This window comes from Nannobrachium achirus (genome assembly GCF_963921795.1).
Source record: "Nannobrachium achirus genome assembly, chromosome: 15".
NCBI classification, from domain to species: domain Eukaryota; kingdom Metazoa; phylum Chordata; class Actinopteri; order Myctophiformes; family Myctophidae; genus Nannobrachium; species Nannobrachium achirus.
The window spans coordinates 42,534,415-42,656,310 of record NC_137822.1 but is presented as its reverse complement, the minus strand read 5'-3'; the positions used below and the strand labels follow the sequence as shown (position 1 = coordinate 42,656,310).

General features: G+C 42.6%; 2 protein-coding genes across 2 annotated transcripts; both read left to right on the top strand.

Moving 5' to 3' along the window:
* Positions 1-381: 381 nt before the first annotated feature.
* On the top strand, positions 382-66,392 carry LOC308299869 (metal transporter CNNM4; the record flags this gene model as incomplete). Its single annotated transcript, XM_080743651.1, has 12 exons — positions 382-603; positions 2,863-3,321; positions 4,386-4,575; positions 12,697-13,041; positions 15,018-15,329; positions 21,345-21,488; positions 24,385-24,510; positions 33,493-33,662; positions 48,616-48,712; positions 61,174-61,263; positions 63,875-64,044; positions 65,736-66,392. 12 exons carry the CDS (start codon positions 382-384, stop codon positions 66,390-66,392), a joined length of 2,982 nt encoding a protein of 993 aa, XP_080599777.1.
* A 14,080-nt stretch (positions 66,393-80,472) lies between these two features.
* Positions 80,473-112,342, top strand: cnnm3 (cyclin and CBS domain divalent metal cation transport mediator 3; the record flags this gene model as incomplete). Its single annotated transcript, XM_080743298.1, has 11 exons — positions 80,473-81,309; positions 84,679-85,013; positions 87,791-87,967; positions 90,817-90,974; positions 92,225-92,368; positions 93,893-94,054; positions 97,011-97,180; positions 99,046-99,142; positions 102,806-102,933; positions 103,444-103,576; positions 110,540-112,342. The coding sequence occupies 11 exons, from the start codon at positions 80,473-80,475 to the stop codon at positions 110,587-110,589; spliced, it is 2,391 nt and encodes a 796-aa protein (XP_080599424.1). The 3' UTR covers positions 110,590-112,342.
* Positions 112,343-121,896: the final 9,554 nt, after the last annotated feature.

Genomic DNA, 121,896 nt, shown 5'->3' with positions numbered 1-121,896 from the left:
ACACCATCACACCATAAGGATAGGTAGGTGGAGGTAACGGCTAAATAACGGTAACCATCACACCATAAGGATAGGTGGAGGTAACGGCTAAATAACGGTAACCATCACACCAATAAGGATATAGTTGGAGATAACAATAACGGAATCAAACCATGAGGATAGGTAGGTGGAGCCGGAGGTAACGGCTAAATAACGGTAACCATCACACCATAAGGATAGGTAGGTCGTAGGAGGAGGTAACGGCTAAATAACGGTAACCTGCAGCCACACCAATAAGGGGGGCGGGGCCTCCCTATAACGGCGGTGTGTGACAAGTGTAAATAATGACGTCACGCAGCCTCCCCACCACTCAGGTCGCCATTCAACAGAGAGAGAACAAACATGGCGACAGAATGCAGCGGGCAGCAGCCAGCATACAGCGCTCTCACTCTCTCTGTGTTCCTGTGGGGCTTGGTGGTCGGCGGGGGCCGCGGCGAGGCGGCCGCGGCGGCGTGGGGGTCCGCGGGGGTCCGCGGCCCGGCGGGGGGCAGCCAGGTGCTGGGCATGCGGCTGGAGAGGAGCGACAAGGCGGCCCAGACCACTGACCATGGTGGTGTCATCCAGGTATGTTGGATGGATGACAGCAGGCTGTCTGTCAGTGTGCACTGTGTGTGTGTGTGCGTGTGTGCGTGCGTGTGCGTGCGTGCGTGTGTGCGTGCGTGTGCGGCATCTTGAGTGTGGGTGTGTGACTGTGTGCAGTGTGTGTGTGTGTGTGTGTGTGTGTGTGTGTGTGTGTGTGTGTAGGGCTACTGTGTATGTGCGTGGCTGTGGCAATGTGGCATCATTCATGGGTGTGTGCGTGCGTGCGTGTGGCGTGCATGACGTGTGCATGCGTGTGTTTGTGTGTGTGTTTATCTATTGTGATATTGCTCTCTGTTGACATTACATTCAGATTTGATTTCTTTTTATTTCATTGTATTTTATTTGAATGAATGAATGAATGGATGAATGAGTAGTTTATTTTTTATAGACCTATAGGTCTATATCAAAATAAATATTATTATTTTAAATGTTATTATTTAATATTATTTTCATGTAGGCCTACTTGTTTATGTGGGAGGGACCTCATGTAGGCTATTAATGAACAAGACATCAATATTATGCCATGCAATCACAATGGATTTAGCCAAAGATCTCAAGTCTATCTTATGCGTGAACAACACCAAAAAATATACTAGCTTGCAGAACTGCCCTTTTCATTAGCTAAAGAGGGTGTACCATTTCATTGTGTGGGTGTGTGTGTGCGTGCGTGCGTGCGTGCGTGCGTGAACAGCATGTTCCGGTACGGTAAGACATTAGAGGTGGATAAAACAAAAAAGTCTTTGGGGGGGCGGACTTGTTTCCATTGTGGTCCTATATCAGTCCATTGTGATCTTGGGCTCAAGAGCTTAGGGGGCCCATATAAGCCAGAGACTTGGTGTGAATTGTTGCCGTTATTAACTTTTCATTTCTAGTGGAAAGGGCTTAGTCATTCATCTGAATAACAGAGCTCCAGAAGTCCTAGTGAAAACTGGAGGAATATAGCCTGAACATTCACTTTGTAGACAAAGAAAGAAACCATCTTAATAATGCCGGCTTATAAAGTGCATGTTTATGTTTATCTATAGGACTTTAGAGGAGCATGCAAAAAGCAAAACAGCATAATTTGGAATCGTTAAAACCCAAAGTGTTGGAAAGAGTTTGTTGCTGAAAATCTGCTGTTGAATGGGCGGTGGGTACGCTCTCTTGCGCGTTGCTTGGGTCACAAGTTGTAGGGAAGCCGACTGTCGGCTTTCGATTGTCGGATAGCAGCGGGCTTTGTTGTTGAGGAAGACATCAAGCCAAAGGTTACTTTTAGCACCGTAGTAGCCGTCTGTCAGTGTCGGCTCTCAGGTGTGTTCAGTAATATTCCAACTTCCAACCAACTGCTCTCCTGACTTCATGCGACTGCCAATCTGTAAGTGATCTGTAGTCTGTTTGGAGCTACCTTTACATAATATGTCTGTGCAGCAGGGACAACCATTGTCTCACACTCCTCCTGTGTAGGGGTCATCACCATGCTGGCTTGTGGTGGACATGTTGGTCAAAATTACATTTTTGCCACGGCCATACAAAATGAGTAATATTACCAGAAACACATAAAGAGATATCCCTGAATGACTATAACACGTCTGTAACTCTGAGAGTGTACAAAATGAAACCAAATGGACCCTTACAGGTCCATTTGGTTCCATTTGTACACTCTCAGAGTTAAGGGGGTCCTTGAAAAATATAACATTTGAGAACCACCAGTACCCGTGGACTCCTAATATGCCATAGTGTCATAGTAAATCAGTGTCATACATATTCTGACGAAAACCTGGAGACTTGACATTCAGCAACTGGGTCTTACGATCAAAATAAGAACATTATAATGGTGTGTGAAAAGTAAATCTAAAACCTTCCATGGAGAAGTCCAAGTCTTTGCCATGGGACACATTTTGTCTGTACGGAACATATTGATGACCCCTGCTCTTGTGCAGAAACAAAAGAATGGCTCGCAACTCACTTTCAGTAGCTCCAGTATTTATTTGAGATTACAAGCAGCATTCACATAAAGGTTTCGACCCTACTTGGTCTTCTTCAGAATTTATTCTTCAGTATTTATACTGAAGAAGACGCAATGTTTATGTGAATGCTGCTTGTCGCCTCAAATAAATATTGGAGGTACTGAAAGTGAGTTGCGAGCCATTCTTCTTTTGTTTCCTAGTAATACTGCTCTGGCAGTTTCAGCTCAGCACCAAACAACGGAGGATGTGCAATATCTTTCCTTTGAATGTTCCCTGCTCCTGTGCATCCATCCAGGTGACGGAGGAGAGCACGGTGGAGCTGCGCTTCTACGGGCTCCACCTGACGCCGGACACCTGGACGCAGATCCGCTTCACCGAGCTGACGGAGGATGGCGAGGGCAAGGAGGCGGAGGAGGAGGAGGGGGGTGGTGGGGGGGCCGCCAGCGGCGACAACAACAACAACCTGGTCAGCAACAACAACAACAACATGGACGTCACCAACAGGACTTGTGCTGACTTCACCAAGGACATCAACGTGGTGGCGGGCTCCACCATGACCAACATCAGCGCCCTGGGCACCTCGGGCCTGCTCAGCGTCTACGTCAGGCCGCTGCGCAAGAGCGAGAAGCAGAAGGAGTACGCGCTGTGCACGCTGAGCCCCGACGGCTCGGGACGCTGGATGCTGATGGAGGAGAGCCACGGCCGCGTGCTGGTGGTGGAGGAGAAGCACTCGCTGCTGCCGCTGTGGATGCAGGTACGGGTGGGCGATATGGTGATAAATATCGCTGAGATGATACAATGTCTCCACGATATGCCTTTTCAGAGATATTGTATGTATTGTGATACAATGAGGGAGCCTTATAAAAAATCCTGTTGAATTGTTGATACAGAGATTCATTGCAGAATTCATTTAAACCTGCATTTTGGTCTAAATCAGTGGTTCTCAAACTTTACAATGTCAAGGTCAACCCTTAACTCTGACGGTATACAAATGAAACCAAATGTAAGGGTCCATTTGGTTTCATTTGTATGCTGTCAAGAGTTACAGTATTTGTAAGGGTCAATTTAGACCTCCCAAAAGGATCTTTTTCTTTTAGTTTTTGTTACCTTATAGGTGGTTGTACCTATAACTTGAAAAATATCCATAAAAATCAACATGAAAGAAGAATCGTGATAAGATTGTGTATCGTGATACAGCTTTGAAAAATATTGTGATATTGTATTTTACCATATCGCCCACCCCTAGATGCAGGTCAGTTTGATATGGGCTTAATATTGATGACATTAGGGTTCTCCATTTATGGGCATAAAAGGGATTTGCTTCCCATGGCATCACAGGGATCTCCATATCTCCATATATGGGCATAAAAGGGATTTGGTTCCCCTGATGTCAGAGCTTGAGAGTCAAATCAACAAAAAAGACAAGCGTTACCCATACATACAGATACGGTCAAGATGTGACAGTTCTGATACTAAACTGCAACCTACGGTCTCAATGACACTTTTTTTAACCATATGAACCCCTGCATCCCATTCTGGGGCGGAACGTTTGCCAAAAAAATAGCAGATCTACAAGCTTGTAAAGCTTGTAGATCGGCTATTTTTTGGCAAAGACATTTGGTAGAGAGTAAAAATTGTAGAGGGTTAGGGTTAGGGTTACTTTTTTTTTTTTTGGTGCATCAAAGGTGAATTGATCCCAGTCTACGACAAGAGGACAATTTCACGATACATTAAAATCTCCGCGATACGATTATTGTGAGCATTGTCTATCACGATAAACGATAATAACGATAAATTCTGGTCCCATCCCTGATGCAGATCATCATCATCACGGTGCTGCTGGTGCTCTCAGGCATGTTCAGTGGCCTGAACCTGGGCCTGATGGCCCTGGACCCCATGGAGCTGAGGGTGGTGCAGAGCTGTGGCACCGACAAGGAGAGGAAGTACGCCCGCAAGATAGAACCCATCCGCAGCAAGGGCAACTACCTGCTGTGTTCCCTGCTTCTAGGTAATGTACACCAGTGTTTCTCAATCTTTTTTGGCTTGAGTACCCCCTTTCCATGATTTCTGAATCCATGTATGTACCCCCTTTACCCGACAACAACATTTTGCTTATAAAACTGCAATTAAAATATAAATAGTGGTATATCATGCTATGATAACACCCCATTTCAAGAATATAAAATAACAAATAAGAAATGGGGTGAAAGAGTTTCAAACTGTGCATCCTTTTCTCGTTTTCAACACTGTGGTCATAACATTTCAGTCATGTTTTCATGTCAATAACTCCCAAACAACTTTAAAACACATCCCAGTTGCCTGGTACTACTGTATGTAAATTTGGTTAACAACGCAGGCTCATATCAAGTTTCTCCATGTGTCTTCATTAAACATAAAAGTAAATGTTTGTCCCCTCCCAATTCAATTGTAGTTGATTCTTTAATTTTCTGAGTACCCCCTGCAGTACCTCCACGTACCCCTAGGGGTACGTGTATCCCCATTTGAGAAACACTGATGTACACAAAATATAGAACTACCTGCTGTGTTCTCTACTGCTAGGTAATGTACACAATATATAGGAAACTACCTGCTGTGTTCTTTACTGCTAGGTAATGTACACAATATATAGAACTACCTGCTGTGTTCTCTACTGCTAGGTAATGTACACAATATATAGGAAACTACCTGCTGTGTTCTTTACTGCTAGGTAATGTACACAATATATAGGAAACTACCTGCTGTGTTCTTTACTGCTAGGTAATGTACACAATATATAGGAAACTACCTGCTGTGTTCTTTACTGCTAGGTAATGTACACAATATATAGGAAACTACCTGCTGTGTTCTTTACTGCTAGGTAATGTACACAATATATAGGAAACTACCTGCTGTGTTCTCTACTGCTAGGTAATGTACGCAATATATAGAACTACCTGCTGTGTTCTCTACTGCTAGGTAATGTACACATACTGTAGCACTAGGGGTGGGTCGGTATCGACATTTTGTTATCGCGTTAACCGTCTTCCCATTTACTGCCGGTATTGCGGTAATTACCGCACCCCCGTATCTATTAATTAAGGTTCGGCGATAAGCCAAAATATTGCAATCGTCTTCCCAAAAGTCGCCTCTCCACAGCCTGACTGCCCGAGTGATACTTCCCCGTATAGCACAGCAGGTCTGGCTTTGAAAGGAGCAGATCTACAAGCTCACATCTGAGCGTTTAGATCTGTGCACTGTCGGGTTACCATAGTAACGTAGGCTCCGTACTTTTCACACAGCTGTGTGTGAACAAACCAGAAGAGCGAGACGGGTAGTCAGGATCGTGTAGGCTACAGTGATTCTGTAAACTCCATAACTCTATGGTAAACTCACGTCTCAAAACGCAGTGATTGAGTGCTGATACAGGTTTTAGTTACAAGACTTGACAGAAAAGGTTATAAAATCGCCGACGGGGCTCATCGCGCGACACGGTTGAAAAAGTAAAATAGTTTCATTTTCTGTTTTAGTCCACACGGCCCGCGTTCCGCTTGTAATCCGTATGAATAAAAAAAGAAACTGCCACAACACAAGGTATGTATTAACATACTTGAGTCGTGGATTACAGAGAAAGTTTACGCTGTTCCGTACTCCCCTACGAGGCTGCTGCTGCCCTGCTGTGCAGGTCAGTCTCCGAGTGACGTATATGGCTTCCAAACATGTGGTACACGGCCCACAGCAGAGCGGCATGGAGCGCATGCGGCCCTCGCTTCTCCCCTGTTTTAAAACTCGCTTGTTTTCAATAAAAAAATATACTATTTTTTTGTCTTTTTTGACCGCGGTAAGGACCATGACACCGCGGTAGGCCTCGGTTTACCGCGGTACGGCGGTACGGCGGTTACCGTCCCCAACCCTATGTAGCAATGTGTTCTCTACTGCTAGGTAATGTACACAGAGGCAGGGCCTGACATTTCTAAAAGGGCCTTTTGGTGAAAATATCGAAAATAGCAGATCTTCAAGCTCACAACAGGCGTTGTGAGCTTGGAGGATATTTTCAGGGCTTCAAGTGCATACTGGAGATTTCTACACAGAGAGGGCAATTCTTTCAAACTGTGGCAGACCAAAGACCAGATGGAGGGATTCTATCTCCAAACTGGCTTGGGAACGCCTCGGTATACTCCCTGAGGGAGTGGAGGAAGTTGCTCAGGATAAGGAACTATGGAGGTCTCAGTTGGAACTGTTACCCCAGCGACCCGATTCCGGATAAGCGGTTGAAGATGGATGGATGCACTCATGGACTGGAGAGGGCACTTTTTACAGACAGATAAAAGGTGTTGTGTTCCCTGCTTTTAGGTAATATAGTATATCATATAGCATAGGGAACTATCTGCTGTCCCTGCTTTTAGGTAATGTACATATCATATAGCATAGGGGACTATCTGTTGTGTTCCCTGCTTTTAGGTAACTAGTCCTTACCCGTTCAAAGATATGAGCTCCGAAATGATGTGCAGTGTGTGGGTTATGGGGTGTGCACTGTACACACAGTATATGAGGGATGGAAAGTAACTTTCTGGTGCTTGCATGATAATATGTAGGAGCATCAATGTAAGAAATACCCGTTTTGTTTAAAGGCTACAGAGATACTGTGTACCGATCTACATGACAACATCTGAAAGAGGGCCAGCCACCACCCCCCCAGCCAACAACCCCCCCCGCCCCCCGCCCACCCACACACACACACACACACACACACACACACACACACACACACACACACACACACACACACACACACACACACACACACACACACACACACAACACACACACAGCTGGTTAAACATGTTGCCTCATGCTAGATGCAGAATAGATATGCCTCATGCTAGATGCAGAATAGATATAGATGCACCATAAAAATGCTAATATACAGCATACGATTTGTGAAAGTGACAAACGGCCTTCACAGTTATGTTAGGTGTGTTCATATGCTGATGGTGATGCGATTTCAGATCAATTGCTCCAGCCACCGAGGAGAAACGCTGGGACAGACAGACAGACAGACAGACAGACAGACATTCGCAAAATTATAGTATAGATGTACATATCATATAGCATAGGGGACTATCTGTTGTGTTCCCTGCTTTTAGGTAATGTACATATCATATAGCATAGGGGACTATCTGTTGTGTTCCCTGCTTTTAGGTAATGTACATATCATATAGCATAGGGGACTATCTGTTGTGTTCCCTGCTTTTAGGTAATGTACATATCATATAGCATAGGGGACTATCTGCTGTCCCTGCTTTTAGGTAATGTACATATGTAGCAGAGTGACTCACTGCCATTTGACGTGGGCGATCCGGGTTCGAATCCCAGGCGTTACACATACAGTATCATATAGCATAGGGAACTACTGCCTGCTGTGTTTAATGCCTCTAGGTAATGTACTTACAGCATAGGCAGGGGTTGACACTAACAGCCGCCCGACTGCCCGTGGCAAGTAAATAGAACGTTCGGGCAAAGTGGAGTTTGCTTTCTGGTTCCATGACTGGCAAGTGCATTCCATCTTCATTAAATATTATATAGGCTATTCATGAAGAATAATGATACCTTTTTACAACCAGCAGGTGCACTCATTCTTGTTTTTCAAAGTGACTGTCTCGGTAGTTATTGATTGGATTTAGCATTTATAAAGGAATTTTTACTCTTTGGGCAAGTAGAACATGACATGTACTTGCTTAGTGTCTTTGATTGATTGATTGAATACTTTATTAGAAGTTTGCATAGGAAAAGGTACAGTTTCATGACGGTACAGTTCGCTGGTACAAGGTCAACTAAAAGGAGATCCTAGAAAAGCACTTGGCTTATTTACACAGGAAACCATTTAAGTATCTCATATAACATTGAATGACAGACGGATAGAACACAGTACTATGCAGTAGATAGATATAGTCAGGAAAAAAAAACAGTGCAAAAAATATATACAGTAGGTAAAAAACAAAGAAGGGTCAGGGGAGGGTAAGGCTGCGCTAGGTTTGTTATTACCATTTGCGAACGGCTGCTGCCTGTAAGTGGTTTTTCAGGGCGATTTTAAAAGGTGCTAGGGATCCACACTCCTTTAAGGCCTTCGGTAGGGCGTTCCACATTTTGGTTGTATAGCAGAAGAACGAGTTTGACCCTTTGTTTGAGTTGACTCTGGGTTGAACGTGATCTGTGGTGCTGCCTCTGGTGTTGTAATTGTGGACAATTACATTACTCATGTAATTGTGTCAACCCCTGCATATAGGGAACTACATGCTATGTTCCCTGCTCCTGTATTGTTTATATTGCACATGGATTAAAGTTCTCAGTCCAAATGAATCCAAATAAACGATTTCAGTCGTTTAGACTCCATAGAAGTCTTCTGTGGAAGTACTGTATGTCGAGCACCAAAAATAGCAGATCTACAAGCTGTAGATTGCCTTTTTTCGGCTATTAGTTATTTGAAGATTAAAGAGTATTTGAAGAGGTCAAACTCGTGATAGAACCAATGCATGTTTAGAGGCATCTTCCATAAACATGAATGATCTTATACTGTAGTAGGCCTTAGCCACATGAACCAGCCTCTCCCGGACATCTACAGGAGGCTGGTTTATGAGGTTAAGTTAGGCCTATAGTTCTCAAACTTTTTCGTGCCAAGCACCCCCAAATTGACGTCACTCGTTTGCGACCACTCTTTCTTTGTTTATCTACTAGCCTAGCTCAGCTGTGTTTGGCCATTAGCTTTCTATGCCTAACTCTAACCCTAACCCTAACCTTAACCTCAGTAAAACTATGCCTAACCCTAACCCTAACCTCCGTGGGGTGAGGTGCTATCATTCCTGCCGACCCTACGTTGTCGTTGTTGTGGATCAAAGCGACGGCTTGTTCCGCCCCGTGCCGCACGACGAGCGCTCCGGTTCTCAATTTCACTGAAACTAAAAAAAACTGTGACATATATATTTGGCTGCGGACCACCCATCTGAAATTAGTTTGTGCCAGGGACCCCCAGAAGATAAGATTTGGGTTTTTTCAAGATCTTTCAAAAATGTTCAAAAAATAGAAGATGTACAAGCTCGCAGCTTGTTTTGAATAGCCAATTTATAAAATGTGGATAAAGGGGTTAAATGCTTATGATACTGTATTAACACTGTATTAACACATTTTGCTGGGGACCCCCTGGAACACCAGCAAGGACCGCTGGGTGTCCCCGGTCCACACTTTGAGAACCACTGGTAGACACAGTACATAATATAAGTTATATCTGTACATGCCATGGTTTGCCTTATTGCACATTCTCTTCTATTGTTATTATGCCTAGTGTTGCTGTTGCTGCTATTATCCTTTTACTAGCCTTTTCTCTTCTTATCTTCATTTTATTATGGCCACTGTGTTCAGTGAACAAACACAGAGGCCAACCTGGTGCTCACAGGAGATAATAAAAAACGTCTTAAAGGTGGTAAGGAGCTTCTCAGATCAGCAGGAATGTAGACTTTATAAAAGAAGGCCAGATCTGAGCTCTCCAAAAATGTGGAGGAGATGAATGAAGTAAAACGTAGAAATACTGTTCCTACGAAACAGTGTGGGCTTGCATGGAACAAACACCATGTATGGGCATAAAGATCTGCCCAATGGGCACTCCAACATTGCTTCTGAGACCATTGAATGTGTCTCTCTTCCTCTCTCTCCATACTCTTTTCCCTTTGGAAATGCATTGGGTGCTTAAGTTAAATATTTCAGAAACTACACCAGATTTCATGTGGGTGTTGATGTTATTTATACCAGGTCACACTTGTTGGTGGTGATGTCACCAAGAACGCTGCTCCCAAAGGCCCTGCCTTTGTACTGTCGGACAGTTTTGAGGAGAATAACCTCACTATGGGTGCGTTCGTTTTTTCGGTGCACTTGGTGCGTTGTCGTTCGGAAATCCAGTGCGCAGCGCACCGGTGTGCTGAGTGCACGCATGCACCGACCCTACTCAGAAGATGGGGTTTGGCAGTGTGGTGCGTCAGTGCGGTGTTTTCATTGGTTGGTTTTTATGGCCATGTCTTGAGCGCTTCTCAGCTGTGAACAATGGAGGAAATGACCGCAAAATGCAGCATTTGCTGCTTAATTGGTCGTTTGGGCTTGTTGGTTTCACACGCATCAACGTGTAAACGAACAGCAGGTATGCCAATGTTATGAATTAAATCTCCTTTCAATATCAACGTTACGTCAACTGATGCTTTTCAGAAAGGTTACCTGCAGAGTTCAGAGTGAAAAAGCGCACAGCTGCCTCTTAACTGGTCGTTCGTAAACAAGCCACACAAAACGCACTCTACAACGTCACGCCCACTGCACTCACTACACTGAGCACACACCCGGTGCGCATTTCCGAACGCACCCTATATAAAGATTTGGGAGAACATACTGATCTCGCTTTCACAGAGCCCACAATTAATCAATAATTTGCATCCCTACTCTTCAGGCAACGTCCTGGTCAACACCACGCTGACCATCCTGTATTCTCTCTCTCTCTGTCTTCAGGCAACGTCCTGGTCAACACCACGCTGACCATCCTGTATTCTCTCTCTCTCTGTCTTCAGGCAACGTCCTGGTCAACACCACGCTGACCATCCTGTATTCTCTCTCTCTCTGTCTTCAGGCAACGTCCTGGTCAACACCACGCTGACCATCCTGTATTCTCTCTCTCTCTGTCTTCAGGCAACGTCCTGGTCAACACCACGCTGACCATCCTGTATTCTCTCTCTCTGTCTTCAGGCAACGTCCTGGTCAACACCACGCTGACCATCCTGTATTCTCTCTCTCTGTCTTCAGGCAACGTCCTGGTCAACACCACGCTGACCATCCTGTATTCTCTCTCTCTCTGTCTTCAGGCAACGTCCTGGTCAACACCACGCTGACCATCCTGTATTCTCTCTCTCTGTCTTCAGGCAACGTCCTGGTCAACACCACGCTGACCATCCTGTATTCTCTCTCTCTGTCTTCAGGCAACGTCCTGGTCAACACCACCCTGACCATCCTGTATTCTCTCTCTCTGTCTTCAGGCAACGTCCTGGTCAACACCACGCTGACCATCCTGTATTCTCTCTCTCTGTCTTCAGGCAACGTCCTGGTCAACACCACCCTGACCATCCTGTATTCTCTCTCTCTGTCTTCAGGCAACGTCCTGGTCAACACCACGCTGACCATCCTGTATTCTCTCTCTCTGTCTTCAGGCAACGTCCTGGTCAACACCACCCTGACCATCCTGTATTCTCTCTCTCTCTGTCTTCAGGCAACGTCCTGGTCAACACCACGCTGACCATCCTGTATTCTCTCTCTCTCTGTCTTCAGGCAACGTCCTGGTCAACACCACGCTGACCATCCTGTATTCTCTCTCTCTGTCTTCAGGCAACGTCCTGGTCAACACCACGCTGACCATCCTGTATTCTTTCTCTGTCTTCAGGCAACGTCCTGGTCAACACCACGCTGACCATCCTGTATTCTTTCTCTGTCTTCAGGCAACGTCCTGGTCAACACCACGCTGACCATCCTGTATTCTCTCTCTCTCTGTCTTCAGGCAACGTCCTGGTGAACACCACACTGACCATTCTGTATTCTCTCTCTCTCTTCAGGCTAGGGGTGGGCGATATGGTGATAAATATCATTGAGACGATACAATTTATCCACAATATGCCTTTTCAGAGATATCGTATACTTTATATATCGTGATACAATGAGGGAGCCTTGTAAAAAATCCTGTTGATTCATTGTAGAATGCATTTAAACCTGCATTTTGGTTTAAATGAGTAGTTCTCAGACTTTAAAATGTCAAGGTCTCTCTTTAACTCTGACAATATACAAATGAACGGGTCCATTTGGTTTCATTTGTATACTGTCAGAGTTACATTCTTGTAAGGGTCAATTTAGACCTCCCAAAAGGAACCCAGAGTGTCCCTGGACCCCACTTTGAGGACCACTGGTCTAAATGATCTGTTACTCCTTTTTTCTTTTAGTTTTAGTTACCTTGTGGGTGTTTGTACTGTTAAGTAACTTGAAAAATAACCATAAAAAACACTAAAAAGAATCGTGATGAAATTGTGTATCGTGATACAGCTTGGAAAAATATTGTGATATTGTACCCCTATTTCAGGCAACGTGCTGGTGAACACCACGCTGACCATCCTGCTGGACGAGGTGGCGGGCTCGGGGCTGGCGGCCGTGGTGGCCTCCACGGTGGGCATCGTGATCTTCGGCGAGATCGTGCCGCAGGCGCTGTGCTCGCGCCACGGCCTGGCGGTGGGCGCCAACACCATCATGGTGACCAAGTTCTTCATGCTGCTCACCTTCCCCGTGTCCTACCCGGTCAGCAAGCTGCTGGACGTGCTGCTGGGCGAGGAGCTGGGCACCGTCTACAACCGAGAGAGGCTGGTGGGCATGCTGAAGGTCACCGAGCCCTACAACGACCTGGTGAAGGAGGAGATGGCCATGATACAAGGTTAGAAGTAAGGGTGGGCGATATGGTGATAATTATCGTGGAGACGATACAATGTCTCCGCGATATGCCTTTTCAGAGGTATCGTATATATCGTGATACAATTGAGGGAGCCTTATAAAATAAATCTGCATTTTGGTCTAAATCGTCAGTTCTCAAACTTTAAAATGTCAAGGTCTCCACTTAACTCTGACAGTATACTAATGAAACCAAATGGACCCTTACGGGTCCATTTGGTTTCATTTGTATACTGTCAGAGTTACATACTTGTAAAGTTCAATTTAGACCTCCCAAAAGGAACCCAGAGAGTCTAGTTTTTGTCAAGTAACTTGAAAAAGAACCATCAAAACCAACGTGAAAAAGAATCATGATAACATCGTGTATCGTGATACAGCTTGGTAAAATATCGTGATATTGCATTTTTCCATATCGCCCACCCCTAGTTAGAAGTGCCTCGTACTGCCTACTGCCGCTATCGGGGGGGGGGGGGGGGGGGAACTGCCTAAAATAATTATGCTGGCATCGGTATCAACAAGTGTGCCAGTCAATGTGAATGCCAATACCATGATGGCCGGGGTTGACACTAAGGTCTCAGAGGCACTTGAGGCAAGTACAGGTCATGTTCTACTTGCCCAAAGGTCATGCCCACTTGCCCATAAAGTAAATCGAATCGTCCATTATAAAATGATAGGTAAAATTTGAATTACCGTTCAATTTAACACTGTTTTACTTCCTGGGGATGTGCGATAAAAAATGTCATACCAACATTTTTTATCCAAATTCCTACATAGCTATGATTGAATATGACTATGGGTTCACAGTTCACACCTATTTTATATTTTAAGTGTAGCAACAGTGAAAACAGCACATTATATCTGGGGTGTTTATAGACGGTTGCGTCCCCGGACTCCCCCTCTCAAACAAGCACTTGCCCGGTCGGGCAACCTGAAAGTAAACTCCACCTGCCCTAAAGTTTTATTTACCTGCCAGGGGCAGGTGGGAATTCTGGGCAAGCCTTAGTGTCAATGCCTGCCATGTAAATTATCATATGAAGATATTGTAATATGTTTAATGTTTCAGTAGATGTTGCACTACTGTTTTATATTCGTATTGTACCATTTACATAGAGTAGCAATGTCCTGATGTCACTTGTTCATCCCTTTATTCCCAGAAGTAATTTCTCTATGGAGAAAGTATTAATGGAATTTTGATGTATTCCTAGATCCGTGGTTCACAAGCTATTTAATTTCAAGGACCCCCATAACTGTTGAGAGTGTTCAAATGGAACTGATTTTTACAAATGGCACCATTTGTATACTCTCCATTACACTCCATCTGTACACTCTCAGACCATAAGGGTCCATTTGGAACCCCCTCAAGGAACCCTGAGAGTCCTAGGACCCCACTTTGAGAACCACTGTCTTAGATTATCTTTGAGTGGTGCTAGCCGCTCCTACATCTGGCTTTGTGTGTATGTACTGTATGTCCGTCTGTATGTCCATCCCACAAAGCTGGGCATTGGCCAAGCGTCGCGGGACGTTTGAGTAACCCATTGGAATTATTTTATACTTTAGCTATTGAAAAATAGCAGATATACAAGCTCACAGCACAGCAACGAGTGCCGTGATGCAAGCTTGTAGATCTGCTATTTTTGAAAAGTCGTGAAAATGTGTGCAAATATTTGAATATAATTGTATTTTTAAAGCAGACATTTGTAACTAAAATTTTGCTTCTGGGGGTCCCTGAAACTAAATGGGGCGAGATGGGGGTCCGTGGCCAAATATATATATTTTTTTTCCAGAAACCTGTTAGGATTTCGGAGATATTTATAGAATTGGGTCAACATTTTGAAAGACTTGCTTAAAATTGCCATGATTTAAAAAAAATAGCAGATCCACATGCTCGCAGTGCGCTGTGAGCTTGTTATGGGTATCGGGGGGAAAGGAATAACCGGCGTCTTGTCCGTCTGTGCTCCCCAGGAGCCCTGGAGCTCCGCAACAAGACGGTGGAGGACGTGATGACGGCGCTGTGCGACTGCTTCATGATCCAGGTGGACGCCGTGCTGGACTTCAAGACGGTGTCGGAGATCATGGAGAGCGGCTACACGCGCATCCCCGTCTACGACGACGAGCGCTCCAACATCGTGGACATCCTGTACGTCAAGGACCTGGCCTTCGTGGACCCCGACGACTGCACCACGCTGAAGACCATCACCAAGTTCTACAACCACCCCGTGCACTTCGTCTTCCACGACACGCGTCTGGACGCCATGCTGGAGGAGTTCAAGAAAGGTCTGTCACCATCCCTAAACCCTAAACCCTAAACCTTAACCCTAAACCTTAACCTTAACCCCCATGCTGGAGGAGGTCAAGAAAGGTCTGTCACCATCCCTAAACCCTAAACCTAACCCTAACCTTAACCCCCATGCTGGAGGAGTTCAAGAAAGGTCTGTCACCATCCCTAAACCCTAAACCCTAAACCCTAAACGCTAAACCTTAACCCTAAACCTTAACCTTAACCCCCATGCTGGAGGAGGTCAAGAAAGGTCTGTCACCATCCCTAAACCCTAAACCTAACCCTAACCTTAACCCCCATGCTGGAGGAGTTCAAGAAAGGTCTGTCACCATCCCTAAACCCTAAACCCTAAACCCTAACCCTTAACCCTTAACCCTTAACCCTTAACCCTAAACCTAAACCTTAACCCCCATGCTGGAGGAGGTCAAGAAAGGTCTGTCACCATCCCTAAACCCTAAACCCTAACCTTAACCCTAAACCTTAACCCTAAACCCCATGCTGGAGGAGTTCAGGAAAGGTCTGTCACCATCCCTAAACCCTAAACCCTAACCTTAACCCTAACCTTAACCCTAAACCTTAACCTCCATGCTGGAGGAGTTCAAGAAAGGTCTGTCACCATCCCTAAACCCTAACCTTAACCCTAACCTTAACCCTAAACCTTAACCTCCATGCTGGAGGAGTTCAAGAAAGGTCTGTGACCATCCCTAAACCCTAAACCCTAACCTTAAAGGACAACTTTGGTTTATTACAACAAGGGTTCATATTTTCGATTGTAATTAAATAATATAAAAAAATGAGTGTTAAAATGATTTCATTTACTTCTTTCTATTGTTTTGGAGATTCTCATTTCAGTGGTTTGGGGCATGCATACAAGTGGCTAAATATGTAATTTTACACAGAATAAGCCCATTCCCAAGATACAACGCAACCTTTCGTGGTTGGATGTGTCTTATGGGGGCTAGAAGTGTTACTGTAAAAAGCAATAAAGAAACTGCTGGCTTATTGTGTCTAAAAAGACGCGATAAAACAATAGAACGAAGCAAATGAAAACATTTTAACACTCACTTTTTCTTTTCTCTAATTACCATCTAAAATATGAACCCTTGTTGTAAAAAAACAAAGTTGTCCTTTAACCCCCATGCTGGAGAAGGTCAAGAAAGTTGGGCTGGAAGTTCAGTGTAGGCCTGTCACAGTTATTACATAAATCGCAATTATTTGACATTTAGTCAGGAACACTCACATCAAATTAGATTTAACCATTTATTGCATGAATGGAATACAGTTAATCTTGGCATTAAAGGGCTCCGCGTTCAGAGATGTTCCCTGAATTCTGTGCACGCTTTTTTGAGCATGCTAAGCAAAATCAGGGAACGCTAAGCAAACCCCCCCCCCCCCCCCCCCCCATAGGGATACAATGGCAGAACAATAGCAATACATGACACGTAACTTAACTCATTCGTAGTTTACGGCCGAGGAGCCCGAAGTTTTTTCTATGTCTTTCACTGCTGGCTTCTCCTACCTGTTAAAGCGGACGCTAATCCAGTTCCCATCGTGCGTGATCGGACACTGCTATGCATCGTGTGTTCGCGTATTCCATCAGCTTCTCAAATCCTTTTATTTTTTTTCAATTGATCAATAAGTTCTCCGTCTGTAAGCTGCCGTGTTTACACAGAAAGCCAACGAATAGAGGATAGAGGACGGACAGCCGCTTCCGGTTTACGGTCTCAATGTTAACTGGTCCGCTCAATAATGTGTCCGTGTAGAAACCGATCACGGAGCATTAGTTCCGGCCTATTTTAGTTCCGCTTCGATAATTTTATTTTTATTTTTATTAAAGCTTATTAAATCTTCGGGTTCCTCGGGCATGGCAGGGAAGGGGTACAAAGGGGTATTTCTTTGGCAGGTTGAGTTAATCAGACATAATCATAGTATTTGAGCTTAGCCAGACAAATCAAAGGTGGAGGCTGGGGTGGAGGAGGCAGCTAGCAGCGAGTGTCCGATGCTTTGGAAACCAAGCATTGAGAAAGCATAGAGAAAGAGAGACGTATTTAAAGGAGCCTTCCCTACTGAGTGAGCTCTTTGATTGGAGTATGGCAGTGTGACATAATAACCAGCAGATATGTGAATGAGAACAGAGCTGACTGACAGCTGACTACAGCTGGGTAGGATAAGATGTCAGTAATGTCTTTGTTTTTCTTTTAAACAATATGTTTATTCTTTTTTTTTAACAGACATACAAAACAACATAATACAAGACCATACTGGATCACATACAGACAAAACAAGCAAAAAAAGAAAATACAACATACAAAAAGAACAACCAAAAAACCTGACACTAACACGACACATAAGAATATTAAATAATTCTGATACAAAGAGCACATATACTATTTACACTATTTACACCCAGAGTCCCACGCCACAAGGCCGGACAAACGACCGCAGAGGGAATGCAACTACCCCACACCCGTTTCCTCCATTAAGTACGAGAGATCATTGCCCTTGACATACTGGATAAAATTCCCCCATATTTTCTCAAATATATCTTGTTTGTTCTTGAGAGTGTATGTGATCCTTTCTAATGGAAGGCACAAAGACAATTCCTTAAACCACTGAGCGATGCTAGGTTTCCCTGTCTTTTTCCATGAAAGGGCGATAACCCTTTTGGCTTGCAGGAACCCAAGATCCAGAAATGTAATCTCGTTGTTTTTTATCTTATGGCCAATCGGGTAAAGGCCTTACTAATAAGAAGAGTTTTGGATCTAGCTCAATGTTAATAAGTAGTATCCGTTGTACAGTAATGTCTTTGTATATTTAGGTCATGTGTCATATGCGCAACTTCAAAGCCTAAAAGCCAAACAGAAATGTAATTGTCAACGACAAAAACACAATTAAATCGTTAATCACAGTTATTTGAGTGACAATTAATCGTCATGTAAAATGTCATAATTGTGACAGCCCTAGTTCAGAGTTCGCAGGTTCAGATGTATTGAAGGTTTGTTTATTTGACAGGGACAGTACTCATTAATCGACATATTTGTTTTCACTTCCATGTAAATGAGCCAGAGTTAGCCATAGGCTAATTTTCATCTGTACTCTCAGACTGTGTGTACGTACATGAGCCTGTACGGACTAGGGGTGCAGCAATTCACCCTTTGTTAGCCTTCTGGTTGGTCCCTGACTGACCAGCCAGCAGGCTCTATCAGCCTTGTCCCGCCCTGGTTCCTCCTTCTTTAAGTTAAATTGGCTAAAACATAATTTTTGGAGAAATAAAAACATTTAAAAACATTCTGAGTCACCATACTGCCAATGAGCAGCTCCATTTTACTGAAACCAATTTTGAAATTAGAATTGAGCACACAGAATAACAATACAAAGCAACTGAATTTCAATGGTAGTGGATGGAGTGTCCCACCGAATGTCCCACCAAGACACAGCAACCAAACGGTGTGAAGAGGGGCGGGACAATGGGCGGGACTTGACAAATGGTGAATTGAACTAACCGATTTTAAATACGGCAATATGTAACATTTATTTTATGAATAGATTTTAATTGAGTCCAATCTATATGGTAGAGTACAGTATGTTATTACATTATAACATACAACTGGGGTGGTTGTATTTGGCTCTGTGCTCTTCTGTTGAGACATTTAGATCGAGTCAAAGGTCATGTGTGTGTGTCCTGCTGTAGCATCATGTCAAATGTCTGTCTGTCTGAGTGTGTGTGTGTGTGTGTGTGTGTGTGTGTGTGTGTGTGTGTTTGTGTTTGTGCTAAATGGAGAAGCCTGGCCTGTATTGACTGTCATGTTATTGACCGATGGAACCATCCCTGCATGCATTAGAGAGGGTCCACACACACAGGCACACGCACGCACGCACGCACGCACGCACGCACGCACGCACGCACGCACGCACGCACGCACGCACACACACACACACACACACACATACACAGTGGGAAGCACAACAAATGACATTTACTGTATGTCATGCTGGTGCTCAACCTATGGGACGGAGATATGGCAGTAGGCCATCAAATAACTGTCAAAACATTTTAATGATGATAACATTAATAGATTCATTTAAACAAAAAAAAAGAAATCCCCGTTTTACCTTGGAAAAAAAGTTCTGCTTTGAATCTATGATCTGATATCTGAAACAAATATTGATACTGTATGTTGTTTCTTTTATACATTATTATTATTATTATTATTATTTTTTTTTTTTAAAGATTTGTTTTTGGGCTTTTTATGCCTTTATTCGATAGGACAGTAGACTGACAGGAAATGGGGAGAGAGATGGGGAATGACATGTGGCAAAGGTCGTTCGGATCGGGAATCGAACCGGCGACGCCAGCAGGCATCATAGCCTAGTATATGGTACGCGCCTTGACCACCAGGCCAGTGGGCGCCCCTCAACATGGATCTGTCCCATTTAGCGCCACCTTCAGGCAGATTTTTTACAACACATTTTTGGACACTACTCCTACAGATCACGCAAATCGCTACACAGTATGTCTACACTCATGTCATCAACATGGATCTGTCCCATTTAGCGCCACCTTCAGGCAGATTTTTTCAAATACATTTTTGGACACTACTCCTACAGATTTGGTCCTACAATCACGCAAATCGGTACACAGTATGTCTACACTCATGTCATCAACATGGATCTGTCCCATATACCGCCACCATCAGGCCGATTTTTTCAAACATTTTTGGACGCTCTTACACATTTTGGCCTAAAATCACACTGCGACCTGACGGTCGCTTATGTCCCGATTAGGGAGTCTTACTGGTACATTATACTACTGTAGACAGTTCAGAAAGCTGCCTACTAGTGACATCATCAGTAGGAAGGTTTGGCATTTTCCAAAAAGATTTAACCTTAGGGGTAAAAAAAGGGTAAAAAAAGGTCCAAACCTGCTTACCAATGTCACTGGTATCTGAACTGTCCCCAGCCCTCCTCTGAGACACACCTGGTATCTGAACTGTCCACAGTCCTCCTCTGAGACACAGACCTGGTATCTGAACTGTCTATAGCCCTCCTCCAAGACACAGAGCTAATAGACAGTAATGTTTGTGATATCTGAACTGTCCACAGCCCTCCTCCAAGACACAGACCTAATAGACAGTAATGTTTGTGATATCTGAACTGTCCACAGCCCTCCTCTGAGACACAGACCTAATAGACAGTAATGTTTGTGATATCTGAACTGTCCACAGCCCTCCTCTGAGACACAGACCAAATAGACAGTAATGTTTGTGATATCTGAACTGTCCACAGCCCTCCTCTGAGACACAGACCAAATAGACAGTAATGTTTGTGACTAACAGGAGCTTGTGACTAAATAATAATCATTACATTGGAACATAGGTTCCAAAGTCTCTACCCCACAATAATATGTTACTTGTATAATCAATTGTATAATGAAATTGAAAATGAAATGCATTTTGTTTTCTACTGCCTGTTCTACAATTCTATTAGGCAAGGCCTCTTTAATAAGGTAGATCTAAATTATGAGTTTGTGTGGTTGGATGACTCTGAGAAGCTAAAACGACTCTTTGAATATGATATTTATTCTTTTTCTTCATTTCTTGACAAGGCTTGGTCAATGAGAAAGAGGGCCATTTACGTGTAAAATAGTTTTGTCTTGTTTGTTCTTGTTTTGTTCATGTGTATACTGTATGTACATTTACTGTGTTGATGTCAGTGTAATGACATCTTTTTGTGTAATGTGTCATATAATCCCATATGGGATGGGCCAAATTAATGGCATGACACGTAAATAAATCATTCATTCATTCATTCATTCATTCATTCATTCATTCATTGTATACAGTCATCCTCTTTTGCGACCGTAGATCGCATTTAATATGAAAACCATGTCTGTCCGTCACGCTGACTTAGGGCGTCTTTCTGGTTGTCATCTGTGTCACCTGTGTTATCATTGCTGTGACCTGTGTCAGCTGTGTTATCATTGCTGTGACCTGTGTCATTGTGGTCACCAGGTAAATCCCACCTGGCCATCGTCCAGAAGGTGAACAACGAGGGCGAGGGGGACCCCTTCTACGAGGTCCTGGGATTGGTCACCTTAGAGGACGTCATCGAGGAGATCATCAAGTCAGAGATCCTGGATGAATCGGACCTTTACAGTGAGTCAGCATATTTTTCTTGGATGTATGAGTGAGTATCAGACCTTACAGTGAGTCTGAGTGAGTCAGCGTCTTTCTGCTGGCTGCTGCACTGCCACATCCTCACTGTGTTTATTTATAGTTTTGATTGATTGAACATTTTATCAGAAGAAATGGAGAACAGTACAAGTATAGTCAATACAATACAAAGAATGTTGTACAGTACAAGTACACTTAACTCTTTGAGTGCCACCCCTTTCACCACTAGAGGGCGCCCAGTGGCCATAGAAAATCCCATAGAGATATGCTGGTATATGCAGAAGCCCTGCAGCCATGACTTGCCTGAACACTTTCCTTTGTGCATGTACAGGAAGAGGATGAAGTTAGCTTGAAGTTAGCTATTGGCTACCAAGCATTTTAGAAGCCTTATTTTCGTCAACTTAGCCATGATTAAACCTTGCACACCTCATGCATGGGAAAAAAACAGAGAAGAATGAGCTCTAAAAAATCCAATGCAATCCTGGATTGCATTGGAGTGGATTTGTGCAGTTTGTTCACAGCTTTCAAACAAAAAAATCCGATTGGAAATCCGTTCAGGCATTCTTGAGATAATCGCCATTATGTTTTACATGTTATGTAAACAAACATGGCTGCCCTGTATGTTAGATGGGGTTGTATGGGGGTGGAACATGCAAAATCGCGATTGAAATCATGTTCACTAGATTTGATGGGGTCCAAAAAAAAAATTTAAAAAAAAATTTTTTCAATTTTTTTTTTTTTTTTTTTTTAATATCCCGAACATGTTCGGGATAGGCACTCTGGTATGCGATAATATATCCCGAACTAATTCGGGATAGGCACTCAATGAGTTAAACACCCTGACCGTAAAGACTTTTACGGTATTTTTTACATTGGAAGTCCTTGGTATTCAATTGATGGACATAACAAATAACAAGCAAAGACAACATTCAATATCATCGCAGTTATAAAAACACTATATGTACAGGTTAGGGAAAACAAGAGGGGGGGGGGCTAAGGTGGGCCTAAGGCAGGGGTGGGCAACTTTGATGATGGCGAGGGCCACTATATTTCCACCTTCACTCCAGAGGGCCACATTGCTTATTGCTACTTCCTACTTTGTTATTCTAGTATCTCATACAAAAGAAGCCAAAATAGCAGATCTACAAGCTCAAAACGCATCGCGCTGCGATGCGTTTGTAGATCGGCTATTTTTGCTTCTTTTGAATTGGAATCCTGAATAATTTTTTTGTTATTTTTTAACTGGAATCCTGAAATGTAACATTTTGATTTAATTTCAAACACATTTAGTTATATATTCATGTTGACTCTATGAACCTAAATACAAATACCTACATTGGACATAAAAAATACATTTGAATACTACTATACTAGTCATTAAGCTACTAATAGACTACTAGACTGACGGAATTAGAGTGGAATTTTAACAGCTGAAATCAATAATATATCAGTATTCCGGTATTAACCAGCGGGCCGCATTAAGTGAAGGTGAGGGCCGCATGTGGCCCCCGGGCCGCCAGTTGCCCATGTATGGCCTAAGGTAATAGTAACCATTGAAGCCTAGCATCCCCCTGTTCTTGGGAGAGCATTAGGCAGAAATATAGCCAAATGTTGTGTGATTGGAACTTTTTTTTATCATCCCTATTCCTAGGGGAACATTAGCCGAAAATAGTAGATCTAAAAGCTCACAACACCTCACGCTGTGAGGCGTTGAAGACACCTGATGCAGGGGGGAAAAGGGGTGGCTTACTAGTACAGACACCGGGTTTAAGTGATATAAATCAGGTTTTCCCCCCCAAAAAAAAATCGGATTCTGACCCAAAAGTAAGGATGGAGCTTGTTAATTTTTATTGATAATGAGCACCTTATTAACTGTTCTGCTGCCGTTGACAATCCTCACCGTCATTGAAAGGGTTAAAACCATGGTGCCGTTGACGGTGAGGACTGTCAATCTTACTGTATATACAGTAAAGGTATGATTACTTACTGTACGTCGCTCCCGTCGCGCCCGCATCGGTAATGTCCGCGATTTGTTTACAACGCACGTCGGGCGTGCACGCGAAGTGAACGTCCTCCATAGTAAATCCATCGAGAGGCCCATAAAGAGACTTCATTTACTCCAAAAGAGACATTGTACAGTATACATGGCCTGTATAAGGTAAACAAATACACTCGGCTGGGCGCAGCCATGTTTCTCTTCTGGGCTCACACTGTCATGTGACTTGATAATCCAAAACAACAAAAACAACCCCCTTCCGGCCCTTCAAAATAATGGCGGCGGCCTACGGAGGAAACGGCGCGGCACCAAGGCACCAAGCAAACTTCAGATTAAAAGGCAGTAATTGTGTTAATCCTGCTTATTGAGCTGGGCATTTATCGAGCACACTATTGAGCGTTTTCTAATATTTTGTGGAAAGATATGACGAATTCAGAACATAACTGATATCTTTTTATATTGGCCAGTTGTTGTGACTGTGAGTTTGGCTGACTACCACCTATGAAGATAACAATTGACTAAAGTAACGAATATCATTAAATATCATTAAAACAATCATTCATTAATGTGCAATAAGTGTTAAATGGCTCTATATTATGATTAGTACTGTAATCATTTCTTGACAAGCTACCCTTGTTTAGGGCTCCCTACCCAAAAGTGAAATTTGTTGTCTCTCCAGGACCCAAACTTATAAAAAGTCATTATGAATTCATCTCTTCTTCATATTTCAATAATAGTAAAAAATAATTCAGTGACATTTTAATGAAATTAATCTATGCTAGCAAATTGTTTGTTTGTATTTCCGTGAAAACAAGCTTTTCTCTCATCTATCTGTCTGTCTGTCTGTCTGTCTGTCCGCTGTGTGCTTTCTCTTGTGTCCAGCTGACAACAGACACAGGAAGAAGGTGGAGAACCGCCGTGATTTCTCTGCCTTCAAGCAGCACAGTGACAGCAAGGTGAAGATCTCTCCACAGCTGATGCTGGCCGCACATCGCTTCCTGGCCACGGGTGAGTGTCCAGTAAGCAGGCGTGTAATGGTGATTTATCTTTTTTTATATATCGTCGTTGACGGGTGGAAACCTCGTATCTCCAAGTTTCAAATGTGTACATTCTTTCGCAAAGTAAAGCCCTGCTTCATCATACAAGGCCGTCGCACAAAAGTAGTGAAAACAGCAGATCTACAAGCACAAAACGCCACACAACGACGATATATATATATATATATATATATATATATATATATATATATATATATATTTATTTATTTTTTTTACGATTTGTTTTTTGGCTTTTATGCCTTTATTGTGATCTACTATACTGTCAGGAAATGGGGGGAGAGACGCAGGCCAGCGGGCGCCCCCGAAACGCTGTTTTAACTCATTTACTGCCAGAATTCATTTTACAAGCCCACACTGCCAGGCTCTTAGCGTATTTTCGATCATCTGTGGACGTGCACTCGGCCACTGTGCGTTATACAATGTCCAACAAACTGTCTTACACCAGGGGTTTCTCAACCTGCAGGCTGGGGCCCACTGATGGGCCGTGTGAGGACATTGCAAGTGGGTCCCCAAATAATTGTCAAAACACCAAGATTTTAACCCATTCAGGCCTAGAATTATTGAATACTTTAACCAGTGAAAAATAGCAGATATACAAGCTCACAGCGCGGCACCGAGTGCCGCGCTGCGAGCTTGTAGATCTGCTATTTTTTGAAAAGTTGTGAAAATGTGTGAAAATCTTTGAATATATGTATTTTTTAAGCAAACATTTCTAACTCAAATTTTGCTTCTGGGGGTCCCTGGAAATAAATATTTTGAGATCGGGGTCCGTGGCCAAATACATATCATCTTGGGGGTCCTTGACATAGGTTTCTTGCACACATTTTCACAATCTTTCAAAAATAGCAGATATACAAGCTCGCAGCGTGGCACTCGGTGCCGCGCTGTGAGCTTGTATATCTGCTATTTTTCAATAGTTAACATTCATGGGGGCCCCGCAGTGAATCCTTGTACCCAGGGCCCAGAATTTGGTGTGACGCCCCTGGCTAGGGCCCACTGATGGGCTATGTGAGGATATTGCAAGTGGGTCCCCAAATAATTGTCAAAACACCAAGATTTTAATGATAATATTTATTTTTTATTATTATAAAATAAAAAATAAAAATAAAAAAACTTGAAAAGTGAGTTTTCATTGTGATACCGATAAATAGGAACTTAAACAATACTACAATCGTTCAACTGATCCAAGCCGGACCACTATCGATTGATCAATCATAACATGCTCTGAAGATGAACACGATTTTTCAAAGAGGGCCCTGATTATGATCCAGAGAAGGTTGAGAACCGCCGTCTCACAGCACTCGTTAACTCATGGCGTTTCTCAATGCAGAGAACAAAAAGAAGGGGCTTGCTTCCTTGTGAAAGGGGGGAACATTCTGTCAAGCTAGCTTGAGCTTGCAGCTGGGTTGGTGTGAAATGCATTCTGGGATACTTGGCTGTCCAAAGACATTCTGTTCTTGGCTATAGAATTCACCGTTTGTCAGCCTTCTGATTGGTCCCTGAGACTCCCTGACTGGTCAACCAGAAAAAACCATTCACTTTTTGCTATCGGGGGTGGAGTTTGTGCAGTGGAGAATGTTGCTTCCCTTGCTTCAGGCTTTCAACAACGGTCCGCTCTGCGGAGCACGGCGTTCGTCCAGTACGGCCGCGGGAGGTGATAGCGATCTCGCTCATCATAATGAATAAGCTTCAACAAACTAGTTCACATGGACCTTATCAATGTAACTAAGAGTTACGATTGGGTACATCCCTCAACCTAATTAGAATCACCCCAAAAAATAGTGTGTATGCTGGTTGGTCCGTTGGTCCATCTGTAACTCCACGTTCAGCAGTTGCTCAATTGTCTAAAAACATAATACAAAAATCAATAACGCATGTACCTTGCCCAACATCAACTTTATCACCTTCAGATGTGTCTCTACTTCTCATAATCCCCAAATGTTTAAAATATTTTCCCAAATTTTGGCCTGTAGGCGGCTGTCCTGTGATGCGATTTACATCACAAATGGGCGTCGACAAGCAGCGCACTCCCAGTCCGGGGGCAGTTCCAGAGAGAGCAACATCACAGTCTGTCTGCTTCACACCAAGGGGGACTAACAGGCACACACACAAAGGGGCCAGGCCCCCGCAGGGGGCTGTAGGCTAGTATATTTTAAATGGGCAGAATTACGAAAAGCCAGCCTATTATGTGAGGAGAACTATAATCTGGCTGTCATCTTCCTACCCAAGATGCACTGCGCTTTCTCTTTCTCTTTCTATTCTCTCTCTGATCCAGAGGATTAAACTAATTAAAACATATATTTTCGGGGGAAAACTACTGTTTTGCTATGTAATTACTGTACCTTTTTCTTTCCTTTTTATTAATATCACGTAGATGTGTTTTTTTGGTACTTTATATAGCTGTAATGAGGCTATGAAAAAAAAAAATCCCATCCACTATAAAAGAATCTGCAATGGTGATTCTGTCCCACTGGGATTAAACAAATTAAAAACATATATTTTCGGGGAAACCCCCTGTTTTGCAATGTAACTACTGTACCTTTGTCTTCCCTTTTTATTAATATCACCTAGATGTTTTTCCTTTGGTACTTTAAATTGCAATAATGAGGCAATGAAAATACCCTCTCCCCCCATTCACTGCCACTATAAAAACAATCTGCCCAGGGTCAAATGTACCACCATAGTAACAGGGCAGAATGGGGCGGGATTTGCAAAAGCCTGAATTGACACAGTGCTTGGGCAGCGACTGTTGACATTTCCCAATGTCACAAGCACACAAGTACAGAACTGATATTGAATATCAGTTCTTAATATAAAACAATATAAAACATCTCCCCACCAGCCCATAAAAATAACTGCCCCGGCCCCCGGGCAGGGGGTTATCAAGAGCAGAGGCATAGATTTGCCCCCCCATCCATCCCCCCCAGCAAATCCAACCCTGGTTAGACTGGCTGACATAATAAATGAGCTTGTTTTGAATTTATAGAAGGCGCTGGCATTTCAAATAGCCTACATAGTCTCTCCCATCACTTCCAGAATAGCACCGCACTATTTTCTATACATAGATTTTTAGGCCGTGGACAACAACAGGCTGAATAGAACCGTGAATAGAAGCCAAAGCCTTGCCAAGTAACCCGATGAAGTGTTGCATTACGTTACAACCAGTCCCTTCTTTCTTTTCAAATATTTTGTATTATTAAGGTACAATGTAACAATGAGGCAGGTACACACACATATTGATGACACCCCAAGTCCCATTCTCATCACAATCATTGGTACAAAATAGCACACGATCTGAGGCCATCACGGTTCGTACAAATTTAGTATAAAGAAAAGAGACCCTGCCCATAAAGTAAAATAGAAGAAAACATTTTTCCCCCTCCATATACCCAATTTAGTGTTAAGCCAATTCTCCCATTCCCATGCTCTACGCTATACCCATCCCTGCTAATCCCCATAGTACTCATTGGGAGGGTGAAAACAACAACGGGTCTCCTCCGATACCCGATCCCGTCATGCCACCATCTTCTTTTCACCTACCAGTCCCTTCTTTCAAACACTGAGTTTATACTTCAATCGATTATCGTTCTGGTATCGTTCGTTCATACTTGTGTCCATCACTATTAGTAGTTATTTGAAAGATTTATTTGGGGAATTTTTTTAAGTGGTGGAAAAAGTATATTCCTTAAGTAAAAGTATCAATACTGCAATATAGAAATGCTCTGTTAGGGTGCCCACACACCAAAATACCTATGAGAGTGGAATCCGCGTTCCGCCAATGTATTTCAATGAGAATGGAGCGTTTTTTGCAGAAATTCTCTACAGGCATGAAACCGCTCCATTCTCATTGAAATGCATTGGCGGAACGCGGATTCCACTCTCATAGGTAATTTACGTGAGTACAAAAGTATTGGTATAAAAATGTACTTGAATACCAAAATGCTTGAAAATAACAGATCTACAAGTTCACAACGTGTCTCATCGCGACACGCTGTGAGCTTGTAGATTGGCTGTTTTCAAATGGCGTAGGTATAAAATAGGACTAAAGTGGTTTATAATATTATAATTCATATCTGCAAAGTAACTAGTAGTAACTAAAGTTTTCAAATTCATGTAGTGGAGTAAAAGTACAATATTTTCATCCGAGATGTAGTGGACTAGAAGTAAATGTATTGGAAAGTAAATGTATTGGAAATTGGAAACACTCAAGTACAAATACCTCAAAATTGTACTCAAGTACAGTACTTAAGTAAACGTATTTAGTTACTTTACACCACAGATTTGATGCATTGTTCAGATACAGTAGGACAGTGTTTCTCAACCTTTTTTCTGCATGGGCACACTTTTCATGTCCCAAGAATCCATGGGCACAACATAATACAAGGGTGTAAATATCGTCACTGTCGGGAAGAAACCTTGTATCTCCAAGTTTCAAATTCGTACGTTTCTTTGCAAAGTAAAGCCCTGCTTCATCATACTAGGCTGTCGCACAACAGTAGTGAAAACAGCCGATCTACAAGCACACGACGCCAAGCACCGCGAGGCGTTGTGTGCTTGTAGATCGGCTGTTTTAAATCATCTAGTTTAAATCATTTTTAAAATGACAAATACAATACTGGCTTTCAAGCAGTTTCAAGGGGCACACTTGACCCTTCTCAGGGGCACACCAAAGGTCCCCAGGCACAGTGGTTGAGAAACACTACAGTAGGACAGTGGACAGAGGGACAGGAAAGGTGGGGGAGAGAGAGAGAGAGAGAGAGAGATAGAGAGAGGTGGGGGTGACATGCAGCAACGATCCCAGGGGGCGAATTTCAACCAAGGTCAGATATGAGAACAAGGATTATAGCCTTATGGTACTGTACTGTAGTACGACGTGCTCTTACTCTGTGATCCACAGGGACACTGCATTCACTGTAGTTTGTCTCTTGGCTTTTATCTCTGTAACTTGATATCTGGCCATTATTTAGAAATAAAAGCTAACAGATTATATGGAGGACATTGGAGTTGTGCTCATACTGTATGTATCATCATAATGTGTTATATGTATCGATGTGCATGATATCTGATCGGCCCCAATTACCAGGATAAGGTCAATAGGGTGAATGAATGTCTGCACAGCAGAGCCAGAAAAAACTAACATTGATGAATGGCACCGATGAATGGTAACTTCTGTTATTAATCCTGCACGATCCCATTCAGTATTGTGTTATGCTAACCTTAGGTTTTAGAAGTCTAAATAACCGGGGACTGCCCATAATTCCGAAGGTTCATTAGTCTGAAGGTTCATTAGTCCGAATTTAGTTAGGGTTACTGAGGTTAGGGTTAGAGTTAGGCATAGTATTCTTAACAAATTCGGACTAATGAACCTTCGGACTAATGAACCTTCGGACCAATGCCATGGCACGACTCGCTCTGAAATCTAACTACATCCATCTCTCAGTCCCTCCTAGTTTCAACATCAGAAACCTCTGCCTGTGACCCAATGCAGTGGTCCTCCTCTGTCAACTGTAACTCGCTGCTGGATTTGACTGTTGGTGTGGTATCAGAGTAGTTATTTTGATAATTAGATCCAAGGAGGTGTTTTTTGAATATTAACTAAAGCTTTAAATCAATAACTCAACAAGTAAGACCACCGTTAGATTATAGGTTCAACACACTATAAGAGTGAAGCATATCTTTTTATCCTGCTGTGGTATAGAGCCCACTGTCCCTTCTGAAAGGGACGGTACAGTATATAAAGACTTTTGTCAGAGTATTTCGTTATTGGGTGGATTCATTTTCCCCAAGGCGAAGCCCTTTTCAATTGAAACTGGTGAAACCTAGCAAAGGCTGCCGCTGATTTTCCCCATCACTGCGGTCTGCTGATTGACCAAGTTACTTCTGCATTTGTTGTTTTGATATTGTACACACATCATTTAGACCTCAGTGTTAGACCTGCAGCTCTGTGCATCACTGTGGACAAGTTCCTCTTTCTTGAACACCCCTGTGATTTTGTAACAGCCCAGTACTTCCCCCATAATGAGTGTGTCTCTCTCTATATCACAGCATGCAATCTGTGTGTCTTGTTACAGCAATGCAATATGTGTGTCTGATGTTTGTACATTTCTCTTCTTACCTCACCTTTTTAGCTTTAAACAACCCACAATTAATATTTAGCGTCCAGCATTTTAGCAGTGCAAAGATGATTATCTTCAACTTGATCTAAAGTTAAGGGAAAACAGGGTTGAAAACACAGTTCTCCGCCAGGTTGTTTTTGGCCTCCCTTGAGGCTAAAAGGTTAACACAAAAAGACCTTAGAGCTGTGGAGTTCCGTGCTCATACGGACACTCATACATAGGGACCTACACACAAAGCCAGACGTAGGAGCGATTTGCACCGCTCAAAAAAGGAAAAGATGTTTCCGCCCGGTTTCGAACCGGGGACCTTCCGCGTGTCGTGCGAACGTGATAACCACTACACTACGGAAACAACATGTCATCCCATTATCAGTCTGTGTATTTGAAGCATCCAGTTCGGATAATCGGTTGTCCAGAACGGCTGATCCAACCGATATGCCCATATATTGGCATATATGGACGTCCAGTTGTATGACATCAGGATCCATATATTGGCATGCTTAAAAGGAACACAGGCAGATAGACAGAGGGATGGACACAGAGATCTCCATATATGGGTATAAAAGGGACACAGACTGACGGGTACAACGGGTAGTGCATATGCACTTAAATAGTTCCAGACCTTCATCGCTTGTTCAAGCAAGATGCCCACATATGGGCATACAGTATAATGGACATCTGCTTGTCCAGAACCGCCAATCCCACCCATATGACATCGGTAACCTCCATATATGGGCATAAGGGCTAACCCAATAACACAGGCAGACAGGTAGAGGTATATCCATATGCTGGGGACACAGAGGGAGAACAGGTACCACTTGCATTGTTCCCGAATTGCATGGTATCAAGTAGGCTGGTGCCCCCCCACCCCAACCCACTCCTGTATTGCATGGTATCAAGTAGGCTGGTTCCCCCCCCCCCACCCCACCCCACTCCTGAATTGCATGGTATCAAGTAGGCTGGTGCCCCCCCACCCCAACCCACTCCTGTATTGCATGGTATCAAGTAGGCTGGTGCCCCCCCACCCCAACCCACTCCTGAATTGCATGGTATCAAGTAGGCTGGTGCCCCCCCAACCCAACCCACTCCTGTATTGCATGGTATCAAGTAGGCTGGTTCCCCCCCCCACCCCACCCCTGTATTGTGCAATAATGATACAAATACAAACTGTATGGTAAATATGAAAAAAAAAAATGAACTTTGTTTTTATTTCAGTTTAGGCAACTTGTACAAATATAACAAACATATTTTCACAACTGTTTTTTTTTTTTTTTTTTCTTACACATTTTTCAGCTGTATACCACTTGTAGAAAAATTATTAATTATTATTTGGCAAAAAAGCAAAACAAACAAACAAAAAGCACATTCGAAAAACGCACGTTAGGAATAGATAATACAGTAGAACAGTGTATTCTATGTGAATACTATGTGAATATGGCAGAGGAGAGAGAGTCTAAGTGGGACGGTATTGAGAGAGCTGGGGCAGAATGAGAAATCAAAGCATTTATATTTGAGGGAACAAAAGAAGTTTGATCCATCAAAATTGGTGTAGCTGGAGTCCATCTTTTTAAAGAACAAGTCCGATTGAAGTCTTAGGGCGTAAGTAATTTGTTCGTAAATATGAAATTTGATGGCATGACATGTAGTTTATTTGATTTACCATGGCATGCAGTAGACTACTGAAATCTAGGGATGTAGCTTGTTAATTTTTATTGATAATGAGCACCTTATCGATCCATCTTATTGAGCCGGGCTTTTATCAAGCCCACTATTGAGCGTTTTCTAATATTTTGTGGAACGATATGAGACGACAAATTCAGAACATAACTGGTATCTCTTTTTTATTGGCCAGTTGTTGTGCTGTGAGTTTGTGGCTGACCACCATGAAGATGACAATTGACAAAAGTAACAAAATATTATCATTAAATATCATTAAAACAATCCGTCATTAGTGTGCAATATGTGTTAAATGGCTTTATATTATGAATAGTACTGTAATAATGTCTTGATCGCCTCTTGTCTTGATTGTTTAAACATGACATCATGGGCCGCTGTGCTCGATAACAGGCTTGATAAGCCCAAAGCTTATTGATACCATTACCGGGTACTCAATACATTTGTTATCGGGTTATCGAGCTACCCTTGTTTAGGGCTCCATCCCTATGCAGTATACATTTCTGCGTCATTTAGAGGCTTTTGCACGACTGGAGTGCAAGTTGTAGGGCAGACGGATAAACAAAGTATGCTTCCTCTATTAATGATAGCACACCATAGTCTGTGGCTTAATGGGAAGTGACAAAAAGCAATCTCATTCCAATCTGGATCGAGAAATGGGATTTGGCGGCTGCCAGTGTGAACATAGCCTTAACCCATTTAGGCCTAGAATTATTGAATGCTTTAACCAGTGAAAAATAGCAGATATACAAGCTCACAGCGCGGCACAGAACGTTTGTAACAAAAAATTTGCTTCTGGGTGGTCCCTGGAACTAAATATTTTGAGATGGGGGTCCGTGGCCAAATACATATCATTTTGGGGGTCCTTCACATGAAAAGGTTTGAGAACCACTGACATAGTAATCTCTCAAGAACAGACTAACTGAGCTCCAGTTGAAGTGAAAAGGACCTTTTCTTTGACAATGGCTGGCCAGATTGCTGACATAGAAACATAGGTTTTTCAAAAAAACTTTAGAAGGATTCAAAAGACACTTATAGAATCGGGTCAAAATTCTAATTTTCACGATTTTTCAAAAATAGCAGATCTACATGGGTTAATGTCCTTTTCATTTCTGTTCCCCTCATGTCCCCATGTTGCCCAGAGGTGGCGCTGTTCAGCCCCTGCACCATCACAGAGAAGGTGCTGCTGAGGATCCTCAGACACCCTGACGTCATCCAGGAGATCAAGTTCGACGAGAGCGACAAGCGCTCGCCTCAGCACTTCATCTACCAGCGAGGAAAACCTGCCGACTTCTTCATACTCATTCTGCAGGTACAGTAAGACAGTGTTTCTCAAATGCGTCTAGTGGATACCCAAGCTTGTACAAGTTCCTGCCCTCCCCGAGCCCCCTGTGATTGGCTGAACCGGAGGTAGGGAGCGCTCCATTGTAGTCACTTGGACCGCGCAGAGGAGGTGAATAGAATGCGTTTATGGTGGGCTTGCCCAGGCCTTACGGCCTGGGCATAAATATAACGATTGCTGGCCCGCTCTTCGCGGCCACTCGCGCCTGCGGCGCTCGGGCGCGAAGAGCAGGACCAAGGTCCGCTGGCCTTCGCGCCGCTTGCAATGTCGTGGACAATAACTGAATGGCGTGGACAATAACTGTGACATCTAACCATAAAACGAGCGCTCCCTTCCTAAACACGCTTGGTAAACTGCTAGACGCTTCTCAAATGGGGGTACGTGTACCCCTAGGGGTACGCGGAGGTACTACAGGGAGTACTTGAAAGAACATGGAACATGGAAACATTTATTTTACTGTTATGTTTAATGATAAAACATTGACAAATGTATGTGAACGTGCTGCTCTGTATACGTAGCTTTAAACCAAATTAAGTACGAATTTTACTGTTACTGAATAGAAAACAGGCTACTTACTTTTATTTTCAACATATTGACATAAAAACAGGACTTTTGATGTCAGTATTCTCTAGTCAAAATGTTGTCGATTAGAGCAGTGTTTCTCAAACTACCAAATGTCAAGGTATCCCCTTAACTCTGACAGTGTACAAATGGAACCATTTGGTTCCATTTGTACACTGTCAGGGTTACAGACTGGTATGGGTCACTGGATTAAAGGGGGTACTTGGATTCAGCAATCAGGAAAAGGGGGTACTGAAGCCCAAAAGGTTTGAGAACCACTGCAGTAAGATAGCGCTGTCCCCTCGCTATTGGCATTAAGTGAAAAAACACTATTATATTATACCAGTAAGACTCCCTAATCGGGAGACATACACAAACTTTTGAAGGCAATCGTAGCCAATCAGGAGGGAATATTGGAAATGGGACAGATCCATGTTGATGACATGACTTTAGAGATACTGCGTACCGCTTTGCGTGATTTTAGGCCAAAATCTGTAGGAGCAGTGTCCAAAAATGTGTTTTGCAAAAATGGACCTGATGGTGGCGCTAGAAGAGGTCCCTGTGAGGAATGAGGGGCGGAGGTTGTGGTTTGCCAGCCAAGGAGAGTGCGTGTGCTAAGTTTGGCATGGATAGTATAGGGGCAACGGTGCCGGAGATAAGAGTCGGGCAAAAGGGTGACGTGATGTGACGTGACGGACATACTGACTGCCGGACAGCCAGTGGAGCTTTTCATAGTAACTTGCGACCTGACGGTCACAATTACACTACAATCTATTATCATGTATTACAATTATATCCTGGTGGTCTAAATGAAAATTCAGTGAGTGATCAGTCATAATGAAGTGTTTGGCCCTGTTTGGCCTAGCTCAGACCTACTCTGGAGTCGATGCCTTTTTAGTACCACTTTGACACCACTCTACCCAGGTCCTTGTGTAGTGCAAAAGTGTGTTGTGTGGAGTGGAGTGGTGTGGTGTTGGGCCATGTCAGTGGAAAAGGGTGCTTAATACTGTCAGCAGAAATCCGCTGGGTGAAGCTGAAAACTCAATTATTTTGCCCCTGTGGGATGAAACGGGTCTAATTATTATGTAGGTGACCTACAGTAGCAGGCCATCCCACTGAGGGTGGAGTGAAATTATTATCATTTAACCCATTTAGGGCCTAGAATTATTGAACGCTTTAACCAGTGAAAAATAGCAGATATACAAGCTCACAGCGCGGCACCGAGTGCCGCGCTGCGAGCTTGTAGATCTGCTATTTTTGAAAAAGTCGTGAAAATGTGTGCAAACATTGTCTGGAGAGAGAACAGACTAACTGAGCTCCAGTTAAGTGAAAAGGACCTTTTCTTTGACGATGGCTGGCCAGATTGCTGACATAGAAACATTTTTTTTTTTTCCAAAAATCTTAGAAGGATTCAAAAGACACTTATGTAATCGGGTCAAAAATCTAATTTTCACGATTTTTCAAAAATAGCAGATCTACAAGCTCGCAGCGCGGCACTCGGTGCCGCGCTGTGAGCTTGTATATCTGCTGGATGCTGGGTTTTCAACAAAAAATGGACTGCTAAGTATTGATTTACTGAAGTCGGAGGTAAAGGCGTGTGTTTAGTTTGCGGGGAGCACTGCATTTTGGCCCGGCCCTACACAATATTTGTTGTGGTTAATGTGGCCCCATGGAAGAAAATAATTGCTCACCCCTGTCATAGCATGTGCTAAAGTGCAGCTTCAGGTGTGTGTGTGCGCGCGCACGTGCGTGCATATTCGCATTTCAAGGGCCTTGTTCATGTGTGCAGGATGTCGTCTCTGTGGGGTGGAAACCTCATATGTTCAAAACTGTTACTTTTGAGGATTGAAATTCAAAAGTATCAAATTAAAACGGTGGAAGTATCACTGTGTTAAGACTAGGCATGAGTGACACACAGTGTTGTCATGGCAATGTGGATGATGACGAAACAACGTCTAAAAACAAAGTTGCTTTTACCATATCCACCCCCACATCCTGTTGAGGTATTATTAGTTAAGAGATATTAATCACACCTGAAACTACACCAAAAGTGCAAGCATTAGTGCACAGATGCAGTTCTTCTTCCGCTCCTCCATGTTAACCAATTAAAACCAGTAAGACTCCCTAAATCGGGAGATGAGCGACCGTCACGTCGCATACACAAACTTTAGAAGGCAATCGTAGCCAATCAGGAGGAAATATGGGAAATGGGACAGATCCATATTAATGAAATGACTGTAGAGATACTGTGTACCGTTTTGCGTGATTTTAGGGCAAAATCTGTAGGAGCAGTGTCCAAAAATGTGTTTTGCAAAAATCAGCCTGATGGTGGGGCTAGAAGAGGGCCATGTGAGGGCTGGAGTTTGTGATTTGCCATCCAAGGAGTGTGTGTGCAAAGTTTGGCATTGATAGGGCCAACGGTGCCAGAGATAGAGTAGGGGCAAAAGTGTGACATGACGGACGGACAGACAGACAGACAGCCAGCCGGTGGAGCTTTTCATAGTAACTTGCGACCTAACGGTCGCATCAGGAAAACCATCTGTGTCGATGAATCTATCATGGTCAAAATGGAGTTTGAAGGGGGCTTGTCTGATAAAATGAATATCAAATATCTAGTAAATACTGAATCAAGCAACTTAAAAACTGTCCGGGTGCTCCCAAAAGTCTTATTAGACGATAACATGACCCAACGTTTTTGTTTTTGCAGTGAAATATCCCTTTAACTTTAATTTAACGGTGGAAGCCCATTGGGGCTCTGGGCTCTGACCACGATGAAACAATGCCCACGTTTAGAGTCTTACACCTAGGTGCAACTAAGATGCACATGTGAGCTGCTGTGTGGGTCCTGAGACGAGTTGAATAACTTGATATTTTCAGTTTTAGGTTTTCATTTTCAGTTTTAGTTTTTTAGGGTTTATGAGGAAAGCCTTGATTGATTTAATAGAAGCCAACCGCTGGTGAGACTGGCTGGCACAAACCCTTGTTTTGCACATCTAACATATAATTTTCGGAATGTCTGTCTGTCTGAGTGTCTGTCTGTCTGAAACCGCGTTTCTCATCAGTGGCTGGAGCAATTGATCTGAAATCGCATCACCATAAGCATATGAACACACCTGACATAACTGTGAAGCCCGTTTGTCACTTTCGCAAATCGGATGCTGTATATTTGCATTTTTATGGTGTATCTATATCTATTTAGCCTACAGTACCTTTTGTGACCACACATGTTAAGGGAGGGGCGCTGTTGTTCAGGCCATGCACAATCACACACAAACCCACACACACACACACACACACACACACACACACACACGGGGGGAGTGTGTGTGTGTGTGTGTGCAGGCAGGCGGGCGGGTGTGTGTGCAGGCGGGTGGGCGGGGGGGGGGGGGGGAGGGGGGGGACAGTATCTCTGTAGCCATTAAAGGAAACGGGTTTCTTACATTGATGCTCCTACATCATGCAAGCACCAGTTAAAGTTACTTTCCATCCCTCATATACTGTGTGCACAGTGCACATCCCATAACCCACACACTGCACATCATTTTGGAGCTCATATCTTTGAACGGGTAAGGGCTAGTTTTATAGATTTATAGAAGCCTGCTTAATCTTTGCTTCCACAAAAGCATGGCAGTATTTTCCATTTTTGGCCGTCCACAACAACAGTTTGGCTCACCATGAATAGAAGACAAAACCTTGTGAAGTAACAGACTTTGATTGATTGAATACTTTGTTAACGGTTTGCCAAAGAAAGATAATTAAAAGGCACTGCACAGATTGATTCAAAAGAATGCTAAAAGGATAACCCAAATAAGCCCAGGGCTTGTTTCCATGTAGGTCCTGTGTACCTGAATCCATTATGGTTCTGGCACTGTTATAATGATGGTTGTGGTCATCACTGTAGTCACTTTAAAGATTTATTCTGCACATTTTAAGCTGTTTATGCTTTAATGCTGTGTTCACATCGACAGCTACAAAGATACAGGCTTCCATTCAATTTCAATGGAAGCCAGCAACATGAAAATAAAGTGATCTTCATATATGGGCATAAAAGGGATTCTGGGGAATACCCACATATGGACTTTTACACAGGTGATGTCACCTGTGAAAATACCTGTGATGTCACAGTGAAGTGTCAGGGGAACCACAGTGTCAGGCGTGACCTTCAGAGATACACGGATACGTGGACAAGATGTGCCGGTTTTCATAGTAAACTTGGGTATATGGGTATAGTGGGCGTCAAAGTAGCTTTTGACGCCCACCACTAAGCTACAAAATGTCCACTCGCCTTCTCTCTCCACACTGTGAATTCCTGCTTTTAAATTATTTCCGCCACTGCCAGCCAGATCCCTTGTCCTTCTAACACAAGCCTTTATATTTCTCTTGCTCGTTGGATGCATGCTTGATGATGTCAATTCAATTCAAATGAGCTTTATTGGCATGAGAAAACATACGTTTACATTGCCAAAGCAAGTGTCACAAATAAAATAAAAACTGTTGAAAATGGGGAACATAATATATACAGTTGGAGGGGGTACAGCATTGTGTAAACAGAGCTATGTCGCATTGTGACATTTTATATATATATATACAGGGTATAAAGCTTTTCGAACAAATAGCAGCATTATTTAATCTCAAAATGCATTTAAAGGTAGCAGCTCTGTTTCATACTGTATGTGCAGTAGGTACCGTATAGATGTCAAGCCATGGTTTGTAGTCCTTTGGGTGGTTGTGTTTCTAGCCTTCTTTTGTCGCAACAGTTCACAAATCTTGCTGCTGTGTTTGCGCATTGTTGTATTTCTCCCAGTAGGTATGGGAGTTTTTCATCATTGGTCATGTTTTCAAACTCACTTCGGGTGTGTGTACGCTCATGTCAATGAGTGTGTTGGGCAACACTTAAACAGTGACGGATATGCTGTAGCGCTTTGTAGTTTCACGCTGTCAGAGCACTTAGTGTTATCTCAGTACTTGGTGGTCAATCTATGACATCAGGGATCTCCATACTGTATATCATCGCTATTCTAACCTTTTGTGTTTTCTTGTGAATTATCGCCGTACTACAGCGTCACACAGCATCCTAAAGTTGCAGATCCACAAGTTTGAAAGCAAAGCGACCCATTTTGAGCTTGTAGATCTGCTACTTTTTTTTTTTTTTTTTTCTTTTTGAATCCTGAGTTCTCCAGTGTCCACCTGACAGAGACGATTATGGGCATAAAAGGGACACAGACAGACATACAGACAGACAGACAGACAGACAGACAGACAGACAGACAGACAGACGGGTACAGAGATTTGATTTTGATGTATAGTTACTAGTCCTGTGCCCGGGGGTGCACAGCACAGTATATGAGGGATTGAATGTAGGAGTCTCAGAAGTAATGTTGGAGAACCCAGACTGGTGCCCGTTGGGCAGAACAGTCACCATTGATGTCCAGTTGGGCAATACCCGTCGTATCCGTCTGTCTATCTGTCTCTCTTTTATGCCCATATATGGTGTTCTGTGAACGAGGCCAGTCTGTGATCTGTCATCTCCAAATGTGTGCACTGTAGGGATGTCAGTAAGTGATGTCAGTTGGGCTTTGTTTCAGCTTTTCACTAGTTTAAATCATTTTTAAAATGATAAATGCAAAAGATTTTCACCCGACAACGACGATATCCGAACTGTCACTGGAGTAGCAGGCACGCCACCGTCACCCCCTACAATGTTGTGTCCCTCGGCTTGGTACCCTAGACATAATTTGGCCCTTGGGGAAAACTAGTTGGGGAACCCTGGTATGTAGGGTGGTGCTGGGCCAACTCGGGGGGGGGGGGGGGGGGGGGGGGGGGCTGGTATGTAGGGTGGTGTTGGTATGTAGGGTGGTGCTGGTATGTAGGGTGGTGCTGGGTGGTGTATGAACCCTGGTATGTAGGGTGGTGCTGGTATGTAGGGTGGTGCTGGTATGTAGGGTGGTGCTGGTATGTAGGGTGGTGCTGGTATGTAGGGTGGTGCTGGTATGTAGGGTGGTGCTGGTATGTAGGGTGGTGCTGGTATGTAGGGTGGTGCTGGGCCAACTCAGGGCCATGCATGTGGTGAATGATGCAAGGGGGGAATATGTGTCATCATGCATGTTGTTATGTTATGTTATGATGACCTCCTCTGTCCTCCTGCAGCACACACACACACTTACACAGATTTGGTGGATTATAGTATTGATTATACTAGTATAGATTAGATTCTGGACAACCGCTGATCCCACCGACTTCCCACTCAGCACAGCTCTCCCCCGGGTGCTCTGTGAATCGATCGGTCAGATGGTTCTCAAGATGTGGTTCACACAGACACACAGAGAGATGTTGGGCATCGCTCAGGGGTAGCTCAGGGGTAGAGAAACCGTTATTAGAGCAAGAAGGGTTCCCAGTTCGAATCCGGGCTCCCCCTGAGTTAATGTCGAAGAGTCCTTGAGCAAGACTCTGAACCCCTAGTTGCTCCCGGTGAGCAGGTTGGTGCCTTGCATGGTTTCCTCCGCCACCGGTGTATGAATGTGTGTGTGAATGGGTGAATGTAATGCACAATCTATGTAAAGTGCCTTGGATAAAAGCGCTATATAAATGCACCATTTACCATTTGTGTGGTTCTCACTAATCTCTCGAGACAGCCTCAGAGAACGCTACGGAAGAGAGACAGACCGATAGGTGTCGCACTTTCTTCTTTGACGATGGGTTCCCAGATTGGGTTCTCACAGACACACAGAGAGATTCAGTGCAGATACATTCATAAAGATGCAGATACATTCATAGCCTGCCGTTCATAACTATCGCAAAATTATTTTCACAAAAGCTCAAGCTTGAACTGATTGATGCATAATCAGTTTAATTAATGTCAACCAGACGATGGCTTACAATACATCTCTCTATTGCTAAAATAATACGAATAAACAAACAATTACCGTAGGTTGGATAGATATGGCATGATGAAATAGATGCTTTTCTTTCTTACATTAAGGCTGTATTCATTAAAGCTACAATATATTATGTAACTGTTTTAGTGAATATGGTAGATATATATATAAATATAATGTTATTTTCCAATCTGCCTGGTAGCATATGTCAACCCATTTAGACCTGAAAGAAAAAGCCTTCTAGATCCTAACAGTTTTCTGAAAAACCTATGTATCTATGTCAGTGGTTCTCAAACCTTTTCCTGTCAAGGACCCCCTAGAATTATATGTATTTGACCACGGACCCCCATCTGAAAATATTCTGTTCCAGAGACCAAGAGAAAGAAGGATTTGCGTTTTAAAAAAATATATACATTCAAAGATTTGCACACAAGATTTTCAAGATTTTTCAAAAATAGCAGATCTACAAGCTTGCAAAGCCATGGTTTAAATGGTGACACAGATATGCGTACCCGGTCTAAATGGTTGATACAATAACTTTGCATCATATGTACAATATGCCCACATCATTGTAGTCATATTGTGTGTCCTAGAGTGCCTGGTATTACAGACTGGTTGGCAGATCCACATGCTGTTTAGATTAGACGCTGTCTTATTTCCTCCTCTCTCATCTTGCTGAGGGGCATCCTAGTCACCCTGACCTTCACTAAGATCATCTTACATAAGAGAGAGAGAGAGAGAGAGAGAGAGAGAGAGAGAGATGAGAGAGAGAGAGAGAGAGAGAGAGAGAGAGAGAGAGAGAGAGAGAGAGAGAGAGAGAGAGAGAGAGAGAGAGAGAGAGAGAGAGAGAGAGAGAGAGAGAGAGAGAGAGAGAGAGAGAGAGGTGGGGGGAGCAGAGACCATGACGCATGCATGGAGAAAACCAAGGCTTAAGACACACTGATGAGAGTAGCACTTCACTTGATCAGTATGTGTTTTTTGGGGGGGAGAGCTTTCGTTTAAAAGACGAACGTTTCTATGAAGTGGAACCCCCCCGGATCCAAAAGTACGTTTGCCCACAATTAACCGTTCCAAGCTCGACCCCGTCGTGAGCTTTCAGATCTGCTATTTTCACTTGGAAGATTTCAAAATTTCAATACAGAAAATTGGACTTGAGCAACTTTCAGTTGTAGTTCAGAATCAGAATCACTTTATGTGTCACTTTCTCCATATACTTGCAAACATACAGAAAATGAAATATCGTTCCCCCTCAGTCACTTGCAGTGCAACATAAAAACATCAAGAAACAGTAGTGATGCAGTACTGATGCATACATAGTGCAGAGAATGTTAGAGAGGCAGGGGCTGAAATTTCTAAAAGGGCACTTTTGGTGAAAATATCGAAAATAGCCCACCTCCAAGCTCACAACACGTTGCAGCGCGTTGTGAGCTTGGAGGTCGGCTATTTCTGATGCTTGATTTCTACACAGAGGACAATTATTCTTTCAACATAAGATGCTGCTTTCAAGTTCAGAGAGAGTTTGGACAAGGCAATTGACCAGTCGCTATGCCCCTCCTAAACCCGTGCTTGCCCAATGCCACGTTAGCGACATGTTACTAAGGCGGGTGCCTTGGCAAGCTGCCATGGCGGCGTGCAGAGGAGGAGAAGCCAGCTGTCAATCCCATGTTAAACCTGCCACAAACGCACGTCCAGGAAGAAAACAATAGCCTATACTAAAGTCAGATTAACATACAGTACACAAGTGTTACCAGTTATATTTTCTCATGAAGTGCTCCTAAATTATTCCCGTGGGTTTGTGTAGGTCAGTGCAATCCGTTCTGTTTTTGTTTCAGTGTTTGTGACACGGAAGCGAGTGGGTGGGACGTTCGCGAACGAATCGAGTCTTTTGAACGACTCTTTGAAATGAACGATATGATTCGGTTCACAGTAGGGAGCCGTTCCTTTCTAATGAACAGTGGTGAGAAAAGTACTAAATTTCTTTACGTAGATAAACCTATCAATACTGCAATCAAGTTTGGAATGTTATTAATGTACTTGAGTAAAAGTAAAATAGTATTGGTATCAAAATGTACTTAAAGTACCAATATTAGAACGTACTCATGCAGAATGTCCTGTTTCACAGGTTTTCCAATGAGTAAAATGTAGAAAAATAATTTGCAAATAGCCGATCTACAAGCTCACAATGAATCGCAATGTGACACATTGTGAGCTTGTAGATCACCTATTTTCAAATGCCAGAAATGTATCCAATGGCCAAAATGTATAGGCCTCATTTGGGTGGAAGTGATTTGCAATCATAATCAAAATCTACAAAGTAACCAGTAACTAAAATGAGCAGTCTTTTGAACGGCTCTTTGAAAGGAACGGATCTCAGAGATCCGGCTCACTTCAAAGAACCATAAATCCCATCTCTATCTAGCAGCCAGACTAGCGGTACACCGATGCGCGCCGGCATGGCAGCTTGCCAAGTCAGCTGCGGTTAGTAACCTGTTGCTAACTTGGCATTGGACAAGGACGGCTTTAGGAGGGGCATAGCGACTGGTCAATTCTCTTGAATGCTGCCTTCAAGGTATGGCATGGAAAGAGGGGCATTTGCGTTTCTTTCACCATAGTAAAAACTGCATTCATGGTCTGGAGAGGGCACTTTTTAGAAACGGATAAAAGGGCAGGGGCTCAAGCCCCTTTTGATGTCTATATATGTGTGCAGGTGCTTGCATACAATACAGTACAGTATTAGACACTCCCCTGCAGTGCACCACCTACTGTACTGTACTGTACAAGCAAAGCTCTATCTACGCTTTGCAAAGCCAACAACACAACAGGACCTTGGAGACTCTTAAACAAACATTGCAGCACTGAACTGAACAATGCATCCATTGTTTCCAGCCTGAGCCCATAGAGACCATGCATGCACACATCCTTATCCACGCACAGCAGAGATGGGGACTCGAGACGCACGCGAGTCGCCATGCATGCACGACTTGAGACTCGACTCGCACTGCATTGTGCATTGATTTAAGGGTCCTGGTTTGAGGGGCTGAATATAAAGTATGCACCGTTTACCATTTTTATTTACCATTTACATACAAACACAGTCAGTCACACGCACGCATGCACGCACACACACGCACACACACGCACACACACGCATACAGTATGCTGCGGCTCTCCCAGAGTAAGCATTAAATTGAAAGTGTGCGGCTTGCAGCCCCTCTGATAGTTCAAGGTCAAGGTTACCCCCTCCCCCCTCACACACATAATCAGTCACGCACCCCCCCCCCCCCCCCCCCCCCCCCCCTCCCATCCCCTCCTCCTCCCCCCCATCTGTGTGTGATTGTGTTGGGATTACCCTGCTCACCCTGGGGCGCACACACATCATGGACATGATCAGGCTATCCTAACAGCACACACACACACACGCGCGCGCGCACACACACACACACACACACACACACACACACACACACACACACACACACACACACACACACACACACACACACACACACACACACACATCATGGACATGATCAGGCTATCCTAACAGCGCGCACGCACGCACACAAAATTTCAATTTTCAATTCAAAGGAGCTTTATTGGCATGTGAAAGCATGCGTTTACATTGCCAAAGCAAGTGTCAGAATATAATAAAAACAGTTGAAAAGGGGAACATATTTACAGTTGGAGGGGGTAAACAGAGCTATGTCACATTTTGGTGACTTTAAAGTGGGCCATGGACAACTTTTTACGGATCACAAGTAAATATCCCTTTATTTTTTGTTCATTACATTTTGTTTTTATTTAAAAAATATATATATATATATAATTTAACTGTTCTGCTGCCGTTGATCGGTAATGTCCGCGATTTGTTTACAACGCACATCGGGCGTGCACGCGAAGTGAACGTCCTCCATAGTAAATCCATTGAGAGGCCCATAAAGAGACTTCATTTACTCCAAAAGAGACATTTTGAAACAAAGGGTGGTCTGCATACTCTACACTGTACTCTCGGCTGGGCGCAGCCATGTTTCCCTTCTGGACCCACACTGTCATGTGACTAGATGACGTAATCGTTGCCGTCAAGTGATAATCCAAAAAAACAAAAACAACCCCCTTCCGGCCCTTCAAAATAATAGCGGCGGACTTTGGAGGAAACGGTGCGGCACCAAGGCACCAAGCAAACTTCAGATTAAAAGGCAGTTATAGTGTTAACACAGTTGGTGCCGAATGTAAAGTGGGACCTCTTATATTGCCGTTTCGCCACCAAAATGGTACAAAGGGTTAAAAAATAGTGTGCACGCTGGTGCACAAATTTGTGCACAGATCATGCACTATGCATGTGCACGCTTTTCACAGCTTTCAAACAAAAGAATCCGCTTGGAAATCCGTTCAGGCATTCAGGAGATAGCAGCCCTTATGTTTTCTTCAAATGTAAACAAACATGGCTGCCATGTTTGATAGATGGGGTTGGTATGGGGGTTAAACATGCAATTTTGCGATCGCGATCATGCCTAGTGCATTGTTGGAGGTCCAAAAAACATTTTTGAAAAAAAAAAAAAACTTTTTTGATTTTTTTTCTTTCTTTTTTTTAAGACGATTGGCAGGGAAGGCCATAGTTAAAAAGACGATTTCATTATAGAAATCGTCTTTTTGGCATGGTATGAGTTTTAAAAAAAAGAAATCAAAGGAATTGCATAAATAAATGTAAAATACTTTTTTGGGGGGTAGGACATTCCACATTTTGGTGGCATAATGGTAGAATGAATCCATCCCCATGTTTGCGCCGAATCCGGGGGGAAGGAGATCAGCGTAGCTCCCTCTGTTATTGTGCCTGGGTGTTCCTCACTCTTCTGAAGTAGTTTGGCAGACAGGTACTATCATGGTCACTGGTCCCTTGAGCAGGGGTTTTCAAAGTGGGTGACGGGGCACCCTGGGGTGCCGTGACGGCAGTCCAGGGGTGCCGCAAGATAATTTTATATTTTGGGGAATTTATTTGGTCACAATTTCTAGTATAATTTTAAACTTGAACTTAGTGTTAGTGTTGAACTAAAATGTTATTTTCAGTCAGTTCTAACCAAAAGGGTTATATTATCTCAACATTTTCCTTGCAACATAATCACTAAAATATGCTATAAATATAAGGTGCTGGGAGTGAAAATTATGAATATAATATAGGGGTGCCTTGGATGAAAAGAAAATGTATAGGGGTGCCCTGAGCCAAAAAAGGTTTGGGAACCCCTGCCCTCGAGTATCATTAAAACCAGACCCATTGCAAGTTGCTGCACTCTGTGTGTGTGTGTGTGTGTGTGTGTGTGTGTGTGTGTGTGTGTGTGTGTGTGTGTGTGTGTGTGTGTGTGTGTGTGTGTGTGTGTGTGTGTGTTTGTGTTTGTGTACGTGTAGAGACTTGGTTGTTGACACCTAAGGTGTGGATAGATTGAATGCTGACACTCTCAATGCAACTTGAGAACGGCTGCTCCTGTTGCAGCACTTCAAGAAGGGTTTGTGCGTTTTGTGCGTCAGCGTTGTGTTTGCGTGTGTGTGTTTGTGTGTGTCAGTGGTGTGTGTGCAGGGGCGTCACAAGGGATGGGGGGGAAGTGGGACTGAGTTACTAGTGCCCAAGGTGGGGGGGCCTTAATTATTATATACTTTTGCTATTGAAAAATAGCAGATATACAAGCTCACAGCGCAGCACTGAGAGCCAGGCTGCGAGCTTATAGATCTGCTATTTTTGAAAAGTCGTGAAAATGTGTGCAAATCTTTGAATATATGTATTTTTTAAGCGAACATTTATAACTCAAATGTTGCTTCTAGGGCGTCCCTGGAACTAAATATTTTGAGATGGGGGTCCGTGGTCAAATAGTACATATCATTTTGAGGGTCCTTCTCACATGAAAAGGTTTGAGCACCACTGACAAAGAAACATAGGTTTTTCAAAAAAACTGTAGAAGGATTTGAAATATTCAAAGACTTAAAAAAAAAAAACAGCAGATCTACAAGGCACTCGGTGCCGCGCTGCAAGCTTGTATATCTGCTATTTTTCAATAGTTAAAGCACAAAATAATGGGGGGGCTCGCAGTGAATCCTTGTACCCAGGGCCCAGAATGCGGTGCGACACCTCTGCATGTGTGTTTGTGTGTGTCAGCGTTGTGTGTGTCTTGTGTGCGTCAGTGCCTTTCCTCCTGAGAGTCATTGGGGGGATGAGGTGATGTCAGTGAGAAGCAACAGGTGATACTCTAGCTGTGGTTGTGAGTGTGGATGTGAGGTAAGAGACGAGAGGAGATACTGGAGATACTGCAACCTTAGCGAGCGCTCAGAGTGCTGGGATGTAATATTCATAAGAGCCTTAAAGTGTTTCTGTTACCTGACATCAGAGAGCTCCGCGCGGACAGCCCAGAGCAGAGCAGAGCGCAGAAGCTCCCACAAAGTCTCGTCTCCAATGAGCCTCATATTGATCTGTATTGGGATAGGACGTGGACCCCCGTCTGAGAAGACTTCGTGGCGGGGGACCCCACCAGAAGGGAAGATCTAAATTATTCAACAATGAAAATGTCATACTGTAGCTGGTGTATGGTGGTTGAACTGATTGTGATGCTAAATTAACTAGTTTTGCTGGAGGGTGGGGGGCCTGGAACCCCTTTTAACTCATTTGCTGCCAAGCCCGAAAATCCCGAAAAAATCCCATTGTACCTCCCTGCCAAGCCCGTAAATCCCGGAAATTAAAAAAAAAAAAAAAAAAATCATTTTTTTTTTTTTTTTTTAATTTTGACCCCAAAAAATGTTGTAGGCATGATAGCAATCGCGAAATCGCATGTTTAACCCCCATAGCAACCCCATCTTTCAAGCATGGCAGCCATCTTTGTTTACATTTTAGGAAAACATAATGGCTGTTATCTCATGAATGCCTGAACGGATTTCCATTCGGATTTTTTTGTTTGAAAGCTGTGAGCAATGTGGACACACGTGGTGCATGATCTAGGCATGGGTGTGCATGATCCATGCACTATGAATTACATGGAAGTCTATGGAGACTTATGGCAGGTGGGAGTACGAAGGTATTGTTAAATGGCAGCAGATGAGTTAAGGACCCCTGGGGGTCCCCAGACCCCGCTTTAAGAACCTCTGGCCCACAGTACAAACAGCAGTGAAGTGTTGTTCATTTGACTGTTATAAAACAGATAGTTCCTCTTGTTTATTATACACTTCTATTATACTGTATATTACAAAACGTTTAGAAACGTAACTTCGGTCGATTATTTATACCAATTGGTATTGCATTTTGTATAATTTGTATCATTTATTAGTCACCTTTACAACGAGATATAACTTGTAAGCAGCGCGTAATCGTGGAATGAGTAAAAATGCCCCAATATGCTTCTATTGGTATTCACTCTCGTTTAGAATTTCATATTAGCGTTGACTCCACCCTGTCTGTCTGCATGTGTGTGTGTGCATGTGTGTGTGTGTGTGTGTGTGTGTGTGTTCAACAGGGTCGGGTGGAGGTGGAGGCCGGTAATGAGAACATGAAGTTTGAGACGGGACCGTTCTCCCACTACGGAGTCATGGCTCTGAACGCACCGTCAGCGGGTGAGACACACACACACACACACACACACACACACACACACACACACACACACACACACACACACACACACACACACACACACACACAGTAACAGTTTTGGACATTTGAGGTTCCCACCTGACAGAGACCATATCTAGTATACTATGTACATATCATGTGTCCACACTCTAGAGAAGCTGACATTTCTGTCCACTCACTCTGTGTCTCAGAGGAAGGCCGTGGACTGTTCAGAAACCTGTCCACTCACTCTGTGTCTCAGAGGAGGGCCGTGGACTGTTCAGAAACCTGTCCACTCACTCTGTGTCTCAGAGGAGGGCCGTGGACTGTTCAGAAACCTGTCCACTCACTCTGTGTCTCAGAGGAGGGCCGTGGACTGTTCAGAAACCTGTCCACTCACTCTGTGTCTCAGAGGAAGGCTGTGGACAGTTCAGAAACCTGTCCACTCACTCTGGGCGCTTTTCGACCGGCAAAGAACCGGTTCGGGTTCTTTCTGCCGCCTATGGGATGAACCAGAGGTGAGCTTTTCCACCGAGAACCGAGTTGGTTCCGGACCGTAAAAGTTGGTTCGGAACGGGAACCACAAAATCCTTGGTTCCTCTGGTTCAGTCTGGTGGAAACGCAGGCCGGTTCGCGGCCGTGTTCGCAAGAACGAACCAAGGTTCCAAGAACAAACCAAGGCTCCAAGAAAGTTGAACGGCACTGGTTCTTGAACCAAGGTTATTTTGGTGGAAAAGGCCCCTCTGTGTCTCAGAGGATGAAACCTGCCTGCCAGTTGACAGGTTTGGTCATTTCAAATAGGATTTCAAAAGTTGTATTTTAGTTTTGTATTGATGCAAGAACGATGGCTTCTATTATAGCATACAGCTAGCTTTACAGGTAGAGAACTGGTAGGCAGGTTTCTGAACTGTCCACAGGACACCTATGAGACACAGAGCCAGTAGACAGACATGGTGCCATTTTATAATGAGCAAGGACCAATTAATATGAGGCTAACTTTGAAAATGGGTCAAACGTGCTCCTTTTAAGCCTGAATTATACTTCGTGGTAGGACGGTGTGTATATTGGGCTAACCTTGAGCCCCACCTTCGTGCGGTGGAGCAGAAGACGAGACATGTTCTGTAGAGTCGACATAAAACATTCACACGCACACTTTCATTTCCTGTGTGCTGTGTGGAGTTCAGCCTGGCTTCAGATGCAGTTTCACATGTTTCCCTTTTTGGATGTAGCAATTTATCACAATGTATCACAATATCACAATATATCACAATGTAGAAACATGCACACTTTACTGATACAATATCACAATGTAGAAACACACACTTTACTGTTACAATATCACAATGTAGAAACACACACTTTACTGTTACAATATCACAATGTAGAAACACACACTTTACTGATACAATATCACAATGTAGAAACACACACTTTACTGTTACAATATCACAATGTAGAAACACACACTTTACTGTTACAATATCACAATGTAGAAACACACACTTTACTGATACAATATCACAATGTAGAAACACACACTTTACTGTTACAATATCACAATGTAGAAACACACACTTTACTGTTACAATATCACAATGTAGAAACACACACTTTACTGATACAATATCACAATGTAGAAACACACACTTTACTGTTACAATATCACAATGTAGAAACACACACTTTACTGTTACAATATCACAATGTAGAAACACACACTTTACTGATACAATATCACAATGTAGAAACACACACTTTACTGATACAATATCACAATGTAGAAACACACACTTTACTGATACAATATCACAATGTAGAAACACACACTTTACTGATACAATATCACAATGTAGAAACACACACGTTACTGTTACTGCACATGTAACAGGCCCAATAATTTAAAATGTAAAAGTACAAAGGTATTGGTATCAATTCTACTTGCCAAAAAAGCCAAACCTTATGCTTCTATACCACTACATCTTCTGAGAGGCAGTTAATGTACATTTTACTCCACTACAAGTATATGCCAGTTTTAGTTAGGCTACTAGGTAGTTATTTTGTGGCATAAATTAACTGATAAATTGAATTGGAGTGTTGTCTTTATACTAAAAACTTTGTCAAAAATATCAAAATGTCTATATTTGAACACTTAAAAAAAAAGATTGATATTATCATCAATATCGATATCAAGGTATTTGGTCAAGAATATTGCAATATTTGTTTTTGTCCAAATCGCCAAACACTAGTGTACCACACTGTAGAAACACACTTCACTGTTACCGGCAGGGCAGGAAATTCACGGCGGCCACGACGTTGCCCCTCTCTTTGGCCGCGTGCCCCTCGAAAAATGACATGCCCAAACGGCCACAGTGGCCGTGGTGCCCTGGCGCCCACAGCAGTCCATTAACTGCTTTTTACCGTTTTTCCCTCTGCGCGATTTTCCAGGCATTACGGTAACAGCAGTGCGTCGTTGGTTGAGCTGCGCACATGACCAGTAGTAGATTCCATTTACGCTCGTAGTAGCAGCATAGCAGCCGCCGCATAGTGGAGCCGACGGAGTCCCGCGACACAGTGTTTATACAAGTTACAACACAAAAACATCACCGGGCTAAACGGGAGTTTTATATAACGCAGCCTGTTGAATAAATCCGAATGTGCGAACGAATGCCTTCAAACGGAGCTCTGCTGAGCTCAGGACAACAACCAAAATGCAGCACAAGGGAACCAAAAGCTAATCTTTCCACGAGAGGCTGAGCTGTCAGAAAGTACATTATTGTTGAGAAAGGGATCACTCCGCGAACGGGAGGGAGGAGTTTGTGTGCGTGTGTGCGTGCGTGCACATGGCCAGTGGTGGAAAAAATGTTTTACTCAAGTAAAAGTATCAATAGCCTACTGCAATGTAGAAATACTTCCGTTGCAAGTAAAGTCCTCAAATTAAAAATATACTTGAGTAAAAGTACAAAAGTATTGGTATCAAAATGTACTTAAAGTACCAAAAGTAAAAGTACAACATGTTTGAAAATAGCAGATCTACAAACTCACAACGCATAGTTATGCGACACATCTTGGGCTTGTAGATCTGCTATTTTTTCTACAAGCTTGATTATTTTCAAATAGCCTAAATAGGGCTAAAGTGGTTCATGTATGTGTAATAATATTATAATTTATATATGCAAAGTAACTGGTAACTAAAGATGTCAAATAATTGTAGTGGAGTAAAAGTACAATATTTGGAGCCGAGATGTAGTGGAGTAGAAGTAACTCAAGTAAGTGTTAGAAATACTCAAAATTACAATAAACAATTAAGTACAATACTTAAGTAAATGTACTTAGTTACTTTAAACCACTGCACATGGCAAAACAGAAATAAACAGGTTCTTGATATTTATTTAATTGAAAGGTATTACATTAAACCTTAAAGTTTAAGCTAAATTAATTATGACTGTGGCGTGGACTTAAAATCATTGTTTTAATGATGGCCTTCCTGCCCTGGCACTTGGCCTTTGTGCCCTCAAAAATTTGACAACACCAAAGGCCAATTGGCCTTGCCCCTAAACTGACGAAATTCTAGGCCTGGTTACCGGTGAAGTAAAAGGCCTGTATTAAAAAATGTAAAAGTACAAAGGTATTGGTATCAAAATATACTTGCCAAAAAAAATATATATATACAAAAAAATGTGCCAAACCTTAATAGCCTTTATGCTTCTATACCATTACATCTTCTGAGAGGCAGTTAATTAATGTACATTTTACTCCACTTACTATGTAGTTACTGTAAGCATAAACTAACTGACAAATTGGATGGAGGTGTTCAATACTTTAAAAGCTTTTCAGAATTGGTCAAAAATACAGAATTGTCTATTTTTGAACACTTCTTAATAAAAGAAAAAGAAGAGTGATATCATTGTCACAATGTCGATATCAAGGTATTTGGTCAAGAATATCCTGATATTAGATTTTGTCCAAATTGCCCAACCCTATAGTGTTCTCAGTACTTTTATTTCTACTTCACTTCTTCTCAGTGGTAAATAGTGTATTTTTAATCCACTACAATTATTTGATAACTTTAGTTACTTTGTAGATTTTGATTATTATTACAAAACATACATGAACCACTTCAGCCCAGTTTACATTTCGGCCATTTGAAAATAGCCGATCTACAATCTCGAATTTGCGACGCATTGTGAGATCTGCATTTTCAAAAGATTTGTCTACATTTGAAAACCTGTGATACGGGACATTCTGCAGAATGAGTACTTTCTACTTTTACATTTTGATACCAATACTGTTGTACTTTTACTCAAGTAAATTTTGAATTCCAGTACTTCCAGTACTTGAGACAGAGGATTTCTACATTGCAGTATTGATACTTAAAGGACAACTTTGTTTTTTTACAACAAGGGTTCATATTTTAGATTGCAATTAGAGAAAAGAAAAAGTTAGTTTTATGTGGGTCATGCATACGCATGGGGGCATGCAAACAAGTGGCTAAACATGTCTTTTTAGACACAATAAGCCAGCAGTTTCTTTATTGCTATTTACAGTATCACTTAAGTCACATCCAACCATGAAATGTTGCGTTGTATCTTGGGAATGGGCTTATTCTATGTAAAATTACATATTTAGCCACTTGTACGCATGCCCCCAGCCACTGAAATAAAAATCTCTAAAACAATAGAAAATTATTTTAACAACATATTTTATATTCTTTAATTACAATCTAAAATATGAACCCTTGTTGTAAAAAACTAAAGTTGTCCTTTAAGTAAAGAAAGTAGTTTTTCCACCACAGCACCTGTTATCGCAGCCCTGCCCAGTGTGAAGACAACATCACTCATTAGTAGTGTCAGTCCCAGCTGGTCAGGTGGTCACAGGTCAGCCCAACACACTTGAGCTTTAATGCTTAATTCATGCTGCGCTGCCCTGCCGCGGTCAGTGTCACTGACACACCGTCCTGCCACGAAGTATAAATCACACTTAACGCTCTAGGACAAGGTTATGATGATGAGAGCTTTTTTAACATGATAAATATAGAGGTAGCAACTCTGGTGACACCTAGTGGTGTGCTGCTGTCATAACTGCCTGGATATTGTGTGCGTGTACAATGATAATTGTGTTAATCCAGTGTTGTGAAGTGTCAAGTTTAGAGAATATTTCTGTTAACACATTTGTTAGAATTTTTGTATTTATTTTTACGAGCAGTGGTTCTCAAATCTTTTCAAGTCAAATGTTTTGTAAATTATTCAAAGTTTTTGATATTTTTTAAAAAGAATTCAAAGAATAGCAGACGTGCAAGCTTGTAGATTTGCTATCTTTGAATTACCACCATATAAATGGCTTAACTACTTTAGCTGGGGACCCCCCTTCCCCCCAAAGGACCCCTGGGGGTCCCCAGACCCCACTTTGAGAACCACTGTTATAGAGAGGATATTTAAAGTCTACTGCAGATATTGACACCGTCTTGCTGTCACTGCTTTGCTGTGTTAACGTGTGTATCATAAACTAACTGTTATGTTTCTATTTTTGGATCAACTGTTGTCTATGTTTCATATGCACACATTATGCAGCTTCTCTATGTGCAAGTATGTGCAGCTGTTGTTGTGTCAAGCAGTCAAAACGCCTCTCTGTTGTTCAGTGTATCTACTGTTTACAGTTCAATAAAATAAACATTATGAATTTTACAATTTAGGCACTCTTAATCCAGAGGGATTTACAGTAAGAAAGGTGAACACCGGGTAATGCATCAATTGCATAAACATAGTAGGATCTATTAGGACCATACTCTAGTTCAGTGATACTCAAAATGGACTGATTCTTTCAAGATATTTTGAGATGTTGCCCTCTCATGCAAATTCAACAACCACAGTATGTTTAATTTGCCAGAAAACAGTGTCAGTTATTAAGATCAACATTATAAGGCACCAATGAAAGACAGAAGTTATCAAGTATCATAAATGTAGACATTTTATCAAGTGGCCCCTGGCGCCTTGCCCTTTTTGTAATGTGACCCACAGTTCCAGCTGTTTGAGTGTCCCTGCTCTAGGTAAACCAAGTATCGGTCTAAACATTCTAATATATATAATTTAATAAAATGTATAATCTGTACATTAAAACTATAGGATGCCAGATCAACAAATGAACCTGACATCGGTCTACATATCATCCTATCTAAATTACATTTTAACAGGGCTTTAAATCTTTGCAGTTCAGTAGTTTATCCTCACATTTGCTAAACCCCTGAATATTCATATGGAACATAAATAAGAATTACTTTTACTGAAAACAAACCAACAGTTCTTCCTCATTATGACAAACTTATACAAAAAGAAAACCCCACACCTCTACAGTCAAAGACTAAAACAACAGCAAAAACATGAGTGAAAACTTTGTAAACGTTTAAATGCCACGTGAGGACGAGCCAGACAACAATGCCCCAGTGTTTCTCTCTCAGCCAGCAGCTGAGCACAGCAGCCGTCTCTCTCATCATGATAGTAAATAGAAAGAAGAAAATATGCCAGTGATGCCCAACCTGTGGGTCGGGCCCCTGGTAGGCCGTGAGGATATTGCAAGTGGGCCTCGAATAATTAAAAAACACTTCACGGTTTTATTGATGAAGACAAGCTTAATTGGCTTCAATTAAAGAAACTTGCGTTGATGTGAGTGTGCACACCAGCCTTACCTCAAAGATTATTTATCGACAACTGTAGTAATTTAATCACAGATTAAACTGGACTATCTTCATGTTTAAAGCATAAAATAATGCAGCCAGATTTGTGTCGAATGGCACGCTGAAAATGCCACATCTACAGTGTTGCACATTAAGTTAATACACAGAAGATGTAGAGAGGTTGATACAGTATGTATGAATGGACTTCATGTCTGACCTTGGGGGCGACATAATAAGGCATAAATATCACCCAGTGACTCAGGGAGATAAGGAAGAGGAGAGACTATGGCCGTGGGAAAATGAAGAAGGTTATTCTGTGATGATAAGCTGGAGCAGAGACGAGGAGGAGAGGGCAGGGGCGTCAATTGGGTATGGCAGGGGTATGCAGCTGCCATACCCTCAAAAGTTGCTTTTAAATATAAATCCATGAATGTCTCTTTGTCTATCTGCGCTGGTTATTATGTTGTTAAATTACAGTAAAATAACTACAAATGCAAAATTTAACAAAATGGTCACTTTAACAAGGTATTTTAATTATATTCTCCACACTTTTATTCTCCCCATCTTGACAAAATGGTAGCCTATATTCCCAGGTTCCGCAAGTCAGCTGCACAGGTGCAATGCATTATTGTTAATTGTGGCACGTTTACTAACACGCCTAGTTTAGCTGCACTTGAACCAAACCGTTCCAGGCTGCCATATCCAGCCCAAGAAACCGTAGAAACGGGGAAAAAAATAAAATGTACTTCTTAAAATAAATGTATCATGCCTGTTGCTAAGGTATGGCAACATGACTGGTGTCTTGCACGGTGCGCCTACCTTAGCTTTTTCTGAACTGACGCCACTGATGGAGACAAAGAGGGATCAGTGTTGCCAGTTTTTGCAAGAGAAATAAGCAACCAGGTATATGAAAACAAGCACAAAAGAAGCGACTATCATAGGCCACATGCATGAGCCCTTTAAACCGATATGCATCGGATACTTCCGTCGACACATACATTAATTCTGGGCGTCCTTGATTTAAAGATGTTTGAGAACCACTGATTTAAACAACATTAGGAAGCAAGCCCAAATAAGCAAACTACACTTTAGAAACAAGACAGTCTAATAAACCGCAACCCGCAACTAGGCTCCCAATCAGAGCATACGAGCGGAGTGGAGCGCGAGCGGCGCGGGGAGTGGAGCGGGCCGTTTTTGACGTGAGCGTGAGCGAGCGACTTTTCAAACGGGTCTGAGCGGCTTCGGAGCGAGGATTTTCCTCCGCTCCTTGGAGCGCAGACCTCCTCCGCTCCTGGCCGACCCTGTTGGGGCCGCGCACCGCATGTTTCCAACAAAACAGTGCCGGGTGCAGTAGTGGCAGTACAGCAATATGTCGTTACCGCGGAGAGGAGAACAGACAGAGAATTCCCTTCATCAAGATTTCACAAAATGTATCTATATCATCCACACAAGTAGGCTAGGCTATGTTATAATAAGTAGCCTACCTTGTGTCAGTTAAGCCAGTCAAAGGATACGATTTTAAATGCAAGTGAGACTGATTTTGCTGAATGAAAAACACACGCCACGACTCGCCTCCCTCTCTCGGTTGTGGTGATTAGCCTAATCAATAACCAACAGGATTTAATATTGCCCGTCTTAAAATACAATGCCTTAGATTGCCTAGACAGATCTCCATCAAGCCGAGGCTCACATTACCGCAGGCGTTTGTGTTGGATGGGAACACACTGGCGAAGGAGAAAGTGTTTCGAAACTTTTTTTTGCTGCTTTTTGACGACCCTGAGCGGAGCGCGGAGTGAGCGGTGAGCGGAGCGATACGCAAATCGAGCGGAGCGGTGGAGCGGGGGGGAGCGGAGCGGCGGGGGGCGCGACATGAGCGAAGAGTGAACGGTACCATAGACCCCTGGAGCGCGGAGCGGCTTTCCGTCCCGCTCCACTCCGCTCGTGTGCTCTGCTCCCAATGAATATAAACAAGGCCAAAGTCGCTTATAATAAGCAGATATGGCAACACAGGGAGGTGTGTGTGTGTGGTGGGGGTTGCTTCCACATTCTACAACTCATCCTTGAATCTGCCACACACACACACACGCGCACGCACACACACACACACACACACACACACACACACACACACACACACACACACACACACACACACACACACACACACACACACCCCGGTGATTTTTAGTATTCTAATTATTTTACCTCAAAGTATTCGAATAGTCGAATATTCGACAGGACTCGCCAAACTGTCAAATATTAAGTAAGCAAGAGGTGAACATTGTGAAAATAGCCGATCTACATGCTTGTGAGCATGTAGATCTGCTATTTTCACAATATTTATCTGTGGAACCGAGTCACATTAAATGTAATACCTACAATTCCAAGTGCTTGTCAGGGTGGGGGTCCCCAGTTCAAATATGTTTATTTTGGGGGTCACAGCCTAAAAAATTTAGAGAACCCCTGGTATAGAGCATTAACAAATTCATCCACATCTAGCCAAGCTTTATAAACCATGAAGAAATATATATACTGTATATTTTTAAAGAGAAAACAATAAAAAAAAAAAAAAAAAAGCGAATATTCGACTTTGGTGAACAATGTCGAATAGTGACTTTGATATTCGAATATTTGAATATTTGATGAATGCCCTAACACACACACACACACACACACACACACACACACACACACACACACACACACACACACACACACACATATTATTGTCGCTGTCGGGCAGAAACCTCTTATCAGCACTATATTATAACTTTTAGGGTTAGCGTTTTTCCAAAACGAACGCCCCTAACTTGATCATACCACGGCGACACACCACAGCATCAAAAGTAGCAGATCTGCATGTTCGCAAACATGCTTTGAGCTTTTCGTCGATCTTTTTTTTGCTTTTGTTGAATTTGAATCCTGAAGTAACTGTTTTGGACACATGAGGTTTCCATATGACCTTATAGGTATGTCCAAAACCCTTCCTTTCCAGGGAATGGAAAAAAAATGGATGCAGTGTACAGTAGTTATTATTTAATCACAGCTCCTGTTAATACTTTCCATTGGTTTAAATATTCATAGAACACACAGACAGGCTCACTCAGCCACTTTCACTTTGAAGCGTTTTCAGAAATAGCAGTAAGAAATAGCTGATCTGTTGAACAAGTTGAACTTGTACATTAGCTATTTTTCTTTTCTACTTTTGTGCGACAGTATCATGTGATGAACTGGGGCATTCATTTATGAAAAATATAAAAAAGCTGAAATATGGTGATAGAAGGTTTCTGCCCGACAGTGTAGATATATGGTCTCTTTACACACGCACACACGCACACACACACACACACACACACACACACACACACACACACACACACACACACACACACACACCGTGGCCCCTCATACACACATGCTCGCTGATTCACCCATAAATCTTTGACACACTCCCTCGCACACTCCCTCCCTCTCTCTCTCTCACACACACACACACACACACACACACACACACACACACACACACACACACACACACACACACACACACACACACACACACTACAGAGACTGATAACAGCGACCTTGAGGGTGCGTGGGGGTGCGGGGCTGTGAGGAGACCCTCCTAAGTCTTGTCTTATTAGGAAGCTTTCCCTCTTAATAACATCTGCATACAGTGCAGTATTAAAGGTCAGCATTACTTTGCCCCATGTTTACATAACAACACAACATACTGTATACATATTTGACCCATCATTTCCCTCTGCATACCAGCTAAGCTGCAGTAGTGTGGTGGTGTTTACATGTAGTAACACCCTGCCTTCTCTCTGTATTTTGGTGTTTTCACTGTTTGATTTGGTTGACCAAAAACATCCCTGTCTAAAGGGTCATTCCCACCGGGCAAGATAAGGATACAAAAATATCATTCTCATTTGAAGTGGATGGGAGTGGATGATAGTGTCCAGTGTGGACACTACCATCCACTTCAATTGAGAACAATATTTTTTATTGTGATCTTTATCCTTCCGGTGGGATTGACCCTTAAATGGTAAATATGGTGCATTCATATAGCACCTTTATCCAAAGCGCTTTACAATGAGTGTGCATTACATTCACCCATTCACACACATTCATACACTGATGGCAGAGGAAACCATGCAAGGCACCAACCTGCTCACCGGGAGCAACTAGGGGTTCAGAGTCTTGCTCAAGGACACTTCGACAGCAACTCTGCGGGAGCCTGGGATCGAACTGGGAATCTTCCGTTTGCCAAGCGGCCACTTTACCACTGTCTACCAAAACCAACTGTGGAAACACCAAAATACAGCGAGAGGGCAATGTTGTGTTTCTGCCAGTAAACACCACCAAAACACTACTGTAGTGGCTGATGATAACTGCTGTTATAGAGGGTTATGTACCACACTACTGTAGTGGCTGATGATAACTGCTGTTATAGAGGGTTATGTACCACACTACTGTAGTGGCTGATGATAACTGCTGTTATAGAGGGGTGGGGAAAAAAGATTGTTTTGTTATGTAAAACTATATTTGAGATAACATTGTCCTCAAGCAGATGCGTCATTTCAGGAAGGAGAAAATAAATCGAGGGTCCCAAAAAAGTCATCACTGAAGCCCTATTTTTCTTTTTTTAAACAGCAAAGATAGCCTATCTGTAAGCCCATATAAGCTCACAACGTGTCACATTGCATTGTAAACATACCGTACTTAAAACACAATAAAATGAAATTGCTCGCTTATAGTGAACTGCCTAGAATAGGGATGCAAACATAGAAAGAGGCTTGTGATTGCATCGCTGCAGACAAGAAAACACGTGTCTATAACTGTAGATATGTCTGGAGTAGATGCACTCTATAACTGTAGATATGTCTGGAGTAGATGCACTCTATAACTGTAGACATGTCTGGAGTAGATGCACTCTATAACTGTAGATATGTCTGGAGTAGATGCACTCTATAACTGTAGATATGTCTGGAGTAGATGCACTCTATAACTGTAGATATGTCTGGAGTAGATGCACTCTATAACTGTAGATATGTCTGGAGTATATGCACTCTATAACTGTAGATATGTCTGCAGTAGATGCACTCTATAACTGTAGATATGTCTGGAGTATATGCACTCTATAACTGTAGATATGTCTGCAGTAGATGCACTCTATAACTGTAGATATGTCTGGAGTAGATGCACTCTATAACTGTAGATATGTCTGGAGTAGATGCACTCTATAACTGTAGATATGTCTGGAGTAGATGCACTCTATAACTGTAGATATGTCTGGAGTAGATCCACTCTATAACTGTAGATATGTCTGGAGTAGATGCACTCTATAACTGTAGATGTGTCTGGAGTAGATGCACTCTATAACTGTAGACATGTCTGGAGTAGATGCACTCTATAACTGTAGATATGTCTGGAGTAGATGCACTCTATAACTGTAGATGTGTCTGGAGTAGATGCACTCTATAACTGTAGATATGTCTGGAGTAGATGCACTCTATAACTGTAGATATATCTGGAGTAGATGCACTCGGCACGGTAGCACTGATCTCACACCTGATTAACCTGCAATGTTCAGAGAAATGCAGAAATTATGCATAAAAGAATTGACTTGAAAAATAGTCGCCAGTTTCTGACCTCCCTAGCTTTGGTGTTCTGAGGCGAAAAGGTTTACAATATAGACAGTAACACAGTGCGCTCACTAAACTAAAGACTGTCTCTCTCTCTCTCTCTGCCTCCACCCCCCCCCCCCCCTCCCCCCCCTCCCCCTCCTCTCAGCTGTCACCCCTCCCCCCTCCCCCTCGGTGTCGCCCCCGCCCCCACGACGTCTCTCTCTTAAAAGGTTCTCTCTGTTCTCTCGTTTCCCAGGTAAACAACCATCGCATGAGGGAGGGAGAGGGTCCCCTTTTATTCTTTAAAACCCAATACGTTCACCCATTTTGTCTGTCATCTCTTTAGAGCCCCTTATCCAGCAAGTGCTAGAATTCGTGCTCACTTAGCACAGCATTTACGGTAATATCTTTTCATGTAGAGTCCTTTTTTTATTGGGTGCTCAGGTAGCGCAGGGGTCCAGTTCCTGCCGTGGACTTTTTTTTAATCTGCCTCAGGTCTTTTATTTTTTTAGAACACCACAAATCATATTAGGAACAGCAGAAACATATTGTCTGTGTAGTACATACAGTACAGTGACTTCCCAGCACGTACAGAGGTGAACGAACGCCATACACGAACAGAAAAAGATCAATGAAGCATTCTACCAAGCCATGTATTAAGCATACATGTACTCCCACTCGCCTGTCGTGCCAATACGTGGCTGAACCCGATTGGCAGGGCTGTTGTGCGCTGGATCTACCAATGGGATGCCCCCATAGTTAGTACAGCCCATGTATATACATAAGGCCTTAGGTCTTAATGGGATAAAGATGAAGTATCTGGAGCGGTTCTAGAGCGGAGTGAAGCTGAACTGAGTGAAGTGAAGCTGCTTCGGCTGGTTCTGAACCAGACTTAAACATTTCAGCTTCACTTTAGAAGACTTGAACCAGGCTCTTAACAGAGTAGAAGACTTGAACCAGGCTCTTAACAGAGTAGAAGACTTGAACCAGGCTCTTAACAGAGTAGAAGACTTGAACCAGGCTCTTAACAGAGTAGAAGACTTGAACCAGGCTCTTAACAGAGCAGAAGACTTGAACCAGGCTCTTAACAGAGTAGAAGACTTGAACCAGGCTCTTAACAGAGTAGAAGACTTGAACCAGGCTCTTAACAGAGTAGAAGACTTGAACCAGGCTCTTAACAGAGTAGAACAGTGTTTTCTCAAACGGGGATACGTATACCCCTAGGGGTACGCAGGGGTAGGGGTACTGAAGGAGGTACGTGAGAAAAAACTAGAAAATGGGAATATGTATTTAGTGTTATGGTGAATGATAAAACATTGACAGACTCTGTTTGAACCTGTTCATTTGTAAATTGTTAAACCAAATTACATCAATACCTTGATTAGTACAACTGTTATTGAATAGAAAGCAATGTTTATTTGCCATATGCTGTTTTATTTTGGACATATTGGCATTGGAACTGGACTTTTGATGTACATTTCTAAGCAAAATGCTGTAGTCAGGTGAAGGGGGTACTTGGCTTCAGAAATCAGTATAAGGGGGTACTGCAGCCAAAAAGGTTTGAGAACCACTGGAGTAGAAGACTTGTATCAGGCTCAAACAGAGTAAAAGACTTGCTGGATGGGGCTCTAGACCCAGTGTCCCCTCTCACCTCTGCCCCCTGTCGTCACTCTCCCCTTCCGTTTAATCACTGATCCATTCCCATGTTTTATTTGTCACCCTCACAACACAATAAATGTCAAGGTGGGTCAGGCTGACCTCTGGTTAAATATATACTATAATAATATGACAAATATAATACTATAATGACAAGTCATCTGAGGCATCTGAGCAGGCATTAGCCGGGGGAAGTTGTAAAACCAATTCCGCTCATATTATGATAATAGTTATTATGATTATAATGATGGTGATTATCAAGGCCAATACCGACGTCTGAAAACACTCCCGGTTCGGACGGACAGGCTTTCTGAACTAATAGTCGGGAGAGTCAGGACATCTAGAGGTGCCACAGGTTTCCGAGGAAAGGTTCAGAGACCTTTTCCCGAAGCTTGGAATGACGTCAATGTGTCGCTAATTTTATCACCTCCCTTTTTCAGAAGAAAGGTTCCGATATATCGGACGCAGCTTGTATTGCTCTTTTGCCGACCTCATGTCCTTAATGACATTGATATGAATGTCTGTAATAAATAACACTGACGTCACTCGCGTCATTTGAGAACAGTGTTCCAAAAATAAAAGGAACCACCCAGGCGATTGTGTCAGGTACTGTATGTGCTGTGCCTGCTTCTTTGCATGGCAGACATTGTCCATTCCCTGCCCTAGATCAACATACCATCATTCACCACACAATATAACCACTGGTCATACTACACCTGTCTTTATATTTGCATTTAACCACTTAACGCCCTATTTTTATTCTTACAATGACATAGGGACGCCAGACTGAAAGTGGTTAATATGTTAATACACCTGTGTGTGCCTGTGCGTGTCCGTGTGTGTGTTTGTGGTATGTTTCAGCGTCTTGCTATCTGTGTGATCTAACTCACATACTAGCGTATTATGTCAGCCATGTTTCTAAACCTGCAATCATCTTCCTTAATATAATTATCTTTTTTCCCATCCCAACATTTCACTTTTATTCTTTCTCCCGATCTTCACGTCACTAAATCTCGACATGACGATAAGTCGACGCCGCCGCGTCGCTCTCATGTGTCTTGTTGTGCGTTTCTTTGTTGCCGTTGTGTGCATGCACACACGCAGCACATGCATGCATATGTATGTGGGTTTGTGTGTGTGTGTGCGTGCATATTTTACCCCCCCTCCGCTCACTCCTGTGTTTTTTGTTTCTCTCTCTCTATGGTGGTCAGAGTTGCGTTCGCCGTCTCACGGCGGCGGTCTGAACCGCTCGGCGTCGCTCAGCTGCAACGCGCCGGACAACAACTCTGTGGGCGGGAGCGTCACCTACATCCCAGGGACCCCCTACCAGTACACGCCCGACTTCTGCGTGCGGGCTCTCACCGACGTGCAGTTCGTTAAGGTAACTCCCCTTTTGTTCATTCTAGTGTTGCCCGATCCCGATCACGTGATCGGATCGGCCGCCGATATGGCCGTTTTTATAAGATCGGAGATCGGGAAAAAAATATCGAAAATATATATATATATTTTTTTCAAAAAAATATTTTCTGGGAGTACTGAAAGTTACAGGTAAGGTGAATGCGATATGAAATGTAAGCTTACCATAATCACAGTAATCCTTAATCATTTTCAATCATATTCAAGGGCTTTTGGAGAAATGAGACAGACAGCACTGCAGAGGGAAGGTGATTGTGTCAGACTCTGTGTCCAGCTGGCAGCTGATGCCAATAAGTAGTAATTGGCCCCTTGTTAATGGATCAAAGGAAGGCAATTATGTCTCTGTGTACTGTCAACTAGCTGCTACAGATGCATACTTTTCAAGCAGACTGGTTAATTGGTTCTTAACTTATTTTGTTTCAACTTTAAAAATGGCCAATGTTTTACCAGTTTTTATATAGTTTGTTGATTATTTTTGATGTTGTAATGGTCTATTTTATTTTTTTTTTTTAGATATTAAACAGGTTTTAAAAGTCCTTAAATCGTGACTTCACTGCCAAATTTCAAAGGCCACACCAAAGGTCCGCTGCACAATGATTGAGAAACACTGCACTAGTAGGCCTATATCACTATACACTACTCGTAAGCTTTGTTTTTAATTTGTTGATTCAGTGCTGCACTAAGTGATAGAATGAATAGAAATCTTTTTTCTTAATGCCTTGCCAAAAGATCGGATCGGGAATGATCGGGATCGAATCGGAAGCAATAATATTTGATCGGTATCGGATCGGGAGCAAAAAAACCCTGATCGGGGCATCCCTAGTTCATTCATATTGAGTGATCCTTTTAATACTTTAAAAGTATTGTTCCCTAAAAGTACTGGGGTACAGTTATACAATAATGCTAAATAGGATACTTGATTTTAGTGCCTTTCTTTAGTTGCTAAAATGACATTGGACATTTCTTAATTAATAGGGATGCACACAACATTGTCATGTTGGATACATTTTGCAGCATCAAGGCTGTTCTTTCTCTATGTGTGTACTGTATCAGTGCTTCATGTTTGGTCTGGATTGTGGGCCATATTCTTTAGTGCTGTGCAGCCTCCACTCAGCGTTCAGTTGCCTGGTAACTGAAGACATACCGTAGCTGGTGGAGTCTAACCAGGTCAGTTGACCTGCAGGTTCTGAGGAAACTGGCTTCCACTGAATGTTTCTCCCATGCAGCCACTGCCTCCATGAAAAGCGCTTTAAAGAGATTGTTCATTACATTAACACATTCATTCACCGATGGCGGAGGAAACCATGCAAGGCAACAACCAGCTCATCCGGAGCAATTGGGGTTCCAACTTCCAAGTCTTGCTCAAGGACACTTCGACTAACTCTGGGGGAACCTGGGATCGAACTGGGAACCTAGCCACTGCAACCCCAGTATAAAAAATGTTAGGAACCTACTTCACGCAGATACAGGAGATGGCATGTCTTTTTTTTTTTTTCTTGGGTTGTAAGTTCTCCATTTCATGTGCCTGTCTCTCTCTCCTCTCTCTCCTATGTCTCTCTCTCCTCTCTCTCTCCTCTGTCTCTCTCCTCTCTCTCCTATGTCTCTCTCTCCTCTCTCTCCTCTGTCTCTCCTCTCTCTCCTCTCCTCTCTCTCCAGGTGACTCGTTCCCAGTACCAGAGTGTCCTGCTGGCCTCCAGGTTGGACAGCAGCACCCCTCAGTCCCCAGAGGGCAGTCACACTCGCCTGGACAAGGTGGCCTCGGCACCCCTGCCCATCATCACCCCCAACCCCACCTCCAACCCTAACACCACGGCCACGCCCAGCCCCAACCCGCCCTCCTCCTCCAGCTGTCTCCCCTCCCTCCCTCAGCCGACGCCGCCTCCGCCCAGCTCCCGCACCCCTCTCCCTCCTCCTCCCCAGAGCTCCTCCTCCTCCTCCCCCAGCCCCCGGGCCTGCGGCCAGACCCCCCAGCCCTCCCAGACCACGCCCACGCCCGCGCCCACCCCGAGCAGCGGCAGCAGCAGCAACCACCACACCCCGCTGTCCCAGACGCCTACGTCCGTGGCGGGCCCGGGTCCCGTTCCTTGTCCGGGTCCGTACCCACACACAACTTTCGCCTTCTCTCCCGGCGGCACCAAGGCGGCGGCGGCGCAGCCCCCCTCCTCCCCGGAGAACGGCCCCCCTCCGGGGGAGACCACCGGTCTGCTCAGCGAGACGCAGAACTGCCGGCGGCCCAGCCAACCTCACACGCCCGCACACACGCCTTACTCGCACGCATACGTCAGCCACGCACACACTGAGAGCACTATCTGACCCCCCCTCCCCCCGCGGCCCCTCTGGATGATCTGCTCTGAGGGGGGATAATATATGACGTTCATGTGTTCATGTGTGTGTTGTTGCCCCACACACACACACACACACACACACACACACACACACACGTACTACGCTCGTATTTACATCCCGTTTGCATGAAGTCTGATTTTAAGTCCCAGGCCAGAACATAAATAGGACCCCAAAAATACCAAGCTCTTGCGTGAGCTCATAGATCTGCTATTTCTGGTGTCCGACGACGGTTATATAAAGCAGCCGTCCCAGGACTTAATGTCCCTTTGTGCATGTGCGTCCCCCTCCCATGTAAAGACCTAAAATAGACATGTCCCCCTGTTACAGACCTACATAGACATGTCCCCATGTTACAGACCTACATAGACATGTCCCCCTGTTAACAGACCTAAATGGAGGTGCTGGGAGTTTCAACTGAAAACGTCAAACGGAATGAAAAGAGCATCCGCAGCAGTCTGCACACCTAGATCTTTCTGTGCAAGAACCTCTTTCATTTGCCAGCTTTATTGGGTCGGAGACCTTCTTCTTCAAAGCCTCAGAGGAAGCCAGATGAAGGCTTAAGAACGGAATAGAGTGAGGCAACGCTGGTGTGTTCTTTTTTTTTTCTTTCTTTTTTTTACCCAGAGATGTGACCGTGTGAATGAATGCCATGTCAATATTAGGCTGCTCTTAAAGGACAACTCTGCCCTAAATCACTTCTAGGCTCATTTTCCTACTTATATTAGTCTGGGATCACTTCACTTTTCGAGGTTTGATCCGGTCGGGAGAGGAAACCACTTTACGTCATGTTGTAGTACTCAAAGGACTACAATTTGCCGGAACTATGAAACCGGATTCAGTTTTAACCCAAAATAATTCCCCTGCGCTCAAGGACATACTTTTAGGGCCTACCTAATAAACTCCTTGATACGGAGTAGTTTTGCTTTTGAAAAATGTGTTTGGGATATGCATCTTATATTCCAATTCGAAGTGACTTGCAAGACTACACTAGGCTACTGGAGCATTTTAATAGGGATTGGGGAAACAAACGGAGGGAACCAAAACAAAGCGACGGCGCTTCTTGGGCTTGTGGTTTCCGCCTAGACCGGATCAAACCGCCCGTTGTTAACGATCACCAGGCTTTGAGGTTAACTTATATTGATCCCAAATGGGGTCTATTAGGCAGAAATGCCCCTGTTGTCCAGTTTCCCCAGCAGAACCCAGCAGCTCTCATAGCATAGAGTGGAGCCTATAAGCCTATCACTTTTACACTATTTGTTGTGGTCAAAAGTGTTTTTATTTTTCCAAGTTTTGCCAAGTCCTGGAAAAGATTCCCTGTGATTGGCCAGTGCAGTCACTTTGATTGGCACTTGTGCCGAATGCTCACCCCGAAACATTATTTATGCGATTGCGGTGGCTTGTGTGGGACAACCACAAGGCATGGATGTATTTGTAACTAGTAACACATTCATGAAAAAGAAAATAACTTTTGAACACAACAAATAGTGTAAAAACGATAGGCTTATGGGCTCCACTCTATGCTATGACAGCTGCTGGGTTCTGCTAGGGAAACTGGACAACAGGGGCATTTCTGCCTAATAGACCCCATGGACAGTCTTTTGGGATTTCGATATAAGTAGGACAATGAGCCAAGAAGTGATTTAGGGCGGAGTTGTCCTTTAAGTGAGCTATGGGAAGACATTGTTTCCTGTTCCACCTCTCTATGTCTCTCTCTCTCTCTCTCTCTCTCTCTCTCTCTCTCTCTCTCTCTCAGTTTGTAACACTGATTGTGTTTAGTTTGCGTCTGAATTTCCTTTTTCATTGCAGCCTCCAAAAACCCACAAACTCCATGTAGGAAAGGGAGCATTTTCTCCAGGGGAGAATGCTTTTCACAGCTTTATACCCAGCTGATGACTGCTCAGATGACGTTGATGAGCGCGCAGAAGGGCCTCTCCTACTACTCAGCTACTGTACCTAAACGTTTAGAACAAGGCACTTCATTGCAGGTAGCCTTAATTAGCTTTGTGTTGTTGTGTCTCGAAACATGGGCCAGAGGAATTAAAGGGGGTGTAAGTGATGTTTGTTATTTATAATAAGTGTTAAATAGCTTTATATTCTGATAGTAATTGCAAAAAAAAATACGATGACAACAAAGTGGAACGCAATAAAGTTGAAGCTGATAAATGGGTTCTCTAGCTGAAAACGTATCGGAGCTGGAGAAACGGAGAGACCCACGCGTTTCTGAACAAACACATTGCAATGATTACTATCACAATATAACTGCACAGCTTTAACTTTGTAACCAAAGAAATATCACTCACAGAACCTTTTCTAAAGGACACCTTTGGTTTTTTACAACAAGAGTTCATATTTTAGATAGTCATTAGAGAAAAGAAAAGATGAGTGTTAAAATGTTTTCATTTACTTCTTTCTATCGTTTTAGCGATTTTAACAATTTAGATTTTAACAATTTAGGTTGGGGTCATGCATGCAAGTGGCTAAATATGTCTTTTTAGACACAATAAGCCCATTCCCAAGATGCACCACAATCTTTCATGGGCAGATGTTGACCTATGGGGGATGGTGTAAATAGTAACAAAGACATTGCCGTCTTATTGTGTCTGAAAATACATATTTAGCCACGTGTACGCATGCCCCCACCCACTGAAATCAAAATCCTAAAATCGCTAAAACAATAGAAAACAGTACATGAAAACATTTTAACACTCATCTTTTCTTTTCTCTAATTACAATCTAAAATATAAACCCTTGTAAAAAACAAAGTTGTCCTTTAAAACACAACCTATAATACAGATCTGACCAAACGATCTCCAGCTTTATTTTTGTTTATTTAAAGAGGAACGGTTGAGGAACGATGGCTTTCTGACTGAAGCATGTCAACCACAACATGGACACACGTACTGTACATACAGTATACTGGACCAAATGATGATTTGGCTTGAAGCTTTTTCCTTAAACGTCAGTGAGTACGCGGCACAGATCCTCAGTGTTAACTGAAGTGTGAGAGGGTGCGGCTGGGCCCTCTCAGAGTTACAAATGGATACGTTAGGATGAAACAATGGATAAATTAACTGTGTACTAACGATCGACTGAAAGGGTGGGGTGTCCTTTTTTGCCTACCTCCCCACCACACTGCAATATGTTATAAATTATTTAAATGTAAAGACTTATATATTTATTTTTTTGCCTAAGATTAATTTGTACATATATCGAGAAGGACCTTTTGTTTTTGTATCGTTGAGTTTATTGCTTTTCTCTTTTTGACATGTTTTGTTCCTGAGAGAACATTTTTTGAAGTACAAGTTCCGAGGGAACTAAACGGCTGCACTCTTTGAGGTGAGACACGACTGTAGCAGCTGCACACGGAACAGACGCTCGCTCATTTGTGACCAACTCTTCCTACTCGACTCGTCAGTGTCGGGCGGAAACCTCATCTCCAAAAAACCTTACTTTTCAGGAAATGGAAAATATAACCATGTGTTCAGAATGGATCCAATGTAAGCTATTGTTTAGTCACAAGTTCTTGGTAATACTTTTCATTGGTTCAATAGTCATAAAACTCACAGACAGCCTTAACCACTTTTCACTTAAAAAAACTAACGTTTGTGTGACACTGTTGTATGATGAAGTAGGGCATTCAGTTACCAAAAAACAAAACAAAAAGTCAAAAGTTGAAACTATACTGTAACACAAGGGTTCCCAAACTTTTCAGGCTGTGACCCCCCCCCCCCCCCCCCCCCCAAATAACCATATTTGAACTGGGCACCCCCCACCCTGACAAGCACTTGAGGCATTAGATTTTGTGGGACTCTGTTCCACATAGCCTAACTATTGTGAAAATAGCCGAACTACAAGCTCACAACACCTCACGTTGTTGTCGTGTATCGTCTATTCACAATGTTTGCCTCTTTCTTCTGACATTTTGGTATAAAAAAAGGTCTTAGAAGTCATTCAATTGTCACTTTAGATATGTGCAGATGCCCTGTACACACTTATACTGTATGTTGGTTTGTTTACTGTTGAGAAAACGATGTTGCACATTAAGCTAATCATCTGGGGACCCCCCTCCCCCAAAACAATTATAATTCAGGGGTCCCCCTGGGTTTGGGAACCACTGCCCTCCTCACTGTGAATCAGGAGCCCATGCTGTTGGACCGGGGCTCCACGTCTGTATACTTTAAACCATTTCCAAACCACTAGCCTAAAGGTAAACCATTTCCAAACCACTAGCCTAAAGGTAAACCATTTCCAAACAACTAGGCTAAACGCCTTGAGCTGCAGGGACACTGTGTGGACGTAACAAGCTGCTTTGAGGCATGTTTGCAATAATATGGTTTCTATGGTTTAATGCTATGAAACGTTAATGCTAGCTGAATGCTCCAAAATGTTTAAGTAGCATGGCATGTAATGGTAAAAGTTACATTTTACATTACATTGTTGTTGTTGTTTTTTTCTCTCCCCTTGTCACTCTTGAAGTCAAGATTTCCATGTTATATTTAATCGTTTGATTTGGTTATGATGATAAATGCACAGTTATCGGTTATGACATCAGAGAAACGTATGGAATACCTTAAAGGGCCAGTTCACCTCTGGGGCAACCAGATCTTATTTTATTGTTGTTTGGGACACGAGTTATTTATTGTGTTCAATCAGTGTTTTGAGATATTTTAGTATTTCAGCATGATTGATGATGCATTTTGCATCATATGATGCAGCATGATGACTCATGTGATGCAAAATGCATCATCATTCATGCTGAAATACTAAAATAAATAATAATGAACACAAAAAATAACTCAGGATTGTGTTGATCTTGTCCCAAACAACAATAAAATAAGATCTGGTTGTCCCAGAGGTGAACTGGCCCTTTAACCAGGCACTTTGTTTCCCCATGTAATTTACTTTCCGTGTGTGTGTGTGTGTGTGTGTGTGTGTGTGTGTGTGTGTGTGTGTGTGTGTGTGTGTGTGTGTGTGTGTGTGTGTGTGTGTGTGTGTGTGTGTGTGTGTGTGTGTGTGTGTGTGTGTGTGTGTGTGTGTGTGTGTGTTTGAATGACATCCCACCCTGGGGATGGCTCCATAATGACACTTTAATATGCAATGTGAAATAAAGTTTATTGTGTATATATACTGTAGATTATAGATAACTGTACCTCAATGTGAAGTACATTTTATTGTGTATATAGATGATCCTGTACCTCATTGGGAAGTACATTTTATTGTGTATATAGAAGATGAGAGAACAATTAAGCCTGTTTTTTTTTTACAAAATGAAATAGCAGATTTACAAGTTCACAACACTTGTTGCATGGCAACAAGTAGTGAGCTTGTAAATCGGCTGATTTCAGCGCAACCACAGAATATACGGTAGTACAAGTAAGACAAAATGTGTCTTCTCACTGTGTGTGTATGTGTGGCTGAATGACAGCTTGTAGCTGCTAGCATGTAATCTACCTATCTACTGTATGCAGTGACACTGAGGTCATTTGACTGTATAGACATGTTATGTTGTTGATTTATGCTGACTGGCATTTATTTATTTTTGAAAGGTTTCAAAGGCTTTTGTTTGTATAAGCTATAGCACTGATTTGCGAACACTGAAAAAACCAACAACGTCCCTGAATTATGGAGTCTTAACGTTTAGTCTCTAGTCAGACTGTTAGTCGGGGGCCTTAGGGAGAGAACATGGTCATTTCGTGCTAATCAGTCTAAAAGCACCAAATTTTGCCCAGATGTAGCCCAGGGCATGCTATAATGATTTAGCTAGGGCACCCGAGTCGGCGACCTTCGCGGTCGCCACAGCGGCCGAATCAAGTTGGGCTCCCATCGACACTATACTACAGGAAGAAAATACCCAGGAAATTATCTGCTTTAAGTAGGATGTGAGGGGTCTAACTAGTGGTTTGTCATGATTCCGAATCCATTGCAAGCATTTGTTTTGCACAATACATTTGTTTTCCTTGGGCTAAAAACTGACCCACAAAATGATGGTTTAGTGATGAGTCATCACTTTTCACAGTTTTGTGGGGGCCATTTTAAGTAAATGGGAGCCCAACTTGATTTGGCCGATGTGGCGACTGGCGACCCCGAAGGTCGCCAACTCGGGCGCCCTAGCTAAATCATTAGAGCATACCCTGGGCTACATCCGTGCAAAATCTGGCGCGTTTAGACTGATTAGCAGGAAAAAACGTGCTAATCAGGCCCCAGACTATGTTGCCTCCCACAATTTTCAAATGCTTCTGTCTGTCCGTCCCCGCGTCTGTCTCGTCTTTGCAGTCGTGTACATTTGTCCCTCTGTCAGTCAAATTATTCAAAGCATAATATAGCTTGCTGCTTAGCAGAAGTGAAAATCTAAATATTTTCAGATCATTTAAAATATGAAAGGAAATGATGGAACAGACGACAGTTCCTTTCTCCGCTTGCGGGAGGGAGGGAGGTGTAGTTCTAGACTCCATGTAGCTTTTGGAGATTGTGCGTCGGGCCACGCGAGACTATCTACCGTTAGAAGTTAGTTGTGTATCTGATTTGGTACTGACTCCAAAGTTTTCCTCCTCCATGGGATTTAATTTAATCCCGAAATGAGAGGATCGGCACTCTTGTGAAGACCATAGACTTATGTTTAGTGGAGCTGACTGAATGTTTGGCTTTTCAAGGGTCTGTCTGCTCGTACTCGGCACAGCCTTACACCTGATCTAAACTTTGTCCTACGATAATAGTAGATCTGCTTGTAGATCTGTTGTTTTTTAATGCGGGACGTCCATTGTTCGACGAAGGCCAAATCTGGCCTTAACCCATTTAGGCCTAGAATTATTGAATGCTTTAACCAGTGAAAAATAGCAAATATACAAGCTCACAGCGCGGCACCGAGTGCCGCGCTGCGAGCTGGTAGATCTACTATTTTTAAAAAAGTCATGAAAATGCAAATCTTTGAATATATGTATTTTCGACTCAAATTTTGCTTCTGGGGGGTCCCTGGAACGAAATATTTTGAGATGCGGGTCCGTGGCCAAATACATATAATTTTGGGGGTCCTTCACATGAAAAGGTTTGAGAACCACTAACATAGTAGTCTCTCAAGAACAGACTAACTGAGCTCCAGTTTGGTGAAAAGGACCTTTTCTTTGACGATGGCTGGCCAGATTGCTGACATAGAAACATAGGTTTTTCCAAAAATCTTAGAAGGATTCAAAAGACATTTATAGAATCGGGTCAAAATTCTAATTTTCACGATTTTTTTCTAAAATAGCAGATCTACAAGCTTGCAGCGTGGCACTCGGTGCCGCGCTGTGAGCTTGTATATCTGCTATTTTTCACTGGTTAAAGCATTCAATAATTCTAGGCCTAAACCTTCTGAGGAAACCCTAGACCTGCCTGCTGGATCACATGGGTCATAATGTAGCACTTATAATCTGTTGGGTTCCAGTGAAGCCACTGGTTGGCTCTGTGACTACCAGTATGTGTACTGGGACATGTGGAAAAAGAATATTGTTCAACATAATGTCATATTTATTGTAAAAGGCTTTATTATTTATTGTTATTTCTTTTGTTTTGTTATATGTGCGCCTCGGGGTGCAGTTATGTGAAACGGGCTTCCAAATAAGGCAGGTCTTTCTGTGGGTCGTTGCTATACTCCCGGAAAGGTTGCATTAATCTCCCTAATCAATGTTAAGTGTTCTATTTACTGTACATACTGTTTGTCAAAATGAAGAGGCGGCCGTTTGTGACGGTTGGAGTGATGCTGAGAGAGTGTCTCACGTGCATTTGTAGTGAGGAATATTATGAACTATGTTCTTTTATTTGATGTCTTTCGTTGTTTTACTGGTAAGACATTGCATAGCAATAAACATTGCACAGACTTGAGCTCAAACACTGATTTATTCCTCAACTTGTGTCTTAAAGGAGTAGTTCACCCCCACAATGACATTTTTTCTATTGATTAGTCACGCCATGGAGACTAGAGTTCAATAATATGTTTTTGTATTTGTTGCATTGGGCCTGGATGGGGACCCAAGTGTGAGAATCAATGGGGGTATATTTACTTGACCCTTGACCCTAAATTTACCCCCATTGATTCTGAACCAAATGCAGTTGGGTCCCCATCCACAATCAATGGGGGTAAATCTACTGTAATCTATTTCTTTGTCTTAGGAATGCGACGAATACAAAATAATATTATTGAACTCAAGTCTCCATGGTGTGACTAATCAATAGGAAAAAAAAGTCATGTTGTGGGTGAACTACTCCTTTAACCCTATTTCACATGGATTATAGACTTATCTCTATCTACTCACTATGACTGATTTCAGCCATTTGGATCTATGGAAGCACACTGAAAATGGCTGATCTACAAGCTCACAACGTGTCGCGCTGCCACATCATGTTGTGAGCTTGTAGATCAGCTCCTTTCACACTGTTCCACACATCATAGATTGAGACTTGGCCTGACAAATCCTTTCAGTCGTGACATTTTATCTTTGCTTTAATCCATGATTTCATCATTAGCTACTTAAGCCGTGATGTCACATGATGAATATAGTACAAATAGCTATTTGAAAATGTTGGAAGTTCAGGGAAAATCTTCACTCATCTTCATGCCCAAAATAGGGATGCTATGTTGAAAGCTTTTTCTTTTAATTGCCCTACGGGTCGCCCACTGGCCTACCGGTCCAGGTGCATACCACATAGGCTCTGATGCCTGACAGTGTGTCACGGGTTCGAGTCCCGATCCCGACGACACCGACACGTGTCACTGCGTGTCACTCCCCATCTCTCTCCCCATTCCTTAACAGTAGTCCAATAAAGGCATAAAAGCCCACCTATTATAGCGCCACCAGGAGGCTTTATTTATATCAGTGCTACGAATTTGGTCCAAACATCAAGCAAATCTGTGCACATTATCTCTATAGTCAGTGATCAAGATGGATCTGTCCGATTTTTCATATTCCATCCTGATTGGCAATTTCTGTACATTGCTGGCCCACAATAACCTATACCTGACCAGGCGGAGACCTGATCTGCTTTCTAGTTCATTTCTTCAAATATTTTAACATTTTCACCCTTAATAACATGCCCAGAATAGGGACACCAAGTTGAAAGTGGTTAAACATGACAACAACAACAAAACACACTACAGTGACTCTTACAATCTACAGTAGACATACTGTATGGTCTGACCTTCAGCAGTCTGTCTGCTTTCCCACAAGCTTCCTCCTCTCCTCTCCTCCCTTCACTCCCCCACCTCTCCTCTCCTCTCCTCCTGTTTCTTCCTCCTCTCCTCCCTTCACTCCCCCACCTCTCCTCTCCTCTCCTCTCCTCCTGTTTCTTCCTCCTCTCCTCCCTTCACTCCCCCACCTCTCCTCTCCTCTCCTCCTGTTCTCTTCCTCCTCTCCTCCCTTCACACTCCCCCACCTCTCCTCTCCTCTCCTTTCATCCTGTTTTCTTCCTAACCTCCCATCACTCCCCATGTGGTGGAAAAAGTGCTCAAAATGTTTTACTTAAGTAAAAGTACCAATACTGCTATGAAGAATCACTCACAAAAATTGACTAACAAAAAAGTATTGGTATCAAAATGTACTTAAAGTACCAAAAGTATAAAATGAATAAAAATACATTTATTTAAATACATTTACAAGCTCAGAATGCGTCGCAACGCAACGGATTTTGAGCTTTTAGATCGGCTATTTTCAAATGGTCTAAATGTATACAGGGCTGAAGTGGGTCAAAGTAGGCCTAACTAGTAACTAAAGTTGTCAAATAATTGCAGTGGAGTATACAATATTCGCCTCTGAGATGTAGTGGAGTAAAAGTGAAAGCACTGAAAAATGGAAATACTCCAGTCAAGTAAAAAGAATACTTCAAAATTGTACTTATAAGTACAGTCATTAAGTACATTGTAAATGTACTTTACACCACTGCCTTGAAGTGCCTTTCCTTGTGTTTTTCTCTGCTCTCGTCACCCCCCCCCCCCCCCCCTTTTCTTTCTCCAGCCACTCAGAAATATTGAAATTCCTCTGGCATTGACTGCGTGTCTAATCTGCTAAGCAGGCCAGCGTGGGGCTTATCAGCAGCTCCTGGAGTGTTGTTTTTAGGGCTGCGTTCGCCCATGATGGTTGGATGAGGAAGGTTAAAGATTTGTGGAGCTCGGTGTGGGAATACAGGTCACTCAGTTCCCACATTGTGTATGATTCACGACCCAGTCTGCTCAGTAGGTGAAGTTACAGAACAGTGGAAAGACGGTTAGGCCAGCCCAGTGTTTTTATGTCAAGGACCCCCAAATCGATGTGTTTTTGGCCAAGGACACACCGTTTTTAAATGATTTAGTGCCAGGGAGCACTGTAAGAGTATATATTTCCCAAGATGTGTCAACATTGTCAGACAATAGCTGATCTACACGCTCACAATGTGTTGCATCGTGACACATGTACCACAATGGAAACAGGTCCTCAGGGCTTTTTGAGCAGCGGTGCTCCTGGAAGAAGCTAAGCTCCAACATCTAGCTTTGTCCGGTCCGCCAAAAAATCTCTGGACCCCCCAAAAAATGTCTGCGCTCTGAAGCTCAAAATGTGCTCAAAGTTTGTTGTACGCCCAGGATCCCATAGGCCAGTGTTTCTCAACCTTTTCTCTGCATGGGCACACTTTTCATGTCCCAAGAATCCATGGGCACACCAACATACGGGGGTGTAAATATCGTCACTGTTGGGAAGAAACCTTGTATCTCCAAGTTTCAAATTTGTACGTTTCTTCACAAAGTAAAGGCCCTGTTGTGCTGTCGCACAACAGTAGTGAAAACAGCAGATCTACAAGCACACAACGCCTCGCACCGCGAGGCGTTGTGTGCTTGTCAAACTGTGATTGGCCAAAGGGACACTCAATGAAATTAACTCATAAATAGCACCGCTCACTTTACACTAGGTGTGATTTTTAGATTTTTGTGTCATCCTTTTAGCGTTATTGTATAACTGTTACCTCTGTACTTTTGGCTATAACTATTAACAAAGTAATCAAAACATTGTGAGCTTGTAGATAGCCAAAAAGTAGAAGTGTTTAAAGTGTTCCTTCTTTTGCTGGGGGCCCCCGGCCCCTGGAAACCACTCAACGACTCCTGGGGGTCCCACTTTGCCTACATCGAGGCCCTGTAGATGAAACATGTGCCCTAATACCTTACTTTGCAAATATCACTAGGCCTACTTCATTTTCTTTATTATTCTATCCTTAAAAATCACACCCAATGTGAAGTGAGCGGTGGTCGTGCTTGCATAACGTCTTCAATTGCTAATTGGTGATGTAATACAGGCTACACACACACACACACATTGCTATGGCAAAACGCTGAGGAGAACACATTGCTATGGCAAAGCGCTGAGGAAAAGTGGCTACAGATAATTGGTGATGTAATATGATGTAATATGGCTACACACACACACATATTGCTATGGCAAAACGCTGAGGAAAACACATTGCTATGGCAAAACGCTGAGGAAAAGTGGCTACAGACACACGCACAGCCACTCTTAGGAGCGGCTTACCACCGCTCAAAAAAGCTGTTTGCACTGAGAATTATATCCAAAAGACCATGCAGGTCAAACTTTGCCAAATTACAGTTTAGGCATTGTAAGGTTCATGGAGGTGGAATGGAAGTCCAGGATGAATGATGACGTCCTGTGCGTTCATAATAATCTGAAACACAAAAACAAACATTGGTAGCACACTTGAACCCAGACTCTTTATCTCAATTATTACTGTGCTGCTCCATGCAAAGCTGATACGATGACGTACTTTTGAGTCAAAACACCAAAGGGTTTGCACCAGTTCATTTCCTTACAGTTTACAGTTTACAGTTTAGGCATTTAGCAGACGCTTTTAATCCAAAGCGACTATACAGTACACGTTCCATTCAGTGGTCCACTGTTATAGTGTGTTTTACTTTAACCTGCTTAAAGCTATATTCAAACTTAATGACTTTAAACAGGCATTAAAACTATATTTGTATTGTCATAGTTATAGTCATAGTGCTTTGTTTCGGGCAGAAACGTTTAATCTCCATGTTTCAAATGTGTTTTTGTAGATTTCATCATACGAGAGTGTCACACACGAGTATAGTGAAAATAGCAGATCTACAACCTCACAATGCATCACGGCGCAATGCGTTGTGAGCTGTCAGATCTGCTATTTTCACTACTTTAAAATGTTAAGTAATAAATATTAAATAAAAAGGAATTGTTTTGGACCCGACAGCAACGAATACTGTACGGGCCTACATAATGATGACTGAGAGGCATTTGGAAAGTGAGGTTTATAACCAATAGCCTATATTTCTATAATGGAAAATGTGCTTTTTCCTGTGGGTTACATGGTAACCTAGTGCAGGGTGTTCTGATTGCACATTAACCTATGAGAGCGTACTGTACACTGACACCACGGAAGGGGTTTCACTAAACCATATAATTAAACCATAATAAACCAAAGCAAGATATCTGCTGCGTTCCTCTAACATTGAGCATATTAAAGCTGCACATTGTCAATGAATTTATATAACAAATTACATACAATTATAGATGTGTGTGTGTGTGTGTGTGTGTGTGTGTGTGTGTGTGTGTGTGTGTGTGTGTGTGTGTGTGTGTGTGTGTGTGTGTCACTGTGTGTGTGTGTGTGTGTGTGTGTGTGTGTGTGTGTGTGTGTGTGTGTGTGTGTGTGTGTGTGTGTGTGTGTGTGTACTGTATGTGGGCTACTGAGTGTGTAATACACGTATTATAAATAGCTGCTCAATAGTCAAATGAATGACTTGTTTTCATGGAACCAAACAAAGGTGGGTGTGGCATCAGTGTTTTGTTTTCCCCTGCATCCATTGGCTGTCCTTCACATGGGGGCGGGGTCAAATGAAAACAAAAACATGTCAACAGTCTTTCAGAACCTCAATAAATGTTGCACTATACATCACATCATCCATCTTTGTAGGCTACTGTCTGTGTGTATTTAATTATTTGTTGTGCCCAAAATGCTAATGGTGGCAAATGGCACCTGAAAATGCATTTTCTGTTTAGGTTTTAATGAGCCGGTGAAAAGGGTTATAGAGCTTTCACTTTTGTTTTTAACAAAACAAAAACATTGTGTTTTTAACAGAAAACAATATCACTTTACTGTACCTTTAAACCAGATCTACACTTCGTCGTACGACCGGTGTCGCGGCAGAGGGGGGAAAAAGAAAATAGCCAGATCTACAAGCTCACGACACGTCAGTATGGTGGCAGCGCGTGAGCTTGTAGATCTGCTGTTTTCCCCATCGGCCGCGTTCCGATTGGCTGGTTCCCGTCCCGAATGTGGGCGGGGGCTTCCTGGAGCGAGCCAATCGGAAGCCGGCGTCCACGGTAAGCAAGCGTCACATGACCGCCCCAGAGCCTTGCATAGAGAGTTCCGCCAATACTATGTCATTTTGAACGGGATTGACGCGCGTGAATCAAAACAGCATCCCAGTTCCAACAATGGAACCAGGGGGGAGCGCTTGTTTTCGTTGGAGATATAAACACAATCTGATCTAGCTATAACACCAATCATGACATAGGCTAATATTATAATATAATCACTAATTCCCTATGAAGTGTCTTTAATTAGTAAAAATAGTCAAATAACAAACCAGGACAAATTGTTCAGCCCACATCAAACCAAAATGCCTAAACGCCTGTAAATGTAGGCCTATTATAACTATGATAATGTTCTTAACTTCTTGTAAGTCCCAAGTATAATACTTGACCTTATAAATATAGAATGTTTGATTATTTCTTGTGTTCTATGTTATGAAACATGAACATCGCATGTAACCAAGAAAATGCATTTTCATATTAGAGCCTACCTATAACCTGAGCTCTCGGCACCTCCGCGCGGTCCAGGCGCATACAACGGAGCGCTCCCTACCTCCGGTTCAGCCAATCACAAGCTTCCATTGTTGGAATCGGGATGCTGTTTTGATACAGAGCGATTGACGCGACTCTTTCTCAATCCACGGCTCTGGAACGCCTCTATGCTCCGCTCCTGGCCAGGGCCGAGCAATTCCAATATGGTGGCCGTGTTGGCAGGTCCTCCACTCTGGTTGATGCTAGTATTGTTGTGCGGAGGAGGCTGGCGGTGGAACGGCTTTTACGGCGCCTGCGGCAGCAGCGACGGCGGCGGAGGACCGGCGGGAGGCGGCCGGGAGCCCCGGGACTCTGTGGAGCACCAAGGCCGGCAGCAGCAGAGGCTGGTCCTCGGCCTGCGGCTGGAGGACCCGGACCCCCGGGAGCGGGTGTCGCTGCGGGAGCGCATCGTCTCGGCGCCGCGGGGAGCCACCTTCAAGCTGCGGCTGTTCGGCTCCGACCTGCTGAACGGCAGCTGGCCCTGGGTGGCGTTCGCCGGGGTGGGTAGAGGGGAGGCCGGGGCGGTGGGCGACGCGGCGGACCCCTGCGGCTCGGAGGTCCGCCGCGGGCAGAGCGAGTTCCGCGTGGTGGGGGACTTCTTCCCCGACGAGAAGAACAGCGGGCTGGTCACGGTGCGGGCGGACCGCGCCGGCGGACCCCCGTCCAGCGATGGAGGAGCCGCCGGAGCGGCGGCGGCGGCCACGGTGGCCGCCACGTACCACCACCTGTGCGTGCTGACCGGCGGCCAGTGGGTGTCGGTGGGGCCGGACCGGCTGAGGCTCAACACGGACTCTGCGCTGCCCACGGACTACATCCCTGCGTGGGGACTGGCCGTGCTGGTGGTGCTGCTGGTGGCGGCGTGCGGCGCCCTGCGGGCCGTGTACCTCAGCCTGCTGGGGCCGGACCCCCTGGAGCTCTACGTGCTGCACAGCTGCGGCTCCGAGGAGGAGAAGAGGGCCGCCAAGAGGCTGGAGCCCATCCGCAGGAGAGGGAACTTCCTGGTGAGTGGTTGTTGTTGGCATGGCCTGGTCTGTTTGTTGAACGGTGCTTGTTGTGAGGGTCCATTTGGTTCCATTTGTACACTCTCAGAGTTGCTGGCCTGTATGTGGTCCATTCAGAACGACCTAAAGCAGTGCTTTTTTTGAACTAGTGGTCCGGGGACCACCAGACCAGTGGTCCTTGAGAGGTGGTCTCCAGCTAAATGATGGAGAGTTGTTAACCAAATAGACCATTATAGATCTATAACTCATTTTACGCTCTCAAGAGTTAAACTATTGTTAAACACCTGCATTACTCAATTTACAAGAAGTCTGCACAATTAGGGAATATAGATTTTCTATTTTATTTCGTTTGTCTGTCATCATCTCCTATCCCACATCAGCACAGCATTGCACTGTGGACAATCTCTTATCCAACCATAACAAAATATTCTGAAGTTTTGGGTCTGAGAGGCTAAATGTCATCAAATGGTGATCTGCGGCTCAAATGCCAAAAATAAATAAATAATGGGCCTTGATATGAAAAGGTTGAAACCGCTGACCAGTCTGACCTAACCTAACCTAACCTAACCCAACCCTGGGGGTCCCTGGCCTGGCCTCACTTTGAGGACCACTGGTTTAGAATGACAAGGTGTTTGTCATTGGTGTGTTGTTGACACAGGAGCTCCGGGTTGTTGTGCACACACTGTGCAACAAGATGAATGTTCTGATTTAAAAGCTGCAACTCAGAACTTAATGAATTCAACCTCATGTGGTAATTGTTAACCAGTCTGTCTGTTTATGGTCAAGAGTGTGTTAAAGGCACAGTTGACTTTGCCTTGTGTTTACATGGAAAAACAATAAAATGCTAACATTATTTAGTTACCCATCAAGCCATCATTTCCCTCCATACGAGCAGTCATTCAGACAGCCACTGTAGTAGTGTGGTAGTGTTACTGTTTACCTTAAAGAAACTCACTGCCCTCTCATCCCCTGTACAAAACAAACAAACAACAAAGTGAAAACAGTAAAATACAGTGAGAGGACACTCAGGACAGTGGGCACATAACTGCTGTTCTAGAGGGAAATGACAGGTACATGCTATATTATTTTGTTATGTAAACACAGGGCAAAGTTACAGACAATACCTTTAACCAGTCTGTATGGTACAATCTGTTAATACAATATGACTAGAACATCTTCACAGAGGTTCCACGTCGTCTACTGTACTGGTTTGCACATAGTACTGCCAGAAGCTCATAATAAGCACGTTATCTTCCCTGGCCAGACAGAGATTGGGTCTTGGTTGATTGGTAGACATGTGGTATCATGCTTGAGAGTGGCAATCTGGTTCCATTCCCCCGGTAGGGTACAAGCAAAAACATTAAGTTTACAGTTTAGGCATTTAGCAGACGCTTTTAATCCAAAGCGATTTACAATAAGCAGGTAATACATCACTATAATAAACAAGATAATATGTCAGTACATCAACAGCAATATAACAAATGCAATTGAATATCTATCTAGAAAACAATATAATCAGTCAAGAAAAAAAGGTTCTAAAAAACCTAAAAACAAATGCTAACTAGCTTCATGTATGGTCATTGAGTGTTACAGTAGTGCTAAGGATTTAGGGTTTAGGGTTAAGGACAGTCTAGAGTTACATTTCTTTCAATGTAAGCCTTTAGCAGATGCTCGTATCCAGACCAGCTTTAGAAGTGGGGAATCGCTGCAAGGTAAATACTAGTAACATAGGGAGAGTGCACACAGACTGAGAACCATGTAGCCCAGGCTAGTGCCTCAGAGACGCTAGGAAACCAGGTAAACAATGAGCCTAGCCTAGCATCTTGTCCAAATGCTCTCTAAATCACATATACCAGGGGTCTTCAACGTTTTCAGGCCAAGGACCCCTTAGTTGAGAGAGAGATGAAGCAGGGACCCCCACAACCTTTTCATAGATTCCATATAGTTTCATCGTTTGACAGCACAATCATCAGTGTATTTTGGATTCATGTCAATATTGTTTTCATAATATTTAACCACTTGAGTCATTACCTAATAAACTTGACCTTTTACTCTGTACTTAGGCTGCTCTTTTTCCCCCTCTACACCACACCTCTTTGCCGAAAATAGCCGATCTACAAGCTCACAACGCCTCGCAGCGTGACGCGTTGTGAGCTTGTAGATCTGCTATTTTTGGCCATAGTTCTGAATATGGATATGGACGCAAGGGTTCAAGTTGTTAATATTAAAAGGACTGGAAGATTTGGAGGACCCCCTTTAGTAACTCTGAGGACCCCCCAGGGGTCCCGGACCCCCTGTTGAATACCCCTGACATATACTGTATGTATGTGTGTGTATATGCTGTGGTCACACATCTCAGAAGAAACAAAACTTGAGAACATGAGCAAGATAATCATTATAGTAAGCTAGTAGCATTTATTGATTAAAGGTGGCAAGAGGGCATGCAAGGTGAATACAGTGTGTGGGTTGGTGAGGTGGAAATGGAATCTGAGGTGAGTCTTCTGACTATGGTGGACAATTGGAAGCGAGTGTGCAGTTATGACTGCAATGGCTAGTTTATGCTCCATTGCAGCTTTTAAGTATCAACATGTATTTTAACTTAAATCAAGACATTTAATCAAATTATCCATCCATTTGGATGAACATGAACCCAGTCCCTCCCTGGTTAGGCCTTTCTATACAAACATCTACCTAGTTAGAATAATCGATTAGAAAAAGGACATGCGTGAAGCTCTAATCTTAACAAATACAAATAAAGCAATAACATTCCCAAATTACAGTCATGAAAGCAGCGACGTTAACATTTTAAAACATGCTTAACATATTAGTGTTCGCAGCTTTGGTTTGATTTCAACCAGGATAATTTAACACTGAGAATATTACTCTGTTCCATCTATTCTAGTAATGCCAACAGTAAGTGCCATAACAACCTAAGTGCCTGGACCAGTAGGTCAGCGGTCCAGGTACTTAGTTTGTTATGGCGCATTCCACATATAGGCTTTATATAGCCTGACAGCGCATCGCGGGTTCGAGTCCCATCCCCAAAGGTCTTTGCTGCATGTCTCTCCCCATCTGTCTCTCCCTGTTTCCTGTCCATCTCTACTATAAATAAAGGCAGAAAAGCACCCAAAAATTAAAAAATTAAAACAAAAACGTCGGCAGGTTAGCATTTCACCAGGTTAGCATTCACCAGCATTAGTTTTACTGAGGTTAGGGTTAAGGTTAGGTTTAGGTGTCTCCCAGACTTTCATCACCTCCGCGCAGCCAGGGTTAGGGTTAGCTTCCGCTGCCTTAACCCAGTTGTTTTTTTTTGGTACACTCAGACTGAAAGACCGGCAAAAAACCCTCTCCCATCTCCATCCATCCCAGGTGTGCTCCCTGCTGTTCCTGTGTGCCCTGGGCCACTCGGTGCTGGGCGTGCTGCTGTACCGGGCGCTGGGCTCCATCACGCCCGCCGTCTTCACCAGCGGCTTCATCATCTTCCTGCTGGCAGAGCTGGTGCCCCACGTGGTGTGCTCGGGCTACGGCTTCCAGATGGCGCCGGGCCTCACCTGGCTGGCCCAGGTGTGCATGGTGCTGACCTGCCCGCTGTCCTGCCCTCTGGGCCTGGTGCTGGACCTGGCGCTGGGCAGGGACATCAGCACGTGTGGCATCAGGGAGAGAGCCATGGAGATGATCCGCACCAGCGTCAACGACCCTTACAGGTGAGGAAGCCCATTTAGAACGGGTACACATACAGTAATTGTGTATCATTATTGAATGCTTTAACTATTGAAAAATAGCAGATATACAAGCTCACAGCGCAGCTGCGAGCTTGTAGATCTGCTATTTTTGAAAACTTTGGACCGGATTCTATAAGTGTCTTTTGAATCCTTCTAAGGTTTTTTTGAAAAACCTATGTTTCTATGTCAGCAATCTGGCCGGCCATCGTCAAAGAAAAGGTCCTTTTCACTTAACTGGAGCTCATTAGTCTGTTCTTGAGAGACCACTATGTCAGTGGTTCTCAAACTTTTTCATGTGAAGGACCCCCAAAATGATATTTATTTGGCCACGGACACCCATCTCAAAATATTTTGTTCCAGGGACCCCCCAGAAGCAAAATGTGAGTTACAAACGTTCGCTTTGAAAATACATATATTCAAAGATTTGCACACATTTTCACGACTTTTTCAAAAATACCCGACCGACCGACAGACCGACAAAGCCTTTTGTAGGCCGACCCCCTGGGTCTGGCAAAAATGCAATTATACAGCATACGATTTGTGAAAGTGACAAACGGGCTTCACAGTTATGTCAGGTGTGTTCATATGCTGATGGTGATGCGATTTCAGATCAATTGCTCCAGCCACTGAGGAGAAACGCGGTTTCAGACAGACACACAGACATTCGGAAAATTATATGTTAGATATAGTCCTGGAAATTGGGTTAAATATTCTGGAAAAGTTTTGGAAATTAATTGGTAAACATTTGTGGGAACCCTGCAGAGGTTGGCGTTGGACAGTTTAAACCTGCCTACCAATGATGTGTCATCATGGGTTTCAAAATGATGTCATTGTTGGTAGGTTTCGATTCCAAGCTAAGCCTTTCTGTTCCTGGCAAGTTAGCAATGCTGAAATAGAAGCCACTGTTGTTGCATTAATAAAAACAAAGACGGCTTCTAATAGCGCTGTGGCTCCCAGTCTACCATGATGTTAGTCATAATATATTAATCCACTGTTGGGCTAGTTTTTTATTAGTACTATTTTTGTTTTAATTCTTTATTATGATCACCATTGGCTTCCACAAAGTGGTCACTAGTCTTCCTGAGGTCCAAACATGGATACAATAAAAAACAAAACAGACAATAGTTAAAATTTGGCAATATAACAAAAACAAAACAGACAGAATACAGTTATCAGCAAAATACTTGAAGTCGCTCTGCATATTAAACAGAGACAGTAATAACCAATAAAGTATAAAATACAGGGCGTAAAACATTTACATAAAATAAGCTACAAACATAGTGAAAAACACAAATCTATTTAGAACTCAGCAATTTAATTTTTAAATAACCTTTTTAAATAACCTACTTCTGGTGTCAAATTCCAAGCCAAAGAAGCTCTATGCAGAACAGTTGTCATCATCATCATCATAATAATAATAATAATAATAATAATAATAATGCATTTTATTTATAACGCACTTTACAGTCTTGTGAAGTGCTACATGGTTAAAAGCATGGCAAAGAAAACTGCATGTAGGCAGACAATCAATTACAGGGGACCCAATTTCGCTATACTAAAACGGGTAAGCAACACAGGTTAAAAAATAAGTGTCATGAATAAGTCATGACCTGACGAAGAAGTATTTGATGTCGAAACGTCACTCTCGCCTGCACCCTGCAATAAATAAGGCTTAAACAGTCCGTGTTTGCTCCAGTACATTCCTTCTGCACATTCAAGTCAAGTCCCGTTCCTGAGATGCACCGGACCGGCCTGAACCAGGCTAGGGGCGAGCTGGACACTCCTCATGATTAAAAAAATATGTGTTTTGGTTGTGGTTTGGCACCACTAGACGATGACCTGCGGGTGAGGTGTGACGCTGCTTGTACCTGTATGAGTAAACCACTAATACAATTGTTTGAATGACCACCGATGATGTCATTGCAAGGCACATGTTTGACACAGAGCTTGTGGACAGAAATGATTAGTGACCTATTAGTTGACACTAGAGCAGAATCACGATGTTGGGGGCTTAGCTGAGAAGGTTCCTTTTAAAGTTCCTTTAACCCATTCAGGGGGCCTAGAATTATTGAATGCTGTAACCAGTGAAAAATAGCAGGTATACAAGCTCGCTGCAAGCTTGTAGATCTTTGAATATATGTATTTTCAAAGCGAACGTTTGTAACTCAAATTTTGCTTCTGGGTGGTCCCTGGAACTAAATATTTTGAGATGGGGGTCCGTGGCCAAATAGATATCATTTTGGGGGTCCTTCACATGAAAAGGTTTGAGCACCACTGACATAGTAGTCTCTCAAGAACTGACTAACTGAGCTCCAGTTAAGTGAAAAGGACCTTTTCTTTGACGATGGCTGGCCAGATTGCTGACATAGAAACACAGGTTTTTCAAAAAAAATCTTGGAAGGATTCAAAAGACACTTATAGAATCGGGTCAAAATTCAAATTTTCACTATTTTACAAAAATAGCAGATCTACAAGCTCGCAGCGCGGCACTCGGTGCCACGCTGTGAGCTTGTATATCTGCTATTTTTCAATAGTTAAAGCATAAAATAATGACACACAATGAAGTGTACCCATTCTAAATGGGTTAAAAATATATAAACACTTACTCTACTCTCCAACTCCGCTGGCATTGCGCCAAATCTATCTTATTTGATAACGATTACCTATTGGAAAGCAAATATTTGACATTCACTGCATGGCTGCGGTGGCTTTCTCTTTCTTTCTTTCTTTCTTTCTTTCTCTCTCTTCCTCTGCTGCAGTGAGTTTGTGAAGGAGGAGTTCAGCCGCGGGACGCTGCGCAGTAAGACGGTGGAGGACATCCTGACCAACCTGAAGGACTGCTTCATGCTGCCCAGCACGGCCGTCCTGGACTTCTCCACCATGTCTGAGATCATGCAGAGCGGCTACACGCGCGTACCCATCTACGAGGAGGAGAGGTCAATAATAGCACTAAATGACAAATGTCCTTTCAACAGGGGGTCCGGGACCCCTAGGGGGTCCTCAGTTACTACAAGGGGTCCTCCAAATCTTTGTGTGCTAGAAACCTTTGTCTCCTCCTTTATATTAACCACCTGAACCCTAGCGTCTATATTCTGAGAACTGTAGCAAAGAATAGCTGGGCTGAGCTGCGAGGCATTGTGAGCTTGTAGATTGGCTATTTTTGGCAAAGAGGTTTGGTGTGGAGGGGAAAAAGGGCAGAGTACAGAGTGAAATGTCAAGTTTAGTATTGACAGTTCAAGTGGTTAAATATCTGAATTGACATGAATCCAAAAATACTGATGATTATGCTGTCAAACAAAGCTATGTGGAATCTATGAGAAGGTTGTGGGGGTCCCTGCTTCATCTCTCTCTCAACTAAGGGGTCCTTGGCCTGAAAATGTTGAAGACCCCTGCCTTACAATGTTCCAGAATCTCAACTCAATATACTTTGTTGACCGCTGTTCCCACGAGGCCTCTATACAGTACGTGTGCTCATGTAGCGAGTGGTGTGAACTCTGCTTGCGTGCGTTGTGTTGTGTGATAGAATAATTCACTCAAGTCTCCAGCAAGGTTTGGCAGCAGCCATTTATTGACAGTCACTGCCTGGCGATAAAGAGATAATGATCACAGTCAGGACCGGCGCAGCTTCACAACTGAGTAGAACGTGTTTTCTCAAAGACAGACTGCGAAGAAAGTTATTCTTGTACTAACGTAACAAGCATAACGTATTGAATATCGTCACTGTCGGGCAGAAACCTCGTATCTCCAAGTTTCAAATGTGGGCGTTTTTTCACACAACGCCTCGCACCCGCGAGGCGCTGTGTGCTTGTAGACCGTCTATTTTCACTATTTTAAATCGTTTTTAAAATGATAAATGCAAAACGAACGGTTTTGGACATACACGTTTTCCACCCGACAACAACGATATTATGTAGCTGGCGATAAAAAGATAATGATCACAGTAGAACACAGCTAAACATGAATAAAAGAATGCACATTAGCGTGCATGCAGTGACATAAACATCAATGTTCAATTCCATTATAACGCACATAACAGGAGCACACATTTCTCAACCTACCATGTGTTTTCTCAAAGGCAGACTTGGGAGAAGGAGAAGGAAAGGGGTTTACTCCCCAAGTCTGCAGGGACACAAGGGGGGGGGGGTGTCAAGGATTAGGATTAGGTATTCTCAACCTGACCACCAGGTATTGCAAGAAGTGGAATCACATTATCTGTTAGACTCACAATGAGTCGCATTGCGACATGTTGTGAGCCTGTAGATTGGCAATTTTCGCCTAATGTTCGCCTCCCCCAGACTAGGGACACTAGGCTTCAGTTAAACAACTGCGTGACAACTGTAACTAAGCTTGACAGGGTGGCACATCCACAGCGCAGTGTGATGTGAGCTTATAGTCAGTTGAAAGTCAGTTTAACTCTCAAAGACCTCTAATGCGCCCAAGTCGCGTTAGATTTTAACGACTTTAACCATTATTTTATGCTTTAACTATTGAAAAATAGCAGATATACAAGCTGCCGCGCTGCGAGCTTGTAGATCTGCTATTTTTGAAAAATCGTGAAAATGTGTGCAAGTCTTTGAATATCTTTGACCCGATCTTTGACCCGACTTATAAATCCTTCCTCTAAATCAGTGGTTCTCAAACCTTTTCATCAAGGACCCCCAAAATTACATTTATTTGGCTGCGGACGCCCATCTCAAAATATGTTGTTCCAGGGACCCCCCCCCCCCCCCCCCCCCCAGAAGCAGAGATTTGAATTACAAAAGTTTGCTTTGAAAAATATATATTGAAAAATGTGCACACATTTTCACGATTTAAAAAAAATAGCAGATCTACAAGCTCGCAGCGCGGCTCTCGGTGCCACACTGTGAGCTTGTACATATATATCTGCTATTTTTCAATGTGTGTGTGTGTGAGAGACGTCAATAGGCTTTAGCCCGCCCCCCCAGTAGTCCATGGGCCATACGAGTTGTCGGTATCAAAAAGGTGGCAAAAGTTACCATGCATTTTTGAAAAGCTCTATATCTGTAGATTATATTTTGGTATGATAACCCTTTCTTAGACACAGCTAAATTGGTGTTATCAGCCGCTAGATTTGGTGTCCCATTAACTTTACATTACAGGGAAAAAAAGCTAAAAATGTATCTGCTTTAAGTAGCATAAGAGGGGTCAAACTAGGGGGTTTTCATGATGCTGAATCCATTGCAAGCATCTGTTTTGCACGAAAAACATTCCTGGGGCTAAAACAGCCCCCACAAAAGTCTGAAAAGTGATGACTCATCACTTTTCATCACTAAACCATAGTCTTGTGGGACAGTTTTTAGCCCAAGGAATGTTTTTGTGCAAAACAGATGCTTGCAATGGATTCAGCATCATGAAAACCCCCTAGTTTGACCCCTCATATGCTACTTAAAGCAGATTCATTTTTTGCTTTTTCTCCCTGTAATGTAAAGTTAATGGGACAACAAATCTAGCGGCTGATAACACCAATTTAGCTGTGTCTAAGAAAGGGTTATCATACCAAAATATAATCTACAGATATAGAGCTTTTATAAAATGCATGGTAACCTTTGCCACCTTTTTGATACCGACAACTCGTATGGCCCATGGACTACAGAAGTAGAATGTCTCTCCGAAGAATCAGACTCTTTCCCAAAACGAAGTGAAACGTAGTGTGTGAAGAGTCTGACGCTTGCAGTCAGGCAAGCATCCGAGGACCTTGAGCGTAAGCTTGTAGATCTGCTATTTAGATACAGGGATTTAGCTTGAATCTTCTTTTCCCCCCAAGGTCCAACATTGTGGAGATCCTGTACGTCAAAGACCTGGCTCTGGTGGACCCAGATGACTGCACTCCCATGACCACCATCACCAAGTTCTACAACCACCCTCTGCACTTTGTCTTCAACGACACCAAGCTGGACGCCATGCTGGAGGAGTTCAAGAAAGGTCTGTCACCATAACCCTAAACCCTTAACCCTAACCCTAAACCCTAACCCTAAACCTTAACCGTAACCTCCATGGTGGAGGAGTTCAAGAAAGGTCTGTCTCCATCACCCTAAACCCTTAACCCTAAACCTTAACCCTAACCTCGTCCATGCTGGAGGAGTTCAAGAAAGGTCTGTCACCATCATGACATTTCACCTGACGACTGATCGCAAGGATTAGCAGTGTTTCCCAAACAGTGGGTCGGGCCCATTTCTATGGGTCACTGCTCGAGTAAAAATACAATTTCCTTTTCCTACATTTATGAAGAGAAGGCTTTCGCACACCCAGTTCCTCTCCAGCAGGTGCGTAGGTAAAACATTAGGAGGAGATCTGACGAGGAGACGGATGAACCCGCACACTGCTACTTGTACGTTCCAGAGAGTTTATTAATAGAGCATCGTTTCGGTCGTGAGGGTGAGACCTTTCTCAACATTTTCCTACAATTAAAAATCTATATAATATTTCAAATTATTTCAAATCAAATATTAGGATTTAGGATTTATTTTTTCCGTTGTGAGATTTTCTTTTTTCTTTTATCCATGTAATTGTCATACAAGTAATTGTGATTAACGAACGTGTAAAAGGTATTTTTGTTTGGCTTCCTTCAGACGTCTGTAGCAGCATAGAGAGTATGTAATCATAGTGACAAAGAGGAGGGAAAACGAGCAGAGAAAAGTCAGTAGGCCAACATGCATAACATAATAAAATAGATCATCATAATATGTACAAAGTATATGTGCTGCATACTGTATTATATACAGCATTAGGGATGGGGCGATAAGCGATTCATTTTGATATCGTCCTCCGTCATGCACTGGGATCAATTCACCTTTTATTTGCCGAGCTGCATATCGGGACCACTTAAACCCTCTATAGTTGGTAAAAAAGTACTTATAATAATACTTGATACAGTCTTTTTTTCACTCACTAATCAAATGTCTTTGCCAAAAAATAGCCGATCTACAAGCTCACAACGTGCTGCGTTGCGAGCTTGTAGATCTGCTATTTTTTGGCAAATGTTCCGCACCCAGGATAATGGATTTTGATTATCGCGATAATATCGTAAATCGTGATTTCTTTTCACAATAATCGTGATATGACATTTTCATATTGTCCCATCCCTAATATCTGCTATTTTTCAGTGGCTTAATAGATTAAAACCTGATTGTAATGTGTTTCAACCTTTGTTTCGGGGGTCCACGGCCCTGCAGGAAACTCCCACCTGGCCATCGTCCAGAAGGTGAACAACGAGGGGGAGGGGGACCCCTTCTACGAGGTGCTGGGATTGGTCACTTTAGAGGACGTCATCGAGGAGATCATCAAATCAGAGATCTTGGATGAACAGGATGGATACGGTAAGTTGTGTTTGTTTCTGTTAACGAGAAAATAGGCAAACTACGAAGTGTTGTGAGCGTCTATTTTTGGCACAGCAAGTCGAATTATAAATCACGCTTAACCTCTTATAAACCCTACATAATTCGTTGACCTTTTTCCCCTCTACACCAAATCTCACGAAAGTAGCCAATCATAGCCCCAGAATGAACAACATGGAGCGAAGTGACGCTTTGTGAGCTTGTGGAGCAGCCAGTTTCTCTCATAATAATAATAATAATCTGTATTGTCCCCGAAGGGAAATTTGTCTTCACAGTCTGTTCAAACAAAGAAACAACAGATAACCAGATAACAACACAAACATATCATAGAGACAGATCATCAGTACCCCACAGAAAACCCCTCTTGTTGACAGTGCGATTGTTTAGCACATTGTTAAGTGCAGCAATGGCTGAGGGGACAAAACTCCTGCTAAACCCAACCTTGTGCCACTTTAGCTCTGGTCCATAGCGTTAGTGGAGTTCTCCCTAACGCTATGTTCCTCTACCTCCCGAATCCTTGGCAAATCCGGAAAGACCCGTCGTCTGGTCCGAAAATAACAAAAACGGTTTCGCCACTCACCAAACCAAAGGTATCATTTAGGGATGGACATCGGTATCGGCCAATATAAAAAATCGGCAGGTATTATTTCAAACCGGCCGAATCGGTGATCGGCAGGTCACTGACATAAAACCGGTTTTATGCCAATTGTGTCTATGGCACTGCACAGCATGATGCTCTGGTCCTGTGACTAAAGTTAACATTAGCAAGTAGCAGCCAGTCTACTTAGTGGCAGCCTACAGAATACAGATGGTGCTGATTACTGCAATGTAAGGATATATTCCATAATCCTGAGTCAATGTCGTCTCCAAAAAGGAGTAAAAAAAAACAGACGGTCATATTGGACTGGATATTGTCTGTGTTTTTGGATAGTGTACTGTTGTGATTGATTTGGCATTAGTGTTCTTCTAGCTTATTGGTACTCAACTTGAAGTATGCCTTGTAGGCCTACTTGGCCTGAAAAAAAGGGTATTTGAGCAACCCTATTTTCTAGTTCTTAGCTAAAGAAATCGGTATCGGAAAAATCGGTTTTGGCAGGTCAGACCTTCATAAAACCGGAGGATCGGTATCGGCCAAGAATTTTGCAATCGATCCATCTCTACATTGGACAGTTGAAATCTTACTCTACTTAGTGGATGCGGTCTGAGCCCCCCACCACACGATTAAAATACATTCCTAGGGCTAAATGAAAAATATTCCACTGGATGAGAGCTAGTGCCGCTTCAAGGTTCTGTATCTTGGACCCTGATGGCAATAGGTTGAAGTAGCGATGCAGAGGATGATCAGTGTCATTTGTCATTCAGAGTGCTAAAGCGTGTGATGGCCTTATTGTTCATATCAGCAAGTGTGGGTGTGGGAAGTCCGATGATTTGGGTCTTTGATCTTTACGGGGGGGTCTTGGGCTAAACAGTTTGTTGTTGTTGTGTCCCATCATCACGGTGCTGCAGTGGACATGAAGTTGAAGCGTCCCCCCCTCCCCATGGAGATCGTCCCCCTGGAGCCCCGTGGGGTCCATGAGGAGTTCAGCCTGTTTAAAGTCCCTGAAGGAGAAGCCAAGATCAGCACCTCCCCTCAGCTGCTGCTGGCCACACACCGCTTCCTGTCCAGAGGTGGGTACTCTGTGTTGCTGAATTCAAACGCTCACATTTCTACCTCCTCGCTTCCTCCCAGGGTTCCTACGGTTCATGAAATTCCTGGAAATATTTTGAAATTAGAAAAATATTTTTCCAGTACTGGAAGAGTTTTGGAATTGATCAAGGGTCCTGGAAGGTCCTGGAAAAAATAGCTATGCATTGTCTTTGGTTATTGATTTTGTTAATACCTCTGAAAAGACAAATTAAACATGGGCCAAATTGTCAAATATTAGAGGCAGAAATTGTGAAAATAGCCGATCTACATGCTCACAACGCCTCGCGTTGCGAGGCGTTGTGAGCATGTAGATCGGCTATTTTCACCGTGTTATACAAAATTCCTCTACTCTTTAGTGCTCGTCAGGGTGCCCGGGTCCCCAGTTCAAATATGATTATTTTGTGAGTCACGGCCAGAAAAGGTTGATAACCACTGCCATACACTACATTGCGCATAGGAGTAAGCGACTCATATTTCTGCCTCCGCGCTTCCTCCGTCATCTGTCCTCCAGGGCATTAACGACTTGTGATTTTTGCAAGTCGACTCGACTCAGTAAAAAGTTGAGCTGAAGTCGACTTTATCGTTTGATGACGTCATCACATCATCACACGATTTTATTATTTCGTGGGGTCCCCAGATGATTAATTTAATGTGCAACATTGTTTTCCCACTCAGCAGTAAACAAACCAACATAACGTTTAGGTGTATAGAGGGTGTCTGCACATTTCTAAAGTGACAATTTAAGGACTTTTTAATACCTCTAAAATGACAAATTAAACATTGTCCAAATTGTCAAATATATAGAGGCAGAAATTGTGAAAATAGCAGATCTACATGCTCACAACGCCTTGCATTGCGAGGCGTTGTGAGCATGTAGATCTGCTATTTTCACAATAGAACCGTGTTATACCAAATGTAACTCAATTCTTAGTACTCGTCAGGGTGGGGGTCCCCAGTTAAAATATGATTATTCTGGGGATCGCGGCCACTGTAACCACTGTAACCACTGACCACTGTAATATTAAATAAAATACAAAGGATCTTTTTTTTCAACTTCGACTTTCGACTTTCTCTGGTGGGAGTCGACTTGTGTAATGAAGTCGACTGAGTCGACTTGTCGACTTTTTCGTTAATGCCCTAATGTGGTGAAGTAGGTGAAAATATTATTTGAAGGACCACATATTACCCCAACCCCTAGAATACCTGGTTTAAATTAGGTTAAAGACCCACAAAAGCCAGAGAGTCAGCTAGCCTCTATAGCAGCATTCCAGTCTCCTCAAAATACACCAAATAACTACTGCAATTCACAAATGCCATGTATGATAAAACCGATCCTTCAGGTGAAATTGGTGACCTGCCGAAATATATGACCATCGTGTCCGAGCGTTAATCATTGCGGTTTGTTTATTAGCAGAGTTCAACCTAGCGGTATTTAGGCCACGCATTTAAACACCTCCATGTACGCTATGTGAAGTCCAGAAGATGGTCACATATTTTGGCAGGTCACCAATTTCACCGTAACACACCACCATGGTGGAGGACATTTGTGGAGGACAGCGTGTGTGTGTGTGTGTGTGTGTGTGTGTGTGTGTGTGTGCGTGCGTGTGCGTGCATACTGTATGTCTATGTGCTTTCTCTCTAGAGCAGTGTTTCCCATACAGGGAGTTGAGGACCCCACTTTATTTTGGTTAGCTTGATGTGCAATATTGTTTTCTCATTCAACAGTAAACAAACCAACATACAATATAAGTTTATACATGGTATCTGCACATTTCTAAAGTTACAATTTAAAGGAGCTATAGTCAACTTTTTCTTGAAAAACGGACGCTAAAATAAAAATAATGTTTTGAAAATATTTTATAAAAGATTAAGCTTCATATATGTGTTTCTATTCTATTTCCAAATTGGCCAAATTGTCAAACATTATGTAAGAACGAGGCAAATGTTGTGAAAATTGCAGATCTACAAGGTCTTGAGCTGAAGTGTGTGTGTCCATGTATACGAGGACGAGAGAGAGAGAGAGGGTGATAATAAGTGAGAGAATGATGAAAGCTCACATTGCAGTAAACGGTGACACTGTAACAGTCCTTCTAATGATTATATACTGGTTACATATTCAGTCCAGCTCGTGGAAATAAGGCTCACTACTTAAAGCTGCAAAACACAACTTATTCTAACGAATAAAACCTGCATGATGATAAAATAAGTTGATAAAGTACACAATGTATCACAAATGCTCATCACAATCTGCTATTGTCACTAGTTTGGTTTCCAGGGAGACATCAAACTTCTCTTTTGGGTCTTGAGCTAAAACGCTTTGGAACCACTGCTCTATTAGGGCTGTCACAATTATTACATCATTTTCGAATCGCAATTATTTGACATAATCGCGATTATTTTTCATAATAGTCATAATCGTTTCCATGTTGAAAAATTATCATATATATATATATATATTCTTTTTTAAGTAAAAAATAGTGGAAATAGCAGATCTACAAGCTCACAGAGCTACAAGTTGTGAGCTTGCAGATCGGCTATTTCCACTATCAATGTTCTTTTTAAGTATAAAGTTGTCAAATTTGTCAGTAATTTCTTTGTATATTTAGGTTATGTGTCATATCTACCATGTGCAACTTCAAAGCCTAAAAGCCAAACAGAAATGTAATTGTCAACGACAAAAACTCAATTAAATCGTTAATCGCAATTATTTGAGTGACAATTAATCGTCATGTAAAATGTCATAATGGTGACAGCCCTATGCTCTACAGGCTTATTCATTTATGTATGTACTGTATGTATGTGTAACCTGCAGAGGTGGAGCACTTCAGTCCTGATGATAATAATGTGTGTGTTCATGTTGTGTCCTCCTAACAGAGGTGGAACACTTCAGTCCTGTATGATAATAATGTGTGTGTTCCTGTTGTGTCCTCCTAACAGAAGTGGAGCACTTCAGTCCTGCTCGCATGTCAGAGAAGGTCCTGTTCCACCTGCTGCGCCACCCCAGCGTCAACCAGGAAGTGCACTTTGACCCCAACAACCGTCTGAGTCACGAGCACTACCTGTACACCCGCAACCACCCCGTGGACTACTTCATCCTCCTACTGCAGGTACTAGCGACCTCAAGCAACGCTACAGCAACGGCAGATGACAACGGTAACCGGAAATGATCCGCGCTCGATAGATAAACCTGCCGTCGCCGCAGCCGTCTCTACTACGGCAGAAGGTCCCCCTTCCCACGTAGCGCCTACTCCGTCTGCTGCGTGTACGCGTCGCCATGGGAACCAAAGCGTTCAGTGAAAGGGGTGGGACCCCGTCGCCGCTGAGGCTTATTGCTTAACCATTTTGACCGCTACGGCGATTACGTCATAGCAGCCGTAGTCCTCCTGGCGTTGCCGTCCTGAAAATCATCGAGCTTAAAGTCGCTACTGGTATCAGGGACCTGTTAGAAGACCTTGAAAAAGCGTTGGCGCGCCACCCATCTGACCACATGTTGAAGGGGAATTTCAGAGTAGCAGTCTTACCACGTTAACAATTTTGCTGCCATTTTAAACATAGCTGTACTAAGTAGCTGCCAAATTGTCCTTACCTTTTAACGTGGGCACGTGCACGCATAGTGCATGATCTGTGCGCAACTCATGTAGTAGACCGGTAGACAAGATGACAGCTTTCAAATAAAAATAAATCCATTGGAATAGACAAATCCGTTGCCAGGCAGTATCCTGCTGAATCTGCCAGTATTTACATAAGAAAACATTGGAAACAGCCAGCTGTGCTCTATGGTAACACGTGGGCACGTTCGCGCACATAGCAGATGATATGTGCGCGGATCATATGCCAGGCGGGCACAAGAATCAAACAGCTATCAAATAAAAAAGAAATTGTGAAAAAAGACGATGATATGGCCGTGCAGCTCCTTCCTCTGTTTACAACGCAAACCTATGGGACGGCAGCTGCGATGGGCTCTCAGACCGGATATGGAAACCTAGATCCGGTCTAAACAGGAAATACGACCGGATACAGTTAGGGGGCGGGCCTAAAGTCTCAGAAGCAGCTATATACAGCGACCATACTTTTAATCGTTTCATAATGATTAAAGCTAATTAAATCTTCTGGCTCCTCGGGCATCGCAGAGAGGTACAGCGGGAAAGTATCGACGGGGATCGCGGGAAATTAGTTAATCTGATGTTATCATGTCCATGACCAATCAGCAGAGTTCTTATTTTTTGAAAGATTCGTTTTTTGGGCTTTTATGCCTTTATTCGATAGGACAGTAGACTGACAATGAAGAAATGGGGGGAGAGATGGGGAGTGACAGGCGGCAAAGGTCGTCCGGATTGTGAATCGAACCGGCAACGCCAGCAGGCATCAATGCCTATGTGGTATGTGCCTGGACCAGTAGGCCAGCGGGCGCCCCCCAGTAGAGTTATTTTAATTTTAATTTTTTATCTCGAGTCCAGAATTCGTTAAGTGTTCGGAGCATGTTTTATTCTAACGATCGATCGATTTTTTTCACGGCTTGGATTAATGAAACTAACGCACGATTTTGATCGATTGAATTCTTTATTATTCAGAAAAGGCACGAGGTACAGTCAGACATTTAGCCTAAAAGCCAAAGCATAACACACTAAAAATCCTGAGGACCTATTTCCCCTTTGGTTCTATATATTACAGCCTTAACAAAGCATTAAGTTCCTATTTGTCGGTGTCACATTGGAAAGTCATTTTGAAGTTTTTAATATTTGTAATTAATATTATTTTGACAATAATCCAGGGGCCCACCTACTTGCAGTATCCTGCAACGTAATGATGGTGACAGGCCTACTTTGAAGTACATGTTGGTAGTCGACACATTTCAATACATAACATTTGATCAGTTAAGTAAGGAATCAGAATCAACTTCATTAACCTTTTTAAGGAGAAATGATTGTGTAAAAGACCCATACTGACTGATGGATGCTGTCTGTCTCCTCAGGGTCGTGTGGAGGTGGAGATCGGTAAAGAGGGGCTGAAGTTTGAGAACGGGGCATTTACATATTATGGTGTAGCTGCTCTCACGGCGCCATCTTCAGGTGAGAAGTAATGATAAGCTAATATTCCTTGTATGTAGCCAAAAATGGCTGATCTACAAGGTCATAAAGTCGTTACCATGTGACACGATGTGAGCTTATAGATCTGCACATTTTGAAACTTTGTGAAAGTATAAAATGGTGTTTAAATGGTTACGCAAATGTGGATTTATGTATAGTAGTAAATAACACTTAACAGGCCAAGCCTGTGGCTGACAGGAATTGGATATCAATTGTGTGGATCAGGGTGGTACACCTTGTTTTAGTCTATTTGTTTTAGTTAAGATTCAAAACATAGTTAAAATATAATAAAATAAAGTGCAGCGAGGTAAAACTACAACAGTTGATTAAACAAAAGGTAAACAAGCAAAAAATAATACATAAATGAATCCAAAAGTCTTAAGTTCTATCTAAGAGAATGCCTTGGTGTAATGGTGAGTTCTCAGCTGTGATTTAAAAGAAGACACTGACCTAGCTAGCCTATCTGCCAGGCCATTCCAGAGCCTAGGTGCCGGACAGAGAAAGCCTGGTCACCCATGGTGACCAGGCCAGTAATGGGAACAATCAGGAGAGTCCTGCACCAGGATCTAAGGCTGATACAGCTCCAGCATGTCTGAAATGTAACTGTGGGCCTGGCCATCGCAAGGCTGTAAAAGTTGCCAGTTAACTCTTGAAATCAATTCTGGGGGTCTACTGTCTGGCCCCCACCAACCCCAGTAATAATGGTGGTATAAGAGCAGCAACAACACTAGTATATCCTCGTTGTCGGGTGGAAACCTCTTATCTCTGTAAGTTCTTTCGCAAATCATACAAGGCCGTCACACAAAAGTAGTGAAAACAGCAGATCTACAAGCACACAACGCCTCGCACCGCGAGGTGTTGTGTGCTTGTAGATCGGCTGTTTTCGCTACTTTAAATCATTTTTAAAATGATAAATTCAAAACGAACGGTTTTGGACATACAAGATTTTCACCCGACAACGACGAAAACTGTTGCTGGAGTAGTGGGAACGCCACCGTCGCCCCCTGCAATGTTGTGGCCCTCGGCTTGATACCCTAGACATAATTCGGCCCTTGGGGAAAACTAATTGGGGAACCCTGCTGTACATACATCGATTTGGGGGCACTGCAGATGGGTGGTGGAAGCAGTAGAGACGAGTCCTTTAGATCAGGGGTTCTCAAACCTTTCTCAAACATATTTGCACTGGGGACCCCCACCCTGACAAGCACTTGGAATTGTAGGTACGGTGTTACATTTAATGTGACTCGGTTCCACAGATAAATATTGTGAAAATAGCAGATCTACATGTTCACAACGCCTCGCACTGCGAATTGTGTTTTTTTCACAATTTTCACAATGTTCACCTTGAACAATGTTCAAATACTTAATATTTGACAGTTTGGCCAGTTTGGTATCAAAACGGTCTTGAAAGTCCTTAAATTGTCACTTTATAAATGTGCAGATACCCTGTATACACTTATACTGTGTGTTGGTATGACTACCGTTGAGTGAAAGAAAAAAAATACATTAAGCTAATCATTTGGGGACCCCACAAAATAATTTGGGGGCCCCAAGTTTGAGAACCACTGCTTTAGATGAACCAAGCCAGGGGTCCTCAGAATCGGGGATTGCCAAATCGTCGTGTGATGGGGACTTTTATTTTGTTATTTGTATTAATTAACCACTTGAACCCTTGCATCCCCATTCTGGGGAGCAGTGTTGATTTCGTCGACTAAAACTATGACGAATTTTTTTTGTCGACTGCGTTTTTTTCACTGACGAAAACAAAATAAAAACTAAGCTGTTATGACTTTCTAAGACTAAATATATTGACAATTTCGTCAACAAAATAAAAAACTAGACTAAAATGTTGGGGAGGGACTAGTGGAGAAGTGTCATTTAATTTTTGATGGCTCTCAGGTGTTGCGTGCTGAAAATAGCAGTGTGTAAAATCAGTCATTACGACGCCATCAAGGCCTGCAAAAATACATTTTAGTTGACTAAATCAACTGTAGATTTAGTCGCCTAAAATCTTATGATATTTAGTCAACAAAAAATAGACTAAAACTAAAACTTCCGGTGACTAAATTATGACTAAAACTACATCAAAAGACTATGACTAAAACTAAATCAAAATTTGCTGTCAAAAACACTGCTGGGGAGGACATTGGCAGGACTGCTCGCAGACAGAACAATCCAATATGTAGAGGGGGGGTCGCTGCTTCACTCTCTCTCAGCTACCCTGAACTACTAGGCCAGGGTTCCCCAATTAGTTTTCCCCAAGGGCCGAATTATGTCTAGGTTACCAAGCCGAGGGCCACAACATTGAATTATGTCTAGGGTACCAAGCCGAGGGCCACAACATTGCAGGGGGCGACGGTGGCGTTCCCGCTACTCCAGCGACAGTTTTCGTCGTTGTCGGGTGAAAATCTTGTATGTCCAAAACTGTTCGTTTTGAATTTATCATTTTAAAAATCATTTAAATAGTGAAAACAGCCGATCTACAAGCACACAACGCCTCACACAGCGAGGCGTTGTGTGCTTGTAGATCTGCTGTTTTCACTACTTTTGTGCGACGGCCTTGTATGATTTGTGAAAGAACGTACAAATTTGGAGATACGAGATTTCCACCCGACAACGACGATATACTAGTGTTGTTGCTGCTCTTATACCACCATTATTACTGGGGTTGGTGGGGGCCAGCCAGACAGTAGCCCCCCGCGGGCCTCAAATGGCCCACGGGCCGCCTATTGGGGAACCCTGTACTAGGCCATCTTCTCTGAAAACATGCTTTTCACCCGAAGATCAGATTGAAGTTTTGTGGCTGTGGAGACTAGACTGAGCCATGTGTTCATTGTGTTGACTGCAAGCAGCCTGCTTCACTCATTAACTCCTCTGTCAACTGCTGCTAGAGCTCCACTGATCAATGATTCAATGTCTGCTTTTCCAACTGGTCTGGTTAATCGTTCCATGCAGTCCTGCTGAAATATACTCTAAAGCTGGACATGCACTAGAAGACTTTAGAAAAAGGTCCGGGACCCCTAGGGGGTCCTCAGAGTTACTACAGGGGATCCTCCAAATCTTCCAATCCTTTTTATGTTAACAACTTGAACCCTCGTGTCCATGTTCTGAGAACTGTATTTGTGAGATTGTAGATCGGCTATTTTCGGCAAAGAGGTTCGGTGTAGAGGGGGAAAAAGAGCGGACTAAGTACAGAGTAAAAGGTCAAGTTTACTAGGTAATGACGGCTCAAGTGGTTAAATATCTGAAAACACAAATTGACATGAATCCAAAATACACTGATGATTGTGCTGTCAAACAATGAAACTATATGGTGGACTCTATGAGAAGGTTGTGGGGGTCCCTGCTTCATCTCTCTCTCAACTAAGGGGTCCTTGGCCTGACAACGTTGAAGAGCCCTGTTAATTTAAACGATTTTGGAAGCATCACACACTTCACTACAGGATCATCTTATAAGGTTCTCTGATCAGAATATCTTGGCACAGTATAACTGAAGTAGCCAACGTCAGTTTGCCGTAAATTCGGGATTTGATCATGCCAGTAATGTTGTCCTATTGTGAGCTTACTGTGTGTGTGTGTGTGTGTGTGTGTGTGTGTGTGTGTGTGTGTGTGTGTGTATGTGTGTTTCTATGTGTGTGATTGCAGTGCACCAGTCTCCAGTGTCAACCCATCGTTCTCCCAAAGATCCCTTTGAGCTGGGAGAAGCTACAAGCCCGTCCAGTTATTGTCCTGATTACACCGTCCGAGCTCTGACAGACCTGCAGCTCATACGGGTAATACTCAAGAACAAAACAGGCTTGAATGTGTGCACATTGCTAGTATAGTATGTATGTGTGTGTGTATGTGTGCGAGTGGGCACTCAACTGCTACTTGAATCATCATGATTGGCATCAGTGTGTGTGTGACTGTGTTGGATTTGACAGCAAATTTTGACTAAAATGTATTTTGGCGGCCCTTGATGGCATTGTAATGCCTGACTTTACACTTGGTTGCATGTTGAAAATAGCAGATCTACAAGCTCGCTGCGACACTTTGTGATCTTGTAGGTCTGCTATTTTCTACTGGATCTCTTCTCCACCAGTCCCTCCCTGACATTTTAGTTTAGTTTTTATTTGTTGATGACATGGTCTATATAATTAGCATTAGTTTTAGTCCTCATAGCTTCGTTTTTATTTAGTTTTCGCCCATGAAAAAAGGCGGTCGACAAACACTTTTCATCTTAGATTTAGTCCACGAAATCAGCACTAGTGTGTGTGTGTGTGTGTGTGTGTGTGTTCTTGTAGGTGACTCGTCTGCAGTATTTGAACGCTCTGATGGCCTCCTCCCACGCGGCTCAGACTCCAGAGCCTCCAGAGATTAAGATCCTGCCCAACAGTCAGACTAAGCTCCTCAACGAGAGGAACACCTCACAGCAAGGTTAGCATTCTGTTGTTCTCCAACATTCTGTCTGTCTCTGGTCTTTTTAGAAAGAATTTTAGAAGTTATTTAAGTCAGTGGTTCTCAGATTAGGGTCTGGGGGGGACCCCCACAGGGGTGCTTGAGCAGGTTACAGCTGGGGGTCCCCAGCAAAATGTGTTAATACAGCATCACAATCGTTTTAACCCCTTTTTTATACAGATTTTATATGTTGGCTACCAGGCCTGTCACAATTATTACATAATGGTCTAATCGCAATTATTTGACATAATCACAGTTATTTTGTCATAATCATCATAATCGTTTCCATGTTGAAAAATGTTAATATATTTTCAAAAATAGTGGAAATAGACACGCGTCGCATCGCGATGCATAGTGTGCGACGCATATCAGTAAATTCTTTGTATATTTATGTTATGTGTCATATCTGTCATATGTGTCATATATGTGCAGATTCAAAGACTACAAGCCAAACAAAAATGTAATTGTCAACGACAAAACACAATTAAATTGTTAATCACAGTTACAATAATTGTCATGTAAAATGATGGGGGTGTGGATATGTCCTTGACGCGAAAATGTTTGAGAACCACTGATTTAAGTTGAGTAAAAATACTAACCACTTCCTGGAAGCCTTTCTAGAGTTTAGTTTAATTCTCTAGTAGAGTAGAGAATTGTGAATCTGTGATGATAGAACAGTTGATTTTCTGTCTCATAGCCTGCTTCTAACTGTGTTTTAGACTAAAGGTCTTTACAGACAGGGGGTTGTGATGAATAAACCATATGAAAATGATATCTATTACAAACATTACTCAGACGAGTACTTAGCATCAAAGCTGTTCATTCATTCACTGTCGGATGGAAACCTTGTATGTCCAAAAGAAATTTAGAATAAGAAAAATGCTTTTCATTGGTTAAGTATTTGTAAAACCCACAGCCACACTTAACCACTTTAACTTCAAAAATATGAAAAATAGAACATCTACGATGCAACGTGTCGTGAGCTTGTAGATTGGCTATTTTCGCTACTTTTGTGTGCCACTGTTAATTTACAGAAACAAAGTAAGATTATTTGGAGATACAGGATTTCTGCCTGACAGTGATGAACTGATGCCTCATTCATGCAGCTTAAAGCCTTTATTTGATTTGATTAAAAAATTGCATCGCTTTATCTGCATGACAATAACAACAGTTCGAAAATATCTATTTTCGAATGAATTAAACCAGGGGTTTTCAAAGTGGGTGACGGGGCACCCTAGGGTGCTGCGACGGCAGTCCAGGGGTGCCGTGACATAATTTGATAATATTTGGAATTTATTTGGACATTTAAAAATATATTTAGTATCATTTTAAACTTGAAGTACAAAGTTATTTTCAGTCAGTTCTAACCAAAATGGCTATTATCTTGTTTTCCTCTCAAAACATAATCGCTAAAATATGCTATAAATATAAGGTGCTGGATGAAAAAAATATTTATAGGGGTGCCCCGAGCTAAAAAAGTTTGGGAACCCCTGAATTAAACCACGTATTATACTTCAGTAAGCGTGGTCCCCCAGGAAGCTATGCTTGGCCGTCCCCTTTATCACCTCTGAACCAAATCTCTTAGCCAAACATGTGCTAATGTACAAGCTCACAACATGATGCGCTGCAACACGTTGTGAGCTTGCAGATTGGCTATTTTTGCCGAATGTTTCCCTATTATTAAGACACAGGGGTTCATGTGGTTATTCACACCAAAACAAATATTCCCCGGTGTGTAAGGACCTTTTTAAATCATCTAATAACATGGTACCATTTTTGTCTACTCACTCAAAGATTAGCACTGTGGACGGTTCAGAAACCTGCCTACCAGTGACATCATCGGTGGGCAGTTTTTGGTCATTTCAAACAAAATTATTTTATTATTTTATTTTATTGTTAAAGGACAACTTTGTTTTTTTTACAAAAAGGGTTCATATTTTAGATTGTAATTAGAGAAAAGAAAAAGTGAGTGTTAAAATGTTTTCATGTGCTTCGTTCTATTGTTTTATCGTGTTTACCGTGCTAAAATGTGGGGCATGCATACGCATGGGGGCATGCGTACAAGTGGCTAAATATGTATTTTTAGACACAATAAGCCAGCAGTTTCTTTATTGCTATTTACAGTAACACTACTAGCCACCACTGAAATAAGAATCTTTAAAACCATAGAAAGAAGTAAATGAAATAATTTTAACACTCATCTTTTATATTCTTTAATTACAATGTAAAATATGAACCCTTGTTGTAAAAAACTAAAGTTGTCCTTTAATGCAAGAAATGATGGTTTCATAGCTTGCTACCTTTCCCTGGGAGAGAGAGGCTGTAGTTTATGTTTCCCTGTACTGTAGCACTTTGAGATTTGCTGTCAAATGTAAAGTGCATTACAAATAAAATGTATTATTATTATTATTAAGTGTGTTTGAGTGGCGAAGCAACTCTATACTTCCCTATAAACACAACTCAAGAAGTCTGGCATTTAAAATAAGAGAGAGTTTTCAGTCACTGTTGCTACACTTGTTAAAAATGTAGAATAACAAGTGTGAACGAATAGTCATATTGTATAGCTATTGAGATATTAGCCATAAATATTGAGGTACTGTATGTCCAAATTGCGCAGCCCCAGAATTCGCAAGTAAAAAGTAAAACATAACTGTTAAAATGAACTGTTAGATTCAGATTTTACTTTTCGGGGAAAGTTGACATGACCTTTTGATAAAAGTAGAACTATGGGCAAGTGCCTCTGAGACCTTAGTGGTTTGTAGTAGCTTGCATTCCTTATGGATGATGATGTCACTCTGAACTGTCCACAGCCCACCAATTATGATGAGACACAACAGAAATGGTACGATCTTATATGGAGCATTAGTGAGGGCCAATTATATGAAGATAATGTTGAAAATGGGTGAAAGTGGTCCTTGTTATAAAGGTTACAGCCTTCAGCTGAACTAAGACCGTTCTCTTCTTTCTCTCTCTTGTTTGTTTTTCTCTCCTTTTTTCACTTTGCCTCCATCATGCTCATCACCTCTGGCTCGCTCCAGAGTTCGCTGTTAACATTTCATTCTTTGACACCATTGACAACTACTGTTAGTGTTGCTTGTGTTGCTTTGAGGTAAAGACAACAACTGTTGTTAGTATGTTTGTTTTGTGTTGCTTTTGAGGTAAAGGCCACTTCTGCCATGTGTCTGCGGTATGGCAGCAAAAACTGCTTCTCAAAGTAGGGCATTCACAAATAGTGATTTTCAGTATTCGACCTCAAAGTATTCGAATAGTCGAATATTCGACAGGACTGGCCAAACTGTCAAATATTAAGTAAGCAAGAGGCGAACATTGTGAGAATAGCCGATCTACATGCTCACAACGCCTCGCGTTGCAAGGCGTTGTGAGCATGTAGATTTGCTGTTTTCACTGACTGACAACTCATTCTTATGACTTCCTATCTAGCCAAGCTTTATAAACTATATATTTTTTAAAGAGAAAACAAAAAAAAGAAGCAAATATTCGACTTGGGTGAACAATGTCGAATGGTGACTTTGATATTCGAATGTTCGAATATTCGAATATTTGGTGAATGCCCTATCTCAAAGTCTGGTCCACGGTTGGGGGCCTCCAGGGGGCTCCAAAACCCTTACAGGTCCATTTGGTTCCATTTGTACACTCTCAGAGTTAAATGAACACTGATAATGTTACAGTGTATTGGTGTTCCAAAGGAAAAAGTTTCAATTGTACGCTCTGAGAGTTACAGACCAGTAAGTGTCCATTGTGGACCCCCTGTGAGCCCCAGACCAGACGTTTAGAAACTGATGTAGTACACACACACACACACACACACACACACACACACACACACACACACACACACACACACACACACACACACACACAGACACAGACACAGACACACACACACACACACACACACCCCCCTAGACTCTTACTCTTTCTACAAGGACACCAAGGAGAAAAGTGGTGTTTTTTTTTACCTATAAAACTATTCATGTCTGCACTTCAAATTCATACCCGTGCCAAAAAGTAGCTGATCTACAAGCACAATGCGTTTCAGTCGCATTGTGAAGCTTGCACTGTAGATCTGCTATTTGAGGCAGACTTTTGGACTTTATTTGGTCTTGGGACAGAGTTCCACTTCACTTGGTGTCCTTTGTGTTTTAATAGAACATAAACTGTGAGTTTCCGGGAGTAAACATCCCATTCATTTTCTGCACCGGGGATTCTGTACACTTAGCCGTGATGATGTAACTCTCCAAGCAGGCCTGGAATGTCCTCGTTTCATGAGCACAGCCACTTGGCCTTTGGTGGTGGTCGTCATCTTTCTGAGGGCAATGAGGCCAAATGCCCAGGGCAGGAAAAGGCCATCAAATAAAACAATGATCTTAAGTTCGCAGAAATGAATACATTATTTGTATTCATACTGTCTGTGAAATATTTAAATAATAAGGCTGTTTATTTCATAAAACGTATTTATTGTTACAAGTATTGTCAAAACCTCATACACGCTCAGCCCTGGACTGGACTAAGAGTCATTCTGAGGATGGGGAGAAGTTTTGAATCCTCAAAAAGACACTGGCATCAAATGGAACCAAAAGGGTTCAATGTGTACACTCTCAAAGTTATGGGGGTCCTTGGCATGTAAAGGTTTGAGAACCATATTTCTATAGTAGCATATATACCTGTAGCATTGTTCTACAGCCACGTTGCTCATGGTAAGACAATCTTGGATTGTTAGGACTTTATATAACTGATAATAAAGTCCTCTCTGCAGAACATGAATGGGATTTGTACTTCCGGCACATCACCATTGAATGATGAGGTGGTGCGGGTCTGTGTGGATTGGTGTGTGTCACAGTGTGTGCATGCTTGTGTATAATATATGCTTATAGTGTAGTGGTAGTCAGCTATAGTTCCTCATCCTTCCTCATGGGAGATTTCTACTCTATCCCAGTGTTAATTTTGACAGCAATTTTTTATTTATTTTTAGTCATATTCTGGTCAAAGAAATATTTGTTTTAGTGTAGTTTAAAGGACAATTTTAGTTTTTTACAACAAGGGTTCATATTTTAGATTGTAATTAAAGAATATAAAAGATGAGTGTTAAAACAATTTCATTTACTTCTTTCTTATTTGAGTGGTTGGGGGCATGCATACAAGTGGCTAAATATGTTATTTTACACAGAATAAGCACATTCCCAAGATACAACGCAACCTTTCATGGTTGGATGTGACTTATGGGGGCTAGAAGTGTTACTGTAAATAGCAATAAAGAAACTGCTGGCTTATTGTGTCTAAAAAGACATATTGAGCCACTTGTACTCATGCCCTCATGCGTACCCATGCCCCACATTTTAGCACGGTAAACGCGATAAAACAATAGAACGAAGCAAATGAAAACATTTTAACACTCACTTTTTCTTTTCTCTAATTACAATCTAAAATATGAACCCTTTTTGTAAAAAAAAAAAACTAAGTTGTCGTTGTCGTTTTTAGTTGTCTACATCTACAGTTGAAATGTATTTTGGCAGGCCTTGATGGTGTCATAATGGCTGATTTGAATTCTAATCTCTTGGATCTCTTCTCCACTAGTCCCTCTCTAGCATTTCAGTCTAGTTTTAGTCATCATAGCTTAGTTTTTATTTAGTTTTAGAATAGTCATTGAAAAGGGATAGTTGACGGAACATTTTTCACCATAGTTTTTTTAGTCTACAAAATTAACACTGGTCTGCCATCAAACCCACGATCCCCTAGTGGTCTCTGTTGGTTATGTACTACCGTACTGTACTGTCATCGTACCAATCAAGACCATACTGTGGCGTTGTATTCCCACCGAGAACGCATGTTTGCAGTTGCACACAGTTTTGTCATGTCCACCCGGTGTGTTTTAAGGCTAGTATAAAAGTGATAATTTTTTTTGGTTAAAACAAAGTTGGCAATGATTACTATCAGAATATAGAGCTATTTAACACTTATTTTAACCAAAAATGTTCTGCACCTGAATCAATACTTTGTCGTAAAACACTGTTGCATGCCAAAAATAACCGAGAAATAAGCATCTTGACGTCTTGTCAGTTTGTATGTCGTCTAATGGTCGGCATACGACGCCGTTATTTTATGGGGAGTAAATTAAGTGTCACCGACCTCCCTAAAAATAGATGAGGCATAATCGCTTGATTGAGTGAATACTTTATTAACAGTTTGCAAAATGCACACAGGTACAGTTATACAATGATGCTAAAAAGGCTTGTTTCCTTTGTGGTCCTGTGTATTCAATTCATCAAGATGGCGTCATTGATTTTGTTTTTAAGTAGGGCTGTCACAATTATTACATAATCGTCTAATCGTGATTATTTGACATTATCACAATTATTTTGTCATAATCGTCATAATCGTGAATGTTGAAAAATGTCAGAAATAGTGGAAATAGCAGATCTACAAGCTCACAACGCGTCGCATCGCGACGCGTTGTGAGCTTGTAGATCGGCTATTTCCACTATCAATGTTATTTGAGTTATACAATGATGCTAAAAAGGCTTGTTTCCTTTGTGGTCCTGTGTATTCAATTCATCAAGATGGCGTCATAGAGAAGTGAAGTCTGATGTCATTTACCCAACCTTCCTGGTTCACGTTTTTTCCCCCCCATTCTGAATTCCCATAGACTTTTTTCATATGGCGTCATATAAGAACTGTGTTCCAAACATAAACAAATGATCTCAGCGGTTTGACTCATATGGATATGAAGAATCATCTGATGGTGTTTAAGATGATGACTCAATGTTATTCTCCATAGAGAAATTACTTCCATGAACCGGGGGATGAGCGAGTGACATCATGACTTCACTGCTCTATTGATTGTGTTTTTAAGTGCATTTGTTTTTTCTCACCCCTCACTCACTCACCCCTCTTCTCCTGTCACTGACTGTCTGCCGCCAACAGGTGGCAGCAGAACGCCGGAGAGCTCCGTGGAGGAAGAAGCGCATGGCTAGTGTTCCTCTTTTGTCCGCACCTTCCTACCTACCTACCTTACCCAATCAAGTGTCCATACCTTCCTTCCTACCTACCTTACCCAATCAAGTGGAGACTTTGTTCCTCTCTGTTTCCCTCCCTTTCCTTTGTTTAAAACAATCAACTAGTTGTTATCTTTGTATGGGGGGAAAAGAAGGTCGTTGTTATTGTGTTGGACTGGAACGGAGCGAGGTTCGCATCCACGTCTTGTACTTCTCTCTCTCTCTCTTATCTCGACATGTTTCGCCACACACACACCCATTCCATGTGCTTTATCATCCATGTTTTTTCTTTTTCTTTTTTAATACACGGCCGTCCACATCAGGTGTAACTATAACTATGAAGATATTGTCAAACTAGCAATAGAACACACACGTTCACAACAGGGTTCCCACACGTTCATGAAATTCCTGGAAAAAAATGTTTTCCAGGCCTGGAAAAGTTTGGGAATTGATCAAATGTTTTGGAAAGTACCAAAAATGGCAAAAGTAGCAGATCTACAAGCTCTAAACGCGGCGCGTTTTGTGTGACGCTGTAGTGTGATCAAGTAGGAGGTTCGTTTACTGGGAAAATTGTCGATTCTGCCCAACACCAAAGAAATACATACCGTAGTTTTTGTCTACGTGAAAGATGTAACGTGGTAAAATGCAGTGCTACGTGATAGGTTGTTAGCTTCTAGATGTCACGCGACCGCTTAGCTCGAGTCTGTCTTGGTGCGTTGATAACACACTGGTTTAAGAGTCTCATTATTACACATGTGATCGCTATAGGCCTGGAAATGGGGTGAAATACATTGTAAAAGCAATGGAAAGGTTTAGAAAATTCATTGTTTAAAATGTGTGGGAACCCTGTCAGAAGCATATAATGGCCTGGGGTATTTCATGAAAGGAAAGGTTAAAGCTCCAGTCTGTGATTTCTTCAACAGTTTGGCTGCTCTGAATCGATTCTTCTACATACTAAAACGTCTTAACTTTACGTGCAGTATTGGCTATTGTATGTATGTGTGTGGGGCTCCTTTGACGCGGTTTCAAAAATCGCAGATTGGGACTTTGTTTTTCGGTCGTGACATTTTATTCAGCTTTTTAATCAACGAGTCATGGTATAGTTATAGCACTTGGTGTGGACCGCCCCTTATAAGGCAATGTGTGTATATCCATTGTTTTTTTCTTTTGTGGTGCCTTTTTTTTAATTTTTTTCTTCTTCTCATGCAGTTCAACCTTAATGTTGTATTTCCCCATTTCGAGTGCCAAAGCCCTGTGTGTGTGTGTGTGTGCGCGCGTGTGTGCGCGCGTGTGTGTGTGTGTGTGTGTGTGTGTGTGTGTGTGTGTGTGTGTGTGTGTGTGTGTGTGTCTCCCCTTGTCCCATCCGTCCATTTTAGATAACTTAAAAGCTGCAATCCACAACTTATTTTAATAAATAAAACATTTGTATTAAACGCAGAGTGTCTAACACTCGGCAAAAGCTGGACGCACCGTAGTTGTATTCAAACCCGCCCGGCCTTGAGCTGGCGGTGCGGGACGTGTTAAATCTTTAAACCGGATTGCAGCATTTAACACGTACAGTAGGTCGATCGGAAGCTGATTTGCACAGAAATGGGTGCACTGTTGATAGCTTTATAAAGTGTTTTAACTTTTTCTTATTATTATTATTAGCCACACGAGGTACGTCCATATTGTTCACGTTCACACGCTGCATGTTGCTAGCGCGCACAGCAGGCCCTGCTTCCCTCTGAGACGCTCATGGTGATTTCTGCAGTGTTCAACAATTATTTTATGCTTTAACTATTGAAAAATAGCAAATATACAAGCTCACAGCGCGGCACTGAGTGCCGCGCTGCGAGCTTGTAGATCTGCTATTTTTGAAGAATTGTGAAAAAGAAAAAGTCTTTGAATATTTTTCACTCGATTCTATAAATCATAATGTCTTGTAAAATTCAGAAGACATTTATAGAATCGGGTGAAGGACCCCCCCAAATGTATAGGTTTTTGGCCACGGATCCCCATCTCAAAATGTGTTGTTCCAGGGACCCCCTCCAGAAGCAGAAGAGATTTGAGTTACAAAAGTTGGCTTTGAAAAATATATATTCAAAGATTTGCACACATTTTCATGATTTTTCAAAAATAGTAGATCTACAAGCTCGCAGCGCGGCACTCGGTGCCGTGCTGTGAGCTTGTATATCTGCTATGTTTTAAAGGGAGGTCAGTTCCAGTCGTTCAATTCAGTAATGTACTTTTTTCCCCTGCCTTGAAAAGTAGTGGAGTCTCAAGTCCAGGATATGTCGTTGAAATTTGAAAGTATGAAAGTATCCTAAAAAAATATAGAGTACAGAAGCTAAAACAAGATGTCACTCGTACTCTAGTGAAGGACGGTACCATCCACCTCTGATTGAGGTGGAAATGGAGGCAGGTGCATGTCTTGTCCACCAGAGGCCACTGTCGGTCTAAACTTTGTGCTTTTATCTCAATTTAATGTCTCAATTCAAATTGGGTAGAAGTGTGAGACGTGTTTAAGCGGAGCACCTGTGGTCTTTGTGTTGTCTGAATATCACTGTGGTGGACGAGAACCTGCCTCCATCCTGCAGCTCCATAACATTCCGTTTATTTTAGGCCTCCAAAGTAAAACCCTCAGTGTTAAATTTGAACTCTGAGAGGGTGCAAATGGAACCAAGTTGACCCGTATGTGTACCCTCTCTGGAGTTACAGGCCCGCAAGGGTCCATCTGGTTCCATAACTGTACCCTCTCGGAATTGCAGGCCAATAAGGGTCCATGTGATTCCATTTGTACACTCTCTTGGTTATAGTAGCCCAAGGATCCATTTTGGTTCCTAATTATCAATCATTTCGCTTGGGGAGGGGAGTAGAGTCGGGGACCCCCTGCCTGGATACCCCCTCAAGGACCCACGCTGGTCCCCCCAAACCCCATGTTGAGAACCAGTGTCCCACTGCACAAATTAATGTTAATAATTTCACATCCATGTTTTTTTTTTACATTCCACGTGTTCTGCATGTGTGTGTCTGTGTTTTATGCAACGTGTGAGTGTGTGAATTTGGATCTAGGCTCCCCCCCCCCCCCCCCCCATCGCTTTATTTGTGTCTTATGTATGTATATGAGTGTGTATTCTATTTGTAAATTCCAGTAAGCATCCTTTTTCTTTTTTTTTTTTTCTTTTTTTTTTTACAGGCTGCAGTGCAGGTTGTGTGATACTAATTGTATTATTATGCATTGATTAATTGATTATCTTTCATTGTCCCATCATTGTTAATGGTCAGTAATACTCCTCAATCTGTTCCTATAGCAGGGGTCTTCAACGTTTTCAGTCCAAGGACCTCTTAGTTGAGAGAGAGAGATGAAGCAGGGACCCCCACAACCTTTTCATAGATTCCATGTTTCATCGCGTTTGACAGCACAATCGTCAGTGTCATGTCAATTAGTGTTTTCAGATGTTTAACCACTTGAACCGTCAATACATAATAAACCTGACCTTTCACTCTGTACTTAGTCTGCTCTTTTTCCCCTCTACACCAAAGGTCTTTGCCAAAAATAGCAGATCTACAAGCTCACAACGCCTCGCGCTGCGAGGCATTGTGAGCTTGTAGATCTGTTATTTTTGGCTAAAGTTCTCAGAATATGGACGCTAGGGTTCAAGTGGTTAATATAAAAAAGGAGAAAAAAAGTTTCTATCACACAAAGATTTGGAGGACCCCCTGTAGTAACTCTGAGGACCCCCTAGGCGTCCCGGACCCCCTGTTGAAGACCTCTGTCCTATAGCATGATTATGGTCACTGTGGGGTGGAAAACCTTGTACTGATCCAATTATTTACAGGTCACAAGCTCTTAGTCAATACCTTTTTATTGGTTTGATATATACAGTAAATAGTTTTTAAATAGCCAATCTACAAGCTTGGATACTTTGTTACACTGGTGTATTGCATTAGTTTACCAAAAATGAAAACAATATGGAGATGCAAGATTTCTTGCAGACAGCAGTGATATCTTGATTTTGACAGTGATGATTTTATGTCTCTGTTATGCAAGAGGCTAGCCCTCTGTGTCTGTGCGTCAGTGTGTTTCCTGCTAATCTGGCAAACCGCATGACCAATAATATTAGGCCACATGTTTTAAACCTTTTTAAATAACGTTGTCAGCTAGAAACCTTATCTCCAGCTCTTTATCCTTTAGTGTGCGAAGCGACACTTTTTCAAGCTTGTAGATCTGCAACTTTTGCTATGTTTGAATTTGAATCCTGACAACTTTTGGACATGATGAGGTTTCCACTAGAGTTCTCAACGGGTCTGAAAATTAAGGCCCGGCCCTAACTGGGCCCTAACTGGGCAGGCCCGAGGCCCTACCCGGCCCTACTAGTTAGCATACATTTTAGGCCCTACCCGGCCCAAAAACATCGGGTCGGGTATGGTCGGGTCTATCACAGAGTAATAGTAATAAAAAAATAAATTAAAAAAAATCTTTTTTCATTGAGCCCGAGGCCCTACCTGGCCCTACTAATTAGCATACATTTTAGGCCCTACCCTACCCTAAATGTCGGTCGGGTTCGGGCAGAATTTGAGAACTCTAGTTTCCACCCAGCAGAGACCATAGTTATGTAACCTTAGTGGTGCACATGGGGCAGTTATACAGTTTCCCTGTTATATTTTATCATTACTATTTTGCCTTGTTCCAGTTCTGAACCAACTTTTAAAAGTTCATTTTCAGTGGAAAACACTATGGACCGGTTCAAACCCGGTGGAAAAGGGGCCACTTGTTCCCACGTAGATCACTTAACGATCGTCATTTTCGTTTATTTATTTTTCTATCGCTTACACTCCCTTTTAACAGGAGATGCTGACTGCTGTAAAGAATTGATGGCAGGGGCACAATTCATATCTGAATAATGAATATCCTAAGGTTTGGCTAACATTCTTTTTTTCCCCCTCAGCCACTTATATTATTGTTACATCAGCACCATTTCTCAAAGTTTGATTCCACTGAAAGTGTTGAAGATTTTAGCAATTTGTTCTTGGAGTAAATATTTTTCAGGTATTTAAACTGTATTGTTTTTTTGTTTTTTTTTGGAAGTAAAAGGTTTGTTTATATGGTTATCAAAAGACTGAATGTACAAAAAGGAATCATTACTTGTGCTACTTTTAATGAACAGAAGGACTGTTGCAAGGCGGGTGGGGGTGGGGTGGGAAGCTGTAGATTAATATGTGAATACTTAAAGAGACTATAAATAAAGGATGCAGTTTATAGATGGTTGATCCCAGGTACTTACTGTAAGATAATATACGTCACGTTCGAATCAGTTCCTCTTTTTCTCCTTTATAGTTTTTCTTTATAATTTGTATAGAATCTCTCGACTCGGAATGCTGTCAGTTTTTTGTGGTGTGTTAATTGACACCTATTAAACTGTTTCAATAATTTGATTAAGTTTCCTAAGAAATAAATTCCTATTGTAAAATGGTTGTTTGTTTTTTTGTCTTTTTCTGCAGGTCTCAACTCAAGGTCGCTTTAGTGCTTTAGTGTAAAAAACAATTGAAACTAGTTGTATAAAATATATTTGAATCCTTTCTTACGGTCCATTCCCACTGGGTGCGATAAAGATTTAAAAAAATCGTTCTCAATTGAAGTGGATGGCAATGCCGTGAACGCTGATATAATGATCGTTAATGATAATTATCGTTATCTACCAAATCGACCAAGGACTTTAAAAAAAGAAGACCGTAAAAGGTCTTATTTGGGATGTTCCTTTTAGGCAGGGTGTTTAACTGTACTTGTACTGTACTACATTTCTATTGTATTGACTATACTTGTACTTGTACATTTTTGTCTAATAAAATAATCATTCTTTATCTTTATCCCGCCCAGTGGGAATGGGCCTTTAATCCCACATCACACTGCCTAAATCAGGGGTCTTCAATGTTATCCAGACCATGGACCCCTTAGCTGAGAGGGAGACGAAGCAGGGCCAAGGACCCCCCACTACATATTGTATGTATGTACAGATCCTTCTCGAAAAATTAGAATATTGTGTGAAAAGCATTGCAGATGCCATAGCACCCCAAATCATAACCGACTTCGGAAACTTCCCACTGGACTTCAAGCAACTCTGACTTCAGAAGGTTGTCATTTCTCTATTATAAATCCTTGTTTTGAGTGGTCTTGTGTAATATTGTAATATTTGAAATATGGACTTTTGATATTCATAATCTGTATAGTGTATGCCATAAAAATTCAAAATTGTAACAAAAAAAGGTTTGGAATAATTCACTGAATGTCCAATGCATCTAGAATATATGAAAGTTTCAAGAAATATATGAAAGTTTCAAGACAATTTACTTTTACACAATATTCAAATTTTTCGAGAAGGATCTGTATATGTGAGTCTAAGCCGAGCACTTTACATTAGAGGTTCACTAAATCATTTTTGGGGATCCCCCGATTTGCTTTATCCTTACATTTTTCACAATATTTATCTGTGGAACCGAGTCAAACTAAATGTAATGCCAAGTACTTGTCACAGGGTGCAGGGGTCCCCAGTTCAGATATGATGATTTTGGGGCGCTGTGGCCTGAAAAGTTTGGGAACTCTTGCTTTACAGACTGATCTGCCCAGACGTTTGGCCCATGCCGGACTTACTCGTTAGTGACATGTTGGGTGAAGGAGATCCCCATGAGTCTGCTGTAGCATCTCATCTCCATGCTCTGTATTCTCTTATGCAGCTCTGCTGTAAGGGTCCATGTTTCACAAGCATAAAGGAAGATAGAGATGACAGGTGATCACAGTAGTCTTCTCACATTTGATGACAGACTGATGTTTTTGTCTTTCCATATGGGCTTGGGTTTTGTCAGGGCAGCAGTTGTTTGTGCAATTCTGGCAAGGACTTCTCGTTTGGATCCTTCATCAGACACAAATGCTCCGAGATATTTGAAGCTAGAAACCGTGTCCAGTGACTTTGATGTCTGAGCGGATGCCATACCACAATATTGATCAGGTAAAGCTGTACATGCCTTCTGATGCATGTAGGCCATGCCTATGGAAGCAGGAGATGTCTCCACAATTCAAATAATCATAACTCGCTGAATTCTCAAGCGATTTCACATGGTTTGTTACAAATATCATCAGACATAGTTATGTTACTCTGTTAAATGTATCTTATGTACAGTAGATGTGATCAGATGTAATGAATGTAATGAATGAATTGAAAAAGCTTGGGCATGTTTCTTGCATTGGAGTCATCTCATGGCAAGTCAAATGATGTATGGAGTTATGGTGTATCCTCTACGCCTGTACTGCACAGACACCACAATACTGACCATGATACTGTCACCAGGATACTGTTCAGGATACACTCAGACACCATGACCATGACACTGACAACAGCTTCACAAGCCACATTTTTGTTGATATTTATACATTACAGTGATTACACTGTCCCAGTCTGAAAAGAGAGAATTCTTAAAATGTAGAACTAGTGATCCAGCATATTCAGGCGGATCCTGTGTAGTCCGCCTTGCCATTCTTGTAATTTAGATTGGCTATTTGTGAATACCATAAGTATAAGATAGGACTTAGATGGATAATGATCAATCATTATAACAGGATATGATTCTGAAAAATGCCTTCTGCATAATAAGAAACATTTCGTATTTGATATTTTGATACTTTTTTCTTCTTTTTATAACATTTGTTTTGGGGCTTTTATGCATTTATTGATAGGACAGTAGATGACAAGAAAAGGGGAGAGAGGTTAGGAGCGACACGCAGCAAAGGTCATCGGGAACAGGACTCGAACCCGCGACACAGCAACCCCTGATGCTCATACTTTTAAGTACGATTTTGAATGCAGGACTTTTACTTGTAACAGACATTGTGGTATTGCTACTTTCACTTAACATTTACTTCCATACGTGAGACAGTGAGAAGTGAAAGAGACGCTTTGCACTTCCTGTTTGACTTCAGGGGTTTCACACGTTGATGGTTGACCTCATGGAAATGCCACCAATATGCACTAGCGTAAGCGCGCGTGTACTTTCACTCCCTCTTGGTGGGATTAACCAGCTGCTCTTCTTCATATCATCATCCCATATCAAACGTTTCAGGATTCAAATTCTAAAATAGAAAGCTCAAAACACGTCGCTTCATTCACGCCACGTTTTGAGCTTGCGGAGCTACACATCTTTATGATTTTATGTGACGCTGTAGTATGATCAAGCAGGGTGTTCTGTTCACTTATGAAAAAGACACAGCAATAAAGTTAGACTATGGAGATAAGAGGTTTCTGCCTGACAGCAACGTTATGCTCATTATAAGAGCATTTCTGTCTACTAACTCTGTCTCAGAGGTGGGCTGTGGAAAGTTCAGAAATCTGCCTGCCTACCGACTTAACCTTTGACCTCATGGATGGGAATTCCAAGCTGGAAACTACAGCCTTTCTCTTCCAGGGAGTCAGCTTGTAGATCTATTCCTTTCCGGTGAATGACAACATCTTACCAACAAAGTATAAGTTAAAGGAGCTATAGTCAACCTTTTCATTGTAGGGCCGACACTTTGTTTACATCCTAGTCTATAGACTAGAATGTAAACAACGTGTCGGTCTGACAATGGCCAAATTGATTATTTTATCATTATTTTACGCTTTTTGTGGTCATTTCTGAATAGAAACACATATATGAAACTTATTTTTTTTATAAAATATTTTCGAAACATTTTTATTTTAGCAGATGTTCATTACAGATGTTAAATAGATATGTGAAAAAAATTCAATACATAGATTATTCATAAATATGAATACATTGCTAAATTAATTAAGCAGTGATCACTTCTACCACAGCGGACTCAAAACTAGGGCACCTCTAGTCAGTGTTGTGTCACATAAATAGAGAACCACACAGTCTGTGAACCACTTCAAGCACTTCTTGTTTGTAGAAGCACGTTAGGTTAGTGACATCCGGACAGAGCGCGTCTGGGTTTATGTAAGTGGTCGAAACTGTTCCGAGAACCGGAAGTGCAGGTACTGTAGCGAGTTAGAATGTGGGAACTGTGGAAATTCAACTTTCTCTTGTTCACAACCTTTTGAACTTCAAGAAACCCACGTTTCATATGCATTATGCCACAGACCCCCATTACATTTGATTATAATTAGATATTGCGTTTAATCTCTGGGGACCTCAAACTATCCATTTGGACCCCGGGTGGTCCCCGGACCTGAGTTTGAAGGAACAGGGCGGGATCAACCCGTTATGGCATTTCAGCAGGGTTTAGGGGGGCAATATTTCAGCAGTCCCCCGGGACAGCACTTCTGTGTCGTTACTTTCTATAGTCTTTTTCTTACTTTCCTTTTGGCCTGGCCAGTTCGGTCTAAAGCCCGAGCATTAAGCCGGGCCCTGTGCCAAGGAGACCGTCTGAGTCACACAATTGCAGACAGGCTCACCATACCGACTACCATGCTGGTTTGCAGTGTGCACCAGCTCGTGCACACTGCAAACATGCTGCCACAGTTCATTTGATTGTGTGTCATGCATAATTCTATGTATTGTTTGTCATTTTACGAATTATAAATGGCCTGTTTGTACATAACTGTCAGGTAGGCCTTCGGTACATGTCTGTTTGTAACTTTGATAACTGTCAAAAGTATCAAAGGGTGTCTTAGCTTCCGTACATTGTCAGAAAGGGGGAGTCCACAGGGGGCTTTTGTAAAAAGGGGACTGTGAGAAGTAGGCCAAAAGCCTGACAGATATACAGTATGGGTCTGATCACGAGCCACAATGGGAACATGCCTCTTTTTGTGTTATCCTTTTACCACAGTTTATTTTTTTACACTGTAAAGCTGTATTGAATCAATCAAAAAACATGATATGACATCTGTATCGGCCGTGCAGGACTGGCTATTATTGAAAATGTGTCAGTATACATATACAACAATAAAAACATCATCACGTGACATTACATAGAATACAAAAATGCATTAAAACACTATATAAAATGCATTCCCACAACGCAGCATCAGTGATCATGGGCTGTAGGGATTAGGTGGCAGAGCTATTTAAACATTGTCTTACTTAAAATGCCCGCTGCAGTTGGCATCTTACACCTGGGTGAGCTTGTTCCTATCTCTAACTGAGAGGTTCCCATTCCAGGATACAATGTTAAAAGTGAGAACGCTCTCGCTCTCACACCCTGACCTATAGACCATGGTCAGGGTGTGTTTACACCCTGACCTATAGACCATGGTCAGGGTGCGTTTACACCTTGACCTATAGACCATGGTCAGGGTGTGTTTACACCCTGACCTATAGACCATGGTCAGGGTGTGTTTACACCCTGACCTATAGACCATGGTCAGGGTGTGTTTACACCCTGACCTATAGACCATGGTCAGGCTGTGTTTACTGGCACTGAAACTTCTCTGAGTTTCCTGAGAAGATAGAGCCGCTGCCTTGCCTTTTTATAAACGCTATCTGCATTGGTCTCGGTCTGAAAGGTGAGTTTATTGTTTGTACAGTAGTTGTGCGCAGATACTTAAAGTTCCTCCCCACTCATGATAACTGGCCTAAAGATGGACCCTGAGCCCCCTGCTGCTGTCCTTTTCCCACCTCCCAAACACAGCTGCAGGGAGGAGGAGGAGGGACTGGAAACATCCTGCTGACGGGCAACCAAGGCCATATCGTCAGTGTACCTTATGAGAGAGAACTCTGTGTTGTCGTATTTCAACTCATTTGTGTATCGGGAAAATAAGAGGGCAGATAAAACACAACCCTATGGAATGCAAGAAGGCCTATTCAAGACAAGGCAGTCAGAAAAGGAGTTATTACGTTTAGGCATGTGTTTTTTTGGGGGGGAGAGCGCCTTGCGTTTTCTGGTGGAGAAAAGAATGGGACACTGCTTAGTTTGATGTAGTTACAAGCAGGGCAGGAATTTCATGCCATGCCCTGAGGCCACAGTGGTCTTAATGCCCCAGCTGACTGCAACACTGTCACAACGTTCACAACGTGACAATCCTAGAGGTAGGAAATGAAAGTTGACATGACGGCAGATTTTAAATGCCACAAATTCCTGCCACAAACATTTTCTTGGCCGCCTACACTGGGGAAGTCTGTCTACACTTTTTTTTTGTTGTGTCATTGTGGAACGGGGACTGATATGTGGTTACTTTCCTTCACTGGGAAACACCAGACAGGCCCCCTTTACTTTACCACCGCCCCCACCTTTCCCTAGCCTCGTACCCGCCCTCTTCCGGAAACCATCCTGGATAACGGAAGTTGGTCGTTTACTAGGCTAACCTTTCCCCCTAC